Here is a 144,179-nt window from a genome sequence, read left to right on the forward strand (position 1 = left end):
CCCAGTGTTGGAGCTGTGCAGCCCAGTGGCCAGAGTCCATATAAACACCCTCGCAAGCAGGGTAGCGTGGCCTCGAGGCCGGAGTCCATGTGGCTCGCCTCAAGCATCACAGCAGTGTGGTCCAATGGCCAGAGTCCATATAAATCACCCCCAGCGTTGGAGTAGTGTGGCCCAATAGCCAGAGACCATATAATCCCCCTCGCAAGCAGGGTAGTGTGGCCTAGCAGCCGGAGTTCATATTATCACCCCTCACTAGCAGGTAGCACAGCCTAGTGGCCAGAATCCATCTGATTCCTGTTCTGAGGTACCTCCCTAACCTGGTGTTGGCCAAACACCTGGTCACTACGAGCCCCCGCCCGCACCCTGAACTCCTCATTTCTGGTTCCACCCTGAAGGCCACACCCCTCCTGTACCCCAACTCCCTACCCCATCCCAAAATTCACTCCCATGCCCTTGGCTTCACCCCCCCCAGCCCAGAACCTCCTCCTGCACCCAAATCCCTCATCCCCGACCCCACCCCAGAGCCCACATCCCCTCCCGTACCCCAACCCTCTGCCCCAGCCCTGTGAAAAAGGGTGTGTGAGGGTGGGGGAGAGTGAGTGAAAGAGGGAGGGGGATGCAATGAGTGGGGGAAACAGCTCAGAGAAGAGACGGGATCTCAGGGCAGGGGGTGGCGCAAGGCTGTTTGGTTTTCCGCAATCAGAAAGTTGGCAATGCTATCAGGGCGCTTGTACCAGATGCAATTGTTGTTTTACTCTCCTGGCTGTACTGGGCACTGCCGGCAGTTTCCCAAGGGATAAGGTTGGTGATGCAGACCAGCCAGGCCTCTCCTGCCAGCTGGAGGCCAGGGAAGGGCCTTGATGCCCTTTACTAAAGATTACTTCCTACCAGGCCATCGAACCTTCCAGCTAACAGTTTCCTCATTTGCTTTCACCCCCACGTGATCAATCCGTTTGGCCGGACTTATTGCCCGAATCCAAAATGGCCGCTGACGAGACCGCTCCAGGACTGGGCAATCTGCCCGAATTCAAGATGGCAGTAAACGGGGGCTCGCTAGAGCGGTTCTAGCGGGCCCAGTACGAACGCAGCGCTCCTATAGGCTGGATGTGGCCTCAACTCTAGTTCTGTACTGTTCCTATTGGTCCTATGAAAGAACAGGTCCCCTGTGATTGGCTGCGGCGTTGTCACTCCCTCATCCTTTTCCGCCCCGGGGCCCGGGGAGCTATTTTCCGTTCGGTGGGGGTTCTGGCCGGGACTGCGCCGTCCCTGCGAGGCAGCGGGAGCCGGGTGGGCCCGGGAGCAGATGATGCTGGGGCCCCGGGAGGAGCCGGGACGGGGCTGAGATGCGCCGGCCCCGCCGCAGCTGAACGGTAGGAGTCTCCCGGCCGGGGCTTGGGCTCCCCCGGGCTGAGGAGCGGGACACTCGGGGGCCGCCCCGCTCCCGGCCGCAGAGAAGCGCCCCCCGCCCCCACCTCGCGAGCTCGCTCTCCTCGGCTTGTGGGAGGCCCGGTCCCCGCAAGGGGAGGCGGGGAGCAGCCGCGGCGGCAGTCTCCATTCCGCCGCGAGCAGTGAGAGCTCAGGGGAGCGGGGTGGGGGAGGATCGGGGCAAAGGGGCTGGAGGGGAGAGAGCGTGGGGTCAAGCGCCACTTCCAGGTACGGTGCCCAGCCCCGTCCGTGCGCGGAGGGGTTACTGCGGGGCGAGCAGATCCGTGAGGCGCCCTCAGAGCCCAGCGCTGATGGGAAGGGTACCTGGCTTGCAGCGTCTGCTGGAGGAAGAGGGGCCTGCTGGAAAATTTTATAGTTCAGAGAGTGGCCACTTTTGCAGAGGTGGGAAACTCCGAATTGACACTTCCACCGAAAACTCGGAGCAGATCTTCTCTTGTCGTTAACTTTGAGATTAACCCACACAGTCAGACAAGAATGATATAAATCAAATTTTAAATGTCTAGGCAGAAAGGGAAAATTGACTTGCTTATACCATATTGTTAGATTTAGCATAATTTGGAAGCTAACTGATGGTATTTAGAAATGTTATATATATGTCTGTGTGTAATATATACACATACCTTAGCTTTGCAAAATTGTGTGTCTCAGATACTTGCACAAATGGTTATAAGGGCAGGGGGAAGATGGCTTACTTGCCCCAGGCATATGGATGAGAGAAATTTTGAAAGGCTGATTTATGTGTGCATTATTGTGAATACTTTCTTGGAATTAAAGAGGTAATAAATAGCTCTATTTCTGCTGTCACAAGTTTTGTAATTTAATACTTGCACTGAACCACAATAGCTTGCTCCTGTGGTGTACACTTGTCTGTGATGTCCATGTTTATTTCAGGGTTTTGTTTCATCTGATCATTTATCTAATATATGTATAACAGTCAGAGTGTGGGCAGTTTCATCCCATCGTTCACTTAACTGCAGAAGGCTGCTCTTTTCATCTGTTCATTGAATTTTTTAATATGCTGTGTTTCAGAATAGCAGCTGTGTTAGTCTGTATCTGCAAAAAGAACAAATATACTTGAGCATAAGCTTTCGTGGGCTACAGCCCACTTAATCAGATGCACACAGTAGAAAGTTATATATACATACACAGAGAGAACATAAAACAATGGGTGTTACCATACACACTCTAAGGAGAGTGATCAGTTAAGGTGAGCTATTACCAGCAGGGGAGAGAGAAACTTTTTGCAGTGGTAATCAAAATGGTCCATTTGCAGCAGTTGACAAGAAGGTGTGAGGAACTCTGTGTGTGGGGAATAAACATGGGGGAAATACCATGCGATCCATTGTCTACAGCCAAGCTCTACGATACAATCGCATTTGCTCCAACCCCTCAGACACAGACAAACACCTACAAGATCTGTATCAAGCATTCTTACACCTACTGAAGCGAAGAAACAGATTGACAGAGCCAGAAGAGTACCCAGAAGCACCTACTACAGGACAGACCCAACCAAAAAAGTAAGAGAACTCCACTAGCTGTCATCTTCAGCCCCCACTAAAACCTCTCCAGCGCATCATAAAGGATCTACAACCTGTCCTGAAGGATGATCCATCACTCTCACAGATCTTGGGAGGCAGGCAAGTCCTTGCTTACAGACAGCCCCTCAACCTGATCAAATACTCGCCAGCAACCACAGACCACACAACAAAAACACTAACCCAAGAACCTATCCTTGCAACAAAGCCCATTGCCAATTCTGTCCACATACCTATTCAGGGGGCACCATCCTAGAACCTAATCACATCAGCCACACTATCAGAGGCTCATTAACCTGCACATCTACCAATGTGATATTTGCCATCATGTGCCAGCAATGTCCATCTGCCATGTACACTGGCCAAACCAGACAGTCTTTACACAAAAAAATAAATGGCCACAAATCGGAAGTCAAGAATTATAACATTCAAAAACCAGTCGGAGAACACTTCAATCTCCCTGGTCACTTGATTACAGACCTAAAAGTTGCAGTATAGCAACAAAGAAACTTCAGAAACAGACTCCGAGAGACTGCTGAATTGGAATTAATTTGCAAAATGGACACCATTAAATTAGGCTTGAATAAAGACTGTTTATTCCCACCCCTGACTGTTCCTCACACCTTCTTGTCAACTGCTGCAAATGGACCATTTTGATTACCACTACAAATTTTTTTTCTCTCCTGCTGCTAATAGCTCACCTTAACTGATTACTATCGTAAGAGTGTGTATAGTAACACCCATTGTTTCATGCTGTGTGTGTGTGTGTCTGTCTTCCTACTGTATTTTCCACTGCACGCATCCAATGTAGTGGGCTGTAGCCCACTTAAGCTTATGCTCAAATTTTTGTTAGTCTCTAAGGTGCCACGAGTACTCCTGTTCTTAATATGCTATGTAGCCTTTGAAGGAAATTATAAGCCTACAGATTAAATAACTGTTTTAATGGTAGATGATTTGAATGGAAAGTAACTTTATTTAATAGTAATCTTGTATTTATGTAACTTCATTTTGAGTATAAATAAATAAATAAAACCCTGAAAAATTGCACAGATGGCTTGGTCTCATTTTTAAGTTGATCCATGGAAGCCAGAAGCATGGTGAGCTAGGGATGTGTTCTGAACAGTGAAAAGAGAAGTGAAAATCCTGTGAGCTTTTTCATGACTTTTGAGTGTAATACATTAAGGCTAAGAACAAAGTGCCATTTTCTACTTTGAGTACTGCAAAGCCATAAAATATATGTAAATATTATCTACTATTCTTGAATTGATATTTAATCCTAGTTAAAGATAGCCTTTGTTAATTTATTCTTTAAAGTTGACATTTTTAATTTAAACTCTCTACAAGACTAGTTAACTATATTTCAAGGCACTTCTGTATATTTCTGGCATTCATCCTATAAGACTCACAGTTACATATAGTATTGTATATCACTATATTGGTAGCATTTGAAATGTACCATGTACAAATGAAATATATATTATAATAAAATTTCGCTAATCAGATACATCTTTAGCTTGGAATTCTCTTCTGTTTATATATAGAGAAACCTTTTCTGATTTTTATTCTGCTGTTAGGAAAGGAGTGATTCAGATGTCAGTATTTCATTGTTTATTTAAATGCTCAAAAATATACTTGGGACCTGAACCTGGAATGAAATATGCCTGGGCACAGCAACAAACTAGCATGAAACTCATTTCAGGATGAAGTTAAACCATCTCATAAAAAAAACTCAGAACTCATGTATGGGTTTTTTTCTTAATATAAAGAGATTTTATAATCAATACTATGGTTCTCACTTTCTTTTCATGTAAAATTAGTTACGGTCAAGTATAAGGACCTTGCATCAAGATACAGTAGTTCATCAAGCAAAAAGAGCCTTCTGGCCTTCTTTTCTTTTTCCTTGCCATCTGTTTTCACACAACATTGTCCTAGTAACTTACAGCTATCAAAATTTCTAAGTTGAACAAATTCTTCTTAGAAAGATACTCCTGGGGACATTCTGTGCCAAAAAATTATGTAAATTTTATTTGTCAAAATAACACTACATAATCATACAGTTTCAATTATTTTGGTAATTTATTTCAAAATACCAGTCAGCAATTATGTTTGTAACTATACAGACACACACAAAAATCCCCCCGTGAGTAGAGAGTTAAAGAAACCCCTATAACAACCCAGTTCCTGTTTCTCTGCCCTCTCCCACACAGAGTGGGGGAGACACTCTTGCCTCATAGAATATCAGGGTTGGAAGGGACCTCAGGAGGTCATTTAGTCCAACCCCCTGCTCAAAGCAGGACCAATCCCTAACTAAACCATCCCAGCCAGGGCTTTGTCAAGCCTGACCTTAAAAACCTCTAAGGAAGGAGATTCCACCACCTCCCTAGGTAACCCATTCCAGCGCTTCATCACCCTCCTAGTGAAAAAGTTTTTCCTAATATCCAACCTAAACCTCCCCCACTGCAACTTGAGACCATTACTCCTTGTCCTGTCATCAGGTACCACTGAGAACAGTCTAGATCCATCCTCTTTGGAACTCCCTTTCAGGTAGTTAAAAGCAGCTATCAAATCCCCCCTCACTCTTCTCTTCTGCAGACTAAACAATCCCAGTTCCCTCAGCCTCTCCTCATAAGTCATGTGCTCCAGCCCCCTAACCATTTTTGTTGCCCTCTGCTGGACTCCTTCCAATTTTTCCACATCCTTCTTGTAGTGTGGGGCCCAAAACTGGAGACAATACTCAAGATGAGGCCTCACCATTGTCGAATGGAGTGAAATGATCACATTCCTCAATCTGCTGGCAATGCCTCTACTTTTACAGCACAAAATGCCATTAGCCTTCTTAGCCTTGTTCCCAGAGAGGCCAGCTGTGTGCCCTGCCCAGCCCTGACCACTCCCAGCCAGACACTGTCACTCCCTATAAGGTGACCAGATAGCAGCTGTGGAAAAAATGGGATGGGGATGGGGTGTAATAGGCACCTATATAAGAAAAAGCCTGAAAAAAATGAGACAGTCCCTTTTGACAGTCCCCTACTCCCCAGCCCAGACACTCACATCGTCTATCCCCCCACAGCCCAGGGATCCACAGGGAGAAACAGCCTCATGCTGGGTCCTGGGCTTGCACAGAGTTTCCTGTGTGCAGCTGCCTCCTTCCTTCAGGGCATGCTGGGAAATGCAGCTGCTGGGAACCCTTCAATTCCCTCTACCTTCTCCACCCCGCCCCGTTCCATCTTCTATTTGTAAGCTAGCCTCTGCTGGGTCCAGCGGCCCCTAGTGGTGGGCAGCAGCACTGCAGCCTATTTTGGGTTGGGGGAGGGGCAAAATTCTGCATGCATATTAATTTCTGCAAAATTCTGTATTGCACAGTGCTGCAGAATTCCCCCAGGAGTAGAAGGAGAAGGGAATGTCAGCAGTTGGGAGGGATGTTGGGGAATGTGTTGCCAAACAATAGCCTTATAGTAGATCATATCTACAAAATGCAATCAGTCTTCTCCAGTAGGAGAGACTCCCAAGTTCTGTCATGAATTTGACTTCTAGCATGTTCTACTGTGCGCCAAGATAACCTATGTCTTAAAATTTCCTGGATTAAATTTGTTTGAAGGCCCACAGAGAGTTCTTAAAGTGTGGTTCATCTGATCTCCTGTGACAGTGAATTGTGCTGATGAGGGCTTTCCACTGAGAAATTTCCTATTCCCCTCATTTTGAGCCTGAGCTCTTCCAGCTGTAGTATCCATGTTCAAGCCAGGTTTACACTAAAATGTTAAGTTGACCCAGATACATTTTTCAGCGGTGTGAATTTTTCATACCGCTGAGTGACATACTTAAGCAGACCTAACCCCTGGTGTAGACAGTACTAGTGTCAGTGGAAGAATTCTTCTGTCAACTTAACTACTGCTTCCTAGGGAGGTGGATTTTGCTGTAGAGAACTGTTACACTGAAGTGCTACGTGGGGAAGCTGCAGTGCTGCAGCTGTACCACTGTAATGGTTTATGGGTAGATATTACTCCTGGGGGAATTCTGCACCAAAAAACTAAAAGTTCTACACACAATATTTTAAAATCCTGCATTTTTTGGTCACAATACTGCAGTGTAATCAAGCTGGGCTCAATTATTTTGGTAATTTATTTAAACTACAATACAGTGGATGGAGAATGGGAGTGGGGAGCATTGGAGGAAATTGCCAAACCCCTTCTGCCTAATGGTACTGGAGCTAGGTTTGACCCTTTATTTCTATTATTAGTCAACAAATGTATTCAGCCATCTGCTCAGTGTTAGCTCATAGGCAACTGAAGAGCAAGTGAGGGCTGGGGACTCAAACTCACAAATTTATACTGGCTACTGACCATCTCCAAGAAGGTCAGTAGCAAATAGTGCATGGAGCGCATTTTGATAGGTCATTTTTTCAGTCCAAAAATTTAGACCTGTTCTAATCACTAAAGCACCATAAGTATTTTTAAGACCATAGTGTCCTTTACAGTGAGGCTCCTTTACACCACTCTGGCAATGTAAAGGAGCCTTAACATTTTTACACCTCTTCTATACTTCTGGGGGAATTCACTAAGAACAATAGGAACAATCCACTAAGCAGGCAGGCTGCTACATTCTCCTCCGCCTGAGGGAACAGAGCCTGCTCTGTGCCTACCTCTTCAGAAACACCCCCCCACCCCATGCCAAGCATGCCACAATAGCTAGCAAGAGGGATATCGTCTCTCTTTCTCACACGCATGACTGCCTAGCTCCTCCCCCTGCTCCAAGGCGATGTAGATCTCTGCCAGCTGCTCTGGGTGCCCAAACTGACCTGTCTGCACTGCCGGGAAGGGGCACGTGACTGCTCTTGTGATTTACGTTTGCTTTCCCATCAGAAGTCATTTTTCTGTGGGGAAACACAGAAATCTGCAGGGGCCATGTATTCTGTGCACAAGTAATGACGCAGAATTCTCCCAGGAGCAAGATATAGCCTGAGTAAAGCTGTCACAATGGAGTGTAAAGAGACAGCCTCCAGGTTAACTAGGCCCTAGCCCATTCAAGAGTGTATAGATAAACATCAGGACATTTAAATGAACACAGAATTTCAGTGGTAATCTATGTCTTGACACAATGGTGTAATATGCTTTCTGATCTCATCGTAGGCTAGAAGGTAGAGTGTTGCATATCAGTCTCTCAAGTTTCTGGATGCCTTCTGTGTCAGTCCAAAGCAGAATGCAAAGAACAGATTCTGGGGTATAACAGACTCAGCTGATGAAATTCTGTGACTTTTGGCAAATTATACCCACAATGTCCTGTTCCATCTGGAAATGAATTTGTTTTTTAAGAGGATTTCCCTGAAAACTACCTAGTACTGCTGAGTTTTGTTGGACAAATGTATTGAAAACATGAGAGATGACATCTGTGATCACCACCTTTGGAGACATCAGTTACTAGGTATTCTAAATTCTTGCTCATTGTGGGTGCCAAAGAGATGTTGATTCCGGGGACAGAAACTTAATAGACACAATTTTACCATGAATAAAAGTATTTAAATCACTAAATGTTACAGTTCTGCCCAGAGGCCCCAGTCATACTGGACACTGTTCAGACACTTAGAAGGCCTGGCTCCTGCCCCATAGAGCTTACAGTTTAAGAAACAAAGTGACATGAGCAACAACATGTAGGTTCTTTGAAATGAAAGGGTAATGGGAGTTGCATACTATTGTTCATTATCAGAATGTGGCTCAAAGTTTCAGCCATATATCTTTGACCAAAGTTTCTAAACAAATTTGTAAACTCATCCTCAGCTTGCTCCGTTATGCTTGGGTATTGCAACCTATATACAGTAGCAATAGCATCTTTGGGTGACAAGACTTAACTTTCTAGAATTTGCTGTAATATCACTTTGTATTGTCAGTAATGCTGAGTAGAAGTCATTCTGCGCCACTGCACAATGCAGAATTTTGCAGAAATTAATGTGCATATAGAATTTCATTTCCCTCACAGAAATTGGCTGCAGTGCTGCTGGCTGTCACTAGGGGCCACTGGACCCAGCAGAGCTCAGCTCACACATAGAAGGCATTGCTCTGGGGAAGGGAGGAAGCTAGAGGATTCCTGGCAGCTGCAGTTGCCTGCATGCCCTGAGGGAAGAAGACAGTGATGTGCAGGAAACTCCACAGGAGCTCGAGACTCAGCATCAGACTGTTTCTCCCTCTGGATCCCTGGGCTCTGAGGGGTAGTGGGGTGGATATCTGGGCAAGGGGGAGCCCGTGGCTGGACTCTGGGGATGGGTGTCTGGCCTGGGGGGCCACAGTTAGGCTCTGTGGGGGAGGGAACATAAGACTGGCCATACCGGGTCAGACCAAAGGTCCATCTATCCCAGTGTCCTGTCTACCGACAATGGCCAATGCAGGTGCCCAGAGGGACTGAATCTAACAGGTAATGAATGATCAAGTGACCTCTCTCCTGCCATCCATCTCCACCCTCTGACAAACAGAGGCTAGGGACATTCCTTACCCATCCTGGCTAATATCCATTAGCGGACTTAACCTCCATGAATTTATCCAGATCTCTCTTAAACCCTGTTATAGTCCTAGCCTTCACAACCTCAGGCAAGGAGTTTCACAGGTTGACTGTGCGCAAGTAGAGGCTGGGCTCTGTGGGGAGGCTGCAGTTATCTAGGCAAGTGGGGGAGCAGGGCCTTGGCTGGGCGTGTGTGTGTGTGTGTGTGTGTGTGCTGTTATCTGGGCTCGGGGGGACCCCACAGCTTGGGTGTATTGGCTGTGGGGGGCCCTGTGGCTGGGTTATTAGGGGCAGGGAGAAGGGTTCTGGGTGTCTAGCCCCCGGACTGGGCTCTGCATGGGGCATGGAGGCAGAGGAACAGGACCTGGGGTGTCATAGAGGTTTCTTTAACTCTCGGGGGTGGGATTTTTGTGTGTGTCTGTATTGTTACAGACATACTTGATGACAGGTATTTTGAAATAAATTACCAAAATAATTGAAACTGGTGTGATCGGGTAGTGTTGTTTTGACAAATACAATTTGCAGAATTTTAAAATATTGTGTGAAAAATGTTAATATTTTGGTGCGGAATGCTCTGCCGGCATAAGAAGTTTAAAGTGAGTACAGTTTGCAAATATGATCAGAAACAAGCTTAATTCTGTGAAGCACTTACTTTTAGTAGCCTCTGGCTAATAAAGCTTTGATTAATTGAAATATGGAGTTTTGATTAACTATCAGAAGTGAGTAACACTTTAAGGGTCAGATTGTGCCACCCTTACACTGAGCAAGACTTTAACACCACAAATAACATCATTGAAATGCAGTGTATTGAAATCAGTGAGACTTCTTGTGGTGGCAAGGCACTACTCAACATAACGCTGGCTCAAACAGGCCCTAATCAAGCATGTTTAAACATAAATACTAGGCATTTAGCTTTTGTTTTTTGTTTTTCCTTAAATGTAGAAACGAGCCTTGAGTTCTTCCCCCTCTCTCCTCAGTAGGGGGTGTGTGTGTGTCTGTCTCTCTCTGAGACAGACAGATGCTTTTAACCTGCCTTGAAAACAAATTTCATTTAAAACTGGGGGGGAAAAAAAAAGTTGGGGATTCTGAAATCATAGACTTGGATGGATAATTGATGCTTCATTTGCACAGCCCCCAATTTAAAGTATTGCCAACACTAAATGGCATTAGGGCTAAGAGATGTATATAAATATACTCACAAACAACACACACTATTTTGGAATTTTTTCGTGGCACTATTCTATAAAATATTGATGTAAACAGGTTAGAAATTATCTGTTGCTTATTTGCACTTAAAATTGTGTGTTGGAATATTCATTGTGTAAATAAACAGCTTCTCAATATATTCTAACTCGTCTAAGTGTCTTAAATCTATTTTTTTTGTTTTCAGAATTGCAATAGAAGTTTAGCTTCTTGGCATATCTGGTAGTGTACAACTGCTTACCATGGCTTCATACACCTGATGACATTAGATACGTGACTGTTCCAGTCCCTGAAGGATTACCTAGGGTTTCACTGTTACGGCCATCTAATGGCTACAAGCACAGCTAAGAAGAGCTGATTTGGGGTAGGGAGCATGGTTAGGAAGAAACCATTCCCTATTGCAAGTTCCTGCATAACTGTCCATTATGAGTATTTTCATCTTCCTCTTAAACACTGCTACTTCTTGCTTTTGGAGACAGGATGTAGATGATCATTAATCTGGCGAGGTATAGTTGTTACTATGATCCTTTAACCCAGGGGTAGTCAATAGGTGGACTGTGGGCCAAATCTAGACTGCCAGATGCTTTTGAACAGACTGCAACATCTTTTATTTATTTTATTTTATTTTTTATTTTAATTATTGCACTGTGAAAAATGTTTCTCCGGAGTCTGGACTTTGACTGTACCTTGACCAAGAAATTTGGTCCTTGACAAAAAATGATTACCCTTGCTTTAGCCTGTGAGTAGTCCAGGTAACATTTTCTGATCTATACATTCTATTTAGATTTTATGTAAGGTTCATATTTTATGTATCCCTAGTCAAAAGACTAAGAAAATGAGAATGAGAGTAGTTTACTGTGAATGATGCAATCTGATTAAAAGGAAAAGCCATAAATCTTGCTACCTCTGTCCATCATGCCCTGATACTTAGCTGCTTAACGATCTGAAGTCTTTGAAGCTTTTGTCTGTGTCTTAGTTGATTTCATGTAGCTTTCACATAAGACTGAGGGCTTTTCTGCACTTAAAATGCTACAGTGGTGCAGTTGCGCCACTATAGCGCTTCAGAATAGATGCTGTTTTTGCCATTGGCAGAAGTAATTTACCTCCGTGAGAGGCAGTAGCTGGGTTGACAGAATTCTTCCATCAACCTTGTGTTGCCTGCCTGAGGACTTAGGTCAGCTTAACTATGTCACTTGGGTGTAAATTGTTTTACACCCTTGAGCAATGTAGCTGGCTCAACCTAATCATAGTAGACTGGCCCATACGCAAATATATTTAAGTCATCTGTTCTTCCACTTAATATTAAACTGGTGATGTTTACTGCTTTTTATATGATTTTCCAGGTAGCAGAGCGAAGCATCAAATCTAGAAGTTCTATTCTCCTCCCCCTCCCCCCCCCCGAAAGCTTGGAGTCACTTAATTTTGTATGTCTGATAAGTAATTTTGGAGAATGATGAAAATAACACTTGACATACAACTTGGTCATAAACCCCTAAAAACCTTGATTAATTGTACTAGGATTAACGACTTCACAAATTCCTACTTACTAAGCAAATAGTCGTAGAGTGGTATGATTAATACACGTTTCTGCTGCACGCGCACTCACACACGCACACACCGCCCCACCAGTGCTATGCTTGGTGTCTCTCTTCGCAAAGGTCAGTCTCTAAAAGAAAGATGACTTTTAAAAAATTTTTTTTAATTACTTTGAATTACTATTCTAGTAGTGCCTAGAGACCTCAACTAGACCATGTGTCCTGTTGTTTGTTGTATAGTTTGTAGTACACCTCTACCTCGATATAACACGGTCCTCAGGAGCCAAAAAATCTTACGGCATTATAGGTGAAATCGTGTTATATCAAACTTGCTTTGATCCACCGGAGTGTGCGGCCCCGCCCCTCCGGAGCACTGCTTTACCGCGTTATATCCGAATTCATGTTATATCAGGTCGTGTTATATCAAGGTAGAGGTGTACATCCTTTCTAAATATTTTAAGTGATATTGGCATGCATGGATTGTTCTCAAAGACTAATTATCAGTGGTTCCCTGTCAAACTGAGGCTGTATCAAGTAGGATCCTAGAGAAGTCTGTCCTATGTCTGGTACCATTTCATGTTTTCATTAATGAAGTGGACAGCATACTGAAAACAAACAAATCAAAAATACCTTGCAGATGACACCAAGCTGGGAGGAATTGCAAGCATCTTGGAGCACAGGATTAGAATTCCAAGTGCTCTGGATAAATTGGAGAATTGGTTTGAAATCAATAAAATGAAATTCAGTAAAAATGTGTGCAAAGCTCTTTAGTTAGGAGGGAAAAATCAAATCCACAAATACAAAGGGGGGAAATAATTGGCTAGGCGGAAAAGGATGGAGGTTGTAGTGGCTCACAAATTGAAGGAGTCAACAGTGTGGTTCTGTTGCACAAGACCAAAAAAAGTCAAGCTGCAATTCTATGACCATTATATGTAAGACGTGGGAGGTAATTGTCCCTCTTGTATTTGAAACTGAGGAAGCCTCAGTTGGAGTAATGTGTCCAGATTTGGGCACCACACTTTGAGAAGGATATGAACAAATTGGAGAACTCCATAGAAGAGAAACAAAAGCAAGAGATTTGGAAAACCATGGCCTTTGGGGAGAGGCTGAAATAATTTGGCATATTTAATCAAGAGAGGGCTCAGGTTGGACATATTTTTTCAAATATGTGAAAGTTGTTATAAAGAGGACAGTGATCAGTTGTTCTTCATGTCCACTGAAGGTAAGATAAGCGTTAATTGTCTCCGTTTGCAGTGAGGGAGATCTAGGTTGTATATTAGAAAACTTTTTCTAACTATAGTAATAGTTAAGCACTAGAACAGGTTTCCCAGGGACGCTGTGGAAGCATCCTCCTTGGAGGCTTTTAAGAATGGGTTATACAAATATCTAGCAGAAATTGTGCTGATCTACTTAATCCTGCCTTAGCACACAGTGATAAACTAAATGACCTCTTGAGGTCCCTCTCTGCCCTACATTTCTGTGATTCTGTTAACTGAGATGCATAACTCCCATTCGATTTGGAGGTATGTTTCTGTGATGGTTATAGATGCTTAGTATAGGAACCTGAAGTGTGACACAATGGTTGTATGTTTCGTGAACGTATGTGTGTGTAATTTGGGTGGAGTTAAGTTATGGTGTTAGAAGCTGCTGGAAGTTTTTATTACTTTCTGCTGGCAGATCGCTGTAGTATGTTTATCCATTTCTTTTTAGTTGAAAAGCTTACAATAAAGTTTTAAGGATATCTATTTTAATAGAAGCAGCATTTTGACTTGTATACTTTATCTGAAAAAGCATAATGGTAACCTCTCTAACAGTACCATGTTGTATTATTAGCTTTCAGACTTACATGTCATTCTCCTGTTAATCTGAAAAGTTAAAAATTTGAATAGTTAAAATGGCTACTTTATGTAGAATTGCATTTTAAAGCATCCAACCTTCTGGTGAGATTTAAAGTATAAATAACTGAATACTATCCTAAAGCTATCTAATTTTGTGGCTTCAGTTACTGGGTGGGTTGCTTTAGTTTTTGAGCTACATCTTGTTAAAATGTTACATTTGAAGTTTAGTAAATGCACACCATCCCTTCTGGAACTTACTCTTAGCACTTGACAGCTGTATAAATTAATAGTGACAACTGCACACATCTTTCATCAGCTAGTGTAGGTGGTACCTGAGTGAAACGGAGAAAGAAATTATGTACACTATGTGTAAAGCTGGATGCTAGTACATTTTTTACAATACTGAAATTTTAACATTTGGGTTTTAAAGCTTAGTGAATATGCCAATGAGTAACTCACTTAACATGCAATTTAGTTTCAGGAAATATGAAATGGTACACTAGCTTGATGGTTATAAGATTATGTAGACTTTTGAAAACCTCGGTGAGAAAATGTATGCAGTGTCTTTAATAGCTGGCTAAAACTCTGTGTAGCTTTACATCAGTGGTCTCCAACCTTTTTCATCTGGCAGGTGCCAGACGACGAGCCATAGAGGACTGTGGCGGCGGACGAGCATCTGCCGAAATGCTGCCAACAAGTGACGTCATACAGAGGCGTCACTGCTGAAATTCGGCGGCGACTTCTCTGGATGATGCTGTTTGTCAGCGGCAAGCAGCATCATCCAGAGGCGTTGCCGCCGAAATGCTGCCGAATTTCGGTGGCATTTCAGTGGATGCTAGTTCGCCGGCCAGTACGCAGGTGCACTTAAACGCCCCGGCGGGTGCCATGGCACCCGCGGGCACCACGTTGGGGACCCCTGCTTTACAAATTCCTGTTAATTTCACGGTGGATAAAAATGGATAACTTTTTTAAAAATCAGATTTTTATTTTGTTTTCAATTATAATTTCTTTTTAAAAATAAACCTCTTTAAAATGAAATCTGAATGTAATATAAAATACATTAAGACCTAAACTTATTGTAATCTTTTAAAACATTTAAATAAAGTGCTGAATCCATAAGCCTCTATCAGACTCTTAAAGTTAGCATTAAATGTTGCTTTTTCTGAATAAAGAAAGATTCCTCACCAAGCCCACCTCGATTCTAACTTTTGAGATCAAGTTTTATAAATATGGCACAATAGTTCAGCCTGAGTATGGGTATGCATACTCTAGAAATGCTGCGGCTTTCTTTCGTTGCTATAATAAATCTACCTCTCTGAGAGGCAGTGGCTAGATTGATTGATGAATTCTTCCATTCACCTAGCAGTGTCTACACTGGGCTTAGGTTGGCTTAATTTACCACTGGGGAAATTCTACGCCACTGCACATGGAGATTTCTTTGCTTCCCTGCAGAAAAAGGGGGAAGGGGAAGCAAAGGGAAGCCACAAGAACATTCATGCGCCCCTCCCCAGCAGTATGTTTCAGGTGCCCAGGGCAGCCAGCAGAGAGGTAGATCACTGTGGGGCAGGGAATAGGGGAAAACCTGGTTGGTGGCTCCAAACTTGTGCTGGGCTGGGCAGGAAGGATAGGACAACTTCTTCCCTGTATGTCATCCGGGGCCAGGTCAGACCCACCGCCAGATTTCTCTCCCAGCTGTAGGAAGTTCTGTAAACTCGCCTCCCCACCATACTTCCTGCACCCATCGTTCCTCAGATCCTGTACAGGGATCACTGTACAGGGAGCTGTTTCCCCCATCTGCCCAACCCCTTTGTATCCAGACTCCCTCATACTCAGACACCCCCCCGCTGAGCCTCCCCCCAACAAGCCCCATTCCCCCTGCAGCACCCCAATGAGCCACCTGTACCTGGATCCCCACCCCATTGAGCCCCAACCAGATGCGCTGGGATTCCTCACCCCACTGAGCCCCACATTTCCAGCATCTGGACACCCCCCCCGATCTCCCCACACCCAGACTTCCCCCCCATCTGAGCCCTAGCCACCTTCACTTGGACCCCCGTCGCAGAGTCCCATTACCATTGCATCCAGCACCCCCCCAACAAGCGCCGCACATCCAGATCCCCCCCACACATTCACAGCCCCCACTGAGTCTCCCACACCCAGATAGTCCCCCACAGAACCCTCTCAACCCACACCTGGATCCCCCCATGCTAAGCCCCTCTCCACTTGGATCCTGCCTTTCTTGTGTACCTGGCATAGAGGGGCAGGGCCCCGGTGTGTTTCTGGAGCAGGCCTGGTCCTTGCGCTGTGTTAGGTTTGGGTGTAGCCTCACAGCTGAGTCCATGTCTCGGACAGGAGCTACACAGTGATCTCCCACCTCTGTGCAGCCAGTGGCCTGTGCTCCCCAATGTCATGCTAGAGCCTCCACATTTATTTGACAAATAAAATCTGCAGAATTTTAAAATGTGCAGAATTTTTTATTTTTATTTGTGCAGACTGCCTTCAGGAATACTTATGTTCCATGAAGTGTGAAATTTTTCACAGTCCGGAGCTATGTAGTTCAGCCAGCCCAACTTTGTATAGTGTAGATCAGCTGCTAAGAGACTATCTCATTTTCAAGAGACTTAGGTCTGGTCTACGCTACAAAGTAAGGTTCATATAAGCTGCCTGGTGTTGAGCTAGTTATGCATGTATCTAGGCTTATGATTTGTCCCCCACCAATGTAAGTGCCCTGATACGGTGATGCAGTAGCACCATCTTTCCGAATGACATTGAACTGTGCTTGATGTAGTGCAAGAGTAGACACTGTTACCTATGTTGACCCTAACAGTACTTCAGCAGATGTCCCACAATGCCTGACACTGACTGCTCTGGTCACAATTGTGAACCTCACTGCCCAGGGGTCACAAAGACCAGAAGTGTGCCTTTTAGAGCCCTGCAGATTTTTGAAATGCCATTTCTGGATTGATCAGCTTGATAAGCATACCTAGCAGTTTTCCACTGTTATGTGCAACTGCCCAGCTGACCATGCTGGCTATATGTTCCAGATGCACTCTGTCTCAGAGTAAACAGGAGACGTTGGATCTCCTGGGCCTGAGGGTAGAAGGGGCTGTGCAAACAGCGCTGTAGACCAGCTGTAGAAATACAGACATCTGTGAGCAGATTGCATGGGAGATGCAGGAGAAGAGGTATGACACTGATGAGCAGCAGTGTCACAGGAAAGCAAAGGAACTGTGGTAGGCATACTAACAGAACAGGGAGGCCGACAGTCAATCCTGTGTCAAGCCACAGACCTGCTGCTTACAGAGACGAATAGCAGCGCACATACTTAAAGACTGCAGCTACACCCCACAGACCACTGAGGAGCCCAAGAGACAGACCACTAGTATGAACAGTAAGGTCGAGGAGGATGGGGGACATGTGCCCATGGGTCCAGCTAATGCTGCAAGCCAGAATCTGTTTGAGACTCCACTGCAGTCCAGTCAGTCAAGCACAAGCAAGCCCAATGCAGGGGAAGGAATCCCGGGTAAGTGTAAATATATTTCCCATTACAATGATGTACTGATTGTACCCCCAACTTAGCAGGATGCAGTTACAGTCTTTTTGTTAATTTACTGTCTAAAAGAGGTAGTATATCTGCTTTTCATTCACCTGTAGAGTTAAGCAGGGATGGACATGTGGAGCAGTTTATGTATCTAGAAGGGGATTCAAGGGACATCCCTGAGAGCTTGATGAAACATTCATGGAGGTACTCTACAATCCTTTCTTGAAGATCACTGGGGCTAGCAGCCTTTTTTTTTTTTCTTTCACAGTAGGACACTTTGCCATGTCAGTCCGTGATAACTTTGGCAGGTACCATTGCAGAAAACAAGCTAGTGGCATATGGGCCCAGGCAGATTCAGAATGCCAGCAGCAGCTGTGCTCTCTGGGCCTTTTTTACCCTCAGAAGTGAGATTAGCTAAAATCATCACTGCCTGTGGAAAATGGTTCCAATATTCAGTGCCATTGCCCTACATTCATTGTTTCACACAACCAAGCAATTCCCTTCTCATTTCCCTTGCCTCTGGTGGGCCATTCCCATTGGATGGGCATCTTTCATTCTGGTGTCCCTGTACAGGAGGTCAGGGGCGAATTCAGCACACAGGGATGTGGCCTTACGCATCTGAAGGTTCTGTAGCCACTTCTCGTCCCAAACTTGCTTTACGATGTGATCCCACCAGTCAGTGCTCGTATCTCAGGCCCAGACATGGTTCTTCACCGTCTGCAGGTGCTCTGTGAGCTCCAACAACAACCCTGAATTGGTTTGTGCTATGTCCCACAGCAGTCGGTCCTCACAAAATTGTCACAGTCTCTGCTAATGCAGTTCTGCAAATACCAGAGGCTCGAGTGATGCATGCTTGCAAAGTTCATGACAATAGTGCAGAAATGTGCTGGTTCCATGCTTCTGCTAGAGACAATGGACACTGGCATGGAGGGGCTGTGTGGATTTGTGGGATCTTTTTTTAAAAAGATGCAGAAATGATCGGATACAGATGACATGGGATGGAGTAAGTTGCATGCTGGGAATTTGACACCTTGCTCTCCCAGTCACTCCTGCATGATTCATTTCTGCCCCACCATGTATTGTCACAACTTCCCAAAAGACAGTGCACTGAACAGTGGTGAGTTGCTTGCAGGGATAACCCTACCTGCCGGGATAACTCTATCACATTGTGCGTCAACACAAGCACTTCTGGTGAGTGTGAACACTGCTGATGCAAGGAGCCAAGTGTGCAAGAGCAATATTCTAAATGTGCCTGCCAAAGTTTGTAGTTTAGACATGGCCTTAGGCAAATAGAAACTCAAGTTCCAGCTTTTGCTTAGGCATATTTGAAAACTTTCCCTGGCTGATCATAAATGATCAGTTTAATTCACTGACTACAGGTAATCCCTCTGTTTAATAAGCCTTTTAGTTTTAAATGTGAAACATGTTTTGATAAGTATCCAAAACATTTGTGTTTTTTTTTTAATAAAAATATATTTTATATGCTATTTTTGTGTTTTTGTTTAAATTCCAGTTAGCTTGACACAAGTCATGGCTAAAAATTTAATTATTTAGTCAATAAGCAATATATCATTTACCATTTTCTAACATACTGAAAATGTACAACTAAAAATCTGAAAATATTAATCTGTATAATTGCTTCAATAAATGTATATAGTTATAGCATAGCACTCAAGTAGCAAAAAGATGCACCAAATCTAGTGGAAGGGCTCTGTTTAGTTGTGAGTCAACCTGTTTTAAGGGTTATATTAGCCATTGATAATGCAGATTTCTTTAGAAACTAACTAAAGTGCAAATGGACAAGTTGATTTAAAATGGATTTAAATCTAGGCTTCCCACTTGATGATTTAAATCATCAGTGAATTAAATCTTCTTGACTTTTAAATCAATCCACCCTGTTTAGTGTGTATAGTTGAAACTCTCCTAAAGAGTTCTCAGAATATTATCTTTTTTTCCCAAAAAGACTGAAACATTTGGTTTATCTGCAGTCAAAGGACTCCCCTGGTTCCCTAGCTGCTCCAGAATTCCTAAGTAACAGTATCCACTGCTTTCCTGCCAGTACTTTTACCTGACTAGTGTCATTAAACTGGTCCAGCCCATAGCTTGAATAATTGCAAAGCGTTTTATTTTTGGGTCTACTTTTAAAAGTCCATTCTGAGGCTTCTGCTAGCTAAGAATAGGGGAGCTCTGAACTTAGCTTTAGAGGCCATATGAAACGTCTCATTCATTCTCACACACACACACAACGGTACTCTAACTAGAGATGGTGTCCCTTAGCCTCTGTTAGCCGGAAGCTGGGAATGAACGACAGGGAATGGATCACTTGATTGCCTGTTCATTCCCTCTAGGGCACCTGGCATTGACCACTGTCAGAAGATGGGATACTGGGCTAGATGGACCTTTGGTCTGACCGAATATAGTCATTCTTATGTACAAACATGCATGTTGTTCAAGTTGTTCTTAATCAATACAGCCGGGTATGGTCTGGTCCTGGTTTTTCTTCTGTCTGTTACCTCCATGTGTACCACTTTGCCAGCTGATACTCCCTTGATTTGAATTTTGGGATTGCACGATAGCTGGTGAAGGATCACCAATTCTGGAATCTGCTTTTCTTGTTGGGCTGCTAGAGTAAGAACTTAGATCTTTCACCATGCCTTGAAGCTCATCACTTTTTTTTTTTAATTTTTTTTTTTTAAGAGAGCTTCTTATCCTGTTTGAAGTTGGATGGAGGACAGCTGTCATATATAACAGCAATGCAGGCAGTGACTTCTTATAACTCATGGTTTTAATTATTTGTTTCATCTTTGGAAATGTACACAGAGACTGCAATATATGCATATTTATAAATTCTCAAATATTTTGAAGTTAAATACACAGGTCAGATTATATTAAAAAAACTTTTTTTTTTTTTCAATTCAGAGCTGAGCAAGTGAAGGAGTGAATGGCAAACATGAGACTGTGTGGACAAGGATGAACAGACCCCCAGTAGGGATCTATTTCCAGTGAGACTGAGTGAAACTGAGTCTGAGGGGGTTCTGCCCTTGGTAGATAGAGACTTGTCAATCTTGCTGAATACTTAGCAGAGAGAGTGCTTAATCAGTGTCAAGCCAAAAGTTCTGATCAGGCACCCCCCTTGAATATTCCTCTGTCGTCAGCTGCATGTTATTCGTTGCTGCTGCTTGCCAGACTAAGACTACAGATTTCATAATCTCTCAGAAAATTGGTGAGGGGATTCCTATAGAGGTACAGACAGTATCTCCTATGGAATATTTTATTAGGCCCTTGTACACCGGTTTCTACTCCTTCACTTTTGGGACAGAGGCTTATGGAGGATGACCTATCGGATGGACTTTGTCACCAGTACTATTGTAAGGCACTTGCCCTGCCCCAGTTTGAGCTCCTTGGATGAGTATATGGCTCCAGTAACAAACAGCAATTGGTACAGTCTCTTCATGATGATGTGACTAATAGGTAGCCTGACTTCACATGTGTATGTCCGCCAAAAATGTATTCTGTATTGCCCCTTCTGATGGAGTGCACCCCTGTATTCACACCCTATACACAATTGTAATAATTTTGGTACAAAACGTGCCTTGTGCGGTATAATTTGAAAACTCATAACTTGCTGATCAGTATTATCATGATAAAATGCATGTAGCAACATTGTGTACAGTTATTAACAAAAGCTGAAATCATGCCTGAAGTGTTTCCCAATAAACCTGGGGAGTGGTTAAACCAATTTCTTAAAGATAAAGGGCAAGTTGATGCCCCAGCCAGGTGTCGTCAAAGCTGATGGGCCTTTACCTATCAAGTAGCCTTTCTTTTGCAAGAAAGGGGGGTAGGGACAAAGATCTGCATCTTAGCAAAGAAACAGCATGAGGTCTCCTTCTTCCACCAGACCCTGTATCTTTTGGTTCTCAGCTGGCAATGTTTTTCAAAAAGAGGAACGGCAACTATAAACCAGAGGGACAAACAGCCTAAGAGACCCCCCGCCCCATCTCCCTGCCCATCTCATTCGCCACACCTGAGAAGAGAAAGGAAACAGCCATTGGACTCTGGTAGATGGGTCCTGACTGAAAGTTTAGTTAGTAATTCTGTTGGAATCAGGTGGTGAGAAATTTAGCTTTGAATCCAAATAATTTGTTAAGCTAGGCACTAGAAAGCGTTTTTATCTGTATTTTCTTCTAGCCATTTCTGACTTTTGTGCCTAATTGCTTGTACTCACTTAAAACTATCTTTGTAGTTAATAAACTAGTTTGATCTAATCCAGTATGTTTTAAGATAATGTCTGGTTAACTCTGTTTGGGGTAACAGACTAGAGCAGGGGTTGCCAAACAGCTCTTTTACAGTTAAAGTGCAGCTCCAAGAGCCCCTTCCCCCATTCTTAGCCTACTAGACTGTGGGGGAGCTTGGAGCTCCTGCCATGCAGCAAGGAGGTCAGGCTAGGGGCTTTAGTCATCTCTGGCAGGTGCCTGCTGAGAGTTGGGGGGAGTGCACAATTTAATGGTCTGCGTCCCCCCCAATAGTTTGAGTCACACTCCCCCAGACACACTCCCCCCACTCTTCCCTCAACAGCCCCTCCCTTCAGCTCCCAATTATTAGCTCTGCCTGGAGAGGCAGTGGCAAAGAGCTGGGAGCTGCAGGGAGGGGCTTCTGCTTTAGTTCCTTGGAGAGAGGGAGCAGCTGTTTGCTGCTGCCTTTATCCAAGGGGCAGCTCCCAGCTCACTGGCTTCAGCAGCTGCCATGCAGGGAGAAGGACCTTCTAGCAAACCCTGAAAAAAATCTGGGGGGAATGACACCCCATGTGTCCCCTTCACTCATTCCCTCTGGCTTCTGCCCAGTGTAGAGGGAGGTCTCAGATTTTAATATATAAATTTTAATATATAATAGAAAATAAATTTGAAATTATGACCACCTAACTTTATTTTTTTTAAAATTGAAATGTATATTGATTTAAATCTGGTTCTCTTTTAAATCAGATAGTGATGATCAACCCTTTCACCTGAACTTTTTGTTGGCTGCTACCTCTCTATGGGACTCAGGCAGACAGTGTTCCATCTCTGAATTTGAAGCTGTAATTTCAAGGCAAATTAGTGGAATCTTTAGTCAAAATTAAAGAGGAACTTACAACTAATGACCTGTTAGTCTTGAAGAACCAGTACTGGACCTTAAGGATGCATTTCAGGTCCATATAGTATTTACTGGTTAATTTTTTATTATTTTTTTATTTTTTTAAGTTACAGGGTGACTTGGCTACTGATTAGGGGATATTTTCATCCCCTCCCCCCCTAAAATAAAATAATTTGGTATGATGTAGATTGTTTTGGTTATAACTAACAGTTTTGGATTATGGCAAGGGCTGTTAGATATAAGGGTTCATATTTCACTAGGAAATTTAGTTATTTTTGGAAAGAAGATCAAACTTTCCTATTTATCAGTTTGTTTGATCATCAGAGCCCCCTAGGATGGAATTTGAATTTAGTGCTGCTTGGGGAAGGCGGGGCAGAGAGAACCTCTTATTTCGGAACTTGGTGGTAATGGGCAGTGGTAAGGTTAATGTAGATATTGAAACTCTTACCCCAAATACTCATGGGCGAGAGATTTGTTTTTTGCTCTTTATAATATTATAACCATGAGGTCACTGGTATGGAATGTTCCCATAGACCAGAGGTCAGCAACCTGTCAGAAGCGGTGTGCTAAATCTTCATTTATTCACTCTGATTTAAGGTTTTGCATGCCAGTAATACATTTTAACATTTTAGGCTCTTTCTGTAAGTCTATAATATATAACTAAATTGTTGTATGTAAAGTAAATAAGGTTTTTAAAATATTTAAGAAGCTTCATTTAAAATTAAATTAAAATGCAGGGCCCCCTGGACTAGTGGCCAGGATCCGGGCATTGTGAGTGCCATTGAAAATCAGCTTGCGTGCCGCCTTTGGCACGCGTGCCATAGGTTGCTACCCCTGCAATAGTCTTTAGCTGTTGTGCTGCTGGTCATTCTGGAGGTTAAAACTTGAATAAATCAAAAACTTCAAAGCTTCTGGTGAAGACTTTATGCTACCAGAAGTTTTATCCTGAATTATTTAACTAAGAAGGTTCTTTATGGCTCTCTGTCTTCTGACAATACAGTCAGTGTATTTGGAAGGGAGGTATATTGGCACTGAGAGGAGTAACTGTTTATGTACATGACGTTTTGGCCATGTTGAAGACTTGCCACAGTATGTACTGTCTTGTAACTTTTTTTTTTAAGAAGTAGTGGCTGTCTCCAGTCTTAGAAGCCATTAACCTCATTGGCTTAAAAATTAGAATATTTGTTATGTAGCCACAATATTTTGGTTATACAGGCTGTTACCCTGTTTGCCGGGGGCAAAAATAAGAAAAGAACTGTGTGAAATTAATTTTATTTAACTTAAGTTGATTCCTTTCTTAATCTGTAACTTCATTTTTCACGCTTTTTTTAAAGTATGAATTGAGTGAGTTTAAGAGAAGGATTGACTGTGTTTTATCTCATTGTGGTTTTAAAACTTAACGCATTGTCAACATCATATTTCAAAATATACCAAGTAAATTCTCTTAAGTCAAACTCTGAGTTCTCAAGCAGCACTTTTATTTCTTTGCCGATCTGTAAACTTCGATTTATCATAAATTGATTTTGTGTGTGTGTGTGTGTGTGTGTGTGGTAAAACTGATGTTTATTGACATTTACTATTTGAAAACCTAATTGTTCCTATGGCGAGGCTTGGCAGATTTCAATTTTTGTGTGTGTAATTATGGTTATTCATTTTTATTTTTTTTTTTAATTTTTAACTATTTTAACTTTTACTGTTGTGGGAAATTTAGGAGTGTGTTGAGGTCAGGGTAGCATTTACAAATGGGCTGCAGGGAGACCCTAGTGCTGTCAATGCCTTCTGGGGACTCCCTCCATAGTCATGAGGCCCAAGATACCTAGTCAAAAGGTGTGGGGGAAGCTAGAGTCCTGGCCTGGTGGGCAGAGATACCAGGCCAATACTTCAAGATGGAGGACAAGCACCTGATTGCAGGGGAGGCCACTGCACGGCCAGACAGTTCCTGCCTGGACACCACTCCCATGCTTCTGGCTGGTTGGGGGAGCGAGCAGAGCCTTGATAGCGGAGTTGCAAAAGGTTCTGTGCATGACCACGGGGCAGCTAACACCTGATCGCTGCAGACACAAGGTGCAAAGGGAGACTACACTCCTACTGACTGTTAGAGCTTGTCTTCACTACCAGGAGATAGATGCTGCTACAGTTGATGCAGTGGGTGTCGATTTAGTGGGTCTAGTGAAGACCCGCTAAATCGATGGCAGAATGCTCTCCAGTTGAATTGGTACTCCAGCTCCCCGAGAAGAATAAGGTAAGTCAACCAGAGGGCGTCTTCCATCACAGTGAAGACACTGGGGTAAGTCAGCTTGAGTTGTATCAACTCCAGTTACATTATTCACATAGCTGGAGTAGCATAACTTTGGTCAATTTACTCTGGTAGTTGAAGACAGTGATGGATATTTTTTGTCTATTTTAGTGTGTCTGCTGAAATAGACATTTACTGACATCTATGGATTTAAATTAAATCCTGCTGAGCCTAACTATGCTATATACAGATTTATTTAAACAACTATATAGCTTGACTTACAGTTGATTCAAATTCCTGTTTTTTACATTTAATATGTTAGAAAAAGGTGAATGGTGCTTTTCTTATTTACTAGATCAACCTTTTTACTCCTGATTTGTAACAAGAATTATTTGGATGGAAATTGGAATTCAGTTTAAATTGCACAAACAGAATTCAAAATCTCTTTAATTAGTAAATAAAATCACCTTAAGGCTGGATACATAAGAAGACTTTTGCATTTAAAGCTAAGTTTAATTTAACTAATTGTTTCTGATCACCATGTTCTTCAAGATTTTAGAACTAGAACATGTCATCCTCTTGCCCATAGTTTTTTTTCATAGCCTGGAAGAGGAAAACAAATTTTTCTGCTGTTTCAGCTTCCAGCTGGTTTCTTAACTTTGAGCAGTCATTGAACTGTGTCAGCTGAATAAACTGTAATAAATAAAATATTGTGTCTGCACCTGCAGAAGAAGCTACTGCCATGAGAAGATGGTTTAAAACTTCCACAGACTGATTCCAGGTGCTTAGCCAGTGCCTTCCACCAATTCAGTGGTTAAACTTCCTTTAAAACTTGGCAGTAAACTTGTATTGCTTAGTATATTTATATTTTAAATTAAACAGTTAACATATTAGAATAATTTAGGCATTAATGTAGGCTGTCCATTTCAAATTTAATTTTAAGTAGGTTTATTTTTTAAAAAAATATTTTTTAATAAATCTGATTTAAATAAAATATTGTTTTTATCATTGAATTTTATCCACCCAACAGAACAGTTTCCTCTATAAAACCTCTGTTTTCACACATGCTTAATTCTGAGGCAGTCACCTTTTTGACTGAAATGTACTTAAAACATTTCCTTTCAGGTACAGACTAATAGAAAACTGAGCAATATACCTAATCACTCCTCAGTTATGAGCATACTTACACTTTGTACAATTAAAATTATGTGCGTATAGCAGGGGTTCCCAAACTTGTTCTGCTGCTTGTGTAGGGAAAGCCGCTGTGGGCCGGGCTGGTTTGTTTACCTGTCATGTCTGCAGGTTCGGCTGATCGTGGATCCCCGTGGCTGCGGTTCGCTGCTCCAAGCAAATGGAAGCTGCTGAAAGCAGCGCAGGCCGAGGGACGTACTGTCCCGCCGCTTCCAGCAGCTCCCATTGGCCTGGAGCAGTGAACCGTGGCCACTGGGAGCCACGATTGTCTGAACCTGCAGATATGGCAGGTACACAGATCGGCTCAGCCCACCCAGAGACTTTCCCTGCACAAGTGGTGAAACAAGTTTGGGAACCACTGGCATATAGGCTTAAACAAAACTGCTTAACTTTGAAAGTTGGCATGAATAAAGTCTTTGAGCATTAGTCCTTGGTTTGGTTTTAAGAATACTTGTTTTGACTTATAAGCCTTGAGCATTTGAAAACTGGAAGCAAACACAATTAAAAATAAATAAATCCTGACATGTACTGATATGCAGCTAGGTGCATGTTAGGTGCACATTTGTTGCTTTAAATGATGTACAAGTTCTGCCAGCAAAACTAACAAGCTGATTATCTCTGGACTCCTAAATTATGGCTACACAGGGATTTTAAAAAAAAACCTCTTAGCTTGTCTGGGTCAGCTGACTCAGGCTCAGGGCTAAACAAAAATTGGTGTGTAGATGTTCAGGCTTGAGGGTCCCAGATCTCTGGCTCCAGCCCAAGCCTGAATGTCTACACAGCAATTTTTAAAGCCTTGCAAGCCCAAGCCAGCTGACTCGGGCCAGCCGTGGCTGTGCCATGGGTCTTTTAGCCCTGAGTAGACATACTCGGAGTAGTCCTCTCTTAAAACCTAACACCTGCTCACTCCAAACAAAAGCTCAAAGAAATGCACCTTGCATTAATACATAGAAATTTCCTCACTTGAATGCTTGATTTGCCACAAAATACTGAATGGTGGTATTTTCAAAAGCACCTAAATAATTTAGGAGTACAAAGTAAATGGAACTTACGCTTTTAACCCTCTTGAGTCTTCTGAATGGTCATTCCTATAATGTTAATTTGACTATGTTTTCCATGTGTTTTCTATTCGTCTTCCTCTTGTTAAATGTGAACTGTAACTTACTCTGGGTTATTCATTCTAGCACACTGCATATTTTGTATATTTTATATTGTGAATTGCCATTTCCAGAGAAATTTTGAATTTCCCATCTTGAAGGCTTTAAAATGAAGCATTCAATTGTTTCATTGATGTTATCTTACTCTTGTAATGGGGGCGGGGGTGAAGTGGTTGGTGCTACAGTGTAAAATGAACCTGCCACAACAGGGTTTCAGTTGGGCACTGAGGCAGGTCAGTCTGTGTACAAAACAGTAAAGTGCAGCTTCCTTTCAGCCGCAGTGTTCAAACATAGCGAAGAGTGCCTCTTGTATCTTCAGCTCTCCGTAGTCTAGGACAGAGCTGCCTGCAGGTCAGAATAAAGGCATGAAACATGTTAGACCTGGTTGCAGCCTCCCAGCTTTTTCTTCCCTGCAAGATTTATAGTCTTCTACCTAGCCATGGCACTCTGTGGAATGAGGTGTTTGTTTGCCAATTAGTAAGGCAGCCAGAGCTGCTTCTGACAAACTTGACCGCTGGTAGCTGTAGGTCTTCTGTCTCAGACAGGATTTTAACCCCCTGTTTGCCAGGTAATATGCATGTTAAATTCCCAGTCTCATTCTAAAAACATTCAAACATCCTGCTATTTGATAACATCATTAGACATGTGGTGTGTATGAGATGGCATTCAGCAGGAGAGAACTGATGATGGTTTGAGATCTGTCCAGTTGAGATCTCTATAAGAATTGGTGCTCAGGCTAATGCTCCCCTGCCTTAAAAGTGCAGGGGTTATTGGAGGGAAGTTCTGAGAAACATTCTCAACTTAGGAGCTTGCATGTGGGCATGTGCACACACCGATGAGGTCTGGTCCATCTGAGCCTGGATTTGTTAACTTTCCAGGCACACTGAAGCATTTAATTTTTAGCATTGAGGAGGGCATACCTGAGGTTATTACGAGTAAATACAAAAAGCTCACTGGATGTATTTATATTTTTATAATCTTGTAAAGTGCACAGACCTTGAAGAGTTTAGTAAAGTGAAATTTTCAGGAATTAAGTAACTTCTGCTGTGTTGCGTAATACATCCCTCTCCTGCCCCCCATCACTAAGGTTTTTCCCAAACTTTCGTGCCAGTAGTGTAGGAGGGTTTGACATCTTTCAGTGTGAAGAAATTGACAGTCTTCACTGATAACGGTGAACAGAATAGATACTATATGTAAGACACTATTGGGTTTCTAGACTGTTCACAACACACAAGCAGAGGTTTCTAGCTGAAGAACTTTAACACCATTGCTGTTTAGAGAGACAAATTGGAACTGTATAATGGCTTTTGCAGATGTATGTTAATGTTGTGCTGTATGTTACAAATGGTGACTGGTTTTAGTTTTTATTACCTTGTTTTTATGTTGTGATCATATAGAAAAGTGAAAAAATAACAGCATTATTAAAAATGAAACTCAGCTCCACTTCACTGCATCCATCAGAACAGCTGAAATCTTATCGTTTTCTGACTGGGAAATGTAATTTAATTTTTTTCATATTTTTTTAAGATGTGCTTATCAAACTTCTCATCTAAGAGTTTTTCCAAAACTGTGCCCTGCACAATCCTGTGTGCTCACAATCTTTTAAATTGTGCCATGGAAGTATTTCCTCATAATTCTGCAACCAGTATTACAGAAGAGGGAGTAGATCAAATATCTGATTTAAAACTAGCTTTCTGTTGCCATGTCAAAACATGTTTGTTATACCTCCATCGGGTTACTGACACACGTTAGCTAGCGGACCATTTTGACATTGAATAGAAGATTTCAGATGCTTGTATATAAAAGTTGACACTTCTACCGATCTAGTCCGTGAAATGCAATCGGAAGCTGACCTACTTCTTCCATTTCCCTTCCCACCCCCAACTCTGGTTTGTTAAGGAACAGGCATTAAGATATCTATCCTCTTTTTTGTGGGGGAGGACAGGGTAAGCAAGTTCTTGGAATTAATAAATATAAGCAAACCATTGTTGCAGATAACTTGAGGCAAAAAAAGTTATGAAGCATATTTATAGTTATTCTTTTACCGAGAAGATAAAAACTTTCTTGGTGACCTTAATGAAAGTAGAAATAAAATCTACCCTGCTATGAGAAAACTCCAGTAGATAGTTATCCTCAGAATAGTTGTGACTTTTGTAAAGGTCATCAAAAGGGCTTCCATACTTGATTTGCACTGTGTTCCCCCTCCATCCCCCCGGCCCCAATTTTTTAAAATTTTTGGCAGTTTAAATGCTAGGAAACTTAAACATAGCAGTACACACACAATTATTTGAGTCCTGTACCCCTCTCTTCCATATTAAGTACCTTACTATGCTCTCTTCATGATCCAATAAAAATTCATAACTAGCTGCAAAAATTGATGCATTAACACAATCACAGGATGTGAAACTTTTTTGCTGTGGTGTGTGTTTGATTGACCTACTCCACCTGGCAGAAGGGTTATATTAGTACAGACTTTAGTGACTGCTTGCAGTAGACTGAGATGCAATGGTAAGAAGGACCTAGATAAAACACAAGAATTTCTTAGGAAAGTCTGTAGTGGCCAGAGATCATCCCCTGAACCATGATTAAGGTTACAATTTAGTCATGGATCTTTTTAGTAAAAGTATCCTGTCCAGGACTTATACTATAAATATCTCTGACTAAATCTTGGGGGCGGGCGGGGGGTGGGGCAAGGGGCCCGCGCTGAGCAGCGGCCGGTGCGAATGGCCCTGGGAATGCTCCAGCAGCAGCCAGTGTGGCTGGCTGTGGGGCTGCCCGAGAGGCAGCAGGTCGAGCTGTCCCTCACCACACCCCACTCACTGTGGATGTCCTTGGTCAGTGAGGACCAAGGGTTCAGAGGTGCATCTATGTGAGTTCAGCTTCCACCCAGGGAAGAAGGCACCTTGCTTGCTTCACTCTCTGTGCACTTTCTCTGGCCAGCTGCTCCGCCGGCTGGCCACTCACTTGCTGTTCCTGCTGGTTGCCTTCTGCTATCACCTGACTCTGTGACTTCTGCAAGTCAATCTCTTAAGATTCCACCCAGCTCTTAGTGATTGTCAGCTCTTGGGGGAACCTGAGGCAGGCTGGGCAGAAATGCTGTCCCACCCCACAAGTGATTTCAGCTCTAGTAAGCACTTAACAAAAGACTCAAAAGATAGAGCTAAATGGCTAGGCTCCATTAGAACAGTGGGGAGAAACAGGTTAAACCAGATCAGGGACGCTTAGGCAGCATCCACACCTTCTTGCTGAGACACCTGTCCCCACCCCTCTTACTTTCACATGCATTTGAGCCCCTGGCTTAGCAAGGTCTTTTCAGCTGAGGGTGACCTCCTCAATCAGGACAGGATAAGCACCATTATGCTCTCCTTTAGTCATACAATAAAGACAATAACATTGATAACATTTCACTACCCCTGCATTCAGTACTAAAGTGATTTGTAATGCAACACCAGTCAAAGTTGATCACTTTGAGCAACATAGTTCTATCTGCTGAATACCTAGGCAGAGTAGGTGTGTTCATGTAAATACAGCTTGCTCCTGAAGTCTCTCCACCTCCCAGATAGCTGTCAGAGGAGAACTCACTCAGACCCTGCTTACACTAAAAAAAATGAATTGAGTCTCAAACTGGCCCTATAAGGCCCTCCTGCAACTGCGGTAAGAACCTAAGACATCTCCCCTCTGTTTGTTTTATAGCAGCTATGGTTGACTAGGAGAGTATGTGAGTTGGGAAATTTGTTGGTTTAAAGAACCCGATCTTCAGAGATTATTTTTGGTAGGAAGTATCACTTTCAAGTAAAGCAGAGAGTTCCTCTTAAAACAGGGGTCATCAACCAGTAGATCACAGTTGACTGGTCAAATGTGGAACCTCTGACAGTCAATCTCAGTCTAGGGTTGCCAGTCTTCCTGTAGCTAAACCGGGAGATTGGCTGCTAACAGTCTTGTGGAACATTGGGGCTAAGGCAAGTTCCCTGCCTGCCCTGGCTCCACGCCACTCCCAGAAGCGGCTGGCACATTCCTGCGGCCCCTGTGGGGAGAGACAGTTCTCCGCATTCTGCCCTCGTTTGCAGGCACCACCCCTGCAGCTCCTGTTGACAGGGAATGGGGATATATGGCCATTGGGAGCTATGGGGCTGGTGCCTACAGATGGGCAGCACGTGATGCCACCTATCCCCACACCCAGAAGCCGCTTCCAGACATGCCGGCCGCTTCTGAGAGCGGTGCAGGGCCAAGGCAGGCTGAGAGTCTGCCTTAGCCCTGCTGCCTGGGAGCCACCTCAGGTAAGTGGCACCTGCACCTCAAACCCTCCTGTACCCAGCCCTGAACTCCCCCCACGTACGCAGACTCCTTCCCAAAGCCCACATCCCTTCATGCATGCCAACCCCCATCTCAGCCCCTTTCCAGAGCCTGCATCCTGTATCCCAACTCGCTGCCCGAGCCCTGAGTCTGCGCCCAGAGCCTGCACCCCAACCCTCTTCCCCAGTTTCAGCCTGGAGCCTCTCCCTCACTCCAAACCCTTCAGCCCCAGCCCAGAGCCTGCACCCCAACCACCTGCCCCAGCCTACTGAAAGTGAGTGAGGGTGGGGGAGAGTGAGCAATGGAGGGAGAGGGGATGGAGTGAGGGGAATGGGGCCTTGGAGAAGGGGTGGGGCAAGGTGTTTAGGTTTGTATGATTACTGTTATTTCTACATTTTCTTTGAGATGGATCCTGGGTTGCACTTAAATTCAAAAAGTGATCCTGTGCTTAAAAAGGTTGGAGATCCCTGCTCTTAAAACAACCAATTCTTTGTTTTTGCATTTGTTTGTCATTGTATCACCAGTATTGCAACAGTGATTCATTATTTTTTGGACTTTGAGAGTGGGGAGGGAACTTGCTGCTTCATAAGTTTCAATTTCAGCCTCTTCCTCCTTTCTTCAGTCACACTTTAGGTACCCCTCTGTTTCTTCCTATATTTACCTTTCTACTCTCCTGGTTACGCAAGGTTGGAGAGGTGCTTGAGGCAAATCATGTGAAGGCTTTTTCAAGCAGCTTAGCCATACAGGCCAAAATTTTCTAAGTAAAGTACCTAAATAAAAGTGGACTGATACACATTGTCCACCCTGTGCCCCCCATCCCCGCACAAAAAAGGCTTGAGTCCTGGACTGTTACTTTCAGGTTTCTGCTATATGAATGCAATCAAGGTTTTAGTTGTAACTTAATTTTTATACAATTGGGATACTGCCGAGGATAGTCATATAACTCCCATATAGTGCTTTATTTAAAAAAAAATCACACTGGATAAAGTAGGGAGCGTGCTAATGCCTTTCCTCATTTCTTGACTAGAAATTCACAAACTAAATTAAAAATTTAGTAAAATTATGCAAGGACTAATTTTTTAATCTGTATGGGGGAACAAAATCTGTGGTCACCTGTGTTGTCTTTTATGGAAAAACTAAAGATGAATGTAGTTAAGTAGGGAATTTTTATTTTGTCTTGAATACTGAGCATTGTCATTCTTTGTAGTGTCCCCAATTCAGGCAAATCCTTGGGAAGTAATTGCGCACCACCAATCTAAGAAGAGGTTAGCCCATTTTTCATATCGCAGATCTTACTGTATGTGGTTCTTACTACTGGATTTTTGAGTGCCTCCATATCAAACACTTTGCTTTGTTTTGGTGTCATTATACTTTTCAGCTATTACTTGTCAACACATTCACTGGGGAGCATAGTTGAGCAATACTATTTCATTCTGGCCTTGCCAACCCTAAAATGATTTTCTGTGGTGTAGTTAAGCATTTTACTCCACGTGGCATACTTTTGTATTGAACCATTTGAAAAAAGTACAATTTTTTTTTAGAAGATTAATTTTGCTGATGCAACAAAGCCATAACAAGCTGTCACTTGTAACCTGATCCATGTTTAGTGTAAATATAGATATATTTTTAGGATTGACTTATGAGAAGTTGCTTTCCCAAAGTTTGAAATAGTTGTCATGTGACTAAGAAATACAAGAGCTAAAACAATACCTTTTTTCAATATGCACCGTTCTCTAATAAACCTATTTTGGGATTACATTGAGGTAAGTTATTTTGGCTTTTGTGGACATGATACAGTATATGACCTTAGTACTATCAGTTCAAATTTTACTTCTCATCTCAACTAAATTGAGTCAGATAAACTTATTCCTCTCTGACAGACAATGAGATAAACAAACTTAGCAGAGAATTTTCATAGTAGTAGGAAATCCTATATCAAAATTCCAGCTGGTGCAGCAGCTAATTACAGAAAAGGATTGTGAGAGAACTCAGTCCATAAGAATAAGGACATGATCTGGTAGGACGCCTAACGGGTAGTAAAGACAAAAGTTAACATTTGGGTGGTGTTGAACTAATGGCTGTCCTAAACTTCATTAATGCTGTGCAGAGTTTTCATCTCTCCAGGTGCTGTTATCACTCAGTACAACTGCATGTGAAGCCCCACACCCAGCTACAGGGCTGGCTTTAGCAAGTGTTCGGCCTATTTCTTACTCACCCGGCGGCGCTCCGGGTCTTTTGCAGTACTTTGGCAGCGGGTCCTTCACTTGCTCCGGGTCTTCAGCGGCACTCAAGGACCCACTGCCAAAATGCCGCTGAAGACCCGGAGCGAGTGAAGGGCCTGCTGCTGAAATGCAACTGAAGACCCCTCGGAGTGCCGTCGGATGAGTAAAAATTAAAAAGGTGCCGGCGCGGGGCCCAATTCCAGGGAATCAGGCAAATTGGCTTAAAGCTGGCCCTGCCCAGATGCTCCCAGAGCCACTCATGATTCACACTAGGCAAGGTACCAGCCAAATCCCTCCCAGCACTGTACCTCAGGAATATACTGTCTTCCACTGCTCAAGATAGGCAATGTAAATCTATTAACTGGTTCAGCACTTCATCAATGGAAAATAGATATACACCAGCTTTTTTGCAAACCTGAGCAGTTTTGCCACACACTTCATACAAACTCACTGTAAAGATAAACAGTTAAACAAATTTATTGACTACAAGAGATTTTAAGTGATTATAAGTGACAGGCAAAAAGTCAGAGTTAGTTACCAAAATAAAATAAAATATAAGTACGCAGTCTAAACTTTCAACCCTATTAAACTGGGCAACATCTAGATTAAGCAGTTTTTCTCACCCCACTGCATATTGCAGTCCTCAGTATACAGGTCTTGTTCCTTAAACCTGGACAATTTCTTCTGTTGGAGTCTTCAGTCTTCTTCTGAGAGTCTTGGTTGCTTGCAGCGTAGGTGGGGGCAGGAGAAAGGCAAATCATGGGCCTTCTGTGTTCTATTTTATACCCTTAGTCCATGTGCTTAGAAAATACAAGTCCAGGCATGTCTCATGGGCATTGCTGAGTCCCAAGGCAAGCTTGAGCAATTCCCATAGTGTGGTCTCAGGCAGGTGAGTCATTGTATTGTAGCTCCCTTGCTGGACAATGGCAGGTGATGGGTTGTTTTGACACCCTGCCCGGGCGTTGGTTACTTCGGTACTTTTGGGGAGTTACTATCTGGCTGATTCTCCAACTTACAGCATGTTTTAGTGACAACCATACAACACAATTCTCATAATTTCATATGTATTAATGATGTACATATATGGATAGAAAAATAACTTTCAGCAGATCATAACTTTTCTCCGATACCTCACATGGCCTGCTTTATATGCAAGATCACAATTATGTATAAATGAGAAATATGGAGGTTACAGGGCGCTCCCCCAAGGTATAGAATGTCACACACTTACATCTGTATGCACTTGTGCAAAGTGGGAGTAAAACATGACATTGCAGTGAAACATTATGATACTAGCATTTTACACTCACTGTGTGCTCATTTTACACAGGTGTAAATGACTACACATAACAGGTAGTGGAAACTCAAGAACGTGTAGTAGAAATAGTTCTCTTGCTTATCTATTTTATAGAAGGTATTTGAGGGTTGTTTAAAAACTGTACTGCGCTGCAGTGAAGATCACTGATAGCAAATACATTCCAGAAGATTAGCAAATTCTGGCAAATTGTAGGGTGGTGTTTTACAGCCATGGAAAACAAAACAAACAAAAACTACTGGCAATGTTAACTTTTTATGGAGGTGGCTTTTGAGCTGCTGCAGAAGTAATCCATGTTTTGTCAATGTAGTGCCAGCCCAAGAAACCCTGGAAACAGAAAATCTGTTGAACTTTAAAATTAAGTATCCGAAATTATTTGAATCAGGCTTTAAATACTATTTGAAGAATAATTTGAGCCTTCTTCCAATATGGGACATAAAACTTTAACTCTGAGAAGTGCACGAGTTCCAGAAACACTCTTCCATTAGCTAAGATGGGTTAGCAAAGTAGCCATTCTGCATGGTGATCTCAGAAAGGCTTGCATACAGGCCTACATCAAAGCAGCTAATAGTGTTAACAAATTATAGGAAGTGAGTTGCTGCTTCACCTCCTGGAGCAGGTTTGAAGAACAAAAGGGAGACAGGTAAGGTTTAAATAAAAATATTGTTAAATCCAAAGCTTCAGGATAAGATGCCATGCATTTTTTTAGGTTTTAATGAATTAAAACTGTGTGTAATTAGCCTCTCTGCCAAATATATTCAGTAGAGCAAATGTTTTAAGTAACATAGGACTTTCATTTGTGTAAGGCAGATATGCATTCCCTCTAAAAATCATAAAAACCTGTCTAGCACTTTCTGTATAGTTTTATATTTAAACAGGTTTTCTGCCTCCCAGTTTAATCAAGGAGGGGTTGTTTTGGGAGAAGGCTGTGTTGGAAAAATCTTTGATGTTCACTGATGGCCTGACTTTGAGATGTGCTGAGCAACCTCAGTTCCCACTCAAGTAAATGGGAAGTGAAGATGCTTAGAGCTTTTGAAAATCAGGTCTTTTTAATCACTCTGGTGTTGTTCAGTAGCTTCATCTATGAATAGTCATATCTTTTTTATTCCTTAACTGTTATGCCACATTCCTTATTCTGGTAAATCTGCCTTTTATTCATATAATTTCTTTGTAATTCAGTAATATTTCAAGCTCACTCATGCTACTACAGGCTGGGGATTTGGGGTAAGGAAGCAGTAGATTATATATATAATCATTCAATTGTTACTCCTGCCTTTTGCCGTTAAAATTCTAACTAGCAGCTGAGAGAATTGTGATTACTGTTCTCCTCCTGAAATCCTCTTACTGATTCTTGGATACCTGAAATGAAACATACGCCATCATTTTGGAGAACCCACCCCTAAACTTTCATAGTATAGTGTGACCTCATCTTAAGTAGATTTTCGAGTGGCTAACCTTCCTTCCCATATTTTAAGTGCATGGGTCACCACCCCCTCTGCTTTACAATGAATAACACCCCAGGGGTAGCTACAGCAGTTGCTTACCTGGAAGAGTAATAGTAGGAAAATATATATTTTTAGCTGTCTTTTGATGTGATGTAGCAGCTGGAGATAAGGAGAGCCAGCATCAAGTGATCAGCTAGCTCTTCAGGCCACCAAATGCTTCTGCTGACCAGAACTTGGAAACCACTGCTTTTAGATGTGAGACCAAATATATAGCAACATTTTCCACAACGTCTATACAAATATGTCCATAGCTTCAGCAGCCTCAAGGATCCAGATGCTTCTCATCTTGATCTGTTTAAAAAGATCCATTTTGGGATCTTCTGCAAAATCCTGTCTCTCCGCAAGTATTAACAGACTTAAAAAAGGAAAAGCCTTCAAGGTTTTTGTTTGGTATGATAAATTGTCTGAACATAAGCCATTGCATATATAAATTAAATATACTTTATTGTAAAGTCTCTTGATAGTCAGGTGTCAAATCTTAAATTTCTAGGTAAAGATATATATCTTAACTTACTAAAAATATCGTTTAACTGTCTTTCTTTTTATAGTAATCATGTTATCCGCAGCTTGGGAAAGGGGTCCAGAACATACATGGTGAGATACAGTCTCAAGACAGGACATAGTGGTTCATGTCTTTTCTGAGTAAGAATAGTGTCCATTATATTTAACACCACTTCGGCCTGGTCTATGCTTTGAGTTTATATCGAATTTAGCAGCATTAAATTGCATTAACCCTCCACCCGTCCACACAATTAAGCCCTTTATATCGATATAGAAGGGCTCTTAATACCGATATTCGTACTCCTCCCCGACAAGGGAAGTAGCGCTGAAATCAGTATTACCATTTCGGATTAGGGTTAGTTTGGCCGCAATTTGATGGTATTGGCCTCTGGGAGCTATCCCACAGTGCACCATTGTGATAACTCTGGACAGCAATCTGAATTTGGATGCACTGGCCAGGCAGACAGGAAAAGTCCCGCGAACTTTTGAATTTCATTTCCTGTTTGCCCAGCATGGAGTGCCGATCAACACAGGTGACCATGCAGTCCCAGAATCAAAAAAGAGCTGTAGCATGGACCGTACGTGAGATACTGAATCTGATCTCTGTATGGGGAGATGAATCTGTTCTATCACAACTCTGTTCCAATAGACGAAATGCCAAAGAACTTGAAAAAATCTCCAAGGCAATGATAGACAGAGGCCACAATAGGGACTCAACACAGTGCTGCGTGACGGAGCTGAGACAAGTGTAACGGAAAGCCAGAGAATCAAATGGATGCTCATGGAGGGAGGGAGTGGGGACTGAGGACTCTAGCTATCCCACAGTTCCCAAACTCTCCGAAAACAATTTGCATTCGTGACTGAGCTTACAAAGCCTGAAGGGTCAAAAACATTGTTGCAGGTGGTTCAGGGTATATGTTGTCAGCCACCCACCCCGTGAAGGAAAAGGGAAAAAAATCGTTTCTCACCTTTTTTCAATGTCATCGTATGTTTACTGGATGCTGCTGGCAGACGCGGTGCTGCAGTGTTATACAGCAGCATCCCCTTCCCTTCCCTTCCTGATGGCAGACGGTGCAATATGACTGGTATCCGTCAACATCATCCCATGACTGCTTCTGGCTGGCCTCAATGAGGTCAGCCGAGGGTGCCTGGGCAAAAATGGGAATGACTCCTGGTCATTCCCTTCTTTAAGCTTTGTCTAATGGAGATTCAGTCCTGCCTGGAATATTATAGCAGCTGGAGGCTGCCTTCCCCCCTCCCCCCCTTTATCTCTGCTTGCAGAGGCAATAAAGTCAGTGTTTTTTCTTATTCATGCATTCTTTATTACTTCGTCACACAAATGGGGGGATAACTGCCACGGTAGCCCAGGAGGGGTAGGGGAGGAGGGAAGCAATGGGTGGAGTTGTTGCAGGGGCACCCCCTAGAATGGCATGCAGCTCATCATTTCTGCGGGATGTCTGGGGCTCTGACCCGGAACGACTGTTTGTCTCTCTGGTACTTTAGTAGGCTTGCCTGATATTCTAGGTAGGACTGACTCTCCATTAGACAAAACTTAAAGAAGGGAATGACCGAGGCCAGCCAGGAGCACCCATGACAGCAGCAGACGGTACAATGTGACTGGTAACTGTCTCTGCTAACTTGCAAAGGCAAGGGATGCTGCTGTGTAGCGCTGCAGTACCGTGTCTGCCAGCAGCATTCAGGAGACATACGGTGACAGTGAAAAAAGGCTAAATGGGCTCCATGGTTGCCGTACTATGGCGTCTGCTAGGACAATCCAGGGAAAAGGGCATGAAATGATTGCTGTTGCTTTTACGGAGGGAGGATTGACTGACTACATTTACCCAGAATCACCCGCGACACTGTTTTTGCCCCATCAGGCACTGGGATCTCAACCCAGAATTCCAATGAGCGGGGAAGACTGTGGGATAGCTACCCACAGCGCAACACTCTGGAAATCGATGCTAGCCTCCATGCATGGACGCATACTGCCGAATTAATGTGCTTGGTGTGGCCGTGTGCACTCGACTTTATACAATCTGTTTCCAAAAACTGGTTTCTGTAAAATCAGAATAATCCTGTAGTGTAGACATACCCTTAGAAGCAACTAATCTCTGGACCTAATTCTCAGAGCATCAATTTAAAAGAGTACACTTTCTGCATGCCTGCAGTCACTTCAGGGATAGCTATAGGGGGCAACTTGCAGCCCACATACTGATTACAAGAAATTTCAAACACATCAGACGTATCAATTTTAGTTTACATGACTTAACTAATAGCCTTACAGGAAGTAGAAGAGGTCACTCTCTAGGTTTGTATCGTTTTGAATCCTGGACAACATCCCATATGGTATCTTCGTAAATCAACATGCTTAGAAAATGCAATTCTGAATGCATTGCACCCTCATACAAAATAAATGTTTATGCTTGGCCTGAAGTTAAGGTAAAAAGTCTTGCTGTTTTAAAGGCTTTCCAAAAAGGGACCTATTCCCTCCTCTTTGTGTTTATTCTGTTAAGCTTAAATAAGGGGAGAAGTTTTATAGGATCTTCTTTAGTCCAAAGAGGATGGAGGTTGGCTGTTCTCAGTGGTAGCAGACGACAGAACAAGGAGCAATGGTCTCAAGTTGCAGTGGGGGAGTTCTAGGTTGGATATTAGGAAAAACTATCTCACTCAGAGAGTGGTGAAGCACTGGAATGGGTTACCTAGGGAGGTGCTGGAATTTCCATCCTTAGAGGTTTTTAAGGTCAGGCTTGACAAAGCCCTGGCTGGGATGATTTAGTTGAGGTTGGTTCTGCTTTGAGCGGGGGTTGGACTAGATGACCTCCTGAGGTCTCTTCCAACCCTAATATTCTATGATTCTTAATAAACTCTCTTTATTTTCCTAGCAGCTGCTAAAATTGTCATCTGTGTCTGTAATGATAAACAATAATGTCTCTCCTTTCTCAGTGATCTTTGTTTTCTCTTCTTTTTTTAATCTTATATGCTCTTTTACTACGTTGGATCTTTAGCACTGTGAGTTGCCGAGCATTGTGGACCCAGTGTTCTAGATAGATTGTTGCAGCAATGTCAGGGAGCCTAATAAGTATTAACATTTTAGCTCTAATTTGATTTTTCCAGAATCTCAACTCAATGCTTATATTTTTCTTTTTATGAAGTTGTCTGAAGACTACTGGCTTGCTCTTTTTATTCTTTCTCAAGATGTTTTAGCAGAAGCTTCTGTTGCTTGGGGCTCCCACAGCAACCAGTAGGGTGCTCCAAGTTTGTTACTCTAGAACTGTGACACAAGGTTAAACTATACATTTGATCCCTGACTTAATGTCTCTGTGAGCAACTCTTTCAAGTGAGAGGCCCACACCTGCACTTCTCTGAGGAGAATCCCTTGACTCATCCCATTCTTAAACTGGGTCTCCAGGCACAAACACCCCTGTTTACCAATCTTGTTACCTAGTGGGTCCAATTGGATTTGGCTCCTGCTAAAGACTTCCCTCAGGGAGCTGTGAACAGTATCAAAATGCAGTGGCAGAGAGTGGTTTGTTTGGTAAATTCCTATAGATTATTATTATTTTTTAATCAGAGAGAGAGAGAGAGATGTTAAAAAAACAAGCCTAAATACCCATTGTCTTAGCTAAGTTTAGCATTGTCCTCAAAACTTAAGTAGGCCCAGCTTAGCCTTTGTATAACAACTTCCCCTCCTTGCTCCCCAAACCCCCAATTCTCTTGTGGACCAATTTAGCCTTTCTCTGCAGACCTGGTGTCTGTGTCTCAAGGCTGCTATTTCTAGGACCTGGTCTACACTACACAGTTATTTCACTGTAAAGCAGCTTATCTCGACCTAATTACATCCGAGTTTACGCTACAGTCTTTTTTTGTGTAAGTGCCCTACTACACAAACATAACTCCACATCCACAAGAGGCTTACGTCCGTGTAGTTGGGGCCACTGGCGGGGAGCAGTAGGCAGCCCAAGCCAAGGAGAGTAATGTGGACATGCACTACCTGTCAGTCGACCTAATATAGGTCAACTTAAGTTTTTAGTGTAGACATACCCTAACAATTCTCAAGTCTTTGTTCCCACTTTCTTCCACCTTGATTCCTCCTTTCCTTGGAGTTACCAGAGAGACTTGATACTTGTATTATCTTTTGAATAAAGCCATTGTCTTTCTGCCCAGTGTGGCAGAAATTAACTCTTTGGTAGCAAACAATACAATAGCAATCAAACTAAATGAACATGTGATTCATTAAAATATTCCAGGCAGCTCCCATGTTCTTTGTGCCATGATTCTAGGTTATCAAATTTGGCTTTTAAAACAGCAACTGCAGTGTGAATGCTGCTAATATTTGTATTTTTGACAATGTTTTGAAAAATGGGTGGCTGTGTCCTCTTGCTCAATCTGCAGAGCTGGTTCTGTATAATGCTACAGGTAAAAACAGAAGTTCCATGGTCTTTCCCCTTGTTTTTGCTTTTGTTTTTTTAAATAATCACTGAGAAATGCTGGGTTTTTTTAGGCATTTCATAGTTGAGGCTTTGCTTAAGAGTTAACTTCTAACTAACTACAAGTTTTTGTGAGTATCTTACTGCTTCTCCTGGGAATTGACTCTTGTCAGCTTTGTATTACTATCAAAACTTTGAATTTTGATGTCTGAGTTCTCACGTCTGTTAAATACAGCTCGAAACTTTCTGTACCATGGCCTGACTTTTCAGCTTAGTTTGTGAATCTTAACTGTTTTTGCAGAGAGGGCCACTGCTCTTTCAGGGATGGAAAGTGTGTGTTTGCATGATTTCATAACTGCTCTGCTGGAGTCTACTCAGTGGCTTTATCCTTAATTTTTCATCATTTGTTTTGCTACAGTTTCTTGGAAACTCTCTCAGGGAGACGGTTACCTAATATATGACACTCAAAATGAAGACTTGGAAACTTTAAATATACTGTAATTAAAAAATGTAAATAACAAACTTTAGGTTCGAATACACATTTAACTTCTGCAGTAGTGGCTTTATATAGTTCTTTCATGGTTTTCTATATGCATGTTTAAGTATCCATCAAATATAAATACCAAATGGAAAACTTACCATTATGTTTCCTCCATTAATGCTTTTGTGGGCTTTTGGCTATTTTGTGGCAAGGTGGGGGGTCTTTTTGTAAGGTGAGATGTTGTTATTTATTATATATCTTTTTGGAAACAAGTCACTTGTGCTTGACTGCATTCTTTTCTATACTTGTTTCCTAATATGTGAATACTGCAACACATATAGCACCACAGAACTATGCAGGCACTATAATTTTCCTAACTTTCAGCTAACTGTATCTTCTCTATACCTCTAACTTACTCATTTGAATGTTTTTGTTCTATTAATTGAATAGGTATCTTTTTTTTTAATTTTTATTTCTTTTTGATTAAAATCTCTTCATCCCCTCTTTGAATTTAGGTAACATAATCCATGGATCAAGTGGGAAAGATGTGGAACAACTTCAAATACAGATGCCAGAATCTCTTCAGTCATGAAGGTGGAAACCGAAATGAAAACATAGATGTAGACTCCACTCGATGTTCATCTATTAAAGACAGAAGTATCCATGTACCCGATTTGGCTCTGCAGCAACCAAGCAGCCCTTTAAGAGAGAACATTGCCTTACAACTGGGTTTAAGTCCTTCGAAGAATTCAGTGAGGAGAAATCAGAATTGTGTCACTGACATCCCTCAGATTGTCGAAATAAGCATTGAGAAAGATAATGACTCGTCTGTGGCCACAGGAACGAGACTTGCACAAAGGGATTCCTACTCTCGGCATGCTCCTTGGGGTGGGAAGAAGAAACATTCCTGTTCTACGAAAACCCAAAGCTCCTTGGATAACGATAAAAGATTTGGTCGAACACGAAGCGGCTTGCAAAGGCGGGAGCGAAGATACGGTGTGAGCTCTGTTCATGATATGGACAGCGTATCAAACAGGACTGTAGGTAGCCGTACTCTGCGACAGCGGCTTCACGATACCGTTGGGTTATGTTTTCCCATGAGAACTTACAGCAAACAGTCCAAACCTCTCTTTTCTAATAAAAGAAAGATTCATCTCTCTGAATTAATGCTTGAGAAATGTCCTTTCCCTGCTGGATCTGATCTTGCCCAAAAGTGGCATCTGATTAAGCAACATACAGCTCCTGTGAGCCCTCATTCAACTTTTTTTGATACATTTGATCCTTCCTTGATTTCTGCAGAAGATGAAGAAGACCGACTTAGAGAGAGACGTAGGCTTAGTATTGAAGAAGGGGTTGATCCCCCTCCTAATGCCCAAATACATACTTTTGAAGCTACAGCACAGGTTAATCCATTATATAAACTGGGACCAAAGTTAGCCCCGGGTATGACTGAGCTGACTGGGGACAATAGCGCAACACTACAGGGAAACTGTGATTCTGAAGAGGACACAACAACCCTCTGCTTGCAGTCACGCAGGCAAAAGCAACGTCAGGTGTCTGGAGAGAGCCATGGCCATATCAGCAGACAAGGGGCTTGGAAAGTACATACTCAGATTGATTACATACACTGCCTTGTGCCAGACTTACTTCAAATAACCGGTAACCCATGTTATTGGGGTGTGATGGACCGTTATGAGGCAGAGGCACTTCTGGAAGGCAAACCCGAAGGCACTTTTTTGCTCAGGGATTCTGCACAAGAGGATTACCTCTTCTCTGTGAGCTTCCGTCGTTACAACAGATCCCTCCATGCACGTATTGAGCAATGGAATCACAATTTTAGTTTTGATGCTCATGATCCCTGTGTATTTCACTCCTCCACTGTTACAGGACTTCTAGAACACTATAAAGACCCTAGTTCTTGCATGTTTTTTGAACCATTACTTACTGTATCTCTGAACAGGACTTTTCCTTTTAGTCTGCAGTATATCTGCCGGGCAGTAATCTGCAGGTGCACTACGTATGATGGAATTGATGGCCTCCCTTTACCATCAATGTTGCAAGACTTTCTAAAGGAATATCACTATAAACAAAAAGTCAGGGTGCGATGGTTGGAACGGGAACCTATTAAGACAAAGTGAACAGAATCTAGAGTCCCCAATAGGCTTACTAGGTTATGCATATTTTTTTTTTGTGTGCATTAGTTTAACTCCACAAGCACATCAGCTTTTTTGCAATACTGTATTTAATCTTGATGTTTAGTATTATGTCAGATGCTGTCTGCTGTTACATAAATCAAGTTGTGATGCCTTTTGAAACAATAAGCAGAGACAAAGCGATGTGTTTTTCATTGTCGTATGTAAAAATCATTTGCTAACTTCTAAATGTTTTCCTTTTCCTTTTTTTGTAGCTGTAGTAATTGGGTGAAGCAACTATGGGGCATTCCATCTAATGCTAAAAAACAAAAGTTAATTTTTTATTGGTTGAACATTTTAATTGATTTGAGTAGTGTTAAAAATTTTCAACAAAATCTTTCTTCCTTTTGAAAAGTTTAATTATTCTTTTCAAACAAGTTTCCAAATGTTAATAAATAAAACATTTCAAAATGCAGTTTTTTAGCAGCATGGGAATCCTGTGTTCCGTTAAGAGTTTTTTGATGCTAAAAATCAATCACAGTTAGTGCACTAGGTTTCCTAAAGATGAGGGCTTGAATATGTCTGATTAGAAGTGGACTTCTGTTTAAAACATTCATGTGTTTAAATGATATTATTAGCAAGATTAATACTATCTTGGACAGACAGTTAAATACCTGCTATTTGAAATCTTTTAAAAAATGAAAACTTGCTTACATTTCATCATTGCCATTAGTTAACCAGTCTGTAAACTTTGCTAAAAACTAAATATAAGAATTTAGTGACCTGACAACTATCTGTCACAGTTGCAAATGATGGTGAGAAATGTTAATTTAAAACACTATTTAACATTGTTTATGCTGAAAGTGTTCATAGCTGAATTATAACTTAAAAACCGTTTCTTAAAAAAAAGACTAATCTGCACTAAATAGCACATTTCAAAGGTACTATTATTTTTATTCGTAAATAACATTTTTCCATTTAGCACCTTTTTGTGATATTTAGAATATGTGCTGATAGCATTCGAACAAACTACTTGGAATTGAAATTCTAAGATTGATTCCATTATTTAATATTGGACGGAAGTTTCCAATATTAAATAAGTGAATCAAACTTATTTAATCAAATAGTTTCCAACTGTTCTGTCCTTGACATTTTTGCACTAAAATTGTGTTGGAATCTCCAGTCACCTTTTTAAATGTGTTTTTGTACCACTTAAGTGCTCCCTAGTTTCTTTATCAGGTGCTACAGTATGTTGTTACTTCTCTATGGCAGTGACTGTGAGAGTTAGGAAACCTTTTGGCTGCAAATACAAGAAAATTTATTCTTGTATGCAACACTAACCCTTCTATCCGTGTATTTTTCTGCTTGCTGTGCCTTGTTATGGCTTTTTTGTGCTAATAAAGTACAGTATGTTCAGTGTTATACTTGTATATCTGTTCTGTTTTATATTTGCATAGCTTCTCTTGTAGCAGTTAACTGCATTTTTTAATAGCCTTTACCTAGTACATATTGTAGTTGATGCACAAGTATGTGCAATTAAATATTGGTTCATCTTTGACTCTGTTAGGTAACTTTTCAGATTCCTAACAATGTTTCTATAGTCACTGCAAAATAATAGACTGGCTGCAGTTCAAGTATTTACAACATAAAAGATAAGTGATAGAAAAACAAGGTTTTTTTCAGAAGTATTATTGGTCCCCTGTAGTAGTTGCAGATGATGTCTCAGCCAATTATAGCTGATTACTAAATTAACTGAATATTTTGATATTGAGTGCTGCAAATTGACAGTACATCAGTATCACCAAGACCACTTTTTGATAAATGCACATATGTACAAAATGCCCCAACCATATTTTTACCAAAGAATGCTGTCAATGTCTTCATTTCTTCAGCAAAGTTAGGGTGGCGGATGTGATTTCTGTTGCATCAAATATTTATCCCCAACTAAGATTAAACCAAAGTTTTTGAGAACTTCATCTGAACTTGATTAAGTATTGTATGCAGTTATGTTGATGGAGCATAAAAATTGTGTACAAGTAAGTTCATTGTTTTTGTGAATTGACAATGCACATGCAAATAGATAAGTAAATGATAAAACAGTTTTGTAATGACTGGAAGAATGCTACGTAAAATCCTATTGAAAGGAGTTAATTTGAAATACCCAGGAAGTACTTTAACATGTGTTTATGCTTGTGGAAAACTGTTCCCATTATGCATTTTTTGTAGTAGCTAATGTGCTTTCATATGTTAAACTTCAACTGTTAAAATGAAACTTTTGTTTTGAACATGTAAATACTTCTCACTAAGGTTATGTAAGCATGTGTACAAATGTGCTAAGTCACTTACGTTCTGAGTTGTGTGTATCAATGAATATGCAACTTTTGGTTTAAAATCTGCTCTGACTAGCTGCTTACATTAAACAAAAAATCACCAGCATGAAATTGCACCCAAGTGTACCTTCACTGTGTCTCTCTGTATTCCCTCATTTGGATTCCAGATGAGCTTACTTTATAGTTCTTGTAATAATAGAGTTCTAATGTTAAGTCCCATCCAAATTTTGTTCCAAAATAGGGACCTGGTCTTTGCTTTATATCTACTGCAGTCTCTACATGCTGTGAATTTTTAAAACTAACATTGGAAAACTTGTTCTTATGTTTGTGTAAACAGTTGTTAGCGCTACCTGCATGGAGGCGATTTATTGTGCCCCTTCTCTCCCCTCCACCCCGCCCCCTCCAATAAATCATATTAGAGTGAGGGGTTTTTTTAAGTACAGAATGGTTTATTTTATTGGAAATAAATGGCAGAGTTGTTTCCAAACCTGGAGTTTCTAAAACAATCTTCAAAATTAAACTTGATTTTAAGTGTTACAGTAGATTTAACAATTAACTATGCTCTGAAAAGTAGTCATGTTTCAAATTTTTCAGTAACATTGAGTTGCTTTATTTTCATTACAAAGGGGCAAAATATTTGATGCATTGAATGCTACAAAATTAGGCTGACTTTGTAGCTGACAGGTTAAATTAAAACGTAAGGATAAAAGTGCCTGCTTGATCTTTAACTTTCTGGATTTTGTTTTTATAACTTTTTAAAGATGTGCACAATCTACTTCTGTAATATTAAAGAACATCTTTCTTTAGGTTAATAATATGCCCTGGCATAATTTCAGTCCTATTGGGCAGGTATGTATTTGGGCCTCGATTCTGTAAAAAGATCCTTGCCTCTGAGACTAGTTGAAGGATTCATCCATGGGGTTTGCTTCTTAGGATCTTGGCCATAGTTGAAAAAGAACATGATAATGAAACATTAGTGAAAATCTTTGAACATTTAAGAAGAATTCAGAGTGTGTGTAAAATATATTTGTCACACTTTTTCAATTATGTAAATTGCAATACTTTCATTAAAATTAGCATGTCTAACATTTGAGAGCTGGAAATTTTATAGTGAACACCACAATGGTTACATATATAGAATATATAACATTTCTTAGGAAAGATTGTTCCCTCTCTGTTTAGAAACAATGTCTATTAAACAGAAATATATTAGCTGGCCTTCATGTTACACAATGTCAATGGATATGTCTACACTGCAACTAGACACCCACAGCTAGCCTGTGCCAGCCAGCTCACACTGCAGGGCTGTTTCACTGCCGTGTAGACTTCCAGGCTCAGATTGGAGCCAGGTCTTGCAGGGTCCTAGAGCACAGGCTGCAGCCTGAGCCGGGAAGTCCACACAACAGTGAAACAAACCTGCAGCCCATGCCTGAGTCAGTTGGGATCGGCCAGCTGTGGGTGTTCAGTGGATGTGTAGACCTACCCAAAGTGGATAATTGCTTGCCGAATATCATTGCAATCAGAACTTACATGGCAAAAATAGTATTTAAACAATTTTAATTGTTCCGGTGCTTAGATTATGTATAACCTTCAGATTGACTTTCCATGAACTTCTGAAAATAGTCATCTTGTAGAAAATATGGGACAAAGTGCTTCTATCAGAAGAAACTCTTTTTAGAATTTTATTTTTTTTAAAAGAGGACTTGCTTATCATGTTTTGAAATTAATGTGCTTTAAACTCCAGTCATGTATATTTGAAGTGTTCCTATTACATGTTACATAACAGGTAATGTTGCATATTTTTATTGTTTGCTGCATTAAGTTTTGAATTAAACATTTCAGTGTTTCCTCCCATTTTTAGCAAATAACTAACGTGTTTACTTGCCATCGTGTCATCTTTTTATTTAAATCGGTGGTCTCCAACCTTTTTACGCCCAGGATCACTTTTTGAATTTAAGGGCAACCTAGTACCTACCCTTCCCTGAGGCTCCAACACACTCATTCCATCGCTCACCCTCACTCACTCTTACCGGGCTGGCGTAAGGGATTGGGGTTTTGGATGGGGTGCTGGCTCTGGGCCAGAGTCGGAGGGTTTGCAGTATGGGAGGGGTTTGGGGTGCAGGAGGGAGTGAGGGGTGCAAACTTCAGGGAGTTTGGGTGCAGGAGGGGGCTCTGGGCTGGGGCAGAGTGTTGGGGTGCAGGAGGGGATACAGGGTGCTGGCTCAGGGGGTGGGGCCGGGTTGGGGAGGTGCTGGCTCTGGGAGGGGAGTCAGGGCTGGGGTTTGGGTGCAGGAGGGGGTTTGAGGTGCTGGCTCTTGTTCCCTGCTTGTACCACGCTGGTCCCAGAAGGCACCAAAGCACCCCTGCAGCTCCCATTGGCACAGCTCCTCATTCCTGGCCAATGGGAGCTGCGGGGCAGGTGCTTGCAGGTAGGAGCAGAGCATGGAGGGAGACTCCTGTCTCCCCACCACCGGGGCCACATTGGCCATTTCTGGGAGTGACGTGGAGCCAAGGCAGACAGGGAGCCTGTCTTAGTAGCAGCCCTGCTGTGCCGCCGGAGATCGCAATTGACTGGTTGGTGACCACTGTTTTTAAATAGTAATTGCCAGTATTTAATAACTTCCTAAAATTTTCTTGAAGTGCTGTAAAGTCCACCATTTGGTTCCACATAGCTAGGGGCTGTATTGCTAGTTGCTGTAATAGAGGCAAATGAAAGATCTAAATGGAGAACTCTTAATAGCGATTTAGACTATATAATGGATGAATAGTGTCAAAGAGCTTGCCAAGTAATCTTCTTTGATTTCAGAAGTAGTTCATCTTTTAGAAGGCCCCACTTGTTTAATCTTACCGTCTGGTGAGAGGAGGAGTTCAAGATAGCACTAAACATCATCCTGATCTGCATGTACATACATCATTAAATCAATATTTTAACTGATTCTGCACCATTTGGGAACAAGCAAAGATTCTGAATGTAGCTTCATGAATCAAGATCTTCTTGGGTGTTTTATCCTCCTTCATGATTCTTATTAAGGATTTGCAGAAAATTTGGGAGCCTTTATCTGATATTAAACCTGCACAACGGGCACAATCCTGTAAGGTTCTGAGTAACTCCTAGATATACTGAGCACTTTACAAGGCTGAACCCCTAGCGAGCATGTTTAGCTTAGGGAAAAAGCACCAGGTTCCATTATTAGTAGATAACTGCAAATTATTTATAATTTCATCTATAAAGGCCATGCCTGCATATGCTTTAAGTCCACCACAAGACAGTGTCCCTTTTTAGAATCCAAAATTTTAGACAACTCAAATTTAAGTTTTGAAATTATGTGCTTTCGTTTTGGCTTGGGTTTCTCATTTCTCTAATTCTTTTAAAGCAAACCACGTTTGGCACAGCTGATTGTGAAAATCAAAATGGATAATATATAAACCAATCAGATGGTATCTACAAACAAGACAGTACATAGAATAAGTTTTTTAAAAAAGCCAGTTTTAAGCCAGGGCCCTGTAGACTAGCAAAAGATTCCAGTATGTAACAGTCTCATCTCTTAACCTTGTCTTTTATTTCCCTTGATTTCCCACATTGACAAAATGGGGAGAGGAGACCATTTTATTTTGTTGTAAGCTACAATTATGTTCTATAGGTAGTCGTTCTTTTGCTGTGGCCAAATTTATATCTTAACTAGTCTGTTTTCTGGCAATGATTATCAGAGAAATCTAAATGTGTTATAAAATGAATAATTTCACTACAGTGATTTAATAGTGTTGTAGGAATAATGTATAGAAACAGTACTGCTGTGGTGATGCAGTATTTGGCACACGTCCAAAAAAGTGGCACCCATATGGTCTTTTTGGACATAGTCCCAACATTCCAGTTGAAGGTTCCTACCACTGGAAACCTCGTATAGTGCTCCAGGATTTGTCTAAAAAGCATGTAGTACATAGTTGGCTGGAGTTAGCCAGAGTCCTCGAATGCACTGCTCTAAGCCAATAATGGAACTTGTTTAATGCCAGAATCCTGTAACTTCATGCCTTGTTAGTCTAAGATGTCACTGGTATCCATTGTTTTAACCTACTGCAGCTTAAATGTTTCTCTACCCTGATTGCCTTTTGTATTTGTAACTGGCTGCCAAACTCGATTTTGCACCTTAATAGAGTAAGGAAAATAATATGACTGTTGTATAGCCATAATCAATGTGATCTAAGTGTCAGACACAGCTACCCCATTTTAAGAAATAGTGGTGGATTCTGCCCTGTTTTTTCTACATATTTTATATATCCTAATATTTGAACAACTTGTGTATTTTAAAGAGTTTGCCCCAGATCAGTTTGGAAATATAATTACATTCAGTGGGCAAACATTTTTATTTGAAGTAGATAACTTCTCGGCTTTTTAAGCAGAGATTATCTAATTTACTGCAGATTTTTTTTTACAACTATATTTAAAAATCTGTTAGGAGATCCAGTTTCCAGTAATCTGATTTATCCTATTCAGTTACTTTAACATATTCTGAAATAATTGGGCATCTTTTGCCCTTGGCATTTAAGTTGAAATAAAAGGTTGGTATTGTGTCCATATCAGGATTGTGGACTCAATACACAACTTTATTTGCTATACCATCTTTCTTATAGGCTTCCCTCGCCCTTCACACACACACATGCACGCACACTTTAGGATACAGCATTTAAATAGCTTTGCCTACCTTGTTTTAATGTTATCTTCCTCTGAATCATAATTTTTTTTCTGCTGATAATACCTACTTTTAGTATGATTGGTGTCTTTTAAAAAGCCTAGAGCAGAGTAGCTGGATCCTGGAGGCATGTATCTTGCTGAAGATCTGAATCAGTTGCTTTCCACCTGTCCTCAGTTTTCCTGTTGCCTAGAAAAAGTTGATACAAGTCCTAACTAGCATGACTGCCTTTTTCATTGCAAAGAAGTGTTCCAAAAAGGCAGTGTGATGATTGTTTTCATTTTTCACTGATTTCTATTATCAAGTTTTTACTTGGCAAATAGAAATTTGCTTTAATACTATTCAGCCCAGGTTCTGATATCGGTCTCTGTCAAATGCATCATCACCAGTAGAAGATCCTGTGGATCAAATTATACCTTTAGCTACCTCTCTGCATATTTCTCCTCATATTTAGTGATTCGGGCAAACTCACTAAAAGCTAATATAAGTGCACAGGGGTCTGTGAGGGCATAATTTGACCTACAGAAGCTGCGCTACTGCACATGAAGTATGGGTTCTATCTATCTTAACTATCACTAGCCAATGTGAGTTGGGGAACTGTGTCTTAGGCCCGGTCTACACTACAAGTTTATCTCAAAGTTAGCAGCGTTAAACCAAATTAATCCTGCACCTGTCCACACAACAAAGGCCCTTTACTTCGATATAAAGGGCTCTTAATTTCAATATCTGTACTCCTCCCCGACGAGGGGAGTAGTGCTGAAATCAGTATTGCCATTTTGAATTAGGGTTAGTGTGGCTGCAATTCAATGGTATTGGCCTCCGGAAGCTATCCCACAGTGCACCATTGTGACCACTCTGGACAGCAATCTGCACTCGGATGCACTGGCCAGGTAGACAGGAAAAGCCCTGCAAACTTTCGAATTTCATTTCCTGTTTGCCCAGTTTGGAGAGCTGATCAGCACAGGTGACCATGCAGTCCCAGAATCAAAAAAGAGCTCCAGCATGGACCGTACGGGAGATACTGAATCTGATCTCTGTATGGGGAGATGAATCTGTTCTATCCCCCAGTTCCCGCACTCTCCGAAAACCATTTGAATACTTGGCTGAGCTCCCAAAGCCTGAAAAGTCAAAAACATTATCGCGGGTGGTTCAGGGTATGTGTTGTCAGCCCCCTCCTCCCCCCATCCCATGAAAGCAAAAGGAAAAAAATCGTTTCTTGCCTTTTTTCAGTGTTACCGTATGTCTACTGGATGCTGCTGGCTGACACGGTTCTGCAGCGCTACACAGCAGCATCCCCTTGCCTTGCGGATGGCAGACAGTACAGCATGACTGATATCTGTCATTGTCATCCCGTGGGTGCTCCTGGCTGGCCTTGGTGAGGTCGGTTGGCGCATGGGCAAAAATAGAATGACTCCTGGTCATTCTCTTCTTTAAGTTTTGTCTAATGGAGGTTCAGTCCTGCCTGGAATATCATGGCAGCTGGAGGCTTCTGCCTCAGGCTGCTCTCCCAGTCAGCAGCACCGTGCTGTCATGCCTACCCCAGCCTACTCCTTGCCACCAGGGCTCACAATCAGATACTTAGATCTCTACATTTTGCTGCAAATAAAAAATTTAAGCTGCCGTTTAGAACTGTCCCCCAACATACATATCCTGGGACATTTTGTATTTTACCAGTGTCAACCAAAGGCCCACACACAAATGGAGATTCAGTCCTGCCTGTGTTTCTATCCTAGTGCTTGTCGCGGATTCCCAATTTCAGTTATAGGCTGAGCAAGTGCAGAATGGTGGTTCACTCTACTTCGCTGTAAGCCAACTGCCTTCCCCTCCCCCCTTTGATCTCTGCTTGCAATAAAGTCAGTGTTTCTTATTCCTGCATTCTTTATTACCTCATCACACAAATGGGGGGATAACTGCATGGTAGCCCAGGAGGAGTGGGGGAGGTGGGAAGTAACGGGTGGGGTTGTTGCAGGGACACCCCCTAGAATGGCAAGCAGCTCATCATTTCTGTGGGATGTCTGGGGCTCTGACCCAGAGCAGCCATTTGCCTCTTTGGTTCTTTAGTAGGCTTGCCTGATATTCTAGGCAAGACTGACTCTCCATTAGACAAAACTTAAAGAAGAGAATGACCTGGGGAGTCATTCCCATTTTTGTCCAGGTGCCCTTGACCGACCTCACCAAGGCCAGCCAGGAGTACCCATGACAGCAGCAGACGATACATTAGGACTGGTAACTGTCATTGCGAACTTGCAAAGCAGCAGACGGTACAATAGGGCTGGTAACTGTCTGCTAACTTGCAGAAGGTGAGAGAATGCTGCTGTGGAGCACTGCAGTACTGCGTCTGTCAGCAGCATCCAGTACACATACGGTCACAGTGAAAAAAGGCTGAATGGGCTCCGTGGTTGCCGTGCTATGGCATCTGCCCAGGCAATCCAGGGAAAAGGGTGCAAAATGATTGTCTGCTGTTGCTTTCACGGAGGGAGGATTGACTGACAACATTTACCCATAACCACCTGTGACAAATTTTTGGCCCCATCATGCACTGGGGTCTCAACCCAAAATTCCAATGGCCAGGAGAGACTGCGGGAACTATGGGATAGTTACCCACAGTGCAATGCTCTGGAAGTTCATGCTAGTCTCGGTACATGGAACGCACACCACCAAGTTAATATGCTTAGTGTGGCCACGTACCCTCAACTTTATACAATCTGTTTCTAAAAATCTATTTTTGTAAAATTGGAATAATCCCGTAGCATAGACATACCTATAGTAAAAATATCTCTATTTGCCAACTGCTGATGCTTTCAATGCTGATACCCGAGCCCTATAGTAGTGATTATAGGGTGCTTCTGCTCTTCAGTATGCTTTAACAATGTAATCCTAAGGGTGTTGTGAGGAGTAAGAGGATGCATAGAGCACTGGCCTGGTGTTCAGGTTCTGTTAGCTCTTCTCCATGTCTTTATGGTGACCTTAGGCAAGTCACTTCCCTTTTTTGTGCCTCAGTTTCTCAATCTGTTAAATAGGGGTAGTGATACTGGCTACATTGGTAAAGCAGTTTGAGCTCTACCATCAAACACTGCTGAATAAAAGCTTACAGGGAAGGGAGCGGACAGATTTCTCAGAAGTCCATGGAGTGAGTCACTTACAACCAGGACAGGCATTCTGGAATACCTACTTCAGAAATCAATCATTCTACAGCAACTTTTGGGAAGTGCTTTAACATACAAACACAGGTGTGTTAAGTAAGATGGTCACTCAGGGGCTTTCCCCTAAGCTATAGTTAAGTTAAACTGATGTATTTTGGTAAAATACATTCACTCTGAATCAAATAAAACTTCCCTCCTCAAAAAACAATCAGTCCAGGTGAGGAGATGGAGGCCTGGATGATCTAACCCAGCTGCAAGCAGAGCAAAAAGGAAAACATTCTAGTACTAACCTAGGCTAGAACATTGCTGACAATATACTCATTACTCTGCTACTGAAGCATACAATTTGCTTTCTCAGGACAAATGAACTAAAGCAACTGGTATGTCTCAAGAAGGCAGTGAGCCAGGATGGATTACCTTCCCTCTTACCAGGCAACTGCCTGTATCAGTAGAAAATTAGAACAACCTAGTCACCTTTATGTTCTTTTGCATGTTCCTTATTGGCCTGGGCTTGAGAATAGCCCCATTCTCCCTATCCCCTATGTTAACATAAGAATGGCTATATGGGGTCAGACCAAAGATCCATCTAGCCCAGTATCCTGTCTTCTGACAGTGTCCAGTGTCAGGTCCCCCAGAGGGAATGAACAGAACAGGTAATCATCAAGTGATCCGTTCCCTGCTGCTCGTTCCCAGCTTCTGGGAAACAGCAGCTAGGGACATCACCCTTGCCTATCCTGGCTAATAGCCATTGATGGACCTATCCTCCATGAACTTATCTAGTTCTTTTTTGAACCCTGTTATAGTCTTGGCCTTCACAGCATCCTCTGGCAAGGCATTCCACAGGTTGACTGTGCGTTCTGTGAAGAAATACTTCCTTGTGTTTGTTTTAAACCTGCTGCCTATTAATTTAATTTGGTGACCCCTAGTTCTTGTATTATGAGGAGTAAATAATACTTACTTTCTCCACACCAGTCATGATGTTATACCCCTGTATCATATCCCCCCCCAGTCGTCTCTTTTCCAAGCTGAAAAGTCCCAGTCTTCTTAATCTCTCCTCATACGGAAGCCATTCCATACCCCTATTGTTGCCCTTTTCTGAACCTTTTCCAATTCCAGTATATCTCTTTTGAGATGGGGCAACCACATCTGCACACAGTATTCAAGATGTAGGCATACCATGGATTTATACAGCAGCAATATGATATTTTCTGACTTATTTTCTATCCCTTTCTTAATGATTCCCCACATTCTGTTAGCTTTTTTGACTGTCACTGCACAGTGAATGGATGTTTCAGAGAACTATCCATAATGACTCCAAGATCTCTTTCTTGAGTGGTAAGAGCTAATTTAGACCCCGTCATTTTGTCTGTATAGTTGAGATTATGTTTTCCAGTGTGCATTACTTTGCCTTTATCAACATTGAATTTTGTCTGCCATTTTGTTCCTCAATCACCCAGTTTTGAGAGATCCTTTTGTAGCTCTTCGCAATCTGTCTGGGATTTAACTATCTTGGAGCCAGAAATGGTAGTAATATAGGAGCCATTAGGTTGGTCCTCTGCTACCTTGAGGGAATCTTTAATGTACCTTCCCTCAGATTAGTGCCTGTCCTATTGTTCCCAGGGAAAGGAGTCCATGAAGACTTCCTCCTTCACTGGGTTAGATTCCTCTGCTGCTGGGATGTGGAGACTGCTTACCGGCTGCTCCCATACCTCCTTACTTGAATGGTCTGGGATCGGAGAGTTGGTGGTATAGAGCTAACTCTTTGATGAAAACATTAACTCCCTTCCAGTTTCCTTGAAGTACCCCCGCTCCCCATTAACATGGGAAACAAGGTATCACTGGAATTAAATATAGATGGGGGTTTGGGGAACATGTTGGCCCAATCTTCATAGCCCCATGAGCACAATGTGCATGCATAATTTGTGCAAATATTGCATTTGGGCATGGCCCAATAGACATCTGACTGGCTATTTGCATATGCAGTATCCATAACTGCATATGCTATTATATTAATGGCACATGCCAATCATGTGCAGTTACAGCTTTCTGGGTCTTAAAATCAAGCAGGAAACTTGAACAGGACACTCAACAGGCCATCATCCAAATGGAGTGGAAGAATCTTTGTATCCACCCAGCACCTCCATTTTGTTCCCCATATCATTTGAAGAGAGTGTGGGTGTGAAGAAACAAACACTGCATAGCAGTTCCTCCTGGCCTCCTTTGTGGGAATGCTGGGAATTAAACTCCCTTTTCTGCAGCTCAAGCCTACAGAGGACTCCCAGGGATTGAAAACCCCTTCTCAGCTCTCCCTGTTCTCCTCTCTGGTACTGCTCCTCCCTGCACTCTGAAGAGGCTTCCTGGCTGCTTCAGCCTCCTGTCAAGTCTAGTAAGGTTTGCAGAGTAGCTGATGTGGTTAAAGAAATTACTAAGGCTCCCAGAGCCTGGGGTATTGAGCACAGTGAAGGGGGAAGTCTTTATGGGCTGGAGTTAATGTGCAAACAGGCACATTAAGTAGTGAACAGTGGTATGCCTGTTGGAAGGCATCCTGCATGCCTGGCAAGAGTACTCCCTGACTGCATTTTCCTGTATTGGCACTAGTGCCATTCCCGAAGCCATGATCCCCATTGGTTTTCCTCGCACATGAGCGGTGGGTGAGTCAATAGGAGACCGCATTTTTTAAATATATATTTGAATTTGAAATCACAGTTGCGGTCCAAGGTTCTCTCCGTTTCAATGGCATTTTTTACAATAGAAGCGTCACCAGAAGCAGTTGTACAGACCAGATTTAAAAACAAACAAACTAGTAAACCTTCCAATACAAGCTTATAATTCCAGCATGGAGTTTTGTTGTTGTTGTACATTAGAAAGAGAGGAAACTGGCTGATTTAAGGTATTGATAAATGATGCTTTTTGTAACTAGGTTACTGATCTGAATCTAATCCAAGCTGCTAATGACTGAAAGTTATCAGATTACATCCATGATGGCTTGTGGATTGAGTGTCCTCGTCAAGTTTCCTGCTTGATTTTTAAGACCCAGATAGCCATAGCTACACATGATTTGCCTATGAGTCTTTTAGTACATACTAGAGTTTTAACAAAGCAAGTGTTGGCCCTAATATATCACTTACATTTTATACAAACTTCTACAGCTGTTGTAATTAAAAAGTCAATATTTGCCAACCTTTGCCATGCAGTGGTATCAGAAATAACACATTTCCCCTTTCTATAACCAGAATATTAAGCAATTATATCCTAGATCCAGATTGGAGACAGTTACTAAACACTGACTGTCAATGACAATAAATGTTATGCATAGTTCTATCTTTGAACAGTAGATGCTAGAAGTCATAAAATAGTGAAATCTGTACAAAGACAGCCCTTCTTCTGTCATAAAAAACTGTTGCAAAGTATCTTCAAATGCCTTCTGCTCCATCCTTAACAGGAAGACTACTGCAGTCCAGTGGCATGGCCAGGTTCTAAGAGCAGGGGGAGTGAATACGTAAAAAAAGGTGCCACCCGCTGCGAAGCAGTGAAGAGAAAAAAAGAAAAAGAAAAGAAAAACCCAAGTCTTGCTGCCAAAGACTGAAGAACCCGCCACTGAATTACCCACTGCCAAATTGCTGCTGAAGACCCAGAGCGACTGAAGTACCCGCCGCCGAATTGCCGCCAAAGACCTGGAGCGATTGAAGAAACTGCCGCTGAAGCGAGTACCTGAGTGCCGCTGAAGACCCGAACATGCTGGGAAGTGCCCCTGAGTGAGTACTCAGGGGAGCGGCAGCTCCCCCTGCTCCCCCCCAGCTATGCTACTGCTGCAGTCCAACAGTTTATTTGACAATGAAAATGTGATAACTGTCTGCAAACAGGAAGCTAAGCACTCAGTTCTGTGCTTTAGCCTAAATTTTCCAAAATGACTAGCTTATTTCAGATGCCTTAAATTTTGGGTGCAACTTTGTAAAGGGGCCTGCTTTTTCAAAAGGCAGGGGAGTGATCAGCAGTTTCTGAATATCGGGTCCCTTTAAGGTACCACAGATTTGATACCTATTAATTGAGGAACCCAAAAATCACTAGTTACTCTTCAAAATGTATGTCTTTTGCAATTATTTATTTGCATATGCAAAGAGAGGTTTCTTCATGCACACCTCTGCATCACACACTCCACCCATGGCTGAAAACTTCAGCCAGTAAGTCTTTCTGGACAATGAAATTTCATAAATCGTAACAATATTGGACCCAATTCTCAGGTTTGTGCAGATGCAAAAAATGTGCAGGTATTTTGACAAACAATTACTGTGGTGGCACATGCAGATTATGCAGGTCTATATGCAGTTCTAGAAATCTACTGCGATTTCCAAAGGATCAGCAGGTAGGCAATACGGGAGGGCTTGCCTTTTTCTTTTTATAACTTTTCATCTGAAAATGATGCAGAACAGGATGTGGTTTCTCAGACAGAACAGAGACATTCTTATAGCAAACGTGGGCAGAGACTGTCTTTTTACTTATTGACCATGGGGTTATTTATGTGCTTGGGTAAGACTATTTAAAAGCATATGAGAGTTTGCAGGTTCTCCGCAATCCTTTTAGCTGAGACCAATCAACTTTAGCTATCCTTCAGTTACCTGGTTAAGTAATGAGCATCATGTGAGCAGCTTTAATTAAGTGCAGGGTAGAATTTATACAAACTCAAAATCTGGGCCTGAGCTTGTGCCTCTGACTTTCAAATGGAGTGTACACCCTAGTACTTTACTGTTGCAAGGTAGTGCAGTCTGCTCTGTCTCAGATGTTATTTTTCTATCTGATTAGAAATTTGTATAGCAAATGGTGTGACAAGATCCTGTCCAGGACAAAAGCAGGCTGCTAATGATTAACATTTTAAAATATCTATCAATCGTCGTACTATTAAAAAATCTTGTTAAAGATGACTGCTCCCAAAGAAGGGAGGTTTTAATCTAACTCTCGGCTATGTGATTTCTTCCTCACGTTTCAGCCCAAGTACATGGTTCGGTGAGACACATCAACGTTGTCATGTTGGGTAGTATAGCACATGTAAACCAAAAAGAATAACATTGACTAAAGATCTTCTATAAAAATCAGTGGTCAATTCTTGTTGAACCAGTCAATTTTATAGACCTATAAAAGAGGGTTCAGGAGACCTGGATTCTACTCCCAGCTCTGACACGGGCCTGCTGGGTGACCTTGGAGAAAACACTTCACTTCTCTGTTCTTCAGTTTCCCCATCTATAAAACAATACTGGCTTCCTTGCTAAAGCACTTTGAGATCTATTGATGAAAAATGCTATATAAGAGCCAGTCATTACAAGGCAGCCTTTAGGCTCAGCTGTTTAAGGGCTTCACCAGCCCTAGGAGAGCCCAGAGGAAGAAATTGTGACAGAGGCATTTGTTCCTGAGAGGAAATAACGTACTGAAGACTTCCACTTACTTTTCACTCTAGTCTCATTGGTGCCACTGATTCCCTGCCCACCTGCTCACAGGTATGCAGCACCTGCTTCTCCTTTCTGTTTACTTGAGCTGCAGTGCAAGGGGCACTAACATGGATGAACAGGGTGTGAGGAGGGCTGAAGCATGACCTAGCCCAGAAAGTTCACCAGATGAAAGTGTTATTTGATCACTTGCTTTGTTTCTTCACAAACTTACCCAACAGCCCTCGCCTTCTCTAGTAGGCACTGCTCTTCTCACAAGGGTATGGAATATTTTACATGCTAACAGATTTAAGATCTGTTGCTGCCTTCACTCTCTAGGGTGGACATACTTTTGAGAAAAATAAACAGGTAAAAAAAATTATTTTCCTCTCTTGCCTTATATCATGGCCAGCAGTCCTACTGTATGTAAGTGCCAGCAGTGACCCTTTAATAAAGGGGTGGAGTGAGATTAGATAACTATCCTTCCAAAGTGATAAAATATTTCATCTGTGTACACTGATGATCTATTTCTAATAAGAGATCCAGCTGGTATGGACTCTTTGCCCAAACACTGTATCTCCAGGAAACTGTAGAAAGTAGACATTTTGCCAGAGGTATCATCCCTCAGTCTATTCATAGATTCCAAGGCCAGAATGGCCTATCATGATCTAGTCTGACGTCCTGTACATCATAGGTCATAGAACTTCCCCAAAATAATACCTACAGTATATTTTAGGTAAACGGCCCATCTTAATTTAAAAATTGCCAGTGATGGAGAATATACCACAACCCTTGGTCAATTGTTCCAAAGATCAGTTATCCTCACTGTTAAACATTTATGCCTTGTTTCCAGCCTGAATTTGTCTCACATCAGCTTCCAGCTATTGGATTGGAACTGAAGAAGAAGAAATTGATTGCTTTACATATTTCCTTCTCTGATGATCAAACTCATTTGGCCTGTATTGATGCCATTGGTATGATGGGTTGTAATTCCTTCCAGAGGATGTACACCCTTATTTGTATAAGCCTCTGATATGCATACTTATCCAACTGGAAGCTGACTGATTTTCATGACCTGTCTTCATACTTGAGGATGAAGAATTACTGATACTCTACACCACTATCTAAAGTATAGTACTGTAATACATCTATCAATGTGATATATGCCATCATGTGCCAGCATGTTGGGAATGGGCCACATCCACCCTGATTGAATTGGCCTCATTAGCACGGATCCCCCACTTGGTAAGGCAACTCCGATCTTTTCATATGCTGCATATTTATACCTACCTACTCTTTTTCACTCCTTGCATCTGATGAAGTAGGTTATAGCCCACAAAAGCTTATGCTCAAATAAATTTGTTAATCTCTAAGGTGCCATAAGGATGCCTCGTTTTTGAATAACCAGTATCTCCTTGGTGATGTGACTGATATAAGAAGGGCTGTTTGAATAACTGAATAAGAAAGTAAAACCAACTACATTAGTTCAAATTGATGTGTTTGTCAGTGATTTCAAAATGATGGCTCTGATTCTGCAGTGAAGTCAGAGGTCTGACTGCATGGAGCTGTTTGCAGGGTCAGAACCTATGTTCATATTTCTTTCAGGACATCTTTTTACATGAGTCAACTTTTGGAATCTAGCAACTTGAGGATGATTAGAAATCTCTCCATTCTATGTAGGTTCTTTGCAGTAATAGTGCTCATACACTGTTCAAATGATAGCCTTAAACCCTCTCGGAGCCAACAGTGAAATCCGTGGCAGAGTCAGTCCTGCTGTAAGTATAGAATTGTGAAGTACAGTATCTTGGGATGCCTAATTGCCCTTCTTGCCTTTAAAATCTCCCCCTTAGTGTTTTGGGATTAAGGTCTGGTGTACACATTAAAGTTGTACTGGTATGTCAGTTACAAGTGTGATCTCTCCACTCCAAAAATAGTTATACTGGTACCAGCTCTACTAAGGATAGATTTCAGAGTGGTAGCCGTGTTAATCTGTATCAGCAAAAAGAATAGGAGTACTTGTGGTACCTTAGAGATTAACAAATTTATTTGGGCATAAGCTTTCGTGGGCTGCAGCCCACTTCATTGGATGCATGCAGTAGAAAATACAGTAGGAAGATATATATACACAGAGGACATGAAAAAATGGGTGTTGTCATACCAACTCTAATGAAACTAATCAAATAACATGGACTATTCTCAGCAGGAGAGAAAAAAAACTTTTGTAGTGATATTCAGGGTGGCCCATTTCCAACAGTTGACAAGAAGGTGTGAATAACAGTAGGAGATTCAAGCCTAATTTAATGGTGTCCAGTTTGCAAATTAATTCCAATTCTGCAGTTTCTCATTTGTGTCTGTCTGAGGCATTGGAGCAAATGTGGTTGTACCTACGAGATCTCTATCAAGCATTCTTAAAACTACAATGCCCACTGCTGAAGTAAAGAAACAGATTGACAGAGCCAGAAGAGTACCCAGAAGTCACCTACTCCAGGACAGACCCAACAAAAAAAGTAACAGAATGCTACTAGCCCCCAACTAAAACCTCTCCAGCGCATGATCAAGGATCTACAACCTATCCTGAAGGATGATCCATCACTCTCACAGATCTTGGGAGACAGGCCAGTCCTCATTTATAGACAACCTCCTAACCTGAAGCAAATACTCACCAGCAACCACACAACAAAAGCAATGACCCAAGAACCTATCCTTGCAACTAAGCCCATTGCCAACTCTGTCTGCATATCTGTTCAAGGGACACCGTTATAGGACCTAATCACATCAGCCACACCACCAGAGGCTCGTTTACCTGCACATCTACTATTGTGATATATGCCATCATGTGCCAGCAAAACTCCTCTGCCATGTACATTGGCCAAACCAATGTTCTTTTTACTGAGGATAGAGTTGCTTATTCCACTTTCTGTACAGGCTCTGCAGGGCTTCTGGAAGCAGCAGCATGTCCAATCTCCAGCTTCTGGGCATAGAGGCAGCCAGGAGGCTCTGTGTGCTGCCCCCACCCCGAAGCCTCTGTAGCTCCCATTGTCCAGGAGCCATGGCCAATGGGAGGTGTGGGGGTGGGACCTGCGGATGGGGCAGCGTGCAGAGTCACTGGGCTGCCCCTTCACATAGAAGCTGGAGAAGGGACATGCCACTGCTTCTGGGAGCTGCTTGAGGTAAGTGCCGCCCAGAACTTACTCCTCTCATCCCCCCCATGCCCCAACCTCCTGTCCCAGCCCTCATCCCCCTCCTGCCTTCTGAACCCCTCATCCCCAGCCTCCGGAGCCCCTCCTGCATCCCAAACCCCTCCTCCTTATCCCCACCCCAGAGCCTTCCCCCCCCCCGCCGAAGCCTTCATACACTCGCTTGCGCCAACCTCCTGCCCCAGCCCTGATGCCCTTCCTATCCTCTGAACCCCTCAGTCCAAGCCCAGTGCCTGCACCCCAGCCTCCTCATCCCCAGCCCCACAGTAGAGTCTGCACCCTCAGCCAGAGCCCTCGCACACCCAAGAAGGTCAAATACTGTGTAGAGAACCTTTAATAAATAAGCACCACCCTAGCTGTTAACTGTCCAAGTAACCTAGCAGAATGGGAGCCCTTAATATAAAGGTCAAAATTTCCAAGCAGCCACTGATTGAGCATTTAAGTTTGGGTACTCAACTTTAGATGCCTAAAGCCTGACTTTCAGGGATGAGCACCCACAACTTCAGATGAAGTCTATTTGATCTAGCTGCAATCAACTGCAGAAGTGCTGCATGCTAATTATGCTATGAAAGTTTTAGAACCAAAGAGATGCATGCCTACCATCATCTGGATCACTGATTGCTTGTGACATCCCTTTATCCTTTTCTAGTGGTCCGCATAGACTTAGCTTTTCAAGGCAGGGACCTTTTTTATTATTGCTAAAGCAACTAGCATGACTTGCACTCCTAGTTTTCTAATCGTTTGTTTAGCATGCAAATCCTATTTTAAACTAGAGACACATGGTACAGTACTTTAGCTAGCTGTTCGCCCACTCTCTGGTCAACAGCAGCTTCTGAGATTTGCAGTGTTAAAAGAACTCCTGGAGGAATCCCACATTGTTTGAGCACTACAAATTACAATCACATATCAGTTGCAGAATTTAAAATTAAAGGGCCCAGTCTTCAGCTGGAATGAATTACTGCAGCTCCACTGTCTTGGCGCTATGCCAACTTACACTCGCTGCGGATCTGGCCCAAGGTATGTACTTTCTAGTTCACACTAAGATCAACATTCCTCACATGCTGGGAGGTTTACTATTTGCTAATTCAAAAGTAGATGAAAGGGTGAATGAAGAATCAGTTGAAGGAAAAGGAAAATCCTGTTCTCTGCATCTCCAGCAAACCTAATTTAATGAGTCATTGCACTGGATGGTGGCACAAGTCCTGTCCAATAACACAAGTACTAGTAGTTAACATTGTCAGTGTGATGACCTAGATTCCTCCAATTAAATCCCTTGGCAAAACTCATTTCCTAACGAGGCTAGAATCTCTACCTAGAGCCTTGCTCGTATGTTCTTCTCTGCTCTCAACACACAACTACAATTGCTCTTGTGGGTTAATTATTAAAATTTAGGGGTTTATTTAATAAACTAAAGCTAAATGTGCCCTGTCGCTTGCCTGGTTATTATTTGCAGTGTAGAGCACCCAGGAGCCCCAGTAATGGACCAGGATCCCACTGTGTTAAGCACGGTACAAACAGAACAGAAAGCCTGTCCCTGCCCCCGCAAGAAAGCTGTTGTACTCTTGGGTTGTCCTCCCTCCCCCCTCCCCCGTACAAACAGTGACTTGGTGATCATATATTAACGTCAACACTAAATAGCTAGTTCAATTCCCTCTCAGACTAATAAAACTTTCCGTTCCTACAACTAGTGGATGTTCTGTATCCTATGTAAAATGAGTCTGTGGCCTTAGTCCGGAACCTAGTGGGTAAGCCAGAAAACCACCCCCAAAGTTAGCACTGTGTAGTGTCTTTGTTGGGGGACTTAGAGAGGCCAAGGACTGAATGACATTTTTGTAGTATTACTGTAGCACCTGGCAGGCCCCTAGCCCCATTGTGCTGGGCACTGTAAAAATATGGATAACAAAGATAGTATCTGTCTCCAAGAGCTTGTAATCCAAGTGTAAGCCCTGTGGCCTGAAACTGTAAAGGGGAAGGATCTCACTACTATTTTGGTAAACAGGGAAAGGGTGGATAGAAGCTGGGGGAACAGGGAGAAGTGCAGCTAGAGAAGTGTATTTGCATAAGTTTCTACTCAGAAATCTTCAGTGGCAAGGTCTCTGCTCTAAGGTCCTATATGCCATTGATCCCCCTCCACTGAAGATTTTGCCAAGAGACAAGGCAGAAGTGAGTTCATGATGAGGGAGACATAGAGGTAACTTTATAGTAAGAGACCAACCCCTCAGCTCTTCAGTGAAGCTACAGAGCTGAGTGAATGCCAGCAAGTCCCAGCCTCCTAGCACTAATTGGCATCAAGTCAGCATTACAGGTGACATCACCTCTTGTACCCTCTGGTAGGCACCTCTTTAGCCATAATGTCCTGTCTCTGAGTCTTCTGTAGCCTGGCTTTCCAGCTATGTCACTTACAAATTCTGTCACCTTTTGGGGTAACAAAAGGGGCCAACCTCAAGTCCAAATAAATATTTAAACTGATCATTCTTCAGCTCCTCTTAGGCTACACTGAAGTTCTCAGCTTCATGGCCCCTACTCCCGGGCCCTGCAGAGCTTTCTCATATGCTGCTTCCTTTCAGCAAGTTTTCCCCCATTGCTTCTCTCAGGGGCTCAGGTACACCATAGTGTGATTTCTTCCAGCCTGACTTCTACAGTCTCTCCAGAGTTTCTTTTACCCTCAGTCCATTCAGCTCTGTTTAAGTAGTCCTCTCGCTGATCCTCTGCAGCAGGGGTCAGTCATTCCAATTAAGTTCCATCATACCCATCTGGGTTCACTAATTATGACTACTGCTAGATCACGGGCAAAACTGAGGGCTAGCTGCTAGGTCATAGGAAAGATTCAGCCCAGCTTGCATTGAAGAGCTAACCAGCCTGTGACGATAGTGAACTGAGTTAAAGGTTCGACCAAAGATACCATGGAGAAGAGGGTTTTATTTATTACTCATAGAGACATCGTTGATTTATTGTTGCTGTGTACCCTTCCCTCCTGATAAAGTCTTTCCTTGTTTTAAATGCAGACTCAGTGCTTGTGAGCGAGAAAGTATTGCTGGCTAATGGTATCCCAGGAAAGTATTTGGTTTTCCCAGGTTTGGAGGGTTGAACCAGTGACATTTGTTAATTTCAAGGGGAAGCCCTAGAAATCTCAAACTTGCTCTTGTTGCTGCTGACAAACTGGCAGAAATTAAAATCATAGAAACCTCAAGGGGTGGTTCCTTCAGGTCCAAGTTGAGTCATTTGAGCAAGAAAGCTTTTAATTGCAGCTTCCTGTGCTTTAGCTGTTATGTGGATAAAGAGTGGACTTCTGGCAGCAAGGCGTCTTTCATCTCGTCTGGATCTCTTGTTTCTGCCCTGTAACTTTTCCTCCTCTGCCTTTGTTTCTCCCATTTCATTGTCCCCTGTTATTAGCTGGGCTTTGTATTTTCTTTTCACCCATCTCCTTTTGGGGGGCAGATGTATTGTTTTTGCAGGCAGAACCCCCATTGAGAGCTCTGCAGCATATCGAAGCCAAATAGGCCAGCAATTAAAAAGAGATGAAGCCAGAATCACACCGCAGATTATAATGTGCTCACGTATGTTTGCTTTCCAGAGAAAGTTATAGTCCCATAGTTCTGGGGTCTAGCTCGATGCTCTTCCATTTACATTTCTGATAACTAGTGCCGATGTGGCAAGGTTTTAACTTCCATCAGGATTAGTTTGTGGCAGAACTAAAATATCCTACATCAAGCTATCCATTACTAGTGACAATGCCATTAGTCAAAACGATGGCTCTCCTTTGTTTTCATTTTGTAAAATTGAAATCAATCAAGCAGAGTTAAAACTAGATGATGCTGAAAGGCCAAAAATTTTTTTTTTCTTTTTCTGTGAGCACTTTCCTCTGGGGTATTGTTTATTAAATTCTTACCCAACGTTTTAGCATGTGCACATTGCTTCAGTGTGTTTGTGTGATGATGAAGAAACTGCAAACATTCATTATTGTTGCTTTGTTTTGTTGATTTGTATTGCGGTGGGGCCTAGATGCTTTAGTCATAGACTAGGACCACATTGTGCTAGGTGCTGTACAAACACAGAGCAAACAGAATAGTGTTTAAATGCCTAGTTTTAAAATTAGGTTGTGAGCAAAAGTCTTTTCACCAAGGGAGATTTTGACTCCTAAGCAACCCATTGCAAGAGAAGGGAGTGGGGAATATATTAAGTTAGACAGCTATTTGAGAGATGTACAGGTTCAAATCCTTAGCTGATGTTAATTGTGGTAATAGCACTGACTTCAATGGGGCCATGCTGATTTACACCAGCTGAGAGTCTGGTCCATAGTGTCCCTAATGCCTTCATCTGTGTGGGCAATCACACTTCTTTTAGTTGATTATTTGTTTATATTTCTGCACCAAACTATTTATGTGACATCTTTGTAACCCATCCCCCTCAATATTGGGTTGTCTCAGGTAAGTACTAGTGTTGGAAGTAAGATCATGTCTACACAAGCACTTACTGTGGGGTGCAAATCTACAGCACTCCTGTGACCTGCACACTAACTCTTTGCGCAGACCATGCAGATGCGCACTAACAGATCCCAATGCACTTTTAAGCTATTTTAAACCACAATAGGTCAAAGCACACTGCAGAACTGTTAGTGCTCATCAGCAGGGTCCATGCTGATGATTAGTGCAGGGCACTCAGGAGCACTACAGAGTTACTGTAGAGTGTCGTGCAGGGCATGCTAGTGTAGACATGGCCTAATACATCAACTTCTATTAATTAGTTTTCATTGACACTCACTTATCTTCATCTATCCTGCTGGAGTGGGGTTGTTTCCTTCTTTACTTTTTTTTTTTTTAATGTGACCTGACTCTGCACTTCCACTGGGAGAAGAAGCCACTCTGTATGACAGCTGCACTGCAACTCGTAGCATTGTGGAGTCTTAGTGCATTTCCAGCCAGATGGAAGGCCCACGTTTCTTAGTTGGTGGTCTTTTCCGGATACATCAACTATGTATGCATGGCCCATTGCTGTACATTTTCTTTTGTTGTGGGTTGTCATTTAGCCAAACATCAGTCTGGCAGTGCTAGTTTGCTTTGTAGCAATAACCATTCTTGTATGCTTCATTATCACTGCTGTTTTACTCAGCAGCCTCAGTTTAAGGCAGACCATGGTGAGAGAATGAGTCTGGAAAGAAATGATAAAGCAGAATCAAGAGAGATGCAGCTAAGGGTACTGACAATGTTAGAGGCATATGGGACAGGAGAGAGCAGCACTGGATCAGGCTTACTGGACCCCAGTGCCCTGGACAGTGTGGGCACCTGTTCCCTCTCCAGATTTTCACCCTCTCCAGCTGTGTGGGATTGCAGCCCACCAAGATCCTCCCTTTATGGCCCATTAGGCTGTTGGCCCCAATGGGTGTCAGTATTATGCCATATGATGGAATTTTTGTTATTTTTAAAAAATAGGAAACTTAATTTGGCCCTGTTGTGCGTATGTGTATGCTATGAACTTTAGGTTTTTTTTCCCCCACAGGACCCCTGCCTCATTAATTGCGCAGAATGGATCTGCTGTGGGGATGAATCAGGGGTGTGTGGTGAAGGAGGCTGTTGCTGTAGGACCTTGCTTCATTTGTTGCAGAAGTTGGCAGGTGTATAGTGAATGAGGCAATGAGAAAGGAAGGTCTCATTGTTAAGGCACTTGAATGCTGCCCTGGAGAACTGGATTCTGTTCCTCCCTCTGCCACAGGGGTCCTATGATGAAGGCAAGTCTCACCCAATACTCTTGTTCCTTGTCCCCAGTCTCCATGCCCAGCTGGTCCCAGTTTCCCTGCTCTTCATCCAGTCTCTCTCCCCGCCACACACCCTGTCTTCCAGTCACCTTCCCACTCTGCACACGTTCCCAATTCCCACTGGCTCGCAGGCCAATCTCTTCCCCAGGCTCCTCTTCCAATCTGTGTTTCCCCTGCATCCCCCAGTCTGAGCTTCTAGTCCCAGCCAGCCCCAGTTCCCCCTCCCCTAACGACAGCTGTGTGTAAGATCTATCTCCCCTCCCCACTCACCTCCTTCTATTCCCATTGTCCTTGCCATCCAGCTCCCAGTCTCCTCAGCAAGCTCTTGGTCTGTCTTTTTGGCCTGCCAGTACCAGTCTCCCCCACCAACCTCCAGTCAGTCTCTCTCTCCCTCCCTCCTGCCCGTCTGCAGTCCTAGTTTCCTCCTCCCCAGACAAATTGTCCCAATCTACTCCCCCGACCCTCTCATGGGTCAGTCTCTTGTCCCCTCCGGCAGCTTCTTCCTTCATGCTGCCTGGCCTGAGCAGGAGGTCCCTGAATGCAGGAGAGACAGGCTCCCTGCACTCAGTTCAGATGCTCCAACTGGACCTAGCCCACAACTACAATTGCTGAGCCCCAGGCTGGAGCATGCTCAGTGTGGACAGAATCTTCAGGGAATGTAGCTGCTAATATTTAAGAAGTCTCTATTGAGCATATGTGAATTGTGATTGTTTTCAAAGGCTTGTCACTTGGTGAAATTTGGGAGGATTTTCACTAGAATGGCAAAAAGCACATCACTGACACAATGACAATACCCTTGCCAAATTTCAATCCATGCTCCAAAACATGGGGCCACTGGAGCTTCTCAAATAAATGGTTGCTGCAATTGTTTAACATGCACAAAAATACATAATTTTCCCAGCCTTGTTCTTAGTAACAGCTGAACCATTTTGCTGACTTTGCCTTTCTTCTTCCTCCCGGTCCCAAACAAAAAACCCTTGAGGCAGACACCTGGTGTAGAAAGTTTAAGCCCAAACTATTAAAGTTTGGCAAAGTTATAAGTAACTAAAACCAGACACTTATAATGGGAAGTGTTGAGCAACCTTAATAATAGATGGTGCTACCACTTCCCACCTATCATTTATACTACAGAGTAGCCCAGAGGCCCCAGCCAGGATCAGAACCTTATTGTACTAAGTGGTATACAGATAAATATGAAGACAATCCCTGCCCTGAAGAGTTCACAATCTAAGAAACACCTGCCATGTCCCCAGGAAAATGAAACTAATTTAGTCAGGGCCAAGGTAGCTTCCTTCAGTGAATGAAACCAGTAGTTGCAGAGCAGTGTTTAGGGCACACATGAGACAGCCTTCTCAAAACACAACACACTGATCACATACACTTCCCAGGTATGATCTAGGCTCTGTTGTGCTCAGACAGGACTTCCTTCTACCTTAGTTGTAGTTGATTACTTACTTTATTTGTTGTATTGCAGGAGTGCTTAGAGGACTCAGTCAAGGCCCCATTGTGCTAGGTACTGTACGTATATACAATGAAAATCTGGTAACTGCCCCAAAGAACTTATAGTTTAAGCAAACTAGCATTATGGCCTCTCACTTTGCCAATGGCATTGCGGCTCCTCTCTGTTCTGAACTGACATCCGGAGCATGCAGATAGAGAATTTTTGCCTCCTAATTGTCTTTCTGTATCTTCCATTCTATACAATCAACCCTGAGGAGTATCTTAATGTAGGTGTTTTATGTGGATTGATCAAGGCTCTTGAAGCACTCAGACCTCTGCATCTTATTTAGCAAGTTCTAAGTGTAAAAGCATTTTTTTGAAACATTTTATTTTAGGCCACGTCCAAACTAGGAATTAAAATCGATTTTAGATACGCAACTTCAGCTACGAGAATAACGTAGCTGAAGTCGAATTTCTAAAATCGAGGTACTCACCAGTCTGGACGGCGCCGCATCGATGTCCGCGGCTCTCCGTGTCGATTCCGGAACTCCGTTCGGATTGATGGAGTTCCGGAATCGATGTAAGCGCGCTCGGGGATCGATACACCGCGTCCAGACTAGACGCGATATATCGATCCCCGAGCAATCGATTTTAACCCGCCGATGCCGCGGGTTAGTCTGGACGAGGGCTTAGAGAGAGCAAAGCTCTGGAAGCCTCAACTGGAGAAAATGAAATCCCAGAGAGAAACCAAAAGAGGGCACTAAAAAGTCCTGCTTACTGATTGCTTGCTGCTGTTGATCAAGATGGAGAGTATGAATTGGAATGCCTCTTTTCCAAACTGAAACATGGAAGAGTAAAAAAAAAAAAAAGTAATTCTCGGTTGAACAGCTTGGTAAACAACTGAAAGACATCTGTTTATATTTTATTACATATATTGATGACTCTGCAACCTTAATTCAGCCTCCTTGTGCTTATCCATTATGAGTAGGGCCCTACCAAATTCACGGTCCATTTTGGTCAATTTCATGGTCATAGAATTTTTAAAAATCATAAATTTCATGATTTCCTCTATATAAATCTGAAATGTTAGTGTTGTAATTGTAGGCAGCAGCGCAGAAGTAAGAGTGGCATGACATGGTATTGGCTTTTGAGTCGGGACCCCCAATTTGAGAAATGCTGGTCTCTCTCATGAATTGTAGTCTTTTGCATACTTTTACCTTATACTATACAGATTTCACGGGGGAGACCAGATTTCATGACCCGTGACACGTTTTTCCTGGCAGTGAATTTGGTAGGGCCCTCATGAGATTGTCTTTTAATTACATGACACACACAGGAGCTGTGAGGGGTCAGAGCAGGCTCAATTCAGATAGAATATTCAGGAACGTAGCTGCCAGATTCCAACAAGGCTGTACTGAGCATGTGTGAGCTGTGATTTGTTTTGTTTTTTAAAAGCTTGTAACTTAGCCGAATTTGAGTAAATTTTCATGAGGATGGCAAAAGGCACATCCCTGACATCAGGGCAACCACCTGCCAAATTTCAAGTACTTGCTCCAAAGCACGACTACTAGAGCTTCTCAATAAAATGGTTGTATATTTTTTTAATGTGGGCAAACCAGTGTATTTTTCTATAATCTCATTCTCAGAAATGGCTGAGTCATTTCAGTTGAAGCTTAATTAAATGGATTGATTGAGTTATTATTAGCCTGAGGCAAACACCCAGCCTGAATTTTTAGCCCCAATGGCTAAAGTTTGATTAAAATTAGAAAAAGCAGAAGGTAAGATATTCTAATGGGAACCGTATGGCTACCTTAATAATAGGTATCATGTACAGTGACTGCTATCAGCAGAGTTGGCAAGCTCATTGGCAGAGCTCTGGTGTCATCTTGCCATTTGGTAATAAATACATTAATTATTAAATATATAATAACCAAATGCACCCAGAGGCGTTAAGTCTCGTGTCTAGTTGGTTATTTTCAGTATTGCATACATTTTCTTCAGTTTTACACAGCTTAAGCTTCATATTTGTTTTTGCCTTTGACTACATTTAAGAAACTGTAATTTATTGGGACTGTGACAGGGGGGCCCTGTTTGTCAAGCCGGGCCGCCTCTGCTGGCCCAGTGCAGGATTGGTATATGCCATCACCCAGTTGTTGGGATTCCCTGTTAGATCAGGTAATTGCAGTATGGCGGGGCAATTCTGGAGTTCTGGCCCTCTAGGTAGGATGGCTAAATGGTCAGTCTGTAGCCTCTGGGTGGGGCTGGGCAAACAAATAGTCTATGGCCCCCAAGCCTATTGGCTGGGAGAGGAAGTAGCAATTGGGGTTCTGGCTGTCTGGTTGGGACAGAGCAAACAAACAGTCAATAGACCCTAAGCCTCCTGGTCAGCAGCAACCGTTGGGGAATTGGCCGCTGGGACAGAGCAGAACAGCAATCAGCCAGTAGCCCCTGGGTGGGGCAGAACAAACAGCCAGTCTTTGGTTCCTGAGTCTCTGGGCTGGGAGCGAGATCAAACAGCAACCACACTTTTGGGGTGTGGTGGGGGAACCTGACTCTTCCCACTCCATTGGGTTCCGACCCAGGGCCCTATGAAGCCAGGGATTTCCCTGCTAAGAGTTCAGGCATTGGCTTCTACTACAGCCCTGGGGTCATTTCCTACCACAGATTGCATCCCAGGCATCTCCTTGGCTGTCGATGGCTTGGTGTCCCCGTCATCTCCGCAGTTGGTGAATTGCCCACAGTGTAGTCCAAATCCATGTGCTTTGCTGCTTGGAGCATCACCAGCCCTTCTGGCAGGGCCTGTGGGGGGAGGGCTAGCTCAGTGGTTTGAGCATTGGCCTGCTAAACCCAGGGTTGTGAGTTTAATCCTTGAGGGGGCCATTTAGGGATCTGGGACAAAAATCTGTCTGGGGATTGGTCCTGCTTTGAGCAGGGGATTGGACTAGATGACCTCCTGAGGTCCCTTTCTTACCCAGGGTTCTTTCAACCCAAAGCTCTTGGTAACTTTTACTCTGTGCGAGAAGGTGTCAGGAAATAAATTGGGAGACATGGCCGTCCAACCAATAGATGGCTGGCACAAACAGGACAACTCAAGAGTACTTTCACTTAAAGCTGAACTTTACTAGTCTCAAGCACTTACACACATCCACAACAAGATTAATAAAACACCCCCAACCCTTGATAATTACGAAAGCTGAGTGTGGCTTTCGAGTGACACAGCGGCAGCCCATCTGAGGGAGAGACCAGTCCCGAAGAGTCCCCAAACAAGTCCCATTATCTCAAGCTTTTTCCCCTTATTTATACATTAGTAATAGAATGACGTGTTTCTTAAAGAAACCTTGTAAAGTAAGCATTTCAATGATCAAACAAGAAGATTCTTCTGATTATTGATTAACCAGGTGTGGGTTTTTCCAGAGTCTGCAGCCTTGAGACCCCAATAGACATTCCTGGGGCAAATCCTGCTCTTCTAAAATGTATCAGCAACATCAACACAATTCTGATCAGGAAGGATGTGGGGTCAAGCTGCCCTTTCTGTGGCACCCAAAACCCCCTCCCCTCAAGCTGAGATTGCTGAATGGCCAATTTACAGCTTGCTGACTAGGCCACCTTTAACAATAAGCCATAGTGGTTTCAAGCACTTTACTGCTTTACTCACTTCACTTTGCCAAAGTCTCCCCATACACCTTCCAACCCTGATATTCTGTGATTCTATCCTTCCTCCTCCACAGCCAGCCCTGACTGAGCTGGGCTTCCTCCTTTTATCCAGCTCTTCCACCTGGACCATGCACAGCAGGGGAAATTGGATGTGGCCTCCAGGGTGCACAGTGATTGGTCTGCCCCTGTTGGCTCAGTGTGGGGTTGATACAACCCATCACAGGAACCCTGATTCAGAAAAGCATCTCTATTCAAGAAAGAATTTAAGCACATATTTAAATTTCTTAATCTCACCATGAACCAATATTAAAAAAAATTGTGTGTTGGGTCAATTGAATTGTTTTGTTATGATTTTGACTTTTTTCATTGTCTAGTATCTTTTATAGTATAAAACAAAAAAGTCAAAACAAAAGGTTGTCTTGAAGCAGAAAATTTTAAAAATTTCCATTCCAAAAAGATTGAAATGAAATTTTTCAACGTTGTCAAACTCTTTTTTTTTCAATTTCCATTTCTCAATTTTCAAAGGTAACATGCTTCCCTGAAATGTTTCACTTTTGACAAATCGACATTTTCTAGCCAGCTCTAATTAATTGTCATACATAGAAAATTGTATGAATTCTGAATCTGCAGAGGGTATAGTATTATTCTTAGTTAATTAGTCTTCATTGTTGCACAATGTGATGATCACGAGCATTAGAATAGGCCAGCCTTAAACAAGCCTTTCAGGTCATTGTGTCTATTTATCGCATGTGCTTTATGGGGCACAATAAACTATCCATAATGTATTGACCTCTTCTCATTCCTCTCTCCATTTTGTGGGTCTGCTATGAAATCTTGTAATGATTTGTGATAAATTTACTTTTCAGTCAAGTAATTATGCACAATGGATAAAATGAATATTGCAGAAAAGAGTATCTCATTTTAAAATGAAAGTTTGTTCTTTGCATTTGGATGTATTTTTGGAAGGAAGGAAAGCACTGAGTAACAGATTTGGGATCCCTCAATTAGTAATCCATGCTATACGTGGTATTGTACAGTCCAATTCTTATGGGACATAATAAAACCAGAATGGGGTATAATTTATTACCCATTCAAGAGAAACCAGTCAGGGGAAATCAAGAATTTGTTGCCAGCACTGACCTTGAATGTACCATATTTCTCTGATAAACTGGTATCTATGTTTCCAGAGGACTGCAAATTTATAAACCCTTCTCACAGTGCCTGTATCATCCTGAACTCATTCTCCAGCTTCAGAAGACTTAAAAATTATCTCCAATCATCAATGGGACAGACGCAACTGAATAATGTCTCATAGACTCATAGACTCTAGGACTGGAAGGGACCTTGAGAGGTCATCGAGTCCAGTCCCCTGCCCTCATGACAGGACCAAATACTGTCTAGACCATCCCTGATAGACATTTATCTAACCTACTCTTAAATATCTCCAGCGATGGAGATTCCACAACTTCCCTAGGCAATCTATTCCAGACATTCTATGTCGCTGATCTTAATGTGCATCAAGACAATACCAGGGAACTAGATGTAAATAATATTGCTGACCATTTCATCCAGAAAGCTACAGTGAGATATAATGTCTTTAAACTGGGACATTAGTGAAGACAGCTTGTAGGTGATTGCAATGATTTTAATACACTGTAATTCATGATATAATTATGTAATTATAACAATTTAATCATTATTAAAATAGTATAGATACCAATGATAGACACATTCAATAACTAGAATATGAAAGAAGTATATAAATATGCTGAAAATAGTCTTCCCCCCAAAGTGGCAGAGTACTCCCTCCATCCCTCCACCAAACACGCACACCTCTTCAAAAGTACCCATCGGCAAAAACAAAAGTCAGCGCCTATGTCTATAACCTGTTTCATATAAAATGCTTACCTTTAAAATATGTGGCATTGTACATGCCTGTTAGGGCAGGAATGCAAGGAGAGAGCAGAGCATCCAAGTAAACCCTTAAACCCACTTAAGAAAGCATACATATGTCTTTCTTCTCCTCTTGGAGTCCCAAAGGTCCATGTATGTGTGAGTTCTTATAGCTGTCTCATGTCCTGACTGTCTGAGTAGGCACTAAGGTTGCCAACCCACTGGGATTGTCCTGGAGTTTCCAGGAATTAAAGGTTAATCTTTAATTAAAGATTGTCATGTGATGAAACCTCCAGGAATACATCCAAACAAAATTGGTAACCCTAGGCATCTAGATGAGGAGATGGGTAAGGTATTACCCTAAAAACCTATTTCAATCAGGTCTTCTATTTTTGCTTAAGGTTTCCTTAGTTTATCAGGTTAACTATACTGGCATAAAGAACTTTATTAAGTGACTGTTCTGGTTGCTAGGACAATGGCATTTTTAATTTAATTGAATTCTCTCTCCTCCTTAAGGCCCCGATTCAGCAAAGCACTGAAGCATGTGCCTAACTTCAGGTGCAAAAGTAGTCTTATTGGCAAGGCTGGCCCCAGGCACCAGCTCAGCAAGCAGGTGCTTGGGGCGGCCAACAGAGAGGGGCGGCACGTCAGGTTCTTTGGCGGTGGGTCCCTCGCTCCCTCTCCAAGCAGAGGACCTGCTGCCAAATAATGAAGCAGAGGCAGTAGTGCTGCAGATCGCGGTCGTGGGGTTTTTTTTTCTTTTTTGCTGCTTGGAGCGACAAAAACCCTGGAGATGGCCCTGCTTATTGGATTCAATGGGACTATTCTAATGCTTAAACTTACATGTGTGCTTAAGTGTTTTACTGGATCAGGGCCTATGAAATGGTTCTTAGCTGTATTGTGGCAGATTTATTTGTTCACTGTTACCATGGCTACAACAGTCTCTCCTCCCTTCCTCCCCCATCGTTTTGTGTTGGGAGTTGGAAAGGATATTCAGATTCTCAAGAAGCATTTTTGAGACTATTCGAAGAGTGCTCTGTGGGAGCAAAGATCATAGACTTTATTGAAATGTCCCTCTTTGAGTGGGCTGTGTCTGTGGATCCCGTCCATTTATATCCAGCCTTATCTTGACATTGAAAGAGCCAAGTGTATGTCATTGCTCTGAGTTTAATTGTTCTACTTGATAAAGTGATTTCATGTGATAAAGGATATTATTCATAGCTCTTAGGACCAAGCCATATATGCCTTGAGAGCATGCACATGGTATATGCAGTACTCCCTATTCTTATTAAAGATGCAGCTCAAAGGGGAAGATATAGCCTCTGGTACTGTAACCTTAGCAAACAGTGCAGTGTTCTGTCAGAGTGAAATATGAATGCACATCTGAAAGCAATTATTCCTTTAAAAAAATCTCTTCTGTGAAGTCTGCATTGAAAATACACTCACCAGGAAAATGAAAACTAACAAACATTGAAATTTCCAGGTATCCCATAGCTTGAACAACTGAATTGGAAACAAGGTATTATCTAGAGAGCCTGAGAGAGGTGGGCACAAAGCCCACCTTGGAACCCAAAGCACTCCAATCTATGCTCTCATGTGGCCAAAGCACCACTTTTTGTGTAAAAATCAAATGTCCAATGAGTATTTGCTTCTAATACATTACAAGAGGAAGAGAATAAAGCAAGAAAACTTGCCATGCTAAAAAGTTTGCACATCAAGAAATACTGTTGCTAGAATTATACAGATTTTGTAGATTTATGGCCATATCCTCCTCTTCTCCCTCCTCCCCCATCCCCAAAGTCAGAGTGGCATAAAGTGACCTTAAAGCTGCTTTAAAAGGCTAGCTGGAAATCACGTCAGCCCAGGGAATCTTTGGCTTTACATCAGTTCATGGAGCTGGGATGTAGAAGGAGCATGATGGGCTGTTAGGGGCTGGAGTGCACTGTGTTCTGGTGATCCCTGCTGGCGTAGTGATGCATAGGTGGGTCTTTACAAGTAGGTGGAAAGTAGAGCAGCCCTTGGCAGCTTTGGCTCTTGTCGAGGGTGGGTGTAACCAGTGCTTAATTGATGCCAGGGCTCAGCCCTGGCACCTCTGGGCTTGGTAGTTCATAGCCCTGGCACCACTGGGCTTGCTGCATCAGTTATGAAAGTAAAAAAAAAATTGCTTGAGCCCTGGCAGCTCTTTCATTACAACTTAAGCAGTGGGTGTAATGGCCAAGCCAGCCCCAGGACTGGGGAAGGTGGCTTGGAGCTAATTTTGCCTCCCTTCCTCCCTCAGCTGCTCCAACCGCTGCTCCAGCAGAGGAGTGAGCCTGTTTGTGCAAAGAGGTGGTTATTTAAAGTGGCTTCTAGACATCTCTAGCTTTGAGCTGTACAAATACAATAATTGTATTACAATCTGGATTCATTACTTATTCGGTACTTGGGTTGGGGGGAAACCCTCATGTCTAGGAGTCTTTACAAGAGTTTGTATAATATGAGAACTGTTATATATAGTATCTGGAGGCAGACTAGGTCTATTGTGACATGTTTAGCTGAGTTTACATAACACCGACAGACCCTGGTCATTGGCGGGCGGGACTGAATCTGGGACCTCTGGAGCTAAATGCATGAGCCTAAAGCTATATGGCTCTTAGCTAAGGCTGTAGACCAGACTCATTAAGCTATCTCAAAGTGGTCTTGGTGCCACTAGAGGGGACAGAGCACAACACCCAGAAGGTGTGTGGGTTACATTTAGTTGCACTAAACACATAGGACTGCTCTTGGCCCCCATGCCAATGAGGCAAACAGGACAGACAGCTGTGCTGACAGGCCAGCTAAAAATCCCAAGCTAACAAAATGCCAGAATAGCCAGCTCTACACCATACACTTCCCCAACCATGCCTCTGGGCATGGAAGGTGCTCCTGGGTGGGCTAGAAACAAGGCTCTGGTGATCCCTGGTGGGTGGACAGCCCCTCATTTTGGATCCCAGTTAGTTCCAGGGTTTCAGGACCAGAAAGGTGCATTAGAAGAACCTTTCTTGCCCTCCCTCAACCCAAGTTTCTGTGCTGCACAGGCCTTAGCCAGCCCAGGAGAGCTGGGCTATGGAGTGAGATACAGTAAATTTTTTCTCTCAAATATTTTCTTATTGAAAAAACCTCAATAAGACAGCACACATACCACTTGCCTGCTCCATCTGACACAGTTACTAGGTTGTGGTTGTAGTTGTAGTTACTAGTTTGACTTATAAGATGCTTTGCTTTATTTAATAATCTGTAGATAACATGGGACCTTAGCACACTCTTACTTTAAAATGCTAAACATAGCACTGTTCCTGTGCCTTCTATGACTCTCCCTTCGTTTGCTCCCCTCCCCATATCCTGCAGGTGAGCAGTGATACTAGCACTACATATACAGGTTACCATTTTTGTAAGGATGCCTTCCTGTTTCCTTGTGCATGTGACCTCCCCCTATGTTTTACATCCTGTTTTACTGTCCCTCCTGGCTTATTCCATCCTAGTGAAGAGAGTGACCCAGTAGCTCATTCTACACTGACCCACAACTTGGGATCCACCTCCCAGTGGTTACCATTTTAAAACATATCAGTACTTCCTTAGCTGGGCTGCAGTGTTTAATTATCTCAGGCATCTGAAGAGTTTCAAAGGTGATCGCTGTATTTATGTCGTACGTACTTTTTCTGGTGATCTCTGATTGATTGTTTGCTTTTCTGGTACTATGACACTTTCTCTCTTTGCTTCTTTACCCAGTTTCAGGGCCTGGTGGAATCAGTAGGGCTAACATTAAAGTCATAGATGAGCTGAACTCCTGGGGTGGAATCCTGGTTTCTTTGAAGGCAAGGGCCAGGATATCACCCCTGAACATTAACATCTGATTTCAGAGTACCCTTTGCAAGGTGACAAAGAAGCAGGTCTTTAAAAAGCACTAGAGAGGAGATCCAGCCTAAGGCTTTGTCTACACTAGCACTTTTGGTAGTAAAACTTTTGACAAAAGTGCCAGTGTGCACAGTGCTATGTGGGAGACACGCTCCTGCTGACATAGCTACCGCCGCTCGTTGGGGTGGTTTCTTTATGCTGGCAGGAGAGCTCTCTCCCGCCGCCGTTGAGCGGCTCCACAAAAGATCTTACAGCTGTATTCTCATTTGGGAAGTTGAACAGACCTTGACTGCAATCAGACTGACTTGCTCTGGTGCCTTCACCTCTTCCCTAGATAGAGCTCTCCTTCCTGTACAGAGCTCTTCCCAACCTTGCTTTGCCCTCAGCCTCCTTTGGATTGGGCTCTTCTGGCTCTCCAGCCCAATCAAGGGAAGGAATCCCCCAGTCATGCTGCAGGGCCCAGTCATCTACCCCACACCCTTGCTAACCTCGTCTCTCACTCCTATTCCCCCTCTTATTTTTCTCTGTCACTCCCCACCTCCTAGCCACTCTCATACTCATGGGCTTCTACAGACTCTGCTGGCCTGCCATCAGCTGCTAACAACACACAGCTCCCCACACCATTGAAGTTTCTTCTTTTCAGCAAAGTCCTCAGTGTAATAACATAGTTGTAATCAGGCTTCTAGAACATGAATAGCACTATAGTCTACATGAATAAATGTCCATCCTAAAAGCATGGCCTCATTCTTCCATAGCCTCACACTAACACGGAGAAGATAACAAATGTCTGCTGCACCCTGATGCTGGTAGCCCTGTCTGTAGGCATAAGTACATTGGAGCATTAGTCCTCTCTAGTGGGTGACAGTCATTCTCAAACCCTGTGCAAGCCAGCTCCCTTATTCATGAGGGTCATAAAGGATGGGACATAAACAGACAAGGAGCATCTGAGGAGATGCAAGCTTAAGTGCAGTGCACAGCCAGGGGTGCTGGAACAATTTGTATAGTGGAGGTGTTGAGAGCCATTGAACCAAACTGTAAACCCTGTATATAATGGAAAGCACTTGTAGCCAGGGGGTGCAGTAGCACCCCTAGTTCCAGAAACTATGTGCTCAGCTACATATTCTCCTCAGACCCCTTTCTCCTGCTTCTTGGCAGCTGGGATATTTCAGTCATGGAGCAGCATACTCTTGTCCCTGTCCTCTTCAGCATTTTTTATTGTGAAACACTTCAAACCTGTGCTGTGCAGCATCAAAATCAGTGTTACTTAGAGCTGGATTTTTCAAAGATGCTCCACAATTCCACCCAATGTCAGTGGGAGCTGCTGGTGCCTTGTGCCCCCTGAAAAACTAGCCCTTAATGTGACTTAGCAGATGCCTGGGAGGCAAAACACCACAGCTCTAGTGTCAGCTCTGTCACTGATTTGCTGCATGGCCTTGAGCAAGACACTTAACTATCCTCTTCCATTTTCCCCACAAGATAAGGTAAGGTTGGAATAGGTAAGGTAAGGTAAGATAGGAATAACATTTATCTCCTGGATCTAGGTTAATTATTTAATGTTTGTACAGAGCTTTGAGCATCTAAGTTTATGGTAGAAGGGCTACATGATAGTATTAGTGAACATCTTTGTGCTGATAAATACGCTGCCCAATTCATATGCCAGTTTGATCATCTATTCACCTGCTACTCTTTTTGCAAACATAATTTTTTGTAGCATGAATGTGTTTCTGGCATACCCTACACAAGCTCATAAAGCCTGGCTGGTGTGTATATCTGAACAAGTCTCTCTTACAAAGCCAAATGGTTTGTACAAAAAAGCTGACTCTGTACCCAGTACAGTGACCATATCCTGTTTCCTATGACTTTTTGATCCCTTCCTCACTACTTAGATCATGGCTGCATGTAAAGAGAGTCTTATGTCTCTGTATGTATTAATAAAGGAAACAGTATTTTTTCTAGTTAGCCTGTGTCATGTTATAAATTGACTTTGATCCAGGGAAAAATTTAACTGCCAGGCAATAGACTATTTTCTTACTGCTTTGGGCACCAGTTCTCAGATTCTGTTCAAAGTTGAACCCAAAGCTCAGCATCCCCTAAAGCAGTTGTAAGGCATCACTTTCAAATGTACAGACCAGGATACACTGCACAGTGTAACACAGACTTTTATCTAAGGAATATAAATAAAGGATCTTCACAGCAAGTTGTCCATAGTCACTCATCCAGGCAAGCATATAAAGGTGGGCTAGAGGAAAAGGAAAGGCAGGTGGAACTGCAGGCTGGTAAAGATGCCAGAGGGAATGCTAGCTGTCATGTGGTGAGGGGGTTGGGAATGGAACAATGCACTAAAGGCAAGAGAAAATTAAGAAATTATTATTTGTATTACAGTAGCTCCTTGAGCCCCATTGTTCTTAGTGTTGTACAAACATGAAGTGAAAGACAGTCCCTGCCTCAGAGAGCTTTCAGTGTAATTAGACAAAATGCAGGCAAAACAGAGGAGGAGGAAGTATTGCTCTTTTCAGAGGGGGGCTGAGACATAGAGATTAAGGACAAGAACTCAAAGGTATTTAGGCACCTATGTCCAACTGAAATCAATGAGAACTGGATGCCTAAAAAGGATGTGAGCCTACGTGACTTGTCCAGGTCACACAGAAAGCCCATGGTAGAGCTGGGAATGGAACCCAGTGAGTTTCAGTGGGGTGCTTTACCACCAAGCTGTCCTTGTACCTTTGTCAGTTGAAGGGAAAGCTTTTAAAACAGCATTAAACGATGAGTGGAAGTGATTCAGTTGCTCAGATGGAAGGAGTGAATCCTAGCAGCTGGGTGGCACAATGGAATGTCCTCCTTCCTCCCCACATGGGAAGGGTTAATGCAGGGTGGACAGAGAGGGGGTGGAGCAGCTTGTGCAGTTAAGGGAGTAGGTGCACGAACTACCAGAAAGGTGAGGGAGGTAAGTGCCTTGGAATTGGGAAAAACAGCAGGTTGTCCCTCTACGTCAGTACTGAGGCACATTGATGGGGGCAGCTTAAACTGCGGCTGCTCAAGCTGTTTCCATTCTGTAAGTAAATGGAAGGATTCCAGGTTTTAGTGCTGTTGCGCCTGCTGTTTAAAAGAGCACCAAATTCTCACCATTTAAAAAAAATCAAAATTAGACAAATACAGAAAAATAAAAAAGTACCAAAATCATAGAATACCAGGTTGGAAGGGACCTCAGGAGGTCATTTAGTCCAACCCCCTACTCAAAGCAGGGCTAATTCCCAGACAGTTTTTTGCCCTGCTCCCTAAATGGCCCTCTCAAGGATTGAACTCACAATTAACAGGCCAATGCTCAAACCACTGAGCTAGTCTTTGGAGAAAACATCAGACAGCATTGTAAACAGTACTGAAGTATTTGCAGGTTTCACATTTAATAGACAGCCAAATTCTTTTGTATTCTTGCTTCTTTACCCTGCTCAGATGGGCCATATTCTCATTGTAAATGACCAGTTGAGAATTCCCCCAAAGGAGAGGAGCTGTCCACTGGCATAACACACTGGAGATGGTTCTTGCTTTAGCTGCCCCTAAGCCCCTAAGAACCACCCCAACATATGCAGTGGAGAAGACCTTCCCTACATTGATCCTCCACTAGTGTAAGATCCTTAAACTGCCTTTACCAACACCTGGGCCAGGGTAGCCCAGAATCAGGGAACCATATTCAATTTCCTAATAGACCTTTTCTCCCCAGAGCTCAGTGGAACTTGAACACAGGAAAAACCAATGAACACAGGTAGCTATTGCCAAACTTCATCAAAAGAATAATTCTAAAAGTCAGTGGAGAGGGTACTAAGAGGTGGGAGTCGCTCAACGTTGGAGGAGATGGGGACAGGGAGTGAGAGAAGAATTCCAACATCTTAGAACTCCGTGCAGAGGATTAGTGGACACAGTGGTCCAGAATTCAGTTTCCTTAGCTTTCTGAGGGAGAACCACAAGTGGATGAGCAACCCTGAACTGAGTGGCAGCCACGCAAGAACAAGAGATTTCAGTCCAATCTGAACTGGTAGCAGCCAATCATAAAGCTGTCATAGAATTGTAGGACTGGAAGGGACCTCGAGAGGTCATCTAGTCCAGTCCCCTGCACTCATTCCAGGACTAAGCATTATCTAGACTATCTCTGACAGGTGTTTGTCTAACCTGTTCTTAAAAATCTCCCATGATGGAGATTCCACAATCTCCCTAAGCAATTTATTCCAGTGCTTAACCATCCTGACAGTTAGGAAGTTTCCCCTAATGTTTAACGTAAACTGCCCTTGCTGCAATGTCTTATCCTCAGAGGTTAAGGAGAACAATTTTTCTCCCTCCTCCTTGTAACAACTTTTTATGTACTTGAAAACTGTTATCATATCCCCCCTCAGTGTTCTCCAGACTAAACAAACTCAATTTTTTCAATCTTCCCTCATAGGTCATGTTTTCCAGACCTTTTATCATTTTTGTTTCTCTTCTCTGGACTTTCTCCAGTTTGTCCACATCATTCCTGAAATGTGGTAGCCAGAACTGGACACAGTATTCCATTTGTGATCTAATCGGCATGAAGTACAGCAAAATATCCTTGGCATCCCAAGGAATGCACATGCTGTTATATATTGTCCAGAAATAAAGTTTTGCACAGTGTCTTCAAGGAACTCTAACTCAGGTCAGAAGTTCAGATTCAGATTGAATTCAGACTCCTGTCTGATTAATGAAGCCAGTCCTTGGGTATGTGTGAGAAAAGCAGTTAATTTCTCTATCAGACTGGTGATAAAGGTAACAAAAACTTATTTAAGTATGAGCTAAATTCTTGTTAGTTACTGTGCTAGTGTAAATGTATTCATCAGAATCTTCTTGGATGAGCCTGGTTTGAACATGTTGTTCAGCTGTGCCACCATTCTTCTGTGTGAGTAAGAGTGAAAGTGTTCCCTTTCATTACACAAACAACCATTACAAAATTAGAGGAAGCTGCTCACTCTGGGTCAGATTTTCAAAAGTGGTCAGTTTTCATTTTAGTGCTTTAATAATGGCCTGATTTTTAAAAAAATGTTCAGCACCTAGGAGCGTCCATTGTGACACTTAGTGCCAGATTTCCAAAAGAGCTCACCTTGGAGGAGATGTTGAGCATCTTTCAAAATCTGTCTCCTTCTGTTAGCACCTAAATGAGAGCTGAGCTCTTCTGAAAATCTGTTCCTCTATTGTGTGGCTGGGAAAATGTTACATTGCAGTAATGCTTTCCTTCGCAATGCGTACCCAACTCTGTATCAGTACTTCAGGCATCTTTTTTACTCTGTTCATTGCTTTGAGGTTATCTCTTAAATATATCCCACGTACACCTTACTCTGCAACGGTAACTGGTGATGAAAGAACTTCTTATTTTGGTGCACTGATCTAAGTGGTTCACTAAAATAATCCAATGGTGCCCAGAGGACATGATTAAATAGCAATGATGGATCAAGCTCTACCTTATATAGAGGGCTTTTCACACATTCTAATCCTGACCTTGTTGATAGTTTGTAGTCTACATTTTCCTTTGCTGTGTTTGCCAAAGTGCAAAAGAATATATCTGAGAAATGCTATGCTTGTATCGTTTTTTAGATTATGGCTGCAGTGGAGAAACAGCTCAGTTCTAAATATACATCCCTGAACAGACCTGTAATAAGTCCACTGATTAAAATAGCATCCTTGTTCCCAGTTCAAGATCTTACTGTATAACATCAGCATTTGGCTGCCCTTCTGATCAACTTGGAGAAGAACTGTTTTCCATTTTACTGCTTTGAAAAGGAAGGACATTTGAAAATTGTCATCTAATAAAAATGTACTGATTCTTACCATTTCTAAACAAGGCCTCCTTTACAGTGATTGACAGTGCCAGATGAGATTTATGGTAAAACTATTTGGTTAAATGTAGCCTGAAGGAATTAAAATGAACAGCCAAAAAAAATGTGTTGAATGTCTTGGCAACCAAACGAAGTTGCCTGATTTATGAGAAACAGTGAGTTATCTTTCTGCAAACAGACTTCTGAGAATTATTTCAAACCCACACATTTTGGAGCCTGCAGCTTTTAATGAAATGAACATATGGCTTTTTTTAAGTTCTTATTAAAGACCAAGGGGCAGATCCTTTGCCCCTTTACACTGCTCTACAGCACAAAATGGATGTAAAGCTGCCCTCATAGGGCATAGGGAATTATTCTTCTTGCTTATGCCTCCATCCCCTCACCTAGGGTGGTGTATGAAGGTAGAACAAGGCATGGCCAGAGCACTGCAGAGCTCTGCTGATCCTCAGCTGCTTTGTAGTCCCTTGGGAGGAGTTACTGGAGGGGTAAGCTAGAGAAATCCTGAGGCTGCCGTAACTTATGCAGAAGGATGAACTGGCCCTGGCTGACCTCAGGCATGGAGAAGTTCATAGGTGGCTAAAAGACATCTTTGCCCCTCCAGCTACCTGAGGTCCTGCACCAAATGCAGCATGGCTGGATCTCAGTGTCTAGGGTTGAGTGTAGAAACTACATCTCCTAGATGAACGGTGACATTGTGGCTCCACTGAAGTCTGTGGAAAAACTTCCAGTTAAGTCTATAGGAGTTTTTCCATTGACTTCAGTGGGGCCAGGATTCCACCCACAGTGGTTTTTGTAGTACATATATTTTCATTAGCTGAATTGAGGTCCTGAGATGAGGTGAAGTTTTTCTGTCACATTTGCAATTCAGTTAGGCATACAATTATGACCACTTGCATCCCCAGCTACTGTATTTATGTCTGCCTGAAACTATAGTCCTAGCAGTGTATAATCAGGGCTGATTACCATGAGGATGCCTCAGATGTCAGACTGTAGGGGGGCACCACTAGGACCCAGAGTGTAGAAAATTGTGTCTGCTGCTGGTGCATATGTATTCTCTCTGCTCTAAATGCACAGAGATGGTGAAGTGCTGCACTGGAGGAAGGAGGGCACGAGAGACATAACAAGCAGGCAGGAGAAAAGGTGAGAGGCAATAACAGAAAGCAGCAGGAGCTGCAGGGAGAGAGAGGAGGAGGTTCCTCTTATATGCCTCTCTAGCAACCCCTAGGAGCCTGGACTGATTAACATCAGCTTCTCAGGGAGCTACCTGTTTCCTGCTGCTTCCCTGAACCCACTTGAGGAGAACAGGCAGTCAACTGAAGTAGTAGGAGCCAGTTAGGCCCTTAAGACGCTGATATCTTCCCTCACTCAGGCCCTGCTACCAGCCTGCTTATTTGTCCCTGTAGTGAGGCGGTCTGGCTCCCAGCCACCCCAGAGAGGGACAAGCTCTGCAGACGCCAAAGTGAGTAGAGTCGCTGGAGCCTGCACCCGCCCCTCAGAGGTCAAGGTGCAGGGCAGGAAGTATAAAAGCCCAACCCCAGGGCTCAGAAGCTGCCTGGCTACCAGAGAGGCCAGACGCTGATGCCCTAGCTCCCGCTGGGGAGACTCCTGCCGCCTGTGACCGACCCGAGGACTGGCCATACCTGTGGAGGCTGGATGCCGACCAGATGCCAGAAGAGCCAGTAAGCCGACCGGTACAAAGGGACCCAGAGGAGCTGCCCAGTTTACCCCTCGCTCAGTATCCTGAGGAGCCCATGGTGTTGGACGCCGTGGAAGACGCCACTGAGACAGAGGTACTGGTAGGGGGGAGGTCGGAAGTAGCCCGGGGGCAGCCGACCCTAGTCTGGCTGCAGCACACCCAGAGCCAATGTCAGTGTGTTGCGGCCAGGATCCCCACTGACACAGCAGCAGGCTGCCTGCCACTGTTAGGGCCCCGGGCTGGGACGCAGAGGAGTGGGCGGGCCTGTGTCCCCCCTGCCACCCCACTCACGGGTGGCAGTCTCCCCCTCACCCCTGCGCTCAGGCCCAGGAGCCTGGGCTTAAATACTGAACTGTTTGCTCAGCCTCTGCCTGAGGGTCTGAGCCCGGAACTGTTGTTTGCTGCCCCGCCCTGACCTAGGGCCTGGGCTTATAGACTGAACTGTTTGCTCAGCCCTCCCCGAAGGGCCTAATCCCCTGACTGTTTCCTTCATCACCAGGCTAATTTTACCGCTCACCGGACTCGTGTAGTGAGACGGCCTGGCTCCCAGCTGCACCAGAGAGGGGCAACCCCAACAGCGGACGCTTACAGTCCCCTTCAATTGAGTGTTGAGAGCCACTATAGCTGGCACAGAACAGTAGTCATGGGTGAAAGAAGAAAACGCCCATCTGGGGCAGCATTCAGAAAAAGAAATCAAAGGAAGCTTTTCTATGTAAGCAGGAAGGAGCTCTCCTACGATACATAGATACAAATGTTCACGGTGAGCCTCCTGGCCCTAGTGAGGATGTGGGTGGTGAGGAGATGCCTGATCTTCCTGTTAGTCAGAGTGCAGGTGACCTGGCAGCTACTGCAGCATCCATATCTCCATCTCGAATGGATGTAACCATGCACATTCCTGAAGAAAAGTGTAGATCAGGGAAGAGGGTGGTGGAGGCGCAAGAAAGCGCTGCTGCTGAGTTTAGTTCTTTGATTCTAGATGATCCAGGACTGTGGACCCACTTAAGCAGTAGCCTGAGGGACTTCCTTGTACTGCATGTGCCACAGCAAGTGAAAAACTTCATGTTCCCCAAAGACAATGAAAATAGAAGTTTCCATCCAACACATTACTGGCATGAAATCCCCAGTGGTGACAAAGCGGAGATGTAATGGCTTATGTACTCAAAACCCCAGAACGCTGCATACTGGTTTTGTTGCAAACTCTTCCAGTCTAATGTTCCAGCCACATTGGGTTCTACAGGAATAAAGGACTGGAAAAATCTGGCTAGAAATCTGGCATGCCATGAGAAGGCAGCAAATCACCAGAGAGCATTCCACAGGTGGAAAGAGCTTAAGATGAGACTAAGGTTAAAGGCAACCATAGATAATCAGCATCAAGAGAAGATTGCATCAGAGTCTCTTTACTGGCAAAATGTTCTGAAAAGGCTCATTGCCATTGTGAGAATGCTTGCTACCCAAAACCTAGCACTGTGTGGCACTTCAGATCAGATGTATATGCCAAACAATAGAAATTTCTTTAAAATTGTGGAGCTGATGGTTGAGTTTGATGCTATAATCCAGGAGCATCTAAGAAGAGTCACCATCCAAGAAATGTACACACACCACTACTTGGAAAACCAATTCAAAATGAGATCATACAGTTACTGGCAACAAAAGTCAAACAGAAGATTGTGGCAAATCTGAAGTCAGCAAGATATTCCTCTGTTATTCTGGACTGCACACCTAACATCAGCCATATGGAACAAATGACTGTAATGGTGCGTTTTCTAACAACAACAGAACCTAGTGAAAATGTCCCTGCAATGGTGGCTATCAGAGAGCGTTTTCTAGAATTTATTGGCATTGATGATTCTACAGGAGCTGGTATGACAAATGTGCTTCTTAAAAAGCTGGAAGATACGGGAATTGCAATAGCTGACACGAGAGGTCAGTGGTGCCAACATGAGAGGAAAGAACAGAGAAGTGCAGACACAGATCCAAGAGTTAAACCCTCGAGCTTTTTTTGTCCCATGCAGTTCTCATTCATTGAACCTGGTGGTCAGTGATGCAGCATCAGCTTCTAGTGAGGCTGCTGAATTTTTTAATGTAAAGTAATTCAAAGCATCTATGTATTTTTCTTTGCACTAACTCATTGATGGCAAATTTTGAAGCAACATCTGGGAACATCCTCTCTGACACTGAAACCACTGAGTGCCACATGATGGGAAAGTCAAGTGGAGGTGATAAAGCCTATCAAACACCAAATTGGGAAGATAGATGTTGCCATTATGGAGGATAATGCTATGACAGGAACTGTTCATGGGAGAACAGTGGCAGAGGGAAATGGAATCACCAGAAACATACATGACTTCCAATTTCTGTGTGGCTTAGTGTTGTGGCATAACATACTGTATGAAATAAATGTCGTAAGCAAGAGACTCCGAGGTGTTGACCTTGATATATCTGGAGCAATGGAACAACTGGACAAAGCAAAGTCATACCTAAAGTCTTACCGGTCAGATGAGGGATTTCAAAACGTTCTGAAGAGTGCATAGAAGTTGGCAGAGGAACTTCACGCTGAAACTATTTTCCCACCCATTCAAGAATACAAGAGGCACCAAAGAAGAAGACATTTTGATTATAAGGCACAGGATAATTCCATAAGAGACCCCAAACAACAATTCAAAGTTGAATTCTTTAACCAGGTGCTAGATTGTGCTATACAGTCAGTTGAAGAATGTTTCATGCAGCTCAAGGAACACAGCAGTATATTTGGGATGGTGTATGATATTCCCAAATTCCTGACTATACCTGAAGAAGACCTACACTAGCAATGCAGGGCACTAGAGACAGTCTTGACATATGATGACATGTGTGATATTGATGCGAGTGATTTAGGTGATGAACTGAAAGCCCTTTCAAGATACATTTCAGCAGGATCAACTCCAAAGGCTGTTCTGGAATATATGCACACAAATAAGATGACCACCCTCTTTCCAAATGCTTTTGTTGCTCTGCGCATACTTCTAACTCTTCCTGTAAAGTTGCCAGTGGAGAATGCAGCTTCTCCAAGCTGAAGTTAATAAAAACACATCCACACTCCACAATGACACAGGAGCAGTGGCGGCTCCAGGCACCTGCGCTCCAAGCACATGCCTGAGGAGGCAAGACACAGGGGGCAGCCTGCCTGTCCCTGAGATGGTGGCAGTCAGGCAGCCTTCGGCAGCTTGCCTGTGGGAGGTCCGCCAGTCCCACGGATTCAGTGGCAATTCGGTGGCGGGTATGCCAAAGCCACAGGACCAGCAGACCTCCCACAGGCATGCTGCCGAATCCACGGGACTGGGACCTTCCTCAGGCATGCCGCCGAAGGCAGCCTGCCTGCCATGCTTGGGGTGGCAGAAAACCTAGAGCTGCCCCTGCACAGGAGAGGCTGGTCGACCTTGCAACCATCTCAATAGAGCATGAGCTGGCCCAGACTGGGGACCTTCAGGAAGCAGTTCAAATCTTTGCAACCAAGGCGGCACTGAAAGCACCACTTTGATTATTCAAGCAGATAAAAATGCCAGTGTTCACTATGCAGACAAGAAAAGTTACATTTGCTGTTCATGCATTTGAAAATTAAGTGTTACTTAAAATTTTTGAACAAGGCACTTTAAGTTGTTAGTTCTCCTTTATTGGGGTAGGTAGCAGAGCAGTACCCTGAGAGGAGTAGAACAGGAAGACAGCAGAATTGAGACATTTCAAAGTTTTGGCCCAAGCGAGGGAGCATGGGGCTCCCCCATTTGAGTTCTGCACCCTAGGGGCCAAAATGTTGTGAGTCAGCCCTGTGTATAATACAGAAATGCAGATTTGTTGAATAAAATAAGACCCAATCCATCACCTTATTGCACAGGCCAATCCCAAAATGAACATCTTTTCAGTTCTGAAAAAGTTTGATTCTCTTTTTATAGTGAATCTTGCTGCACTTCACAGGCTCCATCGTACAAGCTGCTGAGTACTCTGTCCCCCATCTAGCAAAGCACTCAAGCAAATGCTTTACTTAAAGTCAATGGGAGGACTACTCAGATGCTTAAAGTTGAGTATATAGTTAATTGCTCAGTTGTATCAGGGCAGAGTGCTCAGGGCAGATCATGCCTTGTGTTTCTAGGAAGCTGCACAGATTTGTATCAGCAGAAGATCGGGCCCTTTATTAAAAAATATATTTTTTCGTCTTTGCTTTGTGCCAGAAGTGTTTGCAGGTAGTTCAGGATATTCCTGGGGGTAGGGATGCTACATTTAGGAAAATCTCATTTGAGTTGAGAGGTTTCTCTAAACCCAATTTCCTAATTATGATCAGCTAATGCTGACATCCTTGGTTCAAAGAAAAGAAACACCATTATACAGTATAAACAAGTCAATGAAGCTTGGAGATGGACCCTGCTTTAACATAAGAAAACTAGAGATCCCCTGTGGCTTTTAACTCCCCTTTATTTCATTACTTAATTGAATCTGCACTTTCCTTCATTTGCAATTAATTATCTCACCAAAGAAAAGTAATGAAACTGAAAACTTCATTCTTCTGTCTGGTGATTTTTATGGTTATCATGGATGTGCTTTTATTGCTTCCTTTTGTGACATAAACATTTTCCGTGACTAAGGAAAAGGGAAATCAATGTTGTTTAACTGGAGGCTTTTACATAGTTGGAGGATTAAAATTCTGAGTCATGTGGCTGGTAACTTAGTTCCGACATTTCAAACTAAGAAATGCTCTGGCATTTTGTTTTCAAAGCTAGAGCTGCAGAGTTTAATGAGGGCCGGCTGCAAAGTCCACTAAACCAATGGGAGTTGTTCCACTAACTTCGATGTGCCCTAAAATACATCTCATAACTATTTTTAAAATGCATAATAATTATTACATACTCGGCATACAAGGAAAAAACACTGGGACTCTGGCTGATCTTTGAACAAGATACAGGAGGTTAAAGGGCAAGAGCAATACATTTCCCAGCTGTCTCTATTTTTAGTGGACTTCTTTAATGTAAAATCTGGAGTAAAAACCCCAAGTCTATATTTCCTGTATGTTATTACTCTCATCTCTGGTGATAAGCATCACTTTTAAAAATTTCTTCATGAAGTTTGTACTCCCTCATTTTTCTGTGTTCCATGTTTATCTCTTCTACACTATTTGCTATGTACATCAGTTATCTTCAGCTGGGTCAGGGCCCAGAGGATAGCATTTCCACTGTGCCTCTAAACCACCTGGCCAACAATGCACCCAGCTCCCTTTTACCCCTGTCTGAATACATGACTTTGTTACCTCCATGGTGCATTTAGTCTTTGTTGGCTCATGGCCTGGAAACTCAAGTCTGAAAGTCTGTGATTGCCAACTATTTACATAAAGATTTTTTTCCCCACTTTCTCCTTCTAACTGTTGCTCAGTTGAAACAATTTTAAAAATTACTATGTAACAACATGGATGTCCCAGTGTTGGCATAACATAAGCAGCTCTAATCCATCAATTTATATACAAAATGCAAGAGCATATGTTAATGCAGGCCTGCACAACATACGGCCCGCGGGCCACATGCAGCCTGCGGAGGCTCACTGTGCGGCCCGCAGCCAGGATTCAAAAGGCTCTGGGCCAGGGCCGGCGCTAGCCATTTCGTCGCCCCACGCATGGTGGCACACCACGGGGGGCGCTCTGCCACTCGCCAGTCCCGCGGCTCTGGTGGACCTCCCTCAGGCATCCCTGTGGAGGGTCTGCTGGTCCCACGGCTATGGTGGACCTCCCGCAGGCGTGCCTGCGGATGCTCCACTGGAGCCACGGGACCAGTGGACCCTCTGCAGGGACACCTGTGGGAGGTCCACCGGAGCCGCCTGCTGCCCTCCCGGCAACCAGCAGAGCGCCCCACGCAGCATGCCGTCCCAAGCATGCGCTTGGCGCACTGGGGCCTGGAGCCGGCCCTTCTCTGAGCTGCCCACAGCCACGGGGAGCCCAGAGCCCTTTATATCCCAGCCACAGCCGGGATTCAAAAGGCTCTGAGCTGCCCGCAGTGGCGGGGAGACCAGAGCTCTTTAAATCCCAGCTGCAGCCGGGATTCATAGGGCTGTGGGCTGCCCGCAGAGATTCCCGGCTGCGGCTGAGATTTAAAGGGCTCAGGGCTGCCCGCGGCTGCGGACAGCCCAGAGCCCTTTGAATCCTGGCCGCAGCTCCAGCGGTTGGGCTGGGGCTGGGATTTAAAGAGCTCGGGCTCCCCTCAGCAGCAGGAGCTCTGGGCCCTTTAAATCCCTGCCCCTGCCCTGCAAAGCTCCGGGTTCCCCCCAGCCGCTGGAGCCCTGGGCCCTTTAATTTGCCCCTGACAGCTCCCAGCCACCTCTTCAGCTGGGAGCCCCTGGTTGATTTAAAATCAAGTATCACCTCCCCACCCCCAACCTTCCTTTTTAGCCCACAGCTGTTTTGGTGGGTTGGCGCTGGGGAAGGAGGGTTTGTTTCTGCAGGGCTGGGCATTGCTGGGGCAGGGTGTTTCCATGGGGCCGGGAGCTCCTGGGGGCGGTGTTTTCACGAAACCGGGCGGTTTCAGCCCTCAGCTGTTTTCTCTGGAGTAATGTGGCCCTCGCCGCTTTACGAGTTGTGCAGGCCTGTGTTAATGTAACAATGAGGTTCTAATTTTCAACACTTTAAAGTCAGGAAACAAAAAGTTTAGGGCCACTATTTTCAAAGTTATGATATCAATTGCTTAAATTTTTGGGTGCCAAATCTGAGACACCTTAACAAGGACCTGATTTTCAAAGAGTGCTGAGCACCCACTCTTTGAAAAGAAAGACCCTATTACATGTTTCAGGTTAAACATTCAAAATCCCTGGTCACTTCTGGAAATCTTGGTGACAGTAGTCACCATAATTCACCCACATTCTTTTTTTTTTTAAAAAAAAAGGTTAGTGTTTGTCTTTAACTTCTAATTATTTTCTTTTTTCTCTACAAAAATAAAAATGGTGATTTGAACACTAACCTTCTGTAGATTCCAGGTCTCTGGCATCATAACACTTTTACCCATTGCTATGTGGATGGTGCATCTCCTCCTTTGCCTATCCCAATCCTACTCCAACAACGCTTTGTCTCTGGCTGGTCTCATTTGGCCCAGAGGTTTTTAGAAACTTCTAAAGACTCTTGAGAATTTTCTGAAGGTCACGGACAACATAATACTTGCCTCATAGTCAGCCACAAACAGAAAATGGCTTCATCCAGTGGAACTCTGAAGTAGATATCTGCTCAGGCTTAATTTGAAAGCCTGACATGAGCCCAGAGGATCAAGTCTTTTTCAGACCTAGCCTGACCCTAGCCTGAAACTTCCCCCATACCCATGTCAGCACCACCCCCTCATTCACGGGGCTGAGCCTGGAGGGTGCTTCCTGCTGTTCTAGCCCTGTGCCCATGGTCTATCTCCAGCCATGTCCTGCCTATGAGGTTGGTGTGGCAGTGGCTGTATGGCCCACTCCAATTGACCATCACTCCGAGTTGTGCTGTGTGTGCTGCAAGGTAAGGCACTGCTACTCATCAGTACACTCACTCCCCAACACACACAGTGCAGAGAGATTGTGGGGGCCGGCAGAAGCAGGGAATGCAGCTGCTGCTGCACCAACTCCATGGGCAGAAAAAGATGAGCAGAGATGACCCAAGTGGAGCCTGAGTGAATTGGGTAGTTTTCCTATGCAACCTGAAACCAATCCTTGCATTCAGGTCCTGTCGGGTCCAGGTGAGGTTGCATGCCTCTAGTCTACTGTGAAGTCATTGAAAGCACATGAGACGGGAAGTATTGCCAACCCATCGCATTAAAAATGATGAGTCAGGTCCCACCAAAAATCATGAGATTGAAGAACATGTGCCTTAGTCCCATTTCCTAAAACAGCTAGCATCCCCAAGAATTGAATTTTGGTTTTCTGAGCATAGTGCAGCCTCTACTTGCTAACCTTTTGCAGTGTTAATCTCCTACAGCAGCTCCAGGAGGCAGGCAAAGTGTAAATCAACCCTACCACTAGAAGTGGCTGTTTTAAAATCTGTTTTCTTCTCATCAGAGCTGTGAAGCTGTGACCTCATAAAAATGGCCTTACTAGAGCTATAGAAACCACAAGATCCCATTACAAGCCATTTCTTTTTTAGTGACTACTAACAGAGAGTCAGAAATAAGCAGACAAAATTAACCTTTCACTCCTTCCCAGATTATCTTTTTTTCTTTAGTAACACCAAAAAACTCTTGGATAATAAATCCTGTTTGTCTCTAAGGGAGATTCTTTATACGGAATGCACTCATGCCTGGCTATTTTGCAAAAGACTGACAGATTTGTGACCTTTTATGTTCTCTTGCTGCAAAAATATTTGCTTTTTATAAAGTATGTTTTAGCTACATTGAAGACTCAAACTGGGTAATTGTGGTTTTGTTTTTCTTTCATACATGAATTTCCAAGTAAGTCTTTCTTACATTTCAGTGCTATCAATAAGAATAAATCATCAAGGTTACAGATAGAGGCCCCCCTTAGAGCTGATCAGGAATTTTTTGACAACCTTTTTTTTTTTTTGGTAGGAAAAGATCAGTTGCAACTAACTTCTCAACTTGAACATTTTTTGAAAAAAGTTCTGAAATTGTTAAAATGCCCTATTTCAATGTTTTGTTTCATTCTGGTTTGAAATAGCTTTTTGGTTTCAAATTTAAGCTAACTAGCATTTTACAAAATGTTCAAGGTCAAAATTGAAATCAAATGTTTCAAAATTATTAAAATAAATGTGTCTTGACCCAAACTGATTTTTAATTTCTTTTCTTTTCAGTTTACAGAAATTTTCAAAATTTTGGCTTTTTGTCCCACTTAGGGGTGGAAAAACTTTTCGGAATCTCAAATCTTCACAGAATGGAAACAGCTTCCCTCATCTCCAGTCCTGACTATGCAAACAGATCCACGTGGACAGACCAATGCAGTGCCTCACTGAACTCATGCAGTTGTAACTGCAGGATTGGGGCTTAAGTGGTATTATTTGCACATGTAATGATATCAGATGCAAAAAGTGAAGAGAGCCGATGGGAAGGTAACACATACACCCTAAATTTAACAGGCATCAAGATGTGTAGTGCACATACTTTAGGGCCTGATTCTGCAAGTTGTTCCACATAGTTTTTCATTGAAGTTAAGATGTACTGCATGCTGGAATTTAAAATATCAGTGGAGCTCTGTGTAAGTACAGGATCCACCCACATGGAAACTCTTATGTGATTGGGGCCACAGAGTAACTATGTGATCTCACCATCACCCTTGTTTTTCTTTTCCCATTCCCCTCTTTATGGCCCTCGTTGCTGTGTCATGTTGAATTTAGATTGTACACTTGTCAGGACAAGAAGTTCATAGACTTTAAGGCTAGATGGGAACATTAGATCATCTAGTCTGACCTGCACATCACACATAGTTAAATTTAGTCAGTTACCCCTGCACTGAGCCCAATAACCAGTGTCTGACTACAACATAATTTGTAAAAGCAGCAAAGAATCCTGTGGCACCTTATAGACTAACAGACGTTTTGGAGCATGAGCTTTCGTGGGTGAATGAATACCCACTTCATCAGATGCATGTAGTGGAAATTTCCAGGGGCAGGTATATATATGCAGGCAAGCTAGAGATAATGAGATAGTTCAATCAGGGAGGATGAGGCCCTGTTCTAGCAGTGGAGGTGTGAAAACCAAGGGAGGAGAAACTGGTTTTGTAATTGGCAAGACAGTCAGGTCCATGTCTTCTGCCTCCAGGCCCTGCAGAGACTCCTTTACATTGCAGGGAGTCTGGCGTGAAGCATGTTGGTACACACCTTCCTCTGCCACCTCCAAGGGCTCCGATACAGCCAGCAGCTCTTTTTTCTCCATCCACGAGGTCTTCCATGAGACCTCTCTGAACTGCCAGTCTTCTACCAGGACATCCTCCAGACCTGGAAGCTGCTCTTGGCAACCAGGTCCATAGTAGCCACTGAAGGGGTGGATCTCCTTGCGGAACCTCTGCTACACAATGCCTACCTTCTTGTGCAGGTGGTGGAATCCCCCTCAGTGAGTCGGGGCTGATCCTGGCAGAACCCACCAGAATTGGAGACCTCCTGGACTATAATGGGAGGTCTGGGTGGATCCCCAAGTGCTTGGTCGGTGCATGGGGCTCTCCACCCTTCAGACCCCCCCTGCGTGTACGCCAGGAGGTGGGGGCAGCCTTATCACCCACTTCTTGGGTTTTCTTGAGCAGGTCCTGTGAAAGGTGGTCCCTGCCCCCCCCTCACTCCTGGCCCTCCAGACTTTTACATCATTCCCCTGCCCCGTGAGCCCCTCCTCCCACCCTTCCACAACCCTAGTTGACTGTGTACCTTGCAGCTGGTTCACTTTCAAACTGCACATAGGGAATAACGTTACATGCTTGTGTTCCATATGTTTCACTTCCTCACCCTCATGTCCCTCCCTAATACCAAGTGGCAGGACCTACTACCACCTGTAGAGGGTGAGGAACCCTGGTGGGCCAGCTTCTATTCCACTCTGGTCTCATGGTCCTCTGGGGGTATCAGTTCGCAGCTCCTTCATGGAGCCTTGAGCACAGGCATATACCTGGCGCAGTTCACCCCAGTCCATGGTGCCTGCCCCTTTTGTTGTGCGAGGGAGAACCTGGTGCATGCTTATCCTGAATGCGCCAGGTTCTAGCCCCTATTCCAGCTCCTCTGGAACCTCCTGTTGAGATTCTGGCTGCTTTTTTCCCAACACCTGTCTATATTTGCACACCCTGTCTGTGGCTCCACAAAGTTACGAGACCTCCTTGTCAACCTTCTTCTGGCCCTGGCCAGTATGGCCATCTTCAACACCAGGAGAAGGATTCTGGATGGGGAGGTGTTTTGTGACTTTCCATTCCTCCCTGGTCTCACGCATCTGGGCAGAGTTCCTCAGGGCAGTGTCCGCTGGCTCCCTTTGAGGAGCAATGGGTGCTATCCAGGGTTCTCTGCTTGGTGTCCCCCTCTGAATCCCTAGTTTTGAACCTGTGACCTCCACTCCCTGCCCTGTTATTTCTTAGTTGTCCCCGCCATATTTAGTTGAGTCCTGTGTCCAATGGCTCCTCCAAGATGGCTGGGGGAGGGGCCTTTAGATACCCCAGAATTTCAATAAGGCCTCACTACAGTGGTATATGGCCATTCAGGGGTAGTATGAGACAGGAGCACCATGTAGGCATTGGATTCATGGACATTATATGGGGATACAATAAGGTTATAAGTTAGCCACATTTTCCTATTTCTGCACAGGGAGGATGTATTACTTCCATGTGCTTTATGAGGGACATGGGAAGTTGTTATATTTCCATTTTTCACTTCATAACTTTTATCTATGCTGTAAAAGAATCCCTAATTTTCAAAATGGGCCTCTAACGTGTGCATCTATGCTCACACAAAGGTAATTCATCTTAGGAAAATCTCCTGTTGCCTGTGCAAAATGGTTAATTTCATATGCAGTTGAATAATTGTTGCATACTTAGCTGTGTATTTGCACCTGTGTATTTGCAACTTAGGCTCCTAGTTTTGAAAATTTGGATCAAGGCACTATGTTAAAACTCAACTAATTTAATTGTACATTGTGATTGCCTGATCTGAATCATATAAACAGGTGTCATATCACATTAATTGTAAACAAACAACTTGCTGCACCACATATCTGATTGTATTAGCCAAAGTCAACAAATCATTTATTTAATAAGTCATGTCCTATGGCGTCTGCACATTCTTCTGGAAATAGCTTAAGACAGTAATTCAGAGCCTTCATCTTTTCAGAAGAGATGTAAATCCTGTCACAGCTATGAACAGAAAGTGTGTCATGGGCATCATATGTGGTGGCAAACACAAGGAAGTTTTGTCCGTGCCTTGTTTGCTTTCTCATATTTTTCCACAACTTGTAATTAATTTGGCTTTTCATTCCTTTCTCTAGCACTATTATCCAGAGTAGCAGTCTGTCAATACCATTCATCTCGAGATCCTCTGAAAAAGATAGCTCATCTCACCCAAACTCCATTCAGTTATTACTCGACTCTTGCCAAAGACTGACCAGACCTGACCATTATCACTTTTGGAAGTGCTGTGTGAATACTTGATTTTTTGGTTCACTGACAGTTCACTGACAGTTCCAAAAAATTGAAAAAAAAAATTGGTTTGGGTCAAATTGTATCTAAAAATTCTGAAAAATATTGGTAAAATGAAAAAGTTGGTAAAAATTTAGTATTGGGTCAAATTAAAAGTTTAAAAGTTAAACTAACTGCTTCCTTTAGTTTCTGGACACTTTAATAAGGTAGGTGGCAACTCCTCTTCATCATTTTGTAAATCCAGCTCTTCATGTCCTGTGCATTCAGTGGGGTGTGATATACCCAGGTTCAGTTCCCCTGCCCCACTGCTGCAGAGCAGGGATTTAAACAGGGGTCTCCACATTACAAGAGAGGGCCCTAACTACTGGACTATGGGGAATTCTGGAGGAGGAGTTTTCTCCATCTGTCATGGTATAATTCCCCACTCTGAACCTTAGCGTCCAAAAGATGGGGTACCAGCATGAATTCCTCTAAGCTTAATTACCAGCTTAGAACCTGTAGCGCTGCCACCAACCAGGAATTCCAGTGCCTGGTACACTCTGGTCCCCTCAAAACCTTGCCCGGGGACCCCAAGACCCAGACCCTCTGGATCTTAACACAAGGAAAGTAAACCCTTTCCCCCACTGTTGCCTCTCCCAGGCTTCCCTGCCCTGGTTTACCCTGGAAGATCACTGTGATTCAAACTCCTTAAATCTTTAAACAGAGAGGAAAATGCACCTTCCCCCCTCCTTCTCTCTTCCCCTCCCAGATTCTCCATGAGAGAGACAGTAATCCTAACACAGAGAGAAATTAGCCTCTCTCTCCCCCTTCCCTCCTTTCTCCCCACCAATTCCCTGGTGAATCCAGACCCAGTCCCCTGGGGTCTCACCAGAATAAAAAAACAATTGGGTTCTTAAACAAGAAAAGCTTTTAATTAAAGAAAGAAAAAATAAATAAAAATGATCTTTGTAAATTTAAGATGGAATATGTACAGGGTCTTTCAGCTATAGACACTGGGAATACCCTCCCAGCCTAAGTATTCAAGTACAAATTAAAATCCTTTCAGCAAAATATAAATTTGAACTCCTTCCAACCAAATACACATTTGCAAATAAAGAAAACAACCATAAGCCTAACTCGCTTTATCTACCTAGTACTCACTATTCTAAACTTATAAGAACCTGTATTGGGGAGATTGGAGAGAAACCTGGTTGCACGTCTGGTCCCTCTGAGCCCCAGAGTGAACAACAACCAAAAACTAACAGCACACACAAAAACTTCCCTCCGTCAAGATTTGAAAGTATCCTGTCCCCTGATTGGTCCTCTGGTCAGGTGACAGCCAGGCTCGCTGTTCTTGTTAACCCTTTCCAGGCAAAAGAGATATGGAGCACTTTTGTTCTATTAACTCTTACTTATCTGTTTATGACACTGTCTCTCCTGGTAAAGCTGTTGCACCATATATAGAATACTTCACTAGTTATTGAGCCAAAGAACCAGTAGGGAATGACTCTATAGCCTGGTGATTAGGACACTTATCTGGGAGGGTCTGACCCAAGCTCATGTCCCTCTTTGCCACTGAATACTTAGTTGTTCCACTGCGTATAAATAATTTCCACGGGAACAGCAAATAGGGCAGGCCAAAGAGATACCAAAGGAAGTAGTCAGCAAGGTAGGAGGACAACTAGGAAATTACAGGCACACAGCAGACTGGAGAGGAGGTGGAGGAGATTGTGTGTCAGGGGGTTTGGGGTAGCAGACAGATCAAGGTAGGAACAAAAGAAATATTCATTCAAACAAGGAAAAGGCAGTTGGCCATCTTTGTGAGCATGATTCTGGAAGGGTGGAGGGGCTAAAAGGCACACTAGAGAGAAAGGAGAGGAAGCCAGAGTAGTGGAAGCAGACAACATGCTTGAGGCTGAGGGCAGGAGATAGGACAGCAGATGTAGCTGAGGGAAGGTTTTTTCCAAGGCAAGGGATACTAGAGCATGCTTGTATGCATTCTTTGTTTTCTGCTATGTGTAGCAGCACACAGGGTGATTTGAAGTGATACGCTGACTTCTCTTTCTTTCCAGCAGCTTGAGCAAATCACCTCTTAGTACCCTTCACTTCAATGAATGGATGGCATTGTCCAGAGCTGAACACTCATCCACTGCATGGGCCTGTAGCACACCACCCTTCTGCCACTGAGCCAATATTGTCTTGCTGGCAGCACTAACCCAGCAAATCTTCAGCCATGTACATCATTTCCAGTGTTGCAAAGACCTAAAAGGTGCCACCGGACTCCTCGTTGTTTTTGTGGATACAAACTAACACGGCTACCCCTCTGATAAGTGTTGTAAAACTTTCCAGCACAAAGAATGATGGTTTGATAATCCACACCCATCATGAATTTCACTCACTTATATATTAACTGGATGAGGACATATTAAGTCTGTATCAAAAGAAGCAGGATTAATTAAAGGAATGTTAATCTCATCTTCACATTAGTTCAATACATACATAGTCTGGTGGGCATGAAAAACCATATCCAACAGTGGAATCCTGGATCCTGAGCTGTCTGCCAAAACAGAGGTTTAGTAACAGTGTAAATTCACACCCCTCTATCATTTTCTCTCCCTTGGCCAATCCCCTCCTTGATATATTATCACCAGATCTGAAACAAACTGCATGATTTTGTTTTCTTCCAAGTGGCTGAGTTGTAAAAGAGAACCTGGAGCTGTTTGGTTGAAAAGAGACCTGTGGCTATTGTGAAGGAAAGAAGCTCATCAGCTGAGCCACCTGAACTAGATACAGTGTCAACGCTTGAGGCTTATTCTTCTGTCAAAGGCCATGTGTAGCTCTTGATGGCATCTGTGCTCCAGTGGGGGTTACCTATACCATGCTGCAGGAAAAGAGAGTCCCAGACATTTAAAAAAAATATATGTACAGACTTTGAAAGGGCCTGATCCTGTCGTGAGTAGAGTGCACTCAATCCCTTCTGAAGTTACTGATAGCCAAGGGCACTCAGTACGTTACAGGAGTAGGCCAGGATGTGCAGTGATACCAAAGAAGGACATATTAGTACTGTACTCTCTTTGGGACAGAGACCATCTGTTCTGTGTTTGTCCAGCGCCTAGCACAGCGAGGCTCTGATCCATAACTGGAGCTCCAAGAGGCTACCATACTGAAATAATAATGATAATAATAGGGCAGGAGATAACTTGTGGTATGAAGTAGTTAACATGTTTTGAAATGAATTCCTAAAAATAATTCTATAACTCCAGCAGGGGAGGGGACGCACACACACACAATCAGCATGCTGCCACGCAGTCAGGTGCACTGCATGCTGCCACGTACAGTAAGGCACACAGGGGGATGCACACACACACTGTAGTTGGACTGGAGCCAAAATCACCCACTTCAAGCTTTCATTCTGATTGGCTGGGACCAGGGGCGGGCCAGGGGCAGGAGCCAATCAAAAAGCAAGAAGCTACAAGCTATTATAAAAGCCCTGAAAGCCAAAAAGCTAGCCAACATGCCACGCACGAGCCAACTCAGCCTAAAACAAGCCCAATTTCTGCTTAGTTTTCTTGGATTTGGCCCCCAGTCCCCTCCTCCACCCAAATTCCCTCCCAAACCCCACACCCTTCATCCCCTCCCAACCCCCTGTCCCAGCCCTGAGCCCCTTCCCACATGCAAACTCCCACCCAGAACCTGCACCTTGAACCTCCTGCTGCACCCCAACCCCCATCCCATCCTTGGCCCCAACCCAGAGCCCACCCCCCCAGCTGGAGCTGCACCCCCTCCCACACCCCAATCCCCTGCCCCAGCCTTGAGCCCACTCCCACACTCCAAACCCCAAGGGGCCCCACAAAATCTACTAACCCCAGGCCCTCAAGAGAGTTAATCTGGTCCTGATTATGTCCATAATAAAATGAATATGAAATAAAGGTATTGTGTCTTTTAAGGTAAGCAGAGGCCTCAGTAGGCTTTCGGCCATGAGGCTATGGAAACAAGGTCTGAGGAGGAAAACTGGAGATCCTCTCCTAGAGCAAAGCTGAAAGCCTGCACTGAGTTCCATGTGTACTGCATTCTCTGTAGTTAAAAGACCACACCCTCCTCCTCTGCTGTGGAGCTTGTGGTGGGGTTGTTAGTCCATCAGTACAATTCATCCCCCCTTGTCCTTCCTCCCTGTGAATGCAGTCCTTGATAAACTGTACATTGTTGTAGAGCAATGCTTCCCTCTCTGCTGATGTATTGCCTAACAGTTATCTAGCCTGCACGAGGTGGTTGTTTTGGGTTTTTTATTTTTACTGATAGAAGGAATGTTGTTGGGAATTTGTATACAGAGACTCTGTTGGTAATGGAGATTCCAGGAAAGGAGATTCCACTCTTCTTTTACCACCAAGGTCAAGAGCTCTCCTTCTGCAGTTGTAGAAACTTGTTTTATTTTTAAAGGTCAATCCAGGATTAATGATGGTGAATTCCCTTAACACAGAGGCATAAATTCAGGACAGACATTCCCAGGTCAGCAGACTAGACAGGCCATTGGTCTGTCCTAGTATGGCAATTCCTGTATCCCAAAAGCTGCTTGTCCCGGGCTTTTCACTTACTTTAATAGCAGAATATGAAATTAGAGGGCTCCACAATTAGTGGAGCAGTTTGACATCTTGCCACTATTTCCTCCTATTCTATATTACTCTTCCAAGCAGACATGTAGAACTATCTGTTTAAAGACAAGCATCAAAGTTAGTTTACCCTTCAGACTTAATTGAGTCTCTCCAGAGCACATTCCTTTCTTCCTTTGCTGGCCTAAATTTTATAAATACTCATTTTTTACTTATACTTTCAAGACTTAAAAAGAATTGTTTTTATAGCCTAACTGGGCATGCTTTTACCAATATCCTGCTAAGAAATTTTTGTCTCTAGAGCCTTGTTTACAGACCATCAGCATTAGGGATATCTATTTCCCTCCTCACTGTCATATATGAGTGACTCCCAAAATTCTAATGCCTACACATTCAGATATATTTCTTCCTCTTCTTGGCTATTATCAGTAAGGACTGGACTTTGTTAATGGGATGGGGTTTTTTTTTAGGTCAGTTTGTTCACTTTGGGTAGTGGTGTTGTGGAGCAGCTGGGTCAAAGAAGTAGAGTTTGCACATTGCTGGTAAGGCGCTGAGGTTTGTACTCACTGGGATATTGCAGGTTCCTGAATTGGTTGCTCAGAAGGCTCTGATTGGTTTCCTGTTCCCACATGGAAAACACCAACCAACTGGGGGAGAGGTAGATACGCTAGGCTGTTCTCAGTGGTGGCAGATGACAGAACAAGGAGCAATGGTCTCAAGTTGTAGTGGGAAAGGCCTAGGTTGAATATTAGGAAACACTATTTCACCAGGAGGGTGATGAAGCACTGGAATGGGTTACCTGGAGAGGTGGTGGAATCTCCTTCCTTAGAGGTATTGACAAAGCTCTGACTGAGATGATTTAGTTGGAGTTGGTCTTCCTTTGAGCAGGGAGTTGGACTTGTTGACCTACTGAGGTCTCTTCCAACCCTAATCTTCTACGATTTATGGTTGAGGTAGGTTTTGTAGTAAATAAATTGACAGCTGTCTATGGGCCTAATTTAAAGCCTGTTGGAGTCAACTGGAAAGGCTCCCATTGAATCCAATGGGCTTTGGATCAGGCCTCAGCTGAGCAGAGGGTAACATTTAAGGAACACCTGATCTAGTGGGCTCACCTTGCTTGAGATTATTCTGCATTCGGAAATCATCTCAGTTCATTTGCGAGATTTCTCTGGTTTTCATTACACTTTATTAGCTCACTTTGTCTCATATTTTTTAACCTGTTCTATGAACTATATATACCATAGTACTCCAGTCTGATGGACTATTTGAATGTGATTAAAAGAATGCAAGCACCATACACAAATATTGCCAATGTCAGCTAAAACTTCAGAAGTTTGAGTCAAACTTGGGCTTAATGTTTCCTACCTTCCTTATTCTAGTTTTCACTCGATTTTCCTCGCCATTGTAAGTAAAACCAATCTGCGGGGCCTGTTTGGTAAAACAACCTGATCATTAAGCTATAATTCTGGCTTCAGTTTGATTGATAACATACACAAGAAAATTCTGAATTCTTGTACTAAAAGACACACCTAGTTAAGTCGCTCAGCTAGTTTGTTACAGGTATTTCTTTTGCAGTTGTCATGCAGATCAGACCTTCCAAGTGACCGAAGAAAGTTAAATGAAAAATTGCAGTTGGTGCATTAATAAGGCCAATAAAACACTTGATGTTTAGGAATCAAGAATGCACACATTCTGAGTGAAGTTCAGCCAAAGCTACAGCTACAGCTGTCTTCCTTTACAGCCTTGGTTCTCAACCAGGGATCCGGGGGCCCCTGCAGGGCCGCGAGCAGGGTTCAGGAGATCCCCAAGCATGGCCAGCATTAAACTCACCAAGGCCTAGGGCAGAAAGCTGAAGCCCTGCAGCCCAGGGCCCCGAGCCAAAGCCTGGGGCTGAAGCTGAAGCCTGAACAATTTAGCTTCACGGTGCCCCCTGTGGCACAGTGCCCCGGGGATCTGCCCTGCTTATTACCCCTTAATGCCAGCCCTGGCTTTTACATGGAGAAAAACAGTTGTTGTGGCACAGGTGGGCCATGGAGTTTTTATAGCATGCTGGGTGGGCCTCAGAAAGAAAAAGGGTAAAAACCCCAGCTCTACAGACTTATAGGAACTGATGGGGCAGACTGGTAGGACTCCCAGTCTGGCTGTCTAGATTATTATTTTTCGCAGAGCTCCAGATTATTACCTCTTGTGCAGCTGAATGTGAAAGAGGTATCAAAGCAATGTTACCAGCAAAGCACAGCTTGAGATGCCGCTTTAAAAATACCATTAATGCTGGTAAGGATGGGACATTCTGAAGCATCAAATGTTTATGGGGTTTGGGAGAACAAGGACAGGTTTGGCCTCTACTGACAGCATATCATCTACTCACTGTCAGTGATTCAAGTGAGTCCCCACATCTACTAGTACATGCAGTGCTGTGTCATGCGCTGGCCTGTGTGTGTGTGTGCGCGCGCGTCTGCGTGTATGTATGTACTACCATCCTCTGCTGGCTGGAATGTCAGGCCACATAAAGTGTTCGTGGTTATCTCGTTCTTTAATGGCTGCAGCGCATATATAAGATATAAGCCTTAATATTACTATAAGTAATAGAAATTTTCCTTTAGCTCAAGTGTTAGGGACTGGGTTTTGGAGCAGCATGTCTTTGATTTTAATAATGTCTGTAATGTCTTGGGGTGTGTGATATAAATGTAATCTGTGACATCTGTGCAGGCACAGAGGAATTAGCACAAGGGAGAGTGTTTCTACATAAGGTTTCCTCTTTGCATCAGAAGCCTGTCTGGTGGGAGGGAGGGCGAGAGAGAAAGGCAAATGGAAAGCAAAGACAAGCCCAGTGACCTGCCATCTGATTTGAGAGAGGAAGAGTGGTTTTGTGGCTAAGGCCCCGCACTGAGGCTCAGGAGATATAGATTCTATACCCAACTCCACCAAAGAGCTCCTGTGTGACATTGGCATGCCCCTGAACCTCTCTGTGCCTCAGTTCTCCCTCTGTTAAATGGGGGTAACAATACTTCCTTTTTCTGCCCTTTGGGCTGTAAGTTTTTGGGGGGCAAGAACTGCCTCATACTTTGTGTTTGTACAGTGCCTAGCACAATGAGGCCCTGATCTCAGTTGAGGCCACTAGGCACTGCCCTAATATAAATGAATAATGTATTATTTTTATTGCAGTAGCACCTACCATATGCTAAGCTTTACCCCTCAAGTTGGAAGACACAATTCCTGCCCCCTAGAACTCACAATGTAAGAAGACAATCAACAAATATGAGGTGAGGGAAAGAGATAAATTGTGCAGTGTGTTTTCCCCATACATCTAGCACTGCCCCCACTGGCTCTCAACCACGCTATTATTAGTTGCCTGATTTCTTGTAGGTGTTCCAGCAGAAGTGGGTGCTGCAAAGGAACATTAATGAAGAGTGAAGTGTGAGCCCAGGGAACAACATTCAGTCCCTTTAGTTCATTGGGGGATTGGTGGGGAAAACTGCTATGGGAGTTGCTAGTCTTCAAGTATAAATCACAGTTAACTATCCAATGTTTGTCTTTTAATATTATTAATGAAGCAAAAAAAGTGAAAGAGAAGAGGGGGTGGATACCTGGGCTAGAGGGGAAGAAAGAACGTGGAGTTTTTAATCATAACAGACTTCTTCAAACTCCTTGTCAAAACTCACTTCTACCATGATATCTAAAGGGAGTCACAAGCTAACAGTGACCAGGAGTGGAGCCATTGAGATTTTGCATATTTAATTGTATTTAAATTATTCAGAACCCTCAAGTTGTGTGAATGGTTAACCTGTGTGCACACATGCCCCTAGCATTGACTCTCATCCTCCCCTCTCTTATTTGTCACACTCTGGCCTGACTTATACTCACCTATACTCACAGTTGCACTGGTGGAGACAAGCTCTCACTTCTTGCATATTTGATCATAAGCTCTTTGGGGCAGGGACTGTGTGTGTGTGTGTGTGTGTACATTGCCTAGCACAATGCGGCCCTGATTGGAATCTTCAGGTGCAACTGGAATACAAATAATAAATCATAAGGAATGGATGAAATCACAAGAAGTTTCATGTCTCCACCCCCACATCTTTGTGATCAGACGATAAAGTAACTCAGAGACATGCAGAGGAGACTGCTTTACCCCTGGCATGCGCTGATTGAGGTGAGCACACATTTTAAATAACAATTCTACAGTTTATTTATAGAGAGCTAATTGTCATATGTTTAAAACTAACAGGTTGGTTCACTTTGAAAAATCCTTCCTTAAGGCCTGGTCTGCACTAGAGGAGGGGGGATCAATCTAAGATATGCAACTTCAGCTACAAGAATAGCGTAGCTGAAGTCGATGTATCTTAGATCGACTTAGAATCACTTGCTTTATGTCCTCGTGGCACAGGATTGACGGCTGCCGCTCCCCCGTTGACTTTGCTTTCGCCTCTCGCCAAGCTGTAGTTCAGCAGTCCACAGGAGAGCGATTGGGGATCGATTTATCGCATCTACACTACACCAATCCTGTGGGTAGTGTAGACATACCCTAAGTGATTAATTAATGGAAGTAAAGTCATTCTCAGCATAGCAGCCAGCTAATATTATCCCAAGACCACTCATGAAATCAATTATCTGTTGGAAAAGTCTAATTATTCTCCCATGTCTGTTCAAGTTCAACATCTAGAAATAATGAAGCAAAGATTTTGATCATGGAACAATAAGCTTCTTCATAAATGTTTTTATTTCCCACATTATATTGTGCCAGTCAGATTCCAAGATAACTGATAGTTATTCACAGATAAAAGTTGAAAACTAGAGTTTAAAACAAGCTTTAAAGTATACACCCTCAGCTTCCTGACGGATTGCAACAGGCAAAAAGTTAGTTCTGCAACTCCTTGACAATGAACAGTGCAATAATAATAATAATTAATAATAAAGCCCTTGATTTTCCTCTCACTCACACCAGTTTAAATCAGAAGCAACTCCACTGAAATCACTGGTGTTACACCAGTATCTGAGGAGAATCAGGCCCATAGTGAGGTCTGCTGCAGGATCATCCACCTAATCACTATGATTAAGGGTACAAATTTCAAAAACACTCAGATGATTTAGAAGCCTAAGTCCCATTCATTGACTTTTGAAAACATGACCTTAAATCTAATTTGGAGTGTCTCCAGCTTTCAAAAAAAATCTCAGTTTTAGTAATGCTACCGTGATTTTTGTTGTGTTGAGTGTTAGAGCACTGAGGGCTTCGTATACGTGTCTTTTTATTATTGAAATCTTTTTAAAAAAATCCTAATAATAACAGTCCACTGTACTAAAGCAGTGTAAAGTGGTGTAGATGTTCTGGCTCGGGCTGCAGCCTGAGCTCTGAGACCTTCCCACCTCACAGGGTCCTAGAGCACAGTCTCCAGCCCAAGCCCAGATGTCTACACTGCAGGACATTAAACAGTCCTGCAATTAAACAGCTCTGCCACCTGAGCCCCATGAGCCTGAATCAACGGGCATGGGACAGCTGCTAGTGTCTAATCGCAGTGTAGGCACACCCTTATGCGGTGGCAAAGCCAGGACTTAAAAGGACACAGGGTATCATTCACAGAGATACTTAGGTGCCTAAGTCCTATTTTTAGGCACCTCTGCAATCCACAAAACTCCTGCCTGAATGTTATTTAAATCTGCAGGTGCCTAAACTTACTTGATTCCTAAGTTTTTTGTCTCTGGGCAAGTACATTGCTGCCTACCTCTAGGTACCTGGGCACCTATCTCCCACCTGATCATGAGCACTGCTGCCTCACAATAGGCATCCAGGTGTCTATCTCCTGTCTAAGTCTTCTGGTGACTCACAAACTGGGAAAGATAGGTAATCAGCTGTCTAATTCTCATGCAGGGGACTACTCTGGTAGGCATGCACAGAGACTGCCTTCCAGATCAGGCTCCTCAGGCAAGTTCACAAGAAACGGGAGGAGACCCTGCCTTATGATCTTTAGCCTAGTGGTTAGGGTACTCACCGAGGATGGTATTTGAAGGTATTTGAAGAGGAGTCTGGTGCTTCTCAAGTGAATGTCCTGACCAACTTCAACAGCAGAGACCGAGGGAACCCTTCATCAGAATACACCATAGTTCAGTGGCTAGGGGCACTCACCTGAGAGGGGACAGACCCCTCTTCAAATCCTTTCTGCCAACTTGGGTCACTCCCTGTCCAGCATGCTGGCTCTGTGGATCACATTTTAAGGTTCCTATCTGTTCCCATTCATTATATAGGGGGCCTAGCTACCTAATGCAGGCATTGTGGATGGCAGTGTTGTTCCTGTGATTTTTTTCTAAGTGTCTTAAATATAAGTGCCTAAAAGTATCCAAATGTTGCAATGCCTAAGTCCTTTTGTAGATCTGGGCCATATTTCCTAGAAGGAGGACTGTGAAAACCTGAATTTAAAATGGGGGGAGGGGCATGGAGGGGTTAAAAGTGGCTCTTTTGGGTGCTGGATGCTTCTCAATAAATTAGACTCCAGGCAAGGGGGAGTATTACTTTAAAGACCTTTTGCTGTGAGTATGTTATTTCCGGGTACTCAGATGGAAATCAAGGCATGGTTCCTGCAATAGCACCCCAGGCCAAGAGGGAGCACCCTTGGGTGGCAACTGTCTACCCCTTTAGAGGATCAGGACTATGCAGGTGACCAGCAGGGGCGACTCCATGCCCCAGCACGCCAAGCGCATGCTTGGGGCAGCATGCCATGGGGGACACTCTGCCGGTCGTTGGGAGGGCAGCAGGCGGCTTCGGTGGACCTCCCGCAGGTGTGCCTGTGGGAGGTCCACCAAAGCCATGGGACCAGCGGACCGCGGGACCAGTGGACCCTCCACAGGCATGTCTGCGGGAGGTCCACCGGAGCCACCTGTCGCTCTCCCGGCGACCAGCAGAGCACCCCCCACGGCATGCTGCCCTGCTTGGGGCGGCAAAATGTCAAGAGCCACCCCTGGTGACCAGAGTAGGAAATTCTGTGCTGAAGGAGTTTGTTAACCACGTAAAGAGGAACTGGAGGGGTTAGTTTCTCTCAGTCTATTTCTATCCTGCAGTAAGTGACTTCTCTAAGAAGGTTTCACTTGTTTAAGCTAACTGCAGTGCTGCAGGTAGCATTAAGGGCTGCTGAGACATGTAGTACGGTGCCCTCTGCCAGCCTCAACAGGAACACTGCTAGCTCAGCTCCTAGCACAAAGCATGGCTGGTCCCAGAACTGGGGACTCATTGTGCAGGTTGAGTGTAGCTAGCACCTACGTTTATGGTAAGTGGTGGCCTTGTTCATATCCAAAAGGGCTGGATGAACCAAATGGTGGACTTCACTTGCAAGAAGCCAAATCCTGGCCTCTACACACAATGTGGTTACAAAAGCTATGCCTTGGGAACTTGCGAGGGTGAGTGAGATGAAGGCATCCTCCCTCTCTCCCTCCCAGGTTATGGAGCCGCAGTGAAGCTGCTTCATGGTCACTACCACAACTGCTACATGCCCTCCAACCTACTCTGGGGGAGAGGGATTGGCTCACTGGGCTATGGATTGCAGCTCCACCCACCCACCCACTCCCTCAGCCAGCTCTCAAAGCAGCCTAGCATGTTGGGGTGGAGGGAACCCCTGCAGGGTTCAGCTAGGTTCAGGCTTTTCCATAGCCATGGAGAGGGTTCAGGATCTGCCCCTCATTGATGATATAGGTCATCCCCTGGCCTGTCACGTTAGAATTCAAAGTTTGATTGTTGTCATAGTCAACAGTCAATGGGCAGCGGTGTGCAAAACTTCATTTCATCTGGTAGCCTAAGTATGTCTTTGTGAGGGAGCATATAGAAACCAGAGGCCAGAGCCTGCCTTTTGAGAAGGGTGCAGAACTGCCCTAACTAGTGAAAAGATTCTCTAAAACCTGCTTACCAGGGGCATAAGGGGAGCCTCAGGTGGGGTGACACAACCACTGCTGTTCCTATACATCCCCTACGCACTGGGAGTGGCATAGGGAATATGGCCAGGGCTCCCCTCTGCTCTGATAATCTCTGTCTGTTATAACAGTCCTCTGGGGTTGTGGGCAGTGGCGTAAGTTGGAACAACCTTCAGGATGCTCCAACTGGCTTCAGAGGATCAACGCAGCCCTAGGACTGAGGTGTGCAAAACTGGCCTAGAGTCAAGTTTGCAATCTCTCCTCGACCTGCTGTGCTGAATGCTCTGTGGCCACAGATTAGCATCTGGCTCCAAGTGTCTGGGGAGTCAAAGTTCCTGCGGCAGTAGCTAGTAAGAAGTCTATACAGTATGTATGAAAATAGGGAAAGAAAAACATTAAATGGCATATGCTGGAGTTGCATGGATTAGAAACAAAACCTTCCCACATGATGCTTGGCCACCACCTTTATTATAACACTTTATTATAACAGCCACCATATAACAGCCACCTGCTTGCGTGGGAGCCAACTGACCTCAGCTGGGCAGGGCATACTGCATCCAAACCTTCAGTGCACAGTCCTCTTTTACAGTGCTGCAATCCCAGGCCACAAATAATATCCTTGCCCAGTCTAGTGTGGAAAATGTGGTAAGATTGAGGCATCTCAGAATAGCATTCACGCAACTCCCTGTGAAGCTGCTATCCTTCTGGTGGCCTGGGGGAGCCCTGAGGTGTCTGACAGACCGGAATTAGGACATATCTAGACCAGGGTAAATAACAGTTTTCTTTTGTACCTGGCTTAACAAATACAAGGATAAAATGTGGGAGAGAAGGTGCCATGTAAACTCCAGCTAAGGCATAATATAAGAAGGAACAAAAACAACCAAAGCAGAAATGAAATGACTGATGAGGGTCAGATCCTTCTCTTCTTCCTCTCTTCCTGTCCCCCCCCCCCCCCCCGGTATTTGATAGGGCCCAAACCCATTGCCACTCTGTCCAGCCAGTCCAGGTTCCTGACAGAAAAGCGAGGAACCTTCTTGAGTTCTGCTTCTATCCAAACACTGGAGAGTTACTGGATCCCCAAAATGTAGAAGCAGTGCTTAATTTGTGCCAAGGCTTGCTAAGGCTGAACCCTGGCATCTCTTGGATTGGCACTTCATAGCTTCAGCACCTCTGGGCTTGTTGCATCAGTTATGAATGTAAAAAAATTGCTTGAGTCACTACAGATCCCACAGTGGGAGATCCTTTATGGCGTTATGCTTCTGATGCTGTCTGGACTGTAGGCAAGCAGCTAGTGGAAAGGCAATTAGCGGTCATGAGTTCTCTGGGAGGATGTCATGCTTCCCCAACCACCTACAACATCCATCTGACCAAAATAACACCAAGTGCCACAAACCAATAAGTAATAGCTTGTAGGTGTTTGTGTTTAAATGGACAACATTTTACTGTTTCAGTGTCCGACTGCCAAGGGGCTGAGATTATCTCCCTAACGGCTTACACGTCTGTGGTGGGAGGTACACCTTCAGTGAAACTAAAATTTCTTCAAACTTGGGTTCTTTGGAGAAGCTGCTGGCAGACAGACCGTTATTGGAATGCTGGCTGCTCTGAATTCACCTTGCTTAGGCCTCAGGGTAAAACCCAGAGGGCTGCAGCTTTATTTTGTATGGCCACTGCATTTTCACAGGTGCTGAGAAATTCTGTCTGCAGTACAGCACCTCGAGAGGATTCAGCTACTGCAGTGTTAGGCAGCAGAGCTGATCAAAAATCTTAGAATGTCAAAAAATTGACAATTTCAAAATCTGAAATTGTCAAAAATCATCTCAATTGTTTCCTCTTTGACCAACTAAGGTATTTGCAAAAAAATGTCAAATTTCAAAAACAAAACATGAAGGATTTTGTTAAAATGTTTGATTTCCCTGGCCCCCGCTACCATTTTCTTTTCTTTTCTTTTTTTCGGAACAGCTCTGGTACAGAGAGTCTGAGCACGTAGGCAGGGCCGGCGCTACCATTTAGGCAGCCTAGGCAATGGCCTAGGGCACCAGAATAATTGGTGAGCACCGTTTTGCCGGAGGGGGCGGCAGGCGGCTCCGATGGAGCTGCCACAGTGGTGCCTGTAGAGGGTCCGCTGGTCCGCGACTCCAGTGGAGCTGCCGCAGTCGTGCCTGCGGACGGTCGGCTGCTCGCTCGGCTTCGGTGGACCACCCGCAGGCATGACTGTGGCAGCTCCACCGGAGCCATGGAGCACCAGACCCTCCACAGGCACCACTGCGGCAGCTCCAGCTGTCTGCCTAGGGCGCTCAAACCCCTAGTGCCGGTCCTGCATGCAGAGCAGCCCCAGGGGCATCCCTGAAGCTCTTTCCCAGAAGTATAGGCTAAGATGTGAATTTTAAGCTGCTGTCATTTTTGTACTAGTACAACCCACATGTGGATACTCTTATTCTGGAATAAGACTGTCTTTGTAGGTGTAGCGTGTGTCGCTTTGGAAAGGGTTTAATCAAAATTCTGGAATAAAAAGGTCCAGGGTGTGGGTTTTACTGATATAGTTATAGCTGTTTAATTATATGAGAATAACTGTACTGGTATAAATAACAGAAAAAAATGCCATGTAAACAAACCCAGACATAGGTTGGTGTCTATTGGCTAGATTCAAGCTAAGAGGGAGAAATAGGTGGAATTGCAACAGGAGATTGTGGTGTGAAAAAGGTTGAAAACTACTGTCCTAAGGGAAAATCTGAAAGGGCTTGCCTACAACGGGAAATTACCAGCATATTTATTCTGGAATAGCTCCCTGTGTGGATATTCTATTTCAGAATGAAAGTGAAGTTATTCCAGAATAATTAATCTGCTCAAATTGGATCTTTTTCTATTTATGGCACCTTTTAACTTTTTAGAAGTCACTGGAACCCTTGTAGTTATTTCCATTGCAACCTGTTACAGAGGACACACACATACAATGTGCTCAGTCACTGAGACTTTACTTTTGCCTTTTCTTATTTTGGTGTTTGTCCTCTAATATAAAATTCCTCTGTGACACTGAGCCAGTGAGGGTTAAGCAACCAGAGGCGGCACATAATGGAGGGTAGGGAAGGCTAAGCCTCCCCAAACCTACTGCTGCTGGGGGTATGTGTGTGCAGTAGTCGATTCCTGATGGGCCCATAGGGCTCATGCCCAGAGGCTCCAGACAATTTGGGGGCCCCGGAAAAACTTCCTCCCATCATGACCTCAAGGCTGGAAGAGCTTTACTGGTCTCAGGGCTGCAGCAGGGGTGGAGGGCCTGAGAGGAGTGAGTGGGAGGAGCTCAGGGGGAAGAGGCAGAATGGGGGCAGAGCTGTAGGGAAAGGGGCAGAATGGACTAGGGCCATGGTTGGGGCTGCAGGTGGAAGGGGGCCAAATGGGGGAGGGGCTCTGTGCTCAGAGCTCCAGCCAGGGCTGAAAATTCCATCGTGGTCCGAGATAGGGCTCTGAGCATGACCCCAGCCCGGGCCAAGCTCTCAGCCTCTACCCTACCCCAGCTGGGCCACCAGGGGGCTGAGAGCAGCCAGGGGCATGGCCTCAGCCAGAATAGGCAGGCCTTGGCCGGAAGAGGTGGGGCAGGGGGACAGTCCACCCAAAGGGAAGCTTCACCCACCACCCATGTGAGTGACATAAAAGGAACTCTTAAGGACATATTAGAAGAATATTGAAATAATAAACCGGGCCATTCCTTGAACATAGTTATCAAAGCCATGTTAAATAGACTAGAATCCTTGTGTTTACCTATATCTTGTTAAAAGTTTAATCATGTGATCTAATTAGCTTATAGATGCTGAACTTCTGTTCCTGTCTATAATGTTTCTTTACATTCATTATATTGATTCAGAGATCAAAAGGGGATATTATCATTTAGATGGGACTTGTGGTATCATAATGTTATTGACTTCATTTCTCTTTGAAATTTATAGTAAAACTACCTGTGCACTGTGTGATGGTTAACTAGTTACTGGTGCACTCCTAGGAAACAGAGATTAACTTCAATACAACAATGTACATAACCTGTTCTTCATCCAGGGAAGCCCTGCTGTGATCATTTGCTGCCAAGAGACTTATCCACTGAACTTCAGCTATAAAGAAAGTTTCTGACCTGATCCTTTTTATCGCAGATCTGCTTAAATTTTTGACAGGGAAAGACTCAGCCCACAAGACCAAGGTCTCTAGGTCTACGCTGGATTAACCTTGCAATTTTTGTGAAACAATTTGAACAAACTCTGCTTATGGACTACCTATTAGACTATCAATTTTAAATCGATTCCATAAGGATTTTTACAAATCATCAGCCTCACCATCTGTGATATGAAACTGACCTAATAACTTTAGTCATATCTGTATGTATATTGATCTTTTAACCATAGCAACTCTTTTTTTCTTTTTGCTTGGTGACCTGGTGAGTAATGTGTCTTGGGATTGGTAGAACTTTAGGTATGGTGAATAAGGTTTTTAGTACCCCTTATTATATTAAACTTGGCTGTCTGGGTGGGAACAAAAGCCTGGATTGCTTAAAAGGGACTGTATTTTGGCCTCTTGGTAACCAGTAAGATATTACAGAAGCTGTTTGGTTACTGGCTTGGAGAAATCTAATTATAGAATAACCACTAGTTTTGGGGATTGTCTACCTTATGTTTTGTAGTTTGCCCTGAATAAGCATTCTTGGTGTGGCCTCTGCAGGCACCACAACCCCATTTAGGCCTCAATGCAGTAAAGACTTAAAGCATGTGGTATATTTAAAGATGAATAGTCCTGTTGAAGTCAATGAAATTACTTTCATGCTTGAATTTAAGCATATGCTTAAGTGCTTTGCTGGATCAGAGTCTTAGACTGAAAGTATATGGTTGCTCTTTGTGTATTGGGAAACAACAGAGATCTCACATGAGTAAGAACAACAGAACTTTATTGATCAATTTTGAAATGTTTAGTTCTTTCATTGTCAAGATATTTTGGGGTAAGAGATGTGGGGGGAGGAGGAAGTATGTTTCCTTGTTTGAGATGCCATTTCATGTTAATGTCTCAAGGTGATTCTTGATGATAAGATTTAATTGGTCTTGGTTTATAAAAATGTTTGAGCTAGTTTCATAGCTTAATGCAGGTGTACTAAATACATACACTAGAATATGGCTCTGCAGTTGTTCTGCCGTATTGCACCCACCACATGGTGTATTTATTTAAAAAAAACCATAATGACTGGTATTTATTTAGCTGAGAGACCAGAACAGGTCCAATGAAGTTGTTCCAGTCTTTGAATTAAGTTAAATGCATCTTGCAAAACTGTCTAGTTACATATTTATCCAAGGAGCTGTTCTCACTTGAGGGTAAATAAAGCACAATTTATAGAAATTGATGAAAGTTTTTTTTTCCATTTTACGTAGATTTCCAAGTTGTGACAGAGGCTAGCAAGAGCATAGCCAGGAAATTCAGAGCTAAGACTGACAATATGTCCTCAGTACATGTAGTTGTACCTCTTTCCACTAGAAAAATCAGTGTGTGCTAGATAGATAGCAACTTATAGTTGCCCAGGGGAGTGGAGGGTTCTTTTCTTTGTGTCATGTTATTTAAATAAGAGGTTTTGGAATTAAAATGTAATATATTATTGGCTTTCCTATATGTCTTACATTTTTGAGCATTCTTTTCATGGGACAATATATAACTATGGAATATCTGTAAAGATTGTGTGTGTGTGTGGTTAGGGTGAGTGAGAGGTGCCATGAAGAGATGCAGCTGAGGAAGCAAAGTTACTGGATATGAATGGGTGAGGTAGGAGTCCAGGAAACTCTGAGATGGGGATAGGGCCTTGCTGGAAGAGCTTGGAAGACCAGGGAGGTTTGTGCATGTTCAATATTTTCAGTTCTCATTTCTACCAGTCAAAATCTGGAATAAATCCCTTGACATCAACAGATTTACTCTGATTTATATGCTACATCTGAGATCATAATCTGGCCCAGTGTGACTAAAGGAGGATTTCTGTGGCATGCTCAAGATTTTCTTTGAGTAAACATGTTGGGTCCATTTCTGCTTTCTTATTATACCAGTGCAAATAATTGACTCACATTAGTGTGAAAGAATGAATTTATTTGGTTGCTTACTAAAGGAAAGAAAAGCTAAACAAAGCTTGTCTTCAGAAAGTTGCCTAGTAAATGATTCCACATGCATTAATTCACCAGCACTAAAGATCCTTAACACTTGAGGATAGAACCTTAGCAACAAAATGGATCATTACTCAAACAAGGAAGAAAGATGATTGAAAAACATAAAAAGCATGTGCTGTGCAGTAACCCATCCAATGAGGAAAATGCTATAGGGATTTCTGTGATTTATGCTGTTCCATAAATCTGGGCCTGTCTCTGATGTGAATGGAGAGGGCAAAGGGTTGGCAAACAGCTTCCTCAGTTTTCACTTGTCCATTTTTTATCATGTACAAAAATTTCCTTGTCAGATATTACTTGTTTTGCAACCTTGTTTCTAAAATGTACAGTGAGGACCAGCCACATTGATTATAATCTATAAATACTTATGTGGGGAACGAATATTTAATAATGGGCTCTTCAACTGAGCAAAGAAAGGTATAATATGATCCAACGGCTTGAAGTTCAAGCTAGAGAAATTCAGACTGGAAATAAGGTGTAAAATTTAACAGTGAGAGTAAATTAACCATTGGAACAATTTACCAAGGGTCATGATGGATTCTCCATCACTGAAAATTTTAAAATCAAAATTGGATGTTTTTCTAAAAGAGATGGTCTAGGAATTATTTTTGGGGAAGTTTTATGGCCTGTGCTATAGAGGAGATCAGACTAGATGATCGCAAAGGTCTCTTCTGGTCTTGAAATCCATGAAATATATTTAGGGATAAAGTAACATGCATTCATAAATTATGCCTCACAACAGCCCTGTGAGCTAGGGGAAGTACTATCTGTAAAAGGGGGAAACTGGCAATAAATAATTTAGAAGTCATCTTCAAACATGAGTGCTGTAAAGTGAGTAGTCAGGCACTAAAGAGTTAAGAATATTGTATTGCTCTTGTAACCCATTCCCTAAGTTGGACACAGGATTCTTCCCTGCCACACTCAGCCTGTACTAGCTGCAGATAGTAAAGCAGACCCTGAAACTGCTTGTGTTTGTATGCACATAGTCGTTCCTGAGCTGTAAACACAACAGGTGCCTAAAATTATCCATAGACATATGCTTTAAAATTAGACACCCTATAAGCCCCTCATTGTGCAGTTAGGCACCTAATTTTAGGCTTCTAGGTCTGGAAATTGCAGCCTACTAATAAGTGACTTGTCTGAGTTTGTACCATATGAACAGGTTTTCAAAGGTAATTAGGTGTCTAAAGATGCAGATTGGTGCCTACTGGGATTTTCAAAAGTGTCTAAACAGAGTAGGTGCCTAACTCACTTTTGAAAATCCCCAAAGGTGCCCACCTGCATCATTAGGTGCTTACATACCTATGAAAACCTGGTTCTAAGTTCATTTTGCAGAGCTAGACAAAGAATATAGGATTTCTGACCATTCCCTTTTCTAACAGCTCCTGTTCTTTACTAGGCTATTTAATAGTCCAGTTGATTTATCTTTAGGCTTGTCATGAATCTTGTTTTAAAAACAGCAAAATAACTATACATTTTCCAGAATAGAAGGGCTACTGAATTATTAAACAGAGCAGTTGATTTCACTTTTTATGCTCTATAACAAAGTGGGTTGGCCTTGGCCTAGCAAACCACAGGCTAATTTTAAGCACATACCCAAGAGAGTGCTCACGTATCAATGAATTTATTGATTACCCATAATGTTGTTCTGTAGCTGCTTTTGCTGACAAACTGATAGCACAAGATGGCTTTGGCTGTTTTATATCGGTGAATATATTCCATCAATCTGCTAGAGTTACTAACTGTGAATGACAAACCGTGTGTCACTTAGAAACTCCTTTTTAGTGCAGCAAATGCCCACTTTCTCTTCACTCAACTCCCTTCTTTCATTAAGTCTTTCAATAATAATCCACCAGATAAAGAAACAGATACACTGGGATATGGTGAAAGTTTTTGTTTATGATCTTGCCTTGGTCCTCTTTCTATTACATCTTACAATGTGTTTTGTCTGTCTAAGGGTATGTCTACACTAGAAATGTAAATTGACGTATATTGGGGTGACTTGCAGCCACCACAGTAATTACTGACATGGTGCATGTCCACAAGACCCTCCGTGGGTTGCTGGTGCGTATGCTCACCAGGAGCAGTTCCACCAACCTAAGTATAAAGTATAAAGTATAAAGTGACTACCATCAATCAAACGTAGGCCGTGCCCCTGACCCCTCTAGCCCTGCCCACCTGTCACAATAAGGCCCGCCCCTTGGTGGTAATTAATTCCGCGGTCAAGATGGACACATGACCAGAAAGAAAGGGTGTCGTGTGACCCCTCTAAGAACTCATCCCACCACCCTCTACCAATCAGGATGAGCTTTACTCCCTGTAGGACCACCCTGAGAGGAGATTTGACCAATCCAGGGTAGTTCTAGGGCGGGGTGACCCTCCAGGAAGAGGGGCATGTGAGCCCTCTAAAAGCTCCGCCTACTGCCCTCTATCAATCAGAGTGCAGCATCACACTGGGAAGTCCCTGCGCCATGTGGAAGAGGCCATTTCATTCCAAGAACCCGTGTTTTAGAAATAGTGGAAAGGCTGAGAGGAAACATAGACTCGTTCACCACCCCCGTGAGAGCTTCAGACTTCATTTTAGTTCTGAGGGCCTTCAACCGCCCCCAGAGAAAGAGCTACATTAGCTACAGTTCCAAGGAAGGAGTGGCCAAGGGGAGCCCTTTGGCCTAGCCATTCATGGATACACCAGAACTTGATTCCAAAACCCAACCACTCGTGAGGAAGACCACTCCTATGGAGGAAGGTGACCATGGTTCATGGGAGTCACCGGTGGACAAGGTGAATGGAAAACACATAGCTCCGGTAAATGAACGATTAAGAATGGGGTTAGGAACCAACACAGGGTTGCATAAATCTAAAAAAATGGGGGCTTACAGTTTGTTTCTTTTCTGAAAATCTCTCAACAGCTCAATGATGCCTTTCTAGAGGACCCAGAGGTCCTGGACAGTGCTGCATCAGATAGAGAAGACGAAATGGGCCCGCCTTGTTTTTACTCAACACCAGTACAAAGCATTGATGAGGACACCAAGGATGACAGCTACATGGATTTAAGGAGGAGGCTTGGCATGGAACTAACTGAGCCAGTGCCATGTCGTGAGCATAAAAAAGTCATATTTTCTATTGTACATGTTGCTGTTTATGCTGTCCTTAACCACTGTCTTAGAGGAAAGCTTTTTGAAGATTGCGAGGGCTGTTTCTACACGCATCAGCCCACCGGCACCATAACTGTGTGAGTAGAACACTGGCAGATATAAACTGCAAGCTCTGGGACCTGTGTGCTGACCTGTGTTTGGAAAGCTTATTAAACACTGTTATTGCCATAGGTTATGCTTTGCTATGTCTGATTCCTAACCCAGGAATGGTGAGCGCTGATTAATATTAAACAAAATAAAACATCAGGAGTTCATAGACCCTATTGGACAGTTTAAATATAACCACAGGAGTTGGTAGAACTCTGTTGGACAGTTTAAATAAAATCTCAGGAGCTGGTTGAACACTATGGGTCACTCTGTCTAGCAACTCAAAGTCATTAAGATAATATAGTTACAAAATTAAACAAAGATCTAACCCCAAACTGAAATGTTTCAAGGGTTCACAAATCTCCACTTTTATAGAACAAGTATTTGCTGTAAAAACTTTTAAAAGCTATTGGTATTTGTAGGGTGTTTACTAGGGTTGTGATACATCCATTTTATTTCAAAACAACCCAAAACTTTAAGTATGAAAGAAACATGTTTTAAAAAAACAATCAAGACATTCATTGATATCAGTAGCATTAAGGATAGTTGTGTATGGTGATTTACTGTTTAATAATGTAAGAAGGCCCTACAGTGCTCTGTTATTTCACTGAAACAGAAAAATGTATTTTAACTTAAAAAAAAAAACAGCCCAGTTGTGCAGACAACTTAATTCCCCCACCCCTCAGATCACAAAATGGAACTTTGGGGAGGGGTGCCTAATTTCCTTAAGTTGTAAGTGATCGAATCAACTTGCTAACTACAGACTCTGAAACAAAGAGTTAGGATGGTATAAAAACCTCAAATTTTTGGAGACTGTCCTCTTTCAGCAGAAACTATCTTGAACAGAATAGCTGCTGGAATGCAAGACTAGGTAAGCTGCTTTTTTTTAACTCTTAAAATTTATATTTTATAATGTCACTCTTTGTCCATGCTGTTGTTACTATATAATGGTACCTATCTTTATTGCAGTGTGATCTGTTTAGCATGTAAATAGCAACTTCAAGCTGCTTTTCACCAGGACCAGGTAAAACCCCATTTTTTACTATAGTTGTGCTTAATACGGATAAATTAAAAAACACCAGATATAACACAGATTGCATAGGGATTTGATAGCAATTAGAGAATTATACTAACTAAAAATTTTGTTTATTCTTTAATCCAAAGGCCCAAATACACGTGGAAGAAAACAGAATAATCATGTGCCAGCATCTCTTTACCCTGTGGTGGAAGGTAACTTTCTGCAATTGGTTTTTAAAAGTGTGTGTGTGTGTGTGTGTGTGTGTGTTTAAAAATGTTTTTAATTAGTTAGTGTTTAAATTGTTGGTGATTCAGGGGGTCTATGCTACAGATAGGTGTGGGTTTTTAAAAGTATTTGGTTGTGTCATAAAAAGATAGCTAAGGGTTAATGTCTCTTTCACCTAAAGCACCTGACCAGAGGACCAATCAGGAAACCGGATTTTTTTCAACTTTGGGTGGAGGGAATTGTGTGTCTGAGGTCTTTGTTTTCTGGCTGCCTGCTTTCTCTGAGCTTTGGAGAAGTAGTTCTGTTTTCTAATCTTTTGTTTCTAAGTGTAAGGACAAAGAGATCAGATAGTAAGTTATATGGTTTCTTTTCTTTGGTTTTTGCATGAATATAAGTGCTGGAGTGCTTTGATTTGTATTCTTTTGAATAAGGCTGTTTATTCATATTTCTTTTAAGCAATTGACCCTGTATTGTATCATCTTAATACAGAGAGACCATTTGTATTTTTTCTTTCTTTTTTATATAAAGCTTTCTTTTAAGACCTGTTGGAGTTTTTCTTTACTTCAGGGAAATTGAGTCTGTACTCACCAGGGAATTGGTGGGAGGAAGAAATCAGGGGAGATCGGTGTGTGTTGAATTGGCTAGCCTGATTTTGCATTCCCTCTGGGGGAATAGGAAAGTCCTTTTTGTTCCAGGACCGGGAACGGAGAGGGGGAGTCACTCTGTTTGGATTCACAGAGCTTGTGTCTGTGTATCTCTCCAGGAGCACCTGGATGGGGGGGGAGGGAAAAAGGATTATTTCCCTTTGTTGTGAGACTCAAGGGATTTGGGTCTTGGGGTCCCCAGGGAAGGTTTTTCAGTGGGACCAGAGTGCCCCAAAACACTCTAATTTTTTGGGTGGTGGCAGCAGGTACCAGGTCCAAGCTGGTGACTAAGCTTGGAGGTTTTCATGCTAACCCCCATATTTTGGATGCTAAGGTCCAGATCTGGGACTAAGGTTATAACATGAGTGGCAGCGGGTGGGATCTAGACAGAATCCAGAAGCCAGTAGGAATATTATATTTTTCTTTTCTCTGCTAAGGGCTTTTTAGCAGAGAGAAACAGTTTGGTTTTAAAAGGGTACTAGAGAGAATTTTTTTTTCTGCTCTCTCTGGCAGTTTGTGGCTTGCATGTTAAGCAAGAAGTCGTTAAGGGCTATCACGAGTCTTTTGTCACACAATAGCACTCCCATTGAGAGTCATACCAGCACTATATAAATGCAAATAAAGTGGTTTGTCAGGTTTACTTAACATTGAAGATTAGCTAAAGGCACTGTTGCTAGGCAGACTTCAGGAGGCAACAGAGAGCCTGCAGTTCAGAAGAGAAACACCGGAGGGCACCCCAACACAAGAAAACAGGAACCATGTCTACCAAGGCAAAAATTGAGGCCGAAGACCAATTCAGAGAAGCTGAACACAGGTGACAACTGGAAATAAAACAAAAAGAGATGGAGATAAAAGAAAAGGAAGAAAGCATCAAACTGGCAGCCTTCCAAAGAGAACAGGCAGCCTTAGAGGCAGCACACAAAAGAAAACTAGAAGAAGAAGAGGTGGCCTACCGAAGGAAACAAGCAGAAGAAGAGTTGGCCCACCGCCGAGACATGGAAAAACACCAAAAAGAAATGGAAGAGAAGGAAAAACAGAGAAAACATGAACTGGAGTTGGCAAAAGCTGGGCTGCATGTGCCAGCCAACCCTAACAACCTGGCGCCAATTATTGCTCCACAGCACAGGAAATTTCCTACCTACAAGGCAGGTGATGACACCGAGGCCTTCTTGGAAAATTTTGAAAGAGCCTGTCTTGGGTACAGTATCCCCGAAGACCAGTACATGGTAGAATTAAGGCCACAGCTCAGTGGACCTTTAGCAGAGGTGGCAGCTGAAATGCCTAAGCAGCAAATGAATGACTATAAACTTTTTCAAACCAAGGCCAGATACAGGATGGGGATAACCCCAGATCATGCCCGTCGGCGTTTCAGAACCCAAAAGTGGAAACCAGAGGTGTCATTTCCCAAACATGCCTACTACATTGCAAAAAACTATGAGGCCTGGATAACAGGAAACAACATTCAAACCTTGGAAGAACTGAACCTCCTCATACAAATGGAGCAGTTCTTGGATGGTGTTCCTGAAGACATCACACGGTACATACAAGATGGAAAACCCAAAGATCTCGCTGAGGCGGGGGAGATTGGAGCCAAATGGATGGAACTGGCAGAAAGCAAGAAAGCTACTGTCAAGGGGAACGATTACCCCAGGGGGCACACAGACCATAAACCCTACAACCGAGGACAGCCAAAGACCCCACATACCACCCAAGTAAAGCCACAGATACCCTACCCTTCCACCTCACCAGTCTCCAGTAACTCACCTCGGCCCAGTGACCCATCAGATGGAAGATGCTTTAAGTGTAATGAACTGGGACATATCAAGGCCAACTGTCCCAAGAACACCATGCGAGTGCAAATCATTACACCACCATCACCCCAAAGATCCCCAGGCCCGGATGCCTCTCAAATACCCTTGGAGCGAAGGGAAAATTTGAGAGTGGGCGGAAAGAAGGTTACTGAGTGGAGAGACACGGGGGCACAAGTGTCAGCTATCCACCAATCCTTCGTTGACCCCAAATTCATCAACCCAAAGGCCAAAGTTACAATTTACCCCTTCATGTCACAAGCTGTAGACTTGCCTACAGCTGAACTGCCTGTCCAGTACAAAGGCTGGTCAGGAATGTGGACTTTTGCAGTCTATGACAATTATCCTATCCCCATGCTACTGGGGGAAGACTTGGCCAACCAGGTGAGGCGGGCCAAGAGAGTGGGAATGGTTACACGTAGCCAAACCAGGCAAGCTTCCAGACCCATTCCTGTTCCTGAGCCATCCACAGAGGCCCCGTCTGTGTTACCTGAGACCCAGACAGAGGTAGTGGACCCGGATTCCATGCCTACCACTGAAACAGCCACAGCATCTCCAGTCCCAGGCCCGGAACTGGAACAGCAACCAGCACCAGCAAGTGCAACCACATCTTCAAACTCAACACCAGAGGGCGCCAGCGAGCCAGAACTGGCAGAAGCACAAGACAGCCATACCCAAAAGGCTCAGCCAGAGCCTGAAATACCCTCAGGTGCACCAGCGGAGAGCGGTTCACCAGCAACGGAAACAACCCCATCACCTACATCGCTTCCAGAGGGACCAAGCCCAAGTCCACAGTCTGAGGAAGAACTGGTGACCCCAGCCTCAAGGGAACAGTTCCAGACTGAGCAGGAAGCAGATGACAGCCTTCAGAAAGCGTGGGCGGCGGCACGGAGCACACCACCGCCTCTCAGCTCTTCTAATCGATCCCGGTTTGTTATAGACCAAGGACTTTTATACAAGGAAATTCTTTCTGGTGGACACCGGGAAGAATGGCAGCCGCAAAAACAGTTGGTGGTTCCAACTAAGTACCGGGGGAAGCTCTTAAGCTTAGCCCATGATCATCCCAGTGGCCATGCTGGGGTGAACAGAACCAAGGACCGGTTGGGGAAGTCCTTCCACTGGGAGGGGATGGGCAAGGATGTTGCCAAGTATGTCCGGTCTTGTGAGGTATGCCAAAGAGTGGGAAAGCCTGAAGACCAGGTCAAGGCCCCTCTCCAGCCACTCCCCATAATTGAGGTCCCATTTCAGCGAGTAGCTGTGGATATTCTGGGACCTTTCCCAAAAAAGACGACCAGAGGAAAGCAGTACGTACTGACTTTAGTGGACTTTGCTACCCGATGGCCAGAAGCAGTAGCTCTAGGCAACACCAGAGCTAACACTGTGTGCCTGGCCCTAACAGACATCTTTGCCAGGGTAGGTTGGCCCTCTGACATCCTTACAGATTCAGGGTCTAATTTCCTGGCAGGGACCATGGAAAAACTGTGGGAAACTCATGGGGTGAATCACTTGGTTGCCACCCCATACCACCATCAAACCAATGGCCTGGTGGAAAGGTTCAATGGAACTTTGGGGGCCATGATACGAAAATTCATCAACGAATTCTCCAATAATTGGGACCTAGTGTTGCAGCAGTTGCTGTTTGCCTACAGGGCTGTACCACATCCCAGTTTAGGGTTTTCACCATTTGAACTTGTATATGGTCACGAGGTTAAGGGGCCATTACAGTTGGTGAAGCAGCAATGGGAGGGGTTTACGCCTTCTCCAGGAACTAACATTCTGGACTTTGTAAGCAACCTACAAAGCACCCTCCAACACTCTTTAGCCCTTTCTAGAGAGAACCTAAAGGATGCTCAGAAAGAGCAAAAGGCCTGGTATGACAGACATGCCAGAGAACGTTCTTTCAGGGTAGGAGACCAGGTTATGGTCTTGAAGGCGCAACAGGCCCATAAGATGGAAGCATCATGGGAAGGGCCATTCATGGTCCAAGAGCGCCTGGGAACTGTAAACTACCTCATAGCATTTCCCAATTCCTCACTAAAGCCTAAAGTGTACCATGTTAATTCTCTCAAGCCTTTCTATTCCAGAGATTTACAGGTTTGTCAGTTTACAGTCCAGGGAGATGATGCTGAGTGGCCTGACGGTGTCTACTACGACGGGAAAAAAGACGGTGGCGTGGAAGAGGTGAACCTCTCAACCACCCTGGAACGTCTGCAGCGGCAACAAATTAAGGAGCTGTGCACTAGCTTCGCCCCATTGTTCTCAGCCACCCCAGGACGGACTGAACGGGCATACCACTCCATTGATACAGGTAATGCTCACCCAATCAGAACCCCACCCTACCGGGTGTCTCCTCATGCCCAAGCTGCTTTAGAATGGGAGATCCAGAACATGCTACAGATGGGTATAATCCGCTCATCTACCAGTGCATGGGCATCTCCAGTGGTTCTGGTACCCAAACCAGATGGGGAAATACGCTTTTGCGTGGACTACCGTAAGCTAAATGCTGTAACTCGTCCGGACAACTATCCAATGCCACGCACCGATGAGCTATTGGAGAAGTTGGGACGTGCCCAGTTCATCTCTACAATAGACTTAACCAAGGGGTACTGGCAAGTACCGCTAGATGAACCTGCCAAGGAGAGGTCAGCATTCGTCACCCATGCGGGGGTGTATGAATTCAATGTCCTTCCTTTCGGCCTTCGAAATGCACCCGCCACCTTCCAGAGGCTGGTAGATGGTCTACTAGCTGGACTGGGAGAATTTGCAGTTGCCTACCTCGATGATGTGGCCATTTTTTCAGACTCCTGGCCTGAACACCTACTACACCTGGAAAAGGTCTTTGAGCGCATCAGGCAGACAGGACTAACTGTTAAGGCCAAAAAGCGTCAAATAGGCCAAAACAGAGTGACTTACCTGGGGCACCAGGTGGGTCGAGGAACCATAAACCCCCTACAGGCCAAAGTGGATGCTATCCAAAAGTGGCCTATCCCAAGGTCAAAGAAACAGGTCCAATCCTTCTTAGGCTTGGCCGGATACTACAGGCGATTTATACCACACTACAGCCAAATTGCTGCCCCATTGACCGACCTGACCAAAAAGACCCAGCCAAATGCAGTTAAGTGGACTGATGAGTGTCAAAAGGCCTTTACCCAGCTTAAGGCGATGCTCATGTCTGACCCTGTGCTCAGGGCCCCGGACTTTGACAAGCCATTCCTAGTAACCACAGATGCATCTGAGCGTGGTATAGGAGCAGTGCTCATGCAGGAAGCAACAGATCACAACTTCCATCCTGTCGTGTTTCTCAGCAAGAAACTGTCTGAGAGGGAAAGTCACTGGTCAGTCAGTGAAAAGGAATGCTATGCCATTGTGTACGCCCTGGAAAAGCTACGCCCATATGTTTGGGGACGGCGGTTCAAACTACAAACTGACCATGCTGCACTAAAGTGGCTTCATACTGCCAAGGGGAACAACAAGAAACTTCTTCGTTGGAGTTTAGCTCTCCAAGATTTTGATTTTGAAATTCAACACATCACAGGAGCTTCTAACAAAGTTGCTGATGCACTCTCCCGTGAGAGTTTCCCAGAATCCAGTAGTTAAAAAGTGTTCTTAAAATGTAGAAGTCTGTTAGTTATATACTTAGGGGTATATGTAAAGGTGCATGTGTTGTATTAATCTGTTTATTTTCAAGTTCTAGAAGGAAATCGCCGCCAGTGAGCTTCCCCACTGTCTGCAATTTGGGGGGCGTGTCATAAACAGATAGCTAAGGGTTAATATCTCTTTCACCTAAAGCACCTGACCAGAGGACCAATCAGGAAACCGGATTTTTTCAACTTTGGGTGGAGGGAATTGTGTGTCTGAGGTCTTTGTTTTCTGGCTGCCTGCTTTCTCTGAGCTTTGGAGAAGTAGTTCTGTTTTCTAATCTTTTGTTTCTAAGTGTAAGGACAAAGAGATCAGATAGTAAGTTATATGGTTTCTTTTCTTTGGTATTTGCATGAATATAAGTGCTGGAGTGCTTTGATTTGTATTCTTTTGAATAAGGCTGTTTATTCATATTTCTTTTAAGCAATTGACCCTGTATTGTATCATCTTAATACAGAGAGACCATTTGTATTTTTTCTTTCTTTTTTATATAAAGCTTTCTTTTAAGACCTGTTGGAGTTTTTCTTTACTTCAGGGAAATTGAGTCTGTACTCACCAGGGAATTGGTGGGAGGAAGAAATCAGGGGAGATCGGTGTGTGTTGAATTGGCTAGCCTGATTTTGCATTCCCTCTGGGGGAATAGGAAAGTCCTTTTTGTTCCAGGACCGGGAACGGAGAGGGGGAGTCACTCTGTTTGGATTCACAGAGCTTGTGTCTGTGTATCTCTCCAGGAGCACCTGGAGGGGGGGGGAGGAGGGAAAAAGGATTATTTCCCTTTGTTGTGAGACTCAAGGGATTTGGGTCTTGGGGTCCCCAGGGAAGGTTTTTCAGTGGGACCAGAGTGCCCCAAAACACTCTAATTTTTTGGGTGGTGGCAGCAGGTACCAGGTCCAAGCTGGTGACTAAGCTTGGAGGTTTTCATGCTAACCCCCATATTTTGGACGCTAAGGTCCAGATCTGGGACTAAGGTTATAACAGGTTGCAAACTGTTGATTTGGTGTGTTTAAAACTGCTGGTGTGTGTGTGTGTGTGTGTGTGTGTGTGTGTGTGTGTGTGTGTGTGTGTGAGAGAGAGAGAGAGAGAGAGAGAGAGAGAGAGAGAGAGAGAGAGATATTCAGGGAGCCTATGCTAGAGATAAGTGTGCGGGTGTGTTGCTCTGTACCTCAGGGGAACACCCAGCACTCCCATTTTCTTTCTTATAATATGATTGTGTGGTATCCAGTGCAAAGTTTGTCATTTTGGGTGTCTTCGAAAGGCTCATGATGCACTGAGCATCTTGTTATATTCATGTTATAGGTTGTAATTTCATGCATATGAGGCTGAAAATGTGTCCTCATGGCTTAAAACAAGGCCAGGCAAAAACTCTCCAAGAGCAGAGAGGCAGTTCAGACCTCATCAGAGTATGTATGGGACAAACCCAGCCCAGCCTCACAGGAACAAAGGACACTGGCCTAGGCAGCAACAAAGGATCTGTTGGACTCTCAAGTGAATCACCCCCCTTCCTTTGGCCATTTTGGCACTGCCATGAGGTAATGCTCACTTGACTCTAAAGGGGGAGGGGGCAAAGCCAAGAGGGAAGAAAGAACATGATAAAAGGGAGAGACATTGGCCATGCTTTTCCTTTCTCTTCCATCTCCATCTACAGACACCACCACCAAGCGACTGGAGTGCTGATCAAAGGGGAGAGCCTGGCTGAAGGGCAAGCAGCCAGCCTGTGGTGAGAAGCATCTACATTTGTAAAGGCATTGAAAGTTTAAGACCAGCTTAGAATGTGTTTTGCTTTTATTTTATATTTGACCAAATCTGACTTGTTATGCTTTGACTTATAATCACTGTGGCAAATCCAGGACAAATGGCTACAAAGGGAAGGGTAGTAATTAGTCCCAGGGGGGTTAAAAGGCCTCTCCCTATCCACTGAGAAGAGATAGCCATGGGGAAATAAGGTTCAGCTGGAAAAGGAGTTACCAGGGAACTAATTAGGTTCAGCTGGCCCCAACTGCTGGAGACCTTTTTAAACCCTCTCTGGCATGGAAGCAGGGGGGAGAGTGAGAGAAGCTGCAAGCAAGTTAGGTGCAGCAAGGCTCTGAACTCTTCCTGCATGGAAGAGTGCACTCTCTCTCCAGAAGGGGAGAAACCCAGCACAAGGGACTGACTGAGGGAGGGATCAACTAGACCCTGTACGACCTGGAAGGATATTGCTTTGCCCAAGCCTGTGTCTCCAAGGCTAAAAAGGACTGAGCCTGCTGAGGAGAAGCAGGTACTTTCCCACATCAGTTAAAATCTGTCTTTGCAGTTAATAAATCTGTTTGTTTATTCTACCTGAAGCAGTGCATTTGGTTTGAAGCGTATCAGAGACTCCTCTTGGGATAACAAGCCTGGTGAATATCAATTTCTTTGTTAAACTGAACTCATATAAGCTTGCCGTGTCCAGCAAGCACAACTGGACACTACAAATGGAGGTTCCTAGGGTTGTGTCTGGGACTGGAGATATTGGCTAGCTTCATTTCATTGCACAATCCAAGCAGCGGCTGGTGAAAAGCGCCCACTCAGGTAGCTTGGAGCAGCTTACATGCCAGAGACTGTGCGTGAACATCCCAGGAGTAGGGCTTCTCACAGCAGAGCAGGGTAAGGCTGGCTCCCAGAGTTGAGGATTGGAGTGGCCTAGCAGATCACTGGTCCAGATAACACCAGGGGAATGTCACAGTGGGATTTTACAGTATTTTGTTTCAAAACAGTTTGGTTTTTACTCTGCAAAACGTGATGTGTTTTTAAAATGGGTTGTTTTAAAATTAGTGAGTGTTAAATTGTTATTGGTGATTTAGGGGGCCTATGCAAGACATAGTTATGGAGAGGGATTAAAAAGTATTTATTTGCACACTCTGTTTTTGGGTGCATGGTGGAAACGTGCTTGTATTAAGAAAATGTCTAGGTTTTAGAGAAACAAACAAAAATAAACCAAAACCTGTGTTTGTTATACAGCCTGAAATGGATTATTTTGTTTTAAATCTATGACTTTTTAAATAGAAAAACACCCTAATGAGTATTTTATTTTTTAAGTTTGCAAGACAGTTTCATGTGTTTTATAATAATGTTGTCTGCTCCACGGTACCATCAAAACACGAGATCCTTAAACCAGAAGGTAAACAAACTCAAAGAAAAAGGAGACAGCTGAAAAGGAAAATTCGCCAGCATCAACCAGTAAATATGTTTTGCTTATTAGTTTGGTTATTTTATGAGGCTTTATATTTTAAGCAAATAGATCGGTGTGGATAAGAAAGATGGTAAAGTAAAGTTTTGTAAAATGTTTATTTGACACTAAATTGGAACATTTCTATTTTATCTTAATCAGGCATGGGTAGCTCTCCTGACAATGCTGTAGTCAGAGCTACAGGGACACCTCCACCAGGACCACCAAAGAACCAGAAATCTGCTCTGAGATCTTTAACAACAGCGCCAACACAAAACAGCGCAGATGAATCATCAGGGCAGTCCAAAACTCATATACGTCAAATCCAAGGACAAAACAAAAGACTCTGGTAAAAAGCAACCAGGCAAACACAACTCCAGTTCCTCAGCAGTCAGCAAAACACCAAACCCTGAGAACTGTGAGTGAAAACACACATTCACAAACCTGGAGCATGCGCTTTAGGGGTTATGAATAGAAAACCAAGGACTGAAAGCTTCTACAATGTTGGTGTATTGCCACCATGCAAACACAACTCCAGTTCCTCAGCGGCCACCACCACACCAAGCCCTGAGAAAACTGAGTGAAAACACACATTCACAAACCAAGGGAACGTGCTTTAGGGGTTGTGAATTAAAAAACAAGGACTGAAACCCCAGCATCCCAGGAGCTATCTCCTTATGAAGTATCTGAAAATTATTATGAACCATTCTCCGAACACAATAAGCTAGGCACAGTGCTTGAGTATTCTAAAAAGATTTGGGAAAAATATGCTTCCTTCAGAAAGCTGATGGCTGCTGTATCCTCAGGGGTTCTAAAATAAAGGAAGACTGGAAACTATATCAAAAATTCAAAAGCTCTTGTGGATGACTTTTTTAAAAATACTTCAGTTTTTCCAGAGGGTGGTTCTGAGCAGGCATGACTAGTTGTGGAAAGGGGCCTGGGTAAAAGGGGCATTCTCAAGGGTACACATCAGCTAAAGCGTAAACAAAAGGGAGGGACAGCATTTTGGGGATAAACAGATGGCTGCCCAAAAGTTGTGGGCCGGAGTTGCTGTAAATTTTTTTTAAAAGGCTAAAGAGGTGATGAGGAGGAAAAAAACAAAAAGATGCCCCCTATTGGAGGCTCTCTGATGTGTCTGAGAATGAGAAGGTGGAATCTGAACTGTGGGGTAGTGGTGACTCTCAAACAGAGTCTGATTTAGAAAATTCCCCAGAAGGCCCTCTAGATGGGTCCCTGTCTACTCCTGATGATCCTCATGGTGGACCCTCAGAGGCTGACTCTCAAATAGCATCTGACAACTAATACACAGCTGATGGTCCCATAGAGGAACATCCAAGTAACTGTGAAAATGCAGATACAGACCCGCAAACAGATGTATATATGGAGCGAGTGAGAAGTTGGCAATGGGAACTACCTAGATTTGCGGGTTCGGTGTATTGTGAGGAATTTTGTAATTTAACCAACCCTTTGTTTTCAGTAAGAAGAACTAGGGATGAGTTGTCTGCTGTAGACTTCTTAAATCAGACCTCAAAGTTATTACAGAGTTATAGAGAGATGCCTGTCGACGAGACGTTGTGCCTCATTGAGACAATTGTAAAAAACATGGGCGGAGGTGGCCGTAGAGTTTTTAATTCTATCCTTAGAAGTCAAATCATCCATAAAATAGACAGTGTTTAGTAGACCTGACTGACACCAGTATCAACTTGTGTTTTGTGGGTGGGCTCTGCCGTCATGTCTGACTGTAAAACCACAGACGCAGAATTGTTAGGTGAGAAAGTTGCATTAGACACTGGGGTGGTCAGATTAAAAAAAAGATTATGATCAACAACATAGCGGTGTTTGAACAGCTTTTAGGAGTCAACATACAGATGGTGCTTGATGCGGCGAAAGGCCGGGGGGGTTAAAACGGGAGGCCCAGTGTACCCAAGACTTTTTTCATCCTGTTGCATGATAAGCATTATTATGGGGTTCTGGATGTGAAAAAGTCATTCAGTGTGAAAAATTATGATGAGATTTGTCACATGTTGTACAGTCACAACCACTCTTGCAGGTATTATTGCTGCCTCCGCTTGAGTGCAACATGCTCAAAGTGTGGGTGTGCAGCTGAGGTGTCCTAACTGTAGACTGTATTGTCGCTCCAAAGAGTGTTTAGACAGACACATCGACTGCGCATCAAAAAAACAAATCGAATGTCTGTCTAAAACTGTGTGATTAGGGCCACCCAGAGGAATCAGGGGGCCTGGGGCAAAGCGGGGGAGGTGCAGTACTTGTACTCCCCCGGCAGCTGTCCAGATCTTCGGCAGCATTTCAGTAGCGGGGGGCCCTTCGGTCACCCCGTGTCTTCGGCAGCACTGAAGGGTCCCCCACCACCGAAATGCCACCAAAGACCCAGACCGCCGCTGGTCCAGGGCTCGCGGGGCCCCTGTGAGGCCCAGGGCCTGGGGCAAATTACCCCACTTGCCCCCGCCCCGGGCAGCCCTGTTGTGATAAGTGTGAATCTTATGTGGATAAGGGGCACAAGTGTAAAGGGAGGCGTTGTAAGCAGTGTCAGGGTTTGATCACTGCTGATTTAGACACCACCTGTCTTTTAGGGACAGCATTAGAAAGCCCAAATAATTGGAAAAGTATATTTTTGACAATTTTGAATGCATGCAGGAGATGGGGTTGCATGTGCCAAATTACATTTTTGCTATGTCCCTACCGCTGGAAAAATCCTGGGAATTTCAGGGCGGTGAGTGTCTTTCTAGCTTTGTTGAGACCTTTATTGGCAAAAAGTTCCAGGACTATACGTTCCTAGTGCACACTTCCAAAGGTTATGACATGTACTTTGTCATTAGACAGTTACTGAAGGAAAAGATGTGCATAGAACTGATCAGGGTAGTAAACTAATGTGGGTGGAAGTTAAGGCCCTGGGCATTCATTTTATCGACTCTTTAAACGTCCTGCCCATGAAGCTTAGCAAGCTCTTGCAGGCAATGCGGTTTGAAGGTTGCAAAGGGCATTTCCCATATTTTTTTAACACTTTATAAAACCAAAATTACATGGGACGTATGCCTGGGTGGAGCACTATGGTGGAGACAGAAGGATGCCCAGGGAGAAAGCAGAATTTCTTGACTGGTATCGGGACAACAGATATGAGACGTTTGACTTGCAGAAAGAGCTCAGCAGGATGTCAACATTTTGAGATGGGCCTGTATCCTGTACAGAGAATAGATCGTAAAAATGACAGAGATGGGGGATATTGTAGAGAGAGGCCCTGGTAAATTCACAGAGGTAAAATTGTGTATGGATCCTTTCCGGTACATAACGTTGGCACGTGTCTGCATGGCTATGTACAGGTTTACGTTTTTGCAGCCTAACACAGTAGCTCTTCTCCCTCCAGACAACTATCATAGGCAGAAAGAGATATTCTACCCCCTCTATTTAGTGGCTGCTGTATACCACTCACAAAGAAAACATACAGGTAAGGCATGCTTTACGGGGTGGAGAATTACAGGTAAGCCCCTACTTTGATGGTTATGCCAGTGTTGATAGGGTACGCATGGCCTTTGAGTTTAACGGGTGTTTTCTCCACAGCTGTGTCACCTATTATTGTGAAAAAGCACAGCACCCAATGATGGGGACAACTTTTGGGTTTCTTTATTACAAGATGCAGCTCAAGATCGACTATGTGAAAAGTCTTGGTTATGTAGTGAGGAGTCTCTAGGACAGGGGTCAGCAACCTTTCAGAAGTGGGGTGCCAAGTCTTCATTTATTCACTCTAATGTAAGGTTTCGTGTGCCAGTAATACATTTTAATATGTTTAGAAGGTCTCTTTCTAGAAGTCTATAATATGTAACTAAACTACTGTTGTATGTAACGTAAATAAGGTTTCAAAATGTTTAAGAAGCTTTATTTAAAATTAAGTTAAAATGGAGAGCCCCCCCCAGACTGGTGGCCAAGACCCGGGCAGGGTGAGTGCCACTGAAAATCAGCTCGCGTGCTGCCTTTGGCACCTGTGCCATAGGTTGCTTACCCCTGCTCTAGGAGCATGAGGGAGAGACGATAGTAGAAATAGACAGGGAGCCTGCAGATTTCTTACATAAAGCCAAGCAGCCTGTCTTTGGTGCCTAGTGATGCTCTTTTTGGGGAGAGGACAAACGCTATCCATCTATATTACAAACCTCACTCCGGTGAAGAAATCCACTATTATGATTTTACCAGCCTGTACCCTTTCGTAAACAAAACCAATCAGATACCCAGCTATAGTTCATAACAAATTTGAGAAAGTTAAAGTGTATCCCCCGCAAGGCCTCTTTTTCCCATTGTTACCTGTCAGAGTGGGTGGCAAATTTATGTTCCACTATGCCAAACCTATGCGGAAACCAAGCGGCGGGAGATGTGCACCCATACTGACAAGGAGAGGGCCATCCTGGGGACTTGGGGCATGGTGGAATTGAATGTGGCCATAACGAAGGGGTACACGGTGGCTAAAATCTATGAAATCTGGCATTTTGAAGAAAAATCTGACAAACTCTTTTCAGAGTACATAAAATTACACCTCTGCCAAAAACAAGAGGCTTCAGGGTATCCCAGCTGGTGCACAGATGAAGAAAAACAAAATAAGTATGTTAACAATTTCTACCAGAAAGGCATGCGTTTATGCCAACACGAGATCACATTGAACCCCGCTAAGCTCTAAATTGCTAAACTGTTTTTAATAGCTCTCTGGAGTAAATTCAGCCAAAGAACAAACCTATCCAATACCAGCATCATGAGAGACTCTTTCAGTTCTTGCTTTCCCCCCAATTACGAGGTTTCATCCTGCAAGTTTGTCGATGATGAAACAGTGTGCGTGTCTTGGAAGCACGCAAAAGACTGGTACTTGGTCTCTGACAATACCAATGTCTTCCTAGCCTGTTTCACTACTGCTTACAGCCGCTTAGAACTATAGAACCTACTTGACAGACTGCAAGAGCGGTGCCTGTACCACAACACTGAAGTGGTGATATTCATGAAAAGGGAGAGTGACTGGAACCTTCCTCTGGAGGATTATTTTCGCCTTCTAAGCTGCGATAACCTCTGGGACAGGGATGATAGAGGGAGTGTAGAACATTTGCACCTGTGGGGGGATAAAAAGGGAGAGTAGAATTTAAAAAGATACATTTCTGAAAACAAAAGAGAGACTCTTTCACAGTGAATCAAGCAGTTTAGGTACAAGGTCGCATTTTGCGTTTTATATTGAGCACCTGCCAGTTTGGCGACACGTCACACACAGCTGGGCAACAGAATTCGGTTTCCAGGCAGCCATGGTAAGCCAAAGGGTATGCGGGGTTGGCTTGCTCCACCTTCATAACATGTGAGAATGGTTTCAAACTATAGCACCCTCCTTTCTCATAGCAAGCAATGCCAGTTGGGTTTGCCATTTAAAAGGAGGGGCTACAGTTTTCAGGTGGATGTGCAGCACACCTCTCCTCCATCCCACTACGCAGCTATTCTCAGGGATGATCCCTTTTGGCTAAGTGCAAACAGCCCAGCATGAACGGGGTCCTTTTACTGATCTCTTACAAAAATTCCCCTATTTCAACCAGGTGACCATGAAAGATATCACTCTCCTGAGGCTAACACAGAAAGATAAAGACCAAATGCGACCAAAACCCAGGACCATTCGCTGCCATGCTTTGTGCTGCAATGAATCCAGACTACTTGCTACTGGCTTGGCGTGGTAAAATGTCCTACTCTTGGAGGACGAAATAAGGCAGCCCTCCCCAGAAACCTTCTGCAAAGGCTTTCAGAGTACCTCCAGGAAAGCTTCATGGAGATGTCCCTGGAAGATTCCCCAGACACATTAACAGACTTTTACAGTAGCTGTACTGGCCATGACCTCTCAGTCACCCATTAATAGTATAAAAACCTCACAGGTCAAGGGTTAAAAAAACACAAAACCAACCAAGGACAAATATTTCATTTTCTAGATAAATCTGTTCAGAAGCTTCTCGCAACAGGAGAGTGCACCCAAGGGTACAGGAATTGCATTAAACTGTCTTAGTTCCCAGATCACTGCAGGGAACCATAAACACACTTATTACAAAAAACAGGATGTGGAGTGCCATTGGGTCCTAATGGCTTTATCATTGATTATGATATAAACGTTCACATCCCAATTAGCTAAACAAATGTTTGCCATGATCCAGTACTCCTTGAAGGATAAGACCCTTCTAACATACACACACTCATGCACACACACCATGCTGTTACCATTTTATTAGGCAGTTAAGGACCTACAACTCCATGTTTAGCCATACATAGCTCCTTAATCAGCTTTGTCAATGAAGTCCTTGCCAAAGTTCTAGCTAGGCACCTAGACAAGTTAGTCCTCATATTACAGATCAGTAGGTTTAGTACCAAAGAAGAAAATGTCAAGTGCCCCAAAGTAATAGGTGTAATACAGACACTAAAAGAGATATGGGGTCCAGTCAAAACTGGATGTAGTTCCCCTGAAGCCAAAGGAATTAAGTTGATGTAAAGTCAACCTAAGTAAGAGGAGAACAGGTTCCTTGTCATGCCCCTGAAGGCTATACAGTCTCAATCTGACATAATACAAGAAGCTCAACAGACAAATGAGAAAGGGAGGGAAAGGACAAAGATACCAATATTGCTGAGGAGAAAAAATGAACTTGGAGGTAGCTGTGAAGAACCTGGCAGAAAACGGCATGTGATACATGACTCTAAGAAACTGTGAGGCCTTTCCTTTGTGCATACTGCTCCTTTTCATGATTAAGAATGCTATGTACAAAGACAGCAGCCATTTTGTTCTGAGTGGTAGCTGCTATTTACAGTGAAAAGTCACAAGTTGTGCTCCTTATGGAGACTTTTGTTCATTCTTGCAGTGATTTTCCTTAATCTAAATAAGATATGGTGGTTAAGATGCTATGCTGCACTTTAAGCCACCCTTGTGCCCTCTTGATCCTAGGTTGTCCTGTGCCCCCAGCGTAACCTGGATAGACCAGCCTCCAGGACTAGGGTAGCAGAAAGGTGGCTTAGAGCCACCTGCTCCTTAGCACAGCTGACAATTCAGCCCACAGTCACATCCACTTACGTTGGTATGACTATGCCTAATAGCTGTCAATGGTGGCCAATGTTTTTCTGGTAAAGTGAATGGTAAGGGTGTATAGCCTCCAGCACCAGAAGAAAATTGACATACTTCCCTATGTACAAGACCTGTAAATGTATGAATATATGTACTACTCCTCATCAGCTTCGGAGTCAAGAGCAGGGATTGCAAGTCTAGAGGCCAGAATGACATTTTGACAAATGATAACTGTCAGCTTTGTTGATGGGTGTGGCAAATTGCTAAGAGCTCAGCAAATTCTTGTGCTTGGAGAGACCAGTATTTGGAATAAAAAATGAACTGTGAAATAATATTGATAACAGGAGTTACTGGCAGATATAATCCACATTTCTGCAACTGATCCTGGTCCATGGCTCTGACGCTACTTGGCAGCATTTGATTCACACTTTCCTATCAGCTTCAATAGTTCATTTTGACACTGATCCTAAAATTATTCTGTAACTCAGCCCAACCTATATGCAAAATAAGGCAGTCCAGGTCTTGGAATTAGTATTCTTTTAGATTTGTTTCCTTTTTTTGGTAGCATATTCACTCGGGTTGTGTTTGTGCCCCATTGGTCCAATTTCTATTGACCTTTCACACTGAGTGTTACATGCATGAATATTTGTAGCAAGCTCTTTTTAGGCTTACAAATTTAAGTGCTAGAGGGATACAAATATTGAAGATAGCCACTTCAGTGTTAGCAGAAAGCAAATGCAAAAAGGAGATAAGATCAAAATTCATTTTCAAACCAAATATTAGCAATTTTTTTCTACTATTAGCTCAGCTCTAATTGTTTGTACTACAAGGCTGAGGATGAAGGCACTGATGATGCAGCTGGGTCCTGAGCTTGCATGCAGAAACGGTGGGAATCATGCAGGGGCAGGGCTTCACCTTTGCTGAGCAATCTGCCGGATGAGGGTCTAAATAAGCACTGAGGTTGACCTATCTGCTCAGCTTTATAGATGGTCTTGTGAGACTAGACTGAACGCGCACTGGCAATGGACTGTGCAGAGAAGCTTGCACAGAAAAGTAATTCGTCAGTTGATCAGTAGGGCAAATATTTACAAACACAAGCACAAGCACAGATCACAAGCACCGCATTTGCTCCAATCCCTCAGATAGAGACAAACACTTACAAGATCTCTACCAAGCATTCTTAAACTACAATACCCACCTGCTGAAGTGAAAAAACAGATTGACGGAGCCAGAAGAGTACCCAGAAGTCACTTACTACAAGACAGGCCCAACAAAGAAAATAACAGAACGCCACTAGCTGTTACCTTCAGTCCCCAACTAGAACCTTTCCAGCACATCATTGAAGATCTACAACCTATCCTGAAAGATGATCTCTCTCTCTCACAGATCTTGGGAGACAGACCTGTCCTCGCTTACAGACAGCCCCACAACCTGAAGCAAATACTCACCAGTAATCACACACCACAGAACAAAAACACTAACCCAGGAATCTATCCTTGCAACAAAGCCCGATGCCAATTCTGTCCACATATCTATTCAAGTGACACCATCATAGGACCTAATCACATCAGCCACGCCATCAGGGGCTCATTCAACTGCACATCTACCAATGTGATATATGCCATCATATGCCAGCAATATCCCTCTGCCATGTACATTGGCCAAACCGGACAGCCTCTATGCAAAAGAATAAATGGACACACATCTGACATCAGGAATCATTAACATTCAAAAACCAGTAGGAGAACACTTCAGCCTCTCTGGCCATTCAGTAACAGATTTAAAGGTGACAATTTTGCAGCAGAAAAGTTTCAAAAACAGACTCCAACAAGAAACTGCTGAACTTGAATTGATAAGCAAACTAGATACTATCAATTTAGGCTTAAATAGAGACTGGGAATGGCTGAGCCATTACACACATTGACTCTATTTCTCCCTTGTTAAGTATCCTCACAGCTTTTTGTCAAACTGTCTTAAACAGGCTATCTTGATTATCACTACAAAAGTTTTGTTTTTTTCTCCTGCTGACAACAGTTCATCTTAATTAATTAGCCTCTTAGAGTTGGTTGGTCAATTCCCACCTTTTCATGTTCTCTGTATGTATATATATCTCCTCACTATATGTTCCATTCTATGCGTCCAATGAAGTGGGCTGTAGCCCATGAAAGCTTATGCTCAAATAAATTTGTTAGTCTTTAAGGTGCCACAAGTACTCCTGTTCTTTTTGCAGATATAGACCAACATGGTTGCTACTCTGAAACCAAGCACAGAGTGGTTACAGAATATACTTGCCCCCTCCTTATCACACATCATTTAATCACCTGTCTTGACCAGCACATGTTAAAGTGCTCCCTGCACTTTCCCACCAGACAGGAACATATTGTTGCTTTTCTTAATTCATTATAGAAGGCTGGTATGGTTGATTTCTTAGATCCCCATTTCATGTATATGCATGGTTACATGACAGCCTAAATCCTGACCATGTGAAAATAGTTGCCTACTTAAATCTCCCATTTTGTTTTTGGCATGTACAGTGCCACATCTCCCTCATGTCCAAGGTTTGCCAATAAATCCTATGGAAAAATTTGTTCAATTTGCTGGGGCTCATAACTGTGAACAAGACAAGGAGACAGTGTTATTTTGCTGCAGCATATCCTGGGCTTCCTATAATGAGATTACATCCAGCATAGCTTCTAAAAGGCAACATTTAAAACATAGTTCATGATTTTCTTCTCTCTTTGGATAACAGATGCATTTTTAAAAGCTGAAGGAGAACAATTAGAAGTGTTCCGAACAATGCACATTTCAGCCAATTCCACACAGAGTGAACACAAAAGAGTTTGACTCTGCATGTACCAGCCCAGTGCTGAGATTAAAATTCAGTGGATTTTCAGGACCTTGCCTGAAAGGGATGGGAAAATGGGGAGAAAGTTCTGCTAGAAATGAGCATAATCTCCAGAACCACAGACCTATGGAGAACAGTTCAGATACACATTGGCAGACAAAACCAATGGTTGCACATATGCATCAAATAATCCACAATTCAAGAGGCTCAACACGTTTGAGGCCTGCAATCCTTCATACTGCTTCCTCCCCGAGGTTGCCCTATCAGCAATAGTGGGCCAGGTTTTCCAGGATGGTTTTTGTGGAAGGTGTTTACCAGGTCAGAAGCACTGGCATTCTTCACCTGTTTCAGGACTGTAGCCTGCCCAGTTCCCAGAGTGTTCCCCATCTGACTCTGGCATCAAGGATCTCATGGATGATATACTCATTGTGGTCTTGAACATGTACCATTCAGGGTGGGGGGGTGGGAGGAAACAATGAAGTCTGGGATAAGGAAGGCAGGGCTCAGGAGTCAGGCTAGTAGGCAACATTCACAGTAGCAGCCAGATTCCTTTAATGGCTCAGACAACTTCCTGTGCCTCTTTCTGGTTTAAGTAGAGCTTCCCAGCCAATTGGCGGGGCTGGATGTCTCCCCCAGTCAGGAGCTTTGTGGACAGGGTCCTTTAGGAGCTAGAGGTTTGCTGGGCCCCCTTCTCCAGTCATTTCTGTGAGCTTCTGGGTGGTGGCTGTGGTCTGAGCACTGCCTGGGGCCCCTCACAGGGGCACGGTTTACGTAAACACTGGATATCAGGATTGCAGGCCAGTTATGTCCATTCTAGCCTTCCAAAGCAACAGAACCTATATACATTGAGGACCACATACAGTGTGCAGTTATATATGAACAATCCTGCTAACTACACTGAGGAAAATAGCAAAGTAAAAACTTAGCTGTAGAGTAACAAGATCAGGTGAAACATCAGACATGTGCATTGGAAGAAGGCATTATAAGTGAATAATTTAATATAAAATGCATCAGAATGGCAGCACATAACTGAGCTCGATGGGGTGGCCTGGGTGTAACTGAGGGCAGACTTGTTATTGGCTCTGTTACTGCAGAGTTCTGTGTATATGGGCCTTTAGCTTTTGGTGACAATTTGGCATTCCGTTTGTTTATCCACTAACTTCCAGTTACATAATCACAACAATATTTATTTAAATAAAAGTGAAAAGGTAAATGTGTTGGTGGACACATAAAATATGTAAAGAAAAGAAGTTTCCGAAGTCAAAGTTGTGGTGAAGTTGCAACCAGTGTGGGTATCACAGAGAAAAATCAAGATCTAAACAATTACGTGAAGAATCTTGAGCATCTCCCAATTTTCTTCTTTCTTTGCAAAGGTTTAGCTAAGGAGTGATTCAGAATTACATTACATTACAAGAGAAGTCTGGATGTCTTAATCACCACAATGAATTTTAACGTACTACATGACTCTGTTCTTTGATGATTTTTATAGTAAAAAGGTACAGTCTGGAAAATAGGGACAAAAAATGGATGAAACTATCCATGTGGGTTAGATTATGCAAAACACAAGTAACTGTCATTCTTCTCCTTTCAGATAAATGGTAAAAGTCACATGTAACACTTCATAACAGGAGCCAATAAGAAGACTGTTTGCTGTGGTAAAGACAAGATAAGATACAGAAATTAGACTCTTGTGCAGATATGGTACCTGGATAGTGAAGTCTCAGCACTATATCCCTTTGACATGACAGAACCTGCTGCACAGAGCCTGGTAATAACACTTAGCAATTACAGAGTGCTTTGCAAATATTAATTAACTCATCCTTGCAACACCCTGCAGGGTAGCTAAGGAAGCATGTCCTTCACTTTATAGACAAAGAAGCTAATGCAGAGAGGTTAAGGACAGGTTTTTAAAGGTGTTTAGGCCGCTAAGTCTCCTTGAAATAATTGAAATCTGGCCCTAAGTGACTTGTCTACAATGGGACTGATCTTCAGCCCCTCTTCTGGATACTTCACACTGTTCAGAAAGCACAAAGCAAGGATTTCCTGAATGTGCCAGTGCAGTCCTAAGTAATTTATAAGGTGAAGGTGAAAGGATCACAAATGGACAACGAAAGGCATCAAAAGAACAGTTATTCAAGGATCATGCCTAGTTAAGGATACTATTGTGTACTTGAAGCATTGCATGCTCAAATCTTTTCATGAGTGAGCGATCTTTGTACTTTTTCTGGAATATGTGCCCATGTGTATAGGGTATGCTGAGTGGTACAAATTATTGAATGGTAAGGAAATAATCTAACCTACCTAGCAATACTTGATGGAGCTAGGACAGACACCTAATCTGTGTTGCTTTTGGAGCTTGCTTGCATATCTTCATAGTTGAGAGAGTTACAGTCCTCTCTTTTCTCCTACCCTAACCCTCTCCAGTTGACTCCTTAAAATGCTTCTTTCTTTATCCTTCTCATACACCACAGCTGAGATTTGGGAGGTCTCTTTGTATTAGAAAGTAATTGTCAAGTTGAGTCCTGTCTGGTTGATCCTATGCAGTCTGCTGGTATAGCAAAAGAAAGGAAGAGTCATTCAGGGTCTTTCCAGATGGGCCAGCTATGACTTTAAGTTCCTGAACAGAGTGAAATCAACAGACCTGGTGCTGATCTTGATCAATGGGAGCTACATTTACTCAG

General features: G+C 43.4%; 1 protein-coding gene across 2 annotated transcripts; it reads left to right on the forward strand.

Moving 5' to 3' along the window:
- The first annotated feature begins 1,199 nt into the window (after nucleotides 1-1,199).
- SOCS5 (suppressor of cytokine signaling 5) lies at nucleotides 1,200-48,355 on the forward strand. 2 transcript variants are annotated; one of them, XM_030557706.1, is made up of 3 exons: nucleotides 1,200-1,370; nucleotides 37,179-37,224; nucleotides 42,555-48,355. In XM_030557706.1, the coding sequence occupies exon 3, from the start codon at nucleotides 42,567-42,569 to the stop codon at nucleotides 44,175-44,177; it is 1,611 nt and encodes a 536-aa protein (XP_030413566.1). In that variant the 5' UTR covers nucleotides 1,200-1,370; nucleotides 37,179-37,224; nucleotides 42,555-42,566; the 3' UTR covers nucleotides 44,178-48,355. The 2 variants fall into 2 exon arrangements, with proteins under 2 accessions (XP_030413566.1, XP_030413565.1); XM_030557705.1 differs by lacking the exon at nucleotides 37,179-37,224.
- Nucleotides 48,356-144,179: the final 95,824 nt, after the last annotated feature.

The sequence above is a fragment of the Gopherus evgoodei genome, chromosome 3 (genome assembly GCF_007399415.2).
Source record: "Gopherus evgoodei ecotype Sinaloan lineage chromosome 3, rGopEvg1_v1.p, whole genome shotgun sequence".
Taxonomy (NCBI): domain Eukaryota; kingdom Metazoa; phylum Chordata; order Testudines; family Testudinidae; genus Gopherus; species Gopherus evgoodei.

Coding starts and splice junctions, on each gene's coding strand:
- SOCS5 (XM_030557706.1), top strand. CDS start 42,567: ATGGATCAAGTGGGAAAGATGTGGAACAACTTCAAATACAGATGCCAG.